This window comes from Gasterosteus aculeatus, chromosome 1 (genome assembly GCF_964276395.1).
Source record: "Gasterosteus aculeatus chromosome 1, fGasAcu3.hap1.1, whole genome shotgun sequence".
Classification (NCBI taxonomy): Eukaryota; Metazoa; Chordata; class Actinopteri; order Perciformes; family Gasterosteidae; genus Gasterosteus; species Gasterosteus aculeatus.
In genome coordinates, this window is record NC_135688.1 from 15717337 (window position 1) to 15837584 (window position 120248).

The window sequence follows — 120248 nt, forward strand, 5'->3', positions numbered from 1 at the left end:
TGAACAGTCGTTATATAGTTTAGTATGTCAAAAGAAATGCACATTATATCCTGTACTAATCCTACTAAGATTTACTTTCAAGTAAAAAAAAAATTGTATGGTTAAAATAAGTAATAATATAGAACTAAAATGTAATTGCATACCATCTGGAAGAAATGTAAAAAAGGGCATGGGACTGGAATGCAAAATAACTAATACGTTTTTTTTTTGTTTTTTTAATGTCATAATGTAATGGGTGTCATGAGTATGGCATGATTCTTGAAAAAACTTTTTTTCCCCTCAAGACAAACTCCAGTGAGTTTCCTGGCTGATATCCTTCTGGAATCACCAGATCATTCTGTTTACATGTACACTTCCTCACTAGCATACAGGTACAGTGCATCCAGAAAGTATTCACAGCGCTTCACTTTTTCCACATTGTTATGCTACAGCCTTATTCCAAAATGGATTAAATTCATTATTTTCCTCAACATTCTACACACAACAACCCATAATGACAAAGTGAAAACTGTTTTTTGCAAATATTTGCAAATCTCTTAAAAATAAAAAACGAAAACATAACATGTACATAAGTATTCACAGCCTTTGCCATGACACTCAAAATTTAGCTCAGGTGCATCCTGTTTCCACTGATCATCCTTGAGATGTTTCCACAACCTGATTGAGTCCACCTGTGCTAAATACGGTTGATTGGACATGATTGAGAAAGGCACACACCTGTCTATATAAGGTATCACAGTTGACAGTGCATATCAGAGCATAAACCAAGCTATGAAGTCCAAGGAAAATAATGAATTTAATCAATTTTGGAATCAGGCTGTAACATAACAAAATGTGGAAAAAGTGAAGCGCTGTGAATACTTTCCGGCTGCACTGTATTACTGGCCGACAACCCTTCTTAAACAACCTACATGCACCATATAAGGGTGTATTTGCACTAACTGGGAAGATGCAGGTTTATTTTGTGTAAAATACAAGAACTAGACATTTTACGTTCTGTCCATGAGCACAATACAAGCTTATAGGGTAGATACAGACATGTACAATTCATTTAGAAAAAAAGAGAAAAGAAACACAATAACACACAAAACTATTACCACAAAAGTATATACTTTATTTCAGGCCAATTTCAAAGTATCATATGAAGCAAGATATAATGTAACAGAATTTAATGTTCTAAAACACATGCACATATCTATCGAAAATAAAAGAACAGATCGTTACTGAATATAAATTCATTTCATGTGCATTTAGAAAACTCCAAATACAAAATCCTTTAACTTGTGTGATTAGTTCTACTGCTAAAATGACAGTCAACAGCTAATACGCTCAGTTACACACTAAGAAAGCATAAAATCAGGTTTGTGTGACAAAATGCGGCATTGCATCAAAATGAAAACCGTAGCCCTGCAATACAAGCACTGTAGTGTACCACTCATTTTACTTGCATTGTTCTCAACACTGTTTATCCATCTCAAATTCATCATCAACACATGATTTAATGATCAATAAAATCCAAACTAAAAAGAGGTTTCTCACACATAAAAATAAATTGTTCATGATCACTGATCTAAAAAAAAAAAAAAATTATTGTTCCATCAAGTTAATGCCACAAACTATTTGTTGGCGACAGAACCAATGATAACCTGCAAGGACTCAAACGAGGTCACACACAGCAGGCTGACTTTTCAAAGGTTACTGCCGTCATGCAAAGATGTAGTCATGGTGTAAACATCAAAGTAATGGGATTATGAGAGAATTGTCAGTGTGTCGTCTCCACTGCAGATGTAGCAGTTTCCTACGCAGAGATAATGTAAACATGCGAGCGCTTATAGAGGAATCACTTGCTGCTCTGTTCTGAAACCTCAACTTTAAAATCTTAGGGTTAGTCACTCAAAACTGTCTAAAAAGAAAAATCTCTGAGCTAGACCTATTCATAGACATGTCCATTAACACTTGAAACTTTCATCATTTTCTCATTAGCTTATACAGTGTGTTTTAGAGGCTGATTTACAAACCATACTGGTTTCTGGACTCTGTGAAAATGGAAGCGATATTAAATGTTAGTGTCATAAAACAAAAAAAAGACATCTTTGGAATCTGCCACCACAATTCCTGACTGGATAATAACTGATTGTTCATTCTTTTCTTTTGTGAAATAATTAAACTAAAAAAAAATAAAAATAAAATAAAAACACTAAAAACAATCCGCAAGTCACCACCATCAGTCAATCCCTGGCCTTCTACACTATTACACCCCCCCCCCCCCAACATGGCTCTCAAACCTGCTTAAACTTGTCCTGGCTGTGGTCTATAAACCCCTCATTTTAGTACAGAGCGGCTACGCTCCCGTGGAGCTGTTTGTTCACTGTACATTGTCACGAGGTTCGATTGAACTGTAGATTTACCTTTTTGGTTACGGTTTAGGAAAGGTAGCAAGAGCTCCATTTGATCATCAATGCTTCAATGCAAAAATAGCAAAAGCAGGATTTGATCATCACAATAACTCTAATACGCATAAAGTAAATCAGAGACAAGAAGTGAATCCGCAAAAGAATGAAAAATAAAAAATAAAAATAAAAATAAAAACACCTTTAAGCCCAAACTCCATTCTGTGTCTTTGCAGACTTCATCTTGGGAAAGTGGTGTGCTGCGAACAGTTGAAGTTGTTAACAAAATGTTAATCTATGAAAGAAATTTAAAAAACAAGAAACAAAATAATTTGCTCAAAGCTATCATACATATGTATTAATCTAAAAACAAAAAGGAGAGTGAAAAGATAAAACAAAGAATGACTCATGATTCAGGCCTGGATAAGACAGATACTTAGAAGCTAGGGTTTAGAGAAACATAAAACAGAAATCTCTACATACCCTTATGCGTTTAGAAAACAAAAATACAATTTTGATTATTGAACATTACATAGAGGAAAGTGTGGCTGATGTAAGCGAACGCAGCATATTGCTTTTAGTAATTGTTCATGTTGCTCGCGTCTCAAAAAAAAAAAAAAATACTACTGAAGGCACTTGATCTATTAAAAGGTTTAATTTAGACTTGCTGGCACAGCCAAGCAGCAATGTAGTCGGTCCCCGGGCTACAACCCCCCCCCCCCCCTCCCAAAAGCCAAAATGTCCAAACTTGGCCTCATTACCTTTACTCCAAATCAGTATTGTACTTTATGCTTCAAACACATCATTTTTGGTTTGTCAGGCTCGTTGACAACACACTAAAAAAAAAAAAATTTAAAAAAGGATAAAAACACACAAGGCCAAATATAAAGCTATAAAAGCTAGATGCAATAGTCCCAAACGCCGTTAAGTAGCGCTGCTTCATGCTGTATTGCAGGAAAAAAGCGGCACCAGAGGCTTCCGGAGATAACTGAGGATGGCAGAAGAGTTGCAGAAGAGTTCATGCACCCACCCAGCTCAGCTTTGAGGGGAGACCAGGGAAAGGAACAACCCCTGCTTCAGGTAAAGATGCCCTAGTTTCACTGAGAGATCTGTGAAAGATTCGGGGGAGCCCTTGCGTTATTGTCTGTTCATGGGCCAGCCTTGAAGACACAGACAAAATAAAGCGATAACACACCAGTGAAGAAGAAAAGAACAACGCTGCCTCGAAAGAGATTGGCCTTACATGCCGAGGTCCAGGGAGGCAACGCTGAAATGTCTCGCCAAAGCATCCGTGACTCCTTCACAGATGAGAGCAGGCAGCAGTTCAAAGTGTGGGGAGAGGAGTTCGGAGCCCTCCTCAAACCCTCTATAACCACGTGAGGAAGCTCTCCTTGTCGATCTTGGTAGCTGCCAGCACCGATTCCATGTCATTGAGGATGTCGGAGCTCAGGGCCTCCTGGAGACTGGGCATCAGCTCCTCGCCCTCCACCGCCATGCTCTCGCTCTCCAGGGTGCCCAGGTCGACATCTGTTCCCGGGATGGCGTCCAGGTAGTCGGGGAAACGGCTTGGCTGCGTTGCCATGGAGGGTGGAAGAGCGTCCCCTGGTGAAGAATAAAAGTATTATACATACGCCACGAACGGATTAGGATGCCTCGCTCTGGTTTCTGCGGCCTGTAGTATTGCTGATCCTCAAAACAACACAACACGGCATCATTTGGCTTTTATAGCAGCGGATGTCTGCCAGGGTTGTGACGCTGCCTGACAGATGAGAGTTGCAGGTGCAACATTCAAAACAACTGTATTTACTGGAGTTCCTCCCACTGCGACCTGTAAGCGCAGGTGTGTGCTTGTTTTCCAGCCTGGATCCTATGTTACAGATTCATGTCAAACTGACGACTAGAGCGCTGGAGAAGGCCGCTACGGTGCGACGTGGAACCGAGTCGGAACAATCGTCTACGTCTCGCTAACTTACGTTATTCATATTTTCTATTATGCGATCTGGCGAGGGAACGTGTGGCAAAAAAAAAAGAAGAAAAAAAAGAAAGAAAAGACACCAGTGGTTTTTTTTTGTGTGTACAGAAAAGTCTGAAGGCTTCGTGATGTCATGGCTGAATATGTGCAGGGCAGTATGGGTGGGGTCGGAACGAATGCAGTCAACAGTGGGACCCGAGGCCGGCCATCATACGTCAGATGGGGCTGATGGAGGTAGTCGGCGTCAGAGTATCTTCAGCCAGTTCTTGGCCACTACCATTAACAATTATTTACGGCACCGTGTTGTACGACATCTGACCCAAGCTGGAAAGAATTGTGAAATATAAGCGAGCACTTTCCAACACGGGGGGGGGGGGGGGGGGGGGGGCGTTATGTTCTTCGCCGAAACCGGCCGTCCTATACCAAGCCGAGCAGAGTAGGGAGGGCTCGTCCAGAAAGAGGAGAAGAGTTTTGCTTCCAGCTCACCTGTGTCCATCTCATCCACGCTGTTGAGGAAGTCGTCTGGAGTGCGAGGGACGCTGTAGCTGCTCATGCTCAAGCCGCTGTCGGTGCTCTCATCCCTGGAGTGGTAGGTCCCGCTGGAAACGTAAAAACAAAAATAAAAAAAAAAGACAAGACAGAAAGCTCTGTGAACTCTGCGCCAGCACTAATGAACATCCCCGATTTCCATCAAGCTGAAGGAAATGACAAAAGCGTTCTTGTCTGGGGCCGAGTTTTGTGGGCGACCTCGATGACCTTCATTTAGCCGCTTTGAAACTGAACTAGGTGAATCTAATTAACTGATCCAACAAAGCAAACAGCGCACCCGGTTATTAAAAGCACACAGGCTGAAAAGTAACAGTGTGGCCTCAATTCCCTCGGAGACCTTCTGCATACACATCCACATTTCCACCGTTATATTTGTTTGGACCGCTATGGGGAGTAAATTCACGGTGACACCGAGCTTCAATATCTGGCACTTTCCGACAGAACACAGGGAAAAGAGCAATGAAGGGGACGAGAGAGAGAGAGACAAAGAGGCCGAGAGAGGACATTTGACAAGCCTATACTAATTAGCAGAGGAAAAATATGTAGGCAGAGTATGGCAGAGGCAGGATGAATGAGGCCATTGTGAGAGTAGGGGAGTGGAGGCATGGGGGTGGGGGTGGGGGGAGGGGGGAGATTAGGTTGGCCTGTCTACTGACTGGACCACATGTTCTCATGGCCTGCTTGCTATTCAGCGCTTTCCTCACTTCCTCTGCTCACTGAAGGAACTCGAGCTTGAACTGCTCGGGGCGCGTACCCAGAATGCAGCGGTTTCAGATGGGTCGGGTGTTTGCGTCGTTACTAAACCAAAACCGCAAAAATCTCAACTTTGAATGAAAGTGTGGAGTTTCTTTTCATATTGGGGGTCCCGTCCGCCATGTAGCTTGCGATGGCCTCCAGTGCTGCCGTTTGTACACCAGGGGTCATCGTCGTGCAGTGGACGGCGTCCTTATGAGACATTACCATGTGAGGAGGGTTAAGCCCAGAGAGTGGCCTTCTGTTCGCCCTGCTTGTGTAACTCTAGGAGCTCAAACATCCATCCCGTCTGACGAGCTCAGCCAGAATGGAAGCCCTCGCCAACTGCTCCTCAACTGTGGTGGCGCTGGAGGAGTAGTGTGGGAATGATGCTGCTGCTGGGTTTTTGCATTAAACCGACCTGTTGAGGAATGGGTCAGTGCTGTTGGCGGTCATGGTCCGGGCATCCTGGGCCATAGGGGAGGACACAGGGTTCGTGCCGCCATCTTGATCCATACTTGTAGGCAGCTGATTCCTTATGGAGAGCTCCTGCGGAAAATGAAAGCCGAAAAGAAGAACATTTTAAACCCATGGAGGGTTTAAATCAACCCCCACACCCAACCTCAGCGGCTAATAATACACGGCACAACAGTTTTCTACCCCTGCTGCGCTGCTGTCGCTGCGTAAAAATGTTCAAGGAATTACAGACAGACCGCCAACATGGTGCTGTCCATTCCTCCCCATACAGGGTGTCACATTACACGGGAGGCCGACAACAGTTGGGCACAATTGTTTTCCACACATGCTCAGACCCCGCTCGGATCAGATAAGGCAACGGATATGAAGTCATGCTCTTTTCCACCTCCTTCCTCTGGAAGTCCTTGAACGGGAAGGTGAAGTGACTTGACCAACGTCGCCGTTTGACATCTCATTAAACCTTTACGGGGTCATAGACAACAACAGGGAGCCAATGGGAGGTTGCTTGTATAGATGGGGGGGGGGGGGGGGACGCAGCGGGACACCTTAAAGGGCTTAATTAAAAGCTTCTATTGGTCGTGGTTGAGGGGAGTTGGACAGAACATTGTCAGAGGCAAAAATCGAAATAAAAAATGCTGTTTCCCCAGCTGTGGTCGTAGTGGTGCAGCAAGGAGTTTCCTTCTACTACATCCTTACACATGTAAACAATCTGATGTGGATTCAGACGGGTTATGAGGGTTGTGTACTGTCAACAACCGGAATGGTCTTCTGGGCTTCCTTTTTGAGCATGGCCTAGCGGCGTCGGCACTGGACTGCCACCGGCAAGCTGCACACGTCGCCGCTCTTCATCGCACTGCTGCCATGTGGAACCCATTTGGGTGTGGCTGTTATTGCCCGGAGGTTGAACTCCCCACACAAGCATATAGCCTGCACACAATTTCCTACTATACTCATGCTCTCCTGTATTTGCAAAAGCAGTACGGCATCCTGAAACTTCCTAAAAGGTTACTCAATAGTTGGGGTTGAGAATCTACTCGGAAGCCCGATAGTGGAGCTTTTGGAATGTAAACTGTCTACAATCCCATCATCTGTAATTTTCCAGTGAGCCTTGTTTACTGGAAAGGGAGGATATCTGAGGTTTGATGACTGCTCTGCTCAGGAGTCAAAATGGATTTCTGAAGAGGTCGAAACTCCAGCAACACCCGAAGTATGTCGAACAACTGGTCAAATATTAAAGCTGTTGAATACATTTCAAGTGTCGCTGGAGTTTGGACCTTATTAGACCTTTAACCTTCTCCATGTTGGGCCTGACTCTACCTCATAAGGTCTTCCTTGCATGCACACAAACCAGGAGCAGATCTGGTGGGAAGGCAGGGAATAGTAAATGCATGCGCTGATATAACCTGGTCGCAGTGAAACGCCTTTAAATAATAGTAAATGATGAAAAATAAATCAAATTACATTTGAGAAAGTCAACAATAACCAGGTAACTTAATACTACGTTGCTCTTTTTGAAGGACAGTCCAAACCATCTTTTCACTTCCTACACGGTGGACTTTCAACAGCCCAGGGGAATGGCTCGGTAAACAAGTCACCAGCACCCCCCCATTCATATAAATAAAGCCCTCGCTCACTGGCGGTGTGACACGACCTTGAGTAAACGACGGGACTCGGCCGCGCCGCCCAGCGTGGGCGGTGCGGTGACACATCGCAGTTAGGAAGTGATAAAATGACCACATGTGACTCACAGCAGTTCATTGCAGGGTGCTGCAACAATAAAGAGCGATCAAAGGAGCCTAAACCGCCATAACTAGGAATGATGTCTCCCATTAAAAAGGGCTTATTGAGGAGAGCAGCATCACATTTAAAAAAGATAAACATTTTCCGGTGATCTCATCCGACCAGTAAGCGGTGTCCTGCTGCTACACAGGGGGACGTGCACATACTGAAAGGATTGACCTTGAGACCTTTTGATACAAGTTAGTTGTTCCTCCGTGAGGCCACGGCACCTCCCAAAAAAGGCTTTTGAACATTTCTTCTTTTCTTCCATTTTTTTCTACTCTTTTCCTCCCGATTCCTGACCTGTGGTCTCTGCCGAAGCAGCTCCTGTTGCTTTTGTCTCAGCCTCTCCTTCTCCATCTGCTGCAGCCTCATCTGGCTGTTGCCTACTGCGAATCCGGGCGGGAGCTGCCCCCCCTGCTTCACTGGAGCACTCTGGGAGATCCTTTGCTGGTTCAGGGCTGCAGAAAGAGACAGGAATGAGTTCAAATGTGTTACTGCTGGTGTTATTTCAAGCATTGCATAGGGTTAATACTGCATGAGTTTGTCAGCTTAAAGGTTGTATACTGAGACTCTAAATGGAAAAAGGTACTAAGAGAAACTGGTGAATCCAGTTTACCCTTAACCAGATTGCGTACAGTCTATATTCTGTGGAGAAAAGTGCAAACCAAACAGCAAAGTGTCTTTCTGGCAAACGGGGGAAGATCTTCTGGGTCTCAATTAAGCGGGATGAGATATCTTACGTTTTCTTTCTGTCCCCTTTCTGTTGTTGAGCCAGAACGATACGTTGCAGTTTTACCGATGACGTGTTTCAATATCGAACGTGGGTTCCCCGGTAGGCAAACAATACACTACCTTGTCCGGAACACACACCTATAGACAACTGGCTGCGTAACAAGACGAACAACTTGTGTTTTTTTTTTTTGTTTAAACGGTGAACTTGTAAAAGAGTGAAGCCAGTGCAGCAGGTTATGTAGGACAAGGGAAGTCTTTTACTACCTAGTGTGTGAAACAATCACTCTTCCTGTAAGACCTGATCCCCTCCCACTCTCTGACTAAGACAGGTTACTTTCGTACATTGCATCAGTTATGACTTATCCTTTCATTGTGCGTTTTGTTTCCTTCTTAACAGATTATCCTTTAAGACTGACTGTCTCTTGACCCTGGCCTGACTGGCCGGTCTGTGCGCTAATCAGACAAATGCATTTTACAATAGATTGGGTTCTGTAAACACTGCACCACTATCAACAATCTTTCGCCCGGGAAATGTAATTGCATTGTGCGCCGACGAGCTAACAGCAGGTTGAAATGATCACAACACGTGCGTGCGTATTGGAAAAAAAAAAGAAAGGAAAAAAAAAAAAAAAAAAAACACAGCCCTCCCTCGGTTTCATTTTTGTTTTTCTTAACTCTGGCGAGGTTGGATCCAACAAACATGTCACATGAAAGCAGCGCAGCGGTCTACGCATGCAAAGTAGGTCACACACACTTTGTCACCATAGTGGGGAAAGACTAAGCAAATGTGCTGGACAGTAATGGAACCAATGGTGAGAGCTGTTTGCTTATGCGCTTGAAGCACCAACCAAAACAAAGCCTTTCCCGGGAGGGGGGGGGGCGGCGCTTCATGCAGGGCTGCCTCTCTGCTGTCCTGGCCGCCCCGGCACCTTTCTCATCACTATTCAATCACTGTCTGTTTACACTATCTCAGGAGCTGAATGAACCGTGGCTCCAGGCTCTCCCTGGGAAGCTCTGCAGGCCCCACCCTGACTGAATCACCCCCCCCGTCACACACACACACACACACACACACACACACGCATACACCATGGGAGAGTGTTACACTTCTTATCTTTTGCAGATACCGAGGGCCTTTGAGGCTGGATCGCTGCACCGTCCAGGCACCATTAGCAGGTCTCAAGGTAGAGCGGCGGTGCACATGGGCCAAGTGAGGCCGGAGCTTTGAAATCTGGTGTGCACCCGATGCATGGTGTGGCTTTTCGGAAGTTTGACAGGGCAACAAACCACGCTCAGAACGCTGCGCTTATTTGGAATAGACGGCAACGCTGCGCTTTTACCTTCTCGTCATAACTTTCTGCGCGATCTGAGTGGAGAGTACAGCGTTATCTGAAGCTACTGTACGACGTTATCGTAGCCACAACTACGTAAATAACGGCCAGTTGAAATCAACTGGCATTGTTCTTGGCGGTGGGAGTCTTGAGGAAGAGTACACAGTGAAAAGTGCGTGGGGTGCCACACACAAAAACAGTATGTTGACAAACGCAGCCTCACAGGTGAGATTCTGCTGAAGTACCGAGTCAAGGACTCCCCCCACAGACCAAACAGCAACCAATGTTACGGGAGGAGCTAGGCCCAAACAATGAGCGTATCGCAGCAGGGAATTACATCTGAGGGCGAGATAGCAGCGAAGGACAGGTTCACTTCAGGGCCACAGCGATAGCATAAATAAAAATAAAAAATTTAAAAACACACACGCACAGAGGCCACACTTGGCGGAGGAGACGTGTGTGAGTGCGTGGTTTTGGTGGCGTGGTCGGAGTCAGCAGCGCATATGGGCGGCGATAGCTGGTGGGGCAGGCAGATAAGAGACAGGTTAATGCGGTCTGCCTTTTGTCTTCTTCACGCACGCCCCTGCACCGCACCGAGGCCAGCAGCACTGGCCCTTATCGGCGCAGCGCCACACAAGATCACCGCGTTGTAGTCGACGCTTGCAGTATTGTAATTTAAGTAAACTGAAGACTGGAATGCAAGTTTCACTACGACGCGAATCCACTGGAAGGAATCCCTGTTTAATGTTTAGTCCCCCACCTCCGCAAATAGTTGATAGGAACTTCTTTCCAAGTTGTGAACTAAATTCAGTTCCATTGTTTTGGTGCAAATATTAAAAGCAAAGCCTTTACACGTGTGGTTCCCAAATGGTTTGTCAGGGACCCTTTGAGAATATATAATAATGTTTAACATAATATATAATATATAAATAACACCCCACCCTCCCCCTCCCTCCACCCGAAACAAAAGAAAATTGGGTAATTCGTTCTTTGTAGTATTGCATTATAGTATATAAACTCTATTAAAGAAAATGTGGTTTGATTGCATTTTGTAAACATATAAGTAAATAAGTACATTTATTTCAAATATTAAAATTGAAGTTTGGAACAGTACAAAACTTCACACTAGTTTGGAAGAACCTCATGCTCAATCTCAAATAAGTATGCAAGCACATAAAAGTGCAAACATCATATTTTCCCACCTTGGGAAACTCGAGGGGCTTGTTCACATGATCGGGGTGGCGGGTTTCCAAGTGTCTTTTTATTTTCGTGGCCTTCATACTTACAGCTGCCAGAATCTTAAGACACACAACACACTGGGGTCCCTCTTCCTGGCCTTGTAAAGCAGATATGCCTCGTTGTGCTTTATAGCGTTTACCTTTTTTTCTTGCCGTTGTCGAGGAGCTCGCGTTGCCAATCTGTCCATCTTTGTATATTGCTCGTTTCCTACGTCTTATCTTTTTCGCTGTCGTTCTGATGCTGCGCGTCGTGTTGGTTTCGCTTTTGTTTTTATTTTTGTTGTTTACCGTCGCGGCTGTTGTTAGAGTTGGAAATGAAGCCGCGGACCCCCCCCCCCCCATTTGGGAACCATCCCTTTAAACCGACTGACTGCCCGCACCATCACGCTATGCCAACTTTCCTGGTGAAGCACTTTTGACAGAAGAAAAAAAAAAGAAAGAAACTCACATGACGGATAATGTGTTTAACAAACCGCTTTAGATTAAGGCTTCAAAGCAAACCGAAATCTGTCTCCCGGCGCTCTACGGTATCCTTTGTTTTTATCTACACTGCTCCTCTGGAGTAGTACAGCCCCCCCTCGCCGCAGCGCCCTCATGGCTTGTTTCGCCGCTCGCCACCTCCTCGGATGTTAAAGAGGATGCGTGCTTATCCCGTCGGCGTATTTCCCTCTGTTCCTCCGGGTTTTTTTGTTTCTTCCCCTTTTTCGCCGTGCCTCTCCCTGCATCCCCCCCCCCCCCCCCCCCATCACCTCCCCACCTCCCCTCTCACATTGGAGTTCTTTGACTGAAAAGGTCTGGAACAGATTAAGAGTTGGACCACAGAATAAAGAGGCCTGGCAGAGATTCAAGTCTGTCTGGAGCTGCAGCAGAATGGGGCTGTGCCTGCACGGGGCCTCACGCAGGGGGGAGAGCCGGCCGGCTACAGCCCTCAGCTAAAGGCGCTCCGCTGCTTTTCTTCTCAGGGCTCAAATTAGCCTCCATTATCAAAGCAGCTGGCTTACGATTGGAGACCCACATAGCAGGAGCATAGTAGGTTTCTGAAGCCGAGGAGCGCATCGCTGTGCTCCAGTGCAGAGAAAAAAAAAACCACAAGTCTAATTTTTTTCCTTCAACCACACTATGAAATATCAAGTAGCTTAAAGTGTCACACGCAATCTTTCATAAAATCTAGTTTAAAAAAAAAAACAGCATGTGAGCAACACAAGGTGTAAATGGGAGTCATTAAAGTATTTACGCACAGAGAGATTTGTTCTCATGTGGAGCACGACGACGTTCGGTTGCACATAACGAGTTAACATGATCTTTCTCCCGCTCACTCGCTTTCAGGGGCCCAGCAGCCCTGTGTGTTCAAGACTTATAAATCTTCAAAGAGCTCCGCCGATCGGAGCCGCCATCTCTCCCCAGCTGCCCCGCTCCCCTTACAACTCTGTTTTGAACTTTCCTGCCGGTCTTTAGAGAGAGAGAGAGAGAGAGAGAGAGAGAGAGAGAGAGAGAGAGAGAGAGAGAGAGAGAGAGAGAGAGAGAGAGAGAGAGAGAGAGACTCGCTGATGGGAAAAAAAAACCAAAACAACTGCCTTTTAGGTGCAATTGGGGAGAAAAAAAAAAAAGAAAAAAAAAGAAACGGCTAAAATTAAACAGGATAACAGGCTTCGTGGCGATTGACACACACGTTGCCTCCCTGGGAAACGCGGCTGTAATGAAGCGTAAATGAGTCACAGTGACAAGCAGGAACCGTCATCTCTCAGGAGGCTTCCTCACACACGAGGATGAGCTCATTCCCGCGGCCGGAGGGATCTCCACGCATGTAGCGGGTCCTTGTCGCTGATTCACCGAACCCCCTCGGCCACCACACACACCCACAAACACACACACTGAGAAGCTAAGTGTCAATCTAAAGCTTGGCCCGGGGGAGGGAGAGGGAGAGGGGGTGTTAATGGCTAACTCAGCTGTTGCTCCAATGCTTAAAATGGCCGACAAAAGGTTAGGTGAAGATTTTGAGGGCGGGCGGTTTCAGGAAATCTGGTTTTAACAACCGACGGTGTGGTTAGTCACTCCAGAACAATGTAGATCAGTGAAATAAACAATGAATCATTACAGAACTGCACGCACTTTTTCATCGTGCTGATGAACGTTTTAAGGATTAACTAGAACTTTCTACTGAAAGAAAGAAAACTGCCGTCACTAAAACATGTTGAAGAAAATGAGGTCTCGTTCGGTTCAATATACAATAAACATATTATACAATTTAAGCAGCTTCACTGATTCGTGGGTGCCGGATAATAAACCAGGTTCATTTAATAAGAACACTGTATTCTAATTAAATCAAGAATTAAACTAAGGAAATCCTCTCTATAGCAAACTCACCAAAGCGTGGGTCAAGTCGTGGGTCAAGCCAGGATGTGGTCTTGTTCTTGTGGTTGATGTAGTAAATTTCTCCGTCTGATGTAATAGCTTGTTCCCAGGCCTCAGGGAGAGGACCTGAGGGATGACAGGCAACAATAACGTTGGACAGATGCCGATGGTACAGTCACGCCTCAGATTCTATATATGTTGCACAACGGTGTCATTAACGGCTACCTCGGTATCAGCCGGAGTATCGTTCCATATTTGGGTATAAATACGGCGTGTTTGAGATGAAGCGGCATGTATGCAAGTATCTAAGACTACAACACTGAACACTATTTACTTTCTGGCAACATGCAAAAAAAGGTTGTCAGACAGAGAGGAACGTTACGTCATCTTAGGAGGGGAAATGAAATCTAAAAGTGCTTTAACCCCTCAGCGGTTTGGGCAGGTGTGAAAGCTGTCAATCAAACCCGGGCCAGCCCAAAGAAAACGGCTGAACATCGGGAGACTCTGTCCGCCACGTTTCTCTCTTATGTATGCATCTTATTAACAATAACTTAACAGTCAAGCTAAGTTGGAGGAGCAAGACATAATTCGGGTTTAACTCGGCCTGTTCCTTTTCAAATAATTCATCTGGAATTTTCTGTTTAGCCTTAAAGTTTATTCTATTGACGATTCTTCTTTGTGTTGTAAAATCTATCCATCCATCCGCTCATCCATCCATTTATCAATTAATCATTTCCACTACCTCGGAGAAAAATTTAAAAAACGGGCTATTTGGAAAAGTGACAAGACAAATACAACCTTATTTTATCCCCACAATCCAGGTTGTTGCATCTTCCTGGAGGTTATCGTACAGGTTGCCCGCAACAAATTACAGGCCGATACAGACTTCATCAGTAATCATAGAGTCACGGAGCTCCCAAACATGTCAGACAGGACGCGTCACGTTCTGCCTTACCTCACCTGGGGCAAATTCCAACCGCAACCGAGGTAAACGGAGTCTTAGTGACATGTAAAAACGAGACCAGACTGCGCCGGACTTGTACTGTATGTGGTGCGAAAGTAAAAAAAAAAAACGACGGCCAGAAATAACAGCGGGTTTAGTTTTAACGCTGGAAAATCCCACATTGTAGAACTTGTGGTGCCGTGTTACACGTGGTGCGCGGCACGTGTGCGAACGCTAAACCGAATAACGTCAACGTGTACGTACCACTGGCCGGGTTCATAATGTTCTGCTGCTGGACTGGCCCGGTACTGGGAGGGGGAGCCTGGTTCATCTGGAGCAGGGCTTTGCGAGGATCCTGCCAGGTTGTGGTCTGATCAATATGGCTGTAAGGAGACACGAAAGCCCAAAAAATAAATAAGTCCAATAAATGACAGTGTTTTCCAGAACTAATCAGCGTTAACCGGGGGCTGGTATTGCCACATATTTCATATATTAATGCGAAACGGGAGATCAGGGACCAATGACTCACTGAATGTAATGCATGCTTTCTGTAAACTGTGACTCTTACAGGAAACCAAACTCAGCTGCGTCTGTTTGGACCCCGTCTGAACCCACAACTCAATATAGGACGGGGAGATTTTTCTTCTTGTACGCCATGAATCAGAAAGGATCAAGTGGACGTTGTTCGGATTTGAAATGAAGTTATAAATGACATAAAGCAGCGGGCTCCAACAACTGGAAATGGATCAAGTCAAACATCTGGGACTGTTGGGAGGCCAAACACATCTTCTTGAAAATGTCTAAGAGGCTACGATTGGTTTCAAAACAACACAATGCTGCGCCGTCTATTTTACGGCACGTCTCTGGCAGGACAGGAGCGGGTGGGGGGGGGGGGGGGGCTTTGTGTTGCATTCTGTGAAGGCATTGATAATTAGTGCTTTGTTGGTACTTGTTGCTTGATTAAGATGGAAAGCTAATACAGGAAGCCCTCCTCTCCCGAGCGGGACCCTCTCCATTGAGGGAGGGTCAGTCCCAGGGCTCAACGCAGGGGGTCCTTTTTCCTGGAAGTGGCTCGGACACTGTGGAGTGTCAGGGGGGCTTTAACAATCTGGCGCCACATTTACAAAGCTTTCACCTGCTTGACAAAGGCACAGACTGAGCTACGACCTAAAACCCCACCATTCACTTGTTCTTTTGGTTTTGTTTTTCCAAAACATCCCATTCAAGACTCCAGCAGCCTGTTGTTGGAACGCCGCAAACCAATTTGGGTATTTTTGGAGGGACGACGTTATTTTATAGTGAGAAAAAGTAGAGTTTGCCCACGATGCAATTAAATATTCCCCTCGGCAATCCATACGTCGCAGCCTGCTCCTCGGTTAACTTGATCCCACAGCACCATTAGGCCACATTTTCAAACAGCTGGTTGAATTGAGCGATTCGGAGGGTCTTTTTGGCCTCTGCGGTAATCCCAGCCTGCCCGTCTGCGCTCTATCCCGGGCCAAAGAGCCTGACTCAGCACCCCCCCCACCCCCCCTCCCCTCCCCCTACACAATGCAACCCATTTTGAAGCCCCCTCTTGTTTATGCTTTGCTGATCAAAGGAGCTGCCAAATTCCCTACCAAACCCTCCCCCAGCCCTCACACACACACACACACACCACAAACCAAGCAAAATAGCTGGAAGTGCTCAGTTTGGGAGGGGGGGCTTTGAGAAAGCAGGGTCACAGGGAGCGGGGTGAGACAACTACAGAAAAGAACAGGGGTGGGGGGGTGAAACGGGGTGGCGGGAGGGGGGCATGTACGGAAGCAATCCCCCCCGCCCAAATTCCATTGGCTGCGCGAGTTGCTGTGGTCTTGTTACACTGCGAGAGCCCGCCCTGCCCTGCCCCCCCCTCTCCTCTTCACTGCCTCCTTCCCACTCTGGAAACTATGACATTTATTATACAGGGGAGGAGACTCGGGAGAGAAGCACCGGGATAAGGGAAGGGGGGGGGGGGAGATTATGGTTAGCGAGCGGCCTGCACATCCTGGTACAGAAATGCTACAAGTGGCAAACGTGGACATTTTTAAAGCTCACAGACTCCAAGAACAGTGATTATAAATCCTTATCAGCAGCCCCTTTAAATGGGCTTCTCTTAGCAAAGATGAAAGTACAAAGATTGGATTTTCTATCAACCCCCCCGCCCCCCCCCCTACCTCTCCAATGATTGTGCCTCAAATCAATCAAAACAAATGTAAACACAGCGTCTGCTGGAAACAGAGTGGATTTTTATCAAAACGCCGGTGATAAAAAGTTGCGCACTGCGCGGGTTCCCAAAGCGACACACTGTACTCCAAGGAGCCTGCGTGAGGGGAAACGGTTAATAAATGACAGACTGCCCGGTAATTCATCGCCGGATTCTTGAAACTAAAAGATAATCCAGTCACTCGACCCTATACGGCCGGGGCCAGACGCCGCTTCCCGCCGCCGCAACATAAAACAAAGCAATGTCATGGCAACTGTCGGGCCGGCTGGAGGCCACCAGTTGCTGTCAGGAATTGCTGATGATCTGCAACCTCTCCGCGGTCACAACTGCTGCGGTGTTGTCCTTACATGTCAGGACACCACGGCGAGCTTAGCAGGACGGCCACCACACCCTAACCCTCCCCCTCCCCTCCAACCCCCCCCCCCCCCCCACACACACACACACACACACACACTGGGCAGGGCAGTGGACATAGAGCCAGCGGGCTGCGGGTTAGGCCTCTTCCACACTACTTACAGTTGAAAACAACAATCTGATGTTTTTACTGTCTTGTTCAACCCTGCATGATGCTTAATTAAAATTGATCACCACACTGAGAGCACTTTCCAAACGTCTTCAAATATAGAACATGTTTTTTGATGTTGCAACACGCAAACCTTCTGCGGATTAATCTGCCGAAAACAAAAACAAAAACTGCGGCTCCGCATTGTCGGACATGGCGTCGGTCCGACCGTCGATATTGGCCGCTTGTCAATCCCTGAAGACAAAACATCCGCCCCCCCCCCGGTTAGCTTGACTGAGTGCAAGTTGGCCAGGTACTGCTGCAAAAAGAGCCGCCTGCAGCGCTCGCTCGTTTTTGCTCAAGCAATCATCATGGCCGACTGTGGCTTAGCGCGGAGTAGGACCCTTGATCCACCCCGGCACTTGACATCTCCTTGACTGATGGCCCAATTATCGAGGTGGCGTTTATTGTGTCAGCGTTATTTATAATGCGTCTTGCTGAGGAGGAGGGAGTGGGACCTTTCGCATAAAGGCTAAACTTGACGTTGCTTAAATCATTTGGCATTCAACTTTTTCGGTCCCTGTTGAATCAGAGTTTTTCTTGCTACACCAGGGACATTTGAGAACGGTTCACCATCAGTAGTTCAATGTGCGTTTAAAAGCCTGCGACTGAGGGATTTTTTTTTTTTGGATTGAGCTTCAAAGAGGAACTCGGCCGAGGTTCAACATCCCCGAAGAGATCCCAGTGAAGAGGTCTGACTGTCGCACTCATTGCACCGACCTCGTCCGATTACAGCGGTATGACAAACGCCCCAACACCGCGACTGCTTGTTTACATCCATGAAAACTGTATAGTTTACATCTGGGCTTTGAGAAGAGTGTTTTTGCCAAAAAATAAGTCTAGTCTGCGGTTGAAAAGTCTGTGAATAAGCTCCGCTACCTGCCAAAAAACAGCGGATCAAAGCTTGATTTGAGGCCAGGCAGATCCGCTGAAACGCTCCCTCCTCAAAGCCAGATGTCCAAATCTGCGTTTGACTGCTGTGAAACAAGGGAGTGAAGCAATGGGGAGTGCAGCGGCGACGAAATACACCCCACAGCTGAGTTGTCAAATGTTAAAAATGGGATCCTCGGGCCACAGTGGCTCCACCCAGGGAGTATGGGCTTGGAAGTCGGTTGAAGCCGATGACGAAAGGGTGCACTGAGGGAGGCAAGATGTAATCAGGCCTCTAAGATGGGAAAGACCACCTCCTCTCTGGTTGACTGGGGATGCCTGGCTGCCTCTCTATCAGCAGGACATCATCAAGAGAGATTATTGGGGCAACCTCTGTGACCCTATTGTGGCAACCCCTGTGACCCCATTGTGGCTTTAAGTTTCCCTTTGAAGGAGGGTTTGTCTCATCATACTTCCTAACGAAGCAGCTAATTCACAAAGCAACAGGACTGAGCTGCTTATTTCAAAGCACAATTCAAAAGACTAATGTATTTAAGCCCCCTTTTTAAGCAGAGCCATGTGAGGTTAAATAGAGGTGTTACATAATCTCAAATTAAACAAATTGGTAGACAACATGTCACATTTTAAGAGTAAAATAATTCAAATAAACATTACAAGTACGAATGTTTCCGAGTTTTGTGCCCCGGTTCGAGTGGTTTTCACCTGAGACGGCCCGTGAGCCAGGTTCTACGTCTCTGTGGAGATGCGCCCGGTGACAGTGAAGGCATTGATGTCTGGGACAGAGGTGTTACATCAAGACTTCGGTAAACACGAGCAGGATTTTCTCACAGTCCCATTTGTGTACCGAGCTGACAGGCCCCAGTGGAACAGGAAGGGCTTTGTCTGTGTGTGGTCAATATACCAAAAGTTTGTCAAACACAAAGTTGCTCCAAATGGGGGGGGGGGGGGCTCCGCGCAGGCTCCCGGTCCCAGCCTTCCCAGCGCTATTTGTGACTGACCGAGTGGTCCCGGCGGCTTAATTTGAAAATCCAATTTGCGTGCTTATCACCTCAAGCTTTAAGTAATCGCATAACAGTCAATACAGAAAATATTTAGGCGTGACGCGTGACGCTTACGTAAGAGGGCGGGTACGAGTGATTGGACAGTAAGTCAGCTGCGCTTAAGCAATAAGGTACGAGAGGCTGCACTTTATCGTCCAATACTGCAGCCATCAGACTAGTACATTATTGGACGATAAAGTACTGCCTCAAGTACCTCATTGCTTTTATAATACGGTTACCAGCTGAATTATAAATAGTAAGTAAATAGTGGCCTTTCAGCACAAAATAGTTAGTAGTAGTGGAGAGAACAATAGCCCTCGTACGTGCGTGTAAACAGCATTGGGTCTCCTTGTGAGATCTCGCACCATCTCATTCATTCACATCGCTCATGACTACCATTTAAAAAATTTTAAAAAAGTAAAAGTAAAGGCGACGGAAATAAGTGAATGCAATGTTGGTAGATATTAAACCAAGAACCAGCCATTTCTATTAATATTGTGATGCATTAAATGGGCGCTCTCTCAGACCTGTTTTTAGAGCAACAGATGTCCAGGAAACACACACTGAAGCCGGCCTTGCTCTCAGCCTGCCTAGTGTTCCTTGGGCCGAGCACAATTTACAGACAAATAATGAGTAGCTTTTTACAGTACGAAGAGATTTGAATTATTAAACCTGGTCACAGCGGATAAGTTGATCCTTTATAAATCTCTGGTGAATTTGGAAATAGGCGAGTCAGCCACTCCGGTTGTGGGAAACCGGGCTCATCAAAACAGTTTAAGATCCAATTGAGAAAAGACAAAAGTGTCCATCAACACTGAGCTCTACCTGCCCCTGGGGGCACACAATAGTTGCCCCCCCCCCCCAAAAGCTTCCCTCCGCTTAGGGCTGACTTCCCACGGACTAAAAGCTCATTCAAAGCTGCATTTAATTAGCGCCCGGAAACAGTGATTACCCCTCCTAGTTTACCGGTGTGTCTAAATTAGAAACCTTCATTACTTTATGACCGAGCCCTGGAGACCGGCCCTGCCCCCCCCCCCCCCTCTATCTCCCCGCCAAACAAGGTGACCCAACCTCCCTGCCCCTGCTGTCATAAATCAAAGGGCACAGAAAACTGCTGGAAGAAAGAGGAGGAAAGGTCAACAGACTTTGTTGACATTCTCCCAGAGTTCTCAGACTTCTCCTCAGCTTAAGGATTTAGTTATTTGTGTTATAGTCAAAACAAAAGTTGTTGTTTCTTTTCGCTTATTAATCTCTTATTTCCTAACACAACAAATTATCTAAAATGGGTAAACTTTTGATTTATTGGATCAACATTTCAAAAGCACCCCAGTGGACATCAATTAGAAATGATAGAGAAACAAAGAACAGGAAGAAAAAAGAAGAAAAAAAAGAGGCTAGAAACGAATATAGGTCAGCATTTGATTACTCTTAATAAAAGGAGGAAAAAAACACTCCAAGCAATGTTTCTCAACACTTCAGATGTGAGGAACGCGGTAAAAGTCTTGAGGAGCACGTTCTCCTCTCCCACCGCCATCTTTAAAACTTCATGTCAACCATTTGTCTATTTTGGGATGGCTCACATGAGCCTCGCCGGGCCTGCGGTCTGAATAAAGATCACTGTTTGACTGCTGGGACAAAGGGGGGGGCGGAGTTTCTCTTTGGCCCCTCTTCTAGTCATCTCCGCATGGCTGTTATTTAACTCCACTGACACAAAGGAGGCGCCATCACAGCGCCACGGCTCCATTCATGCCAAAGCGGAGCCGGGCCTGCGATGCGACTCACAGAGAGAGAGAGACCGCCGCCGCCCCCCACCCACCCACCCACCCACCCGACTGCATGATCCTGTGGTGTATCGAGTAAACAACTTGAAGAAAGTGATTTATTTTAAATGTATAAAATAAAAAAAAACTTTCACCCCGGGTTGATTTATCTCTAAGGACAACAGCGGTCACCGGAGTGTAATGTGAGCCCCCCGCTCTGTGCTCGCTGGTGACAGACTCCACAACCCACCCACCCACCCACACTCTCTCGCTCTCCCTCCTTCTGCAACTCGTCTCGCTCAGACAACCCCCGTTTATAAATAGGGGAGTGTCTTTTCCAGCCGCTCTGCTGAGGCCGCCTGTATTCCAGATCGAATATCTGCACTTTGATGTGCGGCGGCGGCGGATGGACGAGGTCTGCCAGAGTTTTTCCTGACTTTGAAGACAAACGCGGTGTGCTAGACGTACGCTTGCTGGCTCGCCGGTGGAAACGCGGCGGCTCTCCGCAGCGACACAAGCCGAAGGGTGCAAGATGCAACGCTTTTTGGAGTTGACTTGTAAACACAGAAGGAGCAGAGGCTAAAATGTCTAATCAGTCTAGTCGAGTATTCAACGACTGCATTGTCATACAAGGATTGGATTTGATAATCTGGATCCAGTAAATTGTTATTTTTAGAAGAGAGAAAGAAGCTCTGCAGCTACACGGTGAAAAAATAAATAATAATTGTGCCCTCGTCAATGATCAATCAATTGAGCAATCATTAGTCAGAGACAGTAATTGTTCACCTGGAGTCCAGTTTCGGTTTCAATATAAAATGCAGTAAAACAAAAAGACTCAACTCTTTGACAATTACACAATTTGTTATAAAGAAGAAATTACACGGTTTGATTTTCAAAACAGACATATCTCCAAAAAACAACACTTGAGTGCAAATAATGATATTATATTCTGTCATGTTACGTTATGCAGGTTTGTCTTTAGCAGACTGAACTTGGTCTGCTATGTTACTTATTGTCTGGAGGCGCATTCGATCCCTCAGTAAACACAAGCAGTGATCCTGGGAGAGTCCAGCGAATAGATTTTTTTTTTCTCCCTTCTTCCCTCCCTTAAACCACGAGTGCTTTTGTACATTTTTTGAAGAGCCTCCTAAAAAAAAAAAAAAAAAACGGCCCAGATGTTTGCCAGATGTGAAACCTTAAAACATCTCAGAGTACAGAGTAATATTGCCCAGAACAGACAGCGTTTTGCCTTTGAGGGGAGTTAGAGACAACTTTCAATGTCAAATTGCCTCAAAAACACGAGCCCCTGAGCTTTTCAATACACTTTGGAACGTTCCAGAACGACTTTTATCAACCCTTCAAACCGGCTTTTTTCGCTGAGCTACAAATAACCAATACATAATTTATAAAAGAAGAATAAGAACTCTTACATCCCCAAAGGTCACTGACGCGGACCGTCTTAAAAGAGGGCTCTGCTATAAGGACTGCCCATTTCTTTTCTCAGAGTATACTTTGGATCCCCAATAGGAGATATGCTGGTTAGCAGATGAGCTGTGCGGAGAAGTCTGTCCTTTGCCGTCTTGAGGCGGCTACAATGACCCATTGTTTCTACTGAAACCTGATCCCAAGAAAAGGAACACCACACACAGCAGCAGGCCCTCAAAAGACATCTCCCTTGTTGGCAGACGCCACCAAATTTAATAAGCCACAATTCAACTATTACAATTGTCTCTTTTTGAGCTCACTGGCCCTCATTGTGCACCGCAGCAGATTTGTAAATGATTGTCAGCATAATGTCCACTGTGCAGAGCTGGATCCCAAGACCCCGTCTCTGCTAGTTGGACTTTTATCAAACATTAGCCCAAGTTGACGTGTTCCATTCTTCTCTGAAATGCGGTTGCAAAAGGTTGAAGCCAAGGGAGATGCTCATTTTTTGGTATATTATCGGTTCACTGGAGGGACCCTTCTCTGTTTGAAGAGGTCATAAAAAAAAAGACAGCAGGTATTAAGCAGCTTTCCTGCACTTTGGTGAAAGTCAAGAACTTTCTAACGACAAACACGGTCTTGTTTGACAAATAATAAAGAAAGGACACGTATTTCCTATGATGTGTTGGTGATACACTTAGGTAGTTACCGCAGACGCCCCCCCCCCCCCCCCCCCCCCCCAAATCCTCACATTATCAGGTCAAAGTCATACATTAATTGTAATGAGGTTTTTAGTAAAAACAAATATTTGCATTACACAGCCTCCATCGGAATGCAAAGTGGTGCCAGAAGGACAGAGGGGTGTCCACGGGGCTGGCTGAGGACTCCACGTGCTATAAATCAATAAAAACACTTTGCCTCCGCTCAAATCCACCCGTCCATTCCCCACAAAACACACGAGATCAACCTGCTGAAAAAAACTCCCAGGTTTCCCAGAAGACGGAGCGTCCGGCAGCAACGGTGTGTCGACGCTCGTTGCCAGCGTGTACTCACTTGAGGAAGTATCTCTGCCCAGAGGCCGTCTTGGCCATCTCCCACCCCGGGGGCAGGGGCACGTCATCGGGAATCTCATACGAGGACTGACGGAGATGTTGGGGGGAAGGCGGCGGCATGCCAGACATGGAGCCACCGGTAACAGCGCCCAGCTGAAGAGAGGCCGGGGACGAGTGAGCTCGGACGTGGTGGGGCGTGAGGACGCCGCCGGTCCCAGCGTCGGTGCTGGCCTGGTTTTGGGGTTGGAGCAGAGGCAGTGTGAGATTTCATCGGATATTGTTATGATGGAAAACAAGTCTGTCCAAAAGTACAAGAGAGTATGAAACACACACATATATATGAATATATTATATAATTATTAGTTAAAAAAAAGGTCAAATCCTTAATGGGATCATATAAGAACGTTTAACAAAACAAAAACACATTAAATAAACAAACGATAATACTGTATTTGAGGCCGGCTCACAAATAACAGGAAGGATTCAAGAACTACATGAAGTGTGCACAAAATAATGAATGTAGTCACATCCCGCACAATATAAATCACTTTGCGTTCGCTAGTTAGTTAGTTAGTTAGTTCTATTCACACGCGTGTGTAGGCAAGTTTGAGAGTTGTTGGAAGGATGAGGCCGCGGCCCGTGCGGGACGGAGCGGAGAGCGCAGACTCGTTGCACTAACGCGCATGCGCACAGAGGAGGAAAAAAACTCCACACTGACCACAAGCAGCAGCAGCAGCGGTGGGGGACGTGTAGGGGGGGTGGGGGGGTCATAGCAGGAGTTCAACCATCGCAGGATTTCATGAAAGCAAATCCTCTTATATTACAATAACATTATTATTTGACTATGTCCACAAGTTGGTTACCCTTCTGTTCACGAAACTAACCAAAACATTGGCACATATGTGCAAGTTCGCTTTAAGGGAACCAGACAAATCAGTTAAAGTAATAATATTATTATTTGCCACAAGTGGAGCCAATCGCTTAAGACAAACTGATTTCCTTCCTTGTTGGTGAGTCACAATAATGTGCACAGATCTTTGCACAGATTACCAATCGAATTAAAACTGGTGGGAAAAGATCAAGCTCGAATTGAACTGTGACAGAAGCAGTGAGGGAATGTAGACACATCAGTGTGCAAATACGACCTAAGAAGTACGTGTCGAGGAGCGGTCTCTGAAGCCCGGCGGTGACATCCCGAACGCGAATGCGAACCGACTCCGGGACCGCGGGCCCCTGTCCTCGCGGGACGGGCCCGTTTCTACCGGTGGGGATTTCTGGGAAGGGGGCCCGAGGAGAGACGGGGCGGGCTTACTTGTCTGGAGTGGGACTTTGGTTCGGGGGGTTTGAAGAAGGAGTCTGGCAGCTTCCTCATCCTCATGGGTACGGAGGGGGGCACGATAGTGTTTTTCGGGTTCATCACGGCGTTGAAGAGGGCCTCCAGGTCGGTCTCGGAGTCGCCCCGTACGTGGACGATCTGGTGCCCGACGGGAGGGTTGTGCTGGCTCGGATCCATTTTCCCGACCGCAAAAAAAAAAAAAAAAAAGTCTTTGAACTTTCTGTGTCCAAAAATATCCCGTTCAGAAACTTCACGCAAAAAAAATAATTAAAACTAAGTTTGAGTCAATCTCAAACTTTTTTTCTGTTTTTTTTTTCACAGCAGGAAATATCGACGACACTCAGAAAAAGTGATTTCGAGTCATTCTAAAGTTGAACACTCGACCGGTTCGCTTCTTTCTCCCGGGTGTTAGCTGTCGAAATCCGCAGTGAAACACAGCGCTTTCCTGTCGTTTCTCGCTGGCATTCTTGAGAATGTAACAAAGCGCATATCTACTCCACACGGGAATCTGTGCTGCCGTCCGGCCCCAAACTTACAAAAAAAAAAAAAAGTTCACGCAGCCTCAAAAGGAGGAAAAACAAACGCCACAAAACGCACTTCTTGCTGCGTGTCGGCTGTTGTGGACTATTCTCACACGACGGAATCACAGTGCGAAGAACAAATCTCTGCACAGCACTTTCCAGAAAAAAAAAAAACTTTTGCTCCAGTCGGGACTAAAACTTTGGGCAGGACATCAAACTTTATGACTCATGGGACGTCTGCTCCGGAGGCGGGGCTTAGGACTCATCGGGACAAGAGTCTTTAAAGGTACAGACGGGGAGGCCTGGGGTCTAGCTGGGTTTATTGTGCCGAAAGCTTTTTATTTTTACATAAAAAGACGTGAAATCCCATCAGTTTCAGCATAAGAAAACTAATATTTTACGACATGTATTTGTACAATCTTTTCTTTTCCAATCTCCGCATCATCTTGATAGTCATAGTGACATGGTGAGTTTTGATAATGTGTATTCTATAATCGATCGGACGGCCGAACGGGAATTATCACACATTAATTAGATCATCTGGACAACAATTGACAAATTAAAGTGTTCCCTATTTTTTTGGCAACCCCGTTGAATACAATAAGGACCCCTGCTGCTGCCAACTCCAGCCCAATTGGGACAACATTAAATGATGACTCTTCCAAATGTAAAAATACACACGTAAATAAACATGCAAGTTTTACCATTTGTTCTGTTTTGTAACCTCCACAAACGCACATGCAAAATCTCACTAAATCACAGAGTTTTGCAAAAAGGTTTAGTCTTTATTATTTGTATTTTTGTCTTTTGTGTTTTAGGGGATACTAAAACATTCTCATGTGATTGAGGCCTGCTTCATTTTGATCTACTTTTTTCTTTCAATGAAGGTATTGGTGTTTGTGTAAAATATGTTCTATATTTTGCTATGCGTGATTATGCGTGATTATCACAACTCACTGATTTTAGGAATAACTGAAAGCCACACTTTCGCTCATCAGTATATATAATGGTACTATTTTTTTACAGTGCTCATGAAAAGTAGATCCATGCAGTTTCCCACAATTGTCATGCTAATGAGGCCCCTCTTCCATTGAGAAATCATTTTGTCAAGATCCACTCTCTGTGGATACAGAGGCTCTGTTTCACCTCTTTTTCCCATACATCTACTGAATGAATGATTATGAAGCCCTATTAAATACCAGCAGACACTGTAAAGCAGATTAAAGGGGCTTTGCACTGCCAGTCACATGCTCGTGTTTCTTAACATATGCACGTCTTGTGTTAAATTTGCCCGTGTACAATTATTGATGGAAAGTACTCATTTTAATTGGTTTACAAAAGTTTGGAAACTTAGAATCGAAGAAGAGTCAACAATAAATTGTTTAAAAAATAGGGGCATGCAACATGTTGCATACTACAGCCTCCTCGCGTTAGGTAATACATTTTGGCCTCTTCACCTTTTTCAGTCTATGTTAATATAAATACCCTGAAGGAATTCATATTTCTCCCATGTGTGCAGTTAAGGCGCTTCAAAGGATTGTATAACTAGCTCTTCACATCTTTCTTTTTTTTTCTCAATCTGTGCAACATTTCATGATTGTGCAACAAGCCCACACACATATTGTGATGCGTGAATGATACATTCCGTGCGCGGTCAAAAGATGCCCATTGTTTTGTCATTTTCACATCATTGTAACGCACTCATACACATTAAAGAGATGAACTGCAGCCCAAAGGGGACCACCCACACAGCAGAGTTTGGTCACTTTTGGTCCCTCCGACGCGCCTCAGTGGCACCGATGGTTTGGTTGGATCCCGCGGGATACCTGCAGAAAAGATGTTCCCTGAACGCGTCGATGGTGAGGTGGCTGTAGTAGTTGTCTTGATGTGAAACGCTTGGGTCTGGTGTTATGGGATAAAGTGACGCACGCACAGTGTTGCTGCAGACAGCCACAGATGTGAGCTTGAGGGCCCCCTAAAGTCTTTAATGGGTACATGCGGTCTGTGGGCATGTAGAGCACAGGCTCACTGTCTCTCTCTTTCTCACAAACACCTTCCTGTCTGCGTTTCCTAGAAATGCATTCATTAAGTACAACACATACTTCAGACCACTATAGAAATAAGTTACTTTGGTGTCACCTGAACTTTCTTTATCTTATTTGTCTTCTTCAAGCAGTTGTATGCGCAGAACCTACTTTTATTTCCTTCATTCAATGCCTTCATGGTAAAGTGTACATGGTTCTAGGACTGAATAGAAAACAAGGCAACCGATGCAAAGAAGAGTTGTAACCTACTATCAAGTCAGTTGCCAGACCAGACGCTCATCCATTGGGTGTTAAATAGACTGTAACAAATCATGGGATTAAGCTCGACGACGAGCCGGAGCACAAGTTTGAACATGCGTCCGTGGAAACGGCTTCCCTTATTTTCAGCACTCTTGCCCTTTCTTGTCGAGTTTGTGGGTGTTGGTTAAGGCTGGTTAAGGCTTAAACGTCATTAAGCTCACCATTGTATGGTGTAATGACTCTGAACGTGCTCGCAGGCCAAAGAAAACAGATTTCAGGCAAAACCTGCAGTGAAGTATTGTGAGTCAAAGTCTGCTCCTTGCTGAGGAGACAGTTTGCACGGATGCACTCTTACTTGAACATTGCTCCTTGTATAAATACAATACAAGGAGTATATGAAAAGGAAGGCGGAGCTTATTTGTCTGGACTGGTTGTTTCTACTGGACACATTCTGGATTCAGCGACACTTAAATAAGTTAAACAAGAGCATCCAGATGAACAGTGTCTGTGTTGTCCCCTCTCATCTTCAACCCATTTGGTGAGAAGACACACCAACGTCCCTCCTCAAATAACGTCAGTGGGCTTTCTCTTGTCCTTTTGAGAGAATCTTTTAAGCACACCTCTGCTTCTGCTGCAGGCGTCATCATGCACCAACGCTGAGCATATTTCTGTCTTTTTGTCTAGTATAACAAGGAGGCGATGCATGACTGTACAGGACCCGAGACGTCACGTTCACATCCATGTTCAGAGCACCTTGTTGAAAGGCTCAAGAATGCATGCCTGCATAGAACCAGAAACCTGCAGTTAAACCAAAAAAGGGTTTCTCTTCAGATGAGTTTGGGCTTCCTCCACCTCTTGGAGCAAGTCCTTGCAGGTCGACCAAGAGGCGAATCCAGACATGCTGGTGGAGGAGGGGCAACTGAACTCACATCAATAATCCCTGCATCTTTTTTTTTAAATTTCACACAAGAAAATAGTAGAGGACAACTAAGATGTTGCTGTATAGTTCAAGAACCAATCATGAAACGGGAACTAAAGCAAAAGTAAAGTTCAGGGTAGACGCACTTGCAACAGAAAGCAAGACGTCCTCTGGCAACGTTTCACCTTGTTGAGCCAGTAGGTTGAGTCAACTGCATAAGATATAATCGTCCTTTCTGCAGCCATCAAAGAAAGACACACCTTCAACGTTGCGACACGTTTCTCTATGAAAACATTTCCTGTCCCTATTTATCAGCCGCTCAGTGCATCACATGCTAACGCTTCTTAACACACTGCACCCACTTAGATAATCAGTACGTTAACAACGGCTTTATTTGGTTCACTGCCAAGTTTCATCCCAAAATAGCTTCCATCAATTTATACTTTTATTACATAAGATAAATACAGAATAAATACATTTGAAAAGAAATACACAGTGTAAGTTTTGTATAGAATTGTAAGAAGGCATTTATTTTTCATAGGTGAATTATTAAAAACAATGGAAGCCAGTATCATTTTTTAAAGGCACACATATCTATTTTATAACAATGTGATCTTGTCAAGGCAGATTGCAAAAACATACCAAACAACTTTTAACAGCAACTAAAAAATGATGTTTGGTCCAATTCTGCTGAGAGGTTGTATTGCCTCCACAGTTCAGTGCTGCCGATCTCTTAGATCTTATATCGTCCATTAGGACATTCGTAGCTCTAAAGGGGACTAGACTCATTTTACTGGGCGATGAAGTGGTTGTGATCCCAGTCCGACAGCTGCAATGCACGGACGGGACAGACGACCACTCTGGACCACGTGCCTAGTGTCAGGGTTTCTTCTGGTACCGAGAGCGGCTGTTTGATGCACGATGCTTCTTATGGTTTGTGACTCTCACTTCCCCTGTCTGAAAACAGTAGAAGAGCAGAGCAATAGAACCCTGTTTGTAGCAACGAATCACTTACAAAGTTCATACTCACACAGGGCGCATCGATAAGTGCGAGACCACACGAGCCGGCGTCAGACCCCACGTGCTCCCGCACACCTACAAGGAGCAACAAGCGGGAGTGGATGTTGGATGTAGAAATGACGGCACGTTTGGTGGCCTGACACGAACAGCCTGTGCAAAGCGCTCACGGTGCAGTCGCTGGTTGAGTCTGTCCAGAGAGAAGAGGATGTTCTGCTCTTCCAAGGAAATTCCAGCGAGTCCCTCCTTTCGGCTGCGCTGCTGCGCTGTGCCAGGCCTCTGTGTTTGGGCTGTTTCCACGGCAGCAACCATGTCCGATTCCTCCACCAGGCCTCCAGGATGACCTCCGGCCAGGTGTAACTGGGCCGCACTGTCCAAACCTACCGAAAGAAAAGGTTTTGTTTGTAGTGGCTTTTCACACACGTCCAATAAAGATGTGCTGTTATCTTTATAAATTTCACAATGTCCTGGAAAAAGATATTGAGAAGTGTATTGGCTCAGACTTTCCATTGAACTAATATTGATTCTTTTTTTGTTAAAAACTGTACCTTCATATGGACAGGCCATGTTGTAGGTACTGGAAAATGGTCCGACTGGTATAGTCTGTCCCTTTGGCTACACAGAATAAATTAAACATTACATAATAGCAATGTAGCCTAGAGTACACTGCAAAGAAGATATCGGTGATGGACATAAAGCACAAAAAACAGGTACAGCAAGTTTAACAAAAACATTACGCATCAACGCCATCCATCCGGAAAGTCCTGCTCGGGAGACATAAATCGTGACGTCTAGTTAGCTTTATAAACAATAGGTACGCCATGAAAAGGGGCCGCAATAAAACTCATTCAACAAGTTCAAACACACCCATTTACTGAACTTGCTTTCCTGCAGAGCGCCTGCGTGCGTGTACCTGAGAGGGCGACGGAACCCTCCTGTTCCCCGAGCCGGGAGGCGGACGGCTCTGCTCCACGCAGAGTTTCCTCACAACAAGGTCCAGGGCCTGTCTTTGAAGCATGTTTTTTGCTGAAAGAAGATGTATTTGCTGAATTTATTAGAATTACATTAACAAAAAACACACACTTACATAAACATAAAATACTTTGGGGTCATCTAGAGAGGAGACATAACAAGATAGTTTCCGTCTTAATCCGGCAAAACAAAGAGAATTGAAGATCAAAAAAGGAGATGATGATGATGAGCTTGTGAATAAGAACGACATGTGTGCATTATCTTACTACTTTATAATGTTGCACTGTAATTGCATTACATTCAAATCCTTAGCATTTATTTATCCATTTAAAAATCTCACATCTCAGCAGACTACTTTACCCTCCTTGGTGGCTAAGGCACTGCGGACACCGTGCCAGAGCTGTGAGATCTCCTCATCCGTGGGAGTGCAAGCTAAACAGTGGCCTTTGTCGTTGCACACCATCCCTCTCCTTCTGCGGCCGCAGCCCTGACTTTGCTGACGGCCTGAGCTGGGCGGGCCCTTCGTCTTGCCCTTTGAGGCGGAGTGGGTGCGCGAGGGTGGCAGCGGTGTGTACATAACAGTGCTATCTGTTCTCACGGCGTCACGTGTGTGAGGTGGTCCTTCGGCCTCCTGCTCGGCCTCAGCGTGTTTACGGTTGACACTGCAACGCTCTGCGCCATATGGTGCCTTAGCGAGGCTCGCCCTCCGTTCCCCTTCCATCTTCGGGGGTGGGCGGGGCACGATTAGCCCCCCCTGGGTTTTGGCAATCTGACTCACCTCGGTGGCAGACTGAGGTCGTATGACGGTGCCCTTTCTAGTCCGCGAGGAAACGGGACCCCCTCCAGCTCGGGCCGGGCGCTCTCTCTGGGGGACCTTGGGGCCAGCGGTCCTGGTGCCGCAGCGCGGCACCTTGACCTCCTCCGCTTGCTCTTGAGGCAAGCTGACTTGAACCCCAACATCTGCCCACGCTTGCTTTGTAAAGTGATAACCAGTGGAGGCCGCAGGGGTCACGCCGGGTATGGTCTTCGTAGCCCCTGAGACTGTAGTGAGACTTAGCTGGTGGTCCTTTGAGTAGTTATTTGAGTAGGAGTGATTGGAAGATGCTCCTTTCATCTGTTCCATTGTGTTCTGCTCTTTGCCCTCTTTCTCCACATGCTCCTCATCAAACCAACGCAGCTTCTTTTTCACAGCGGTGTGTCCCTCCACTCCCTTACTTTTTGTCCTCGCCAATTCAACGCTGTCCCTGATGGCTAAGGCTACTTGTTTTGCAAAAATCAAATGTCCTGGGGCAAACCCACTCGTGGTTTCCCCCGGCATGTACCAGGATGGCTTTTTGAGGATTCCTTTAATGAATCGCACGGAACGAGACGTCCTCCCAGCAACAGGCACGTTTTCAGCTTCCCCCTCAGGACACCCAAGGCCCGTAAGAGTATCTGACTGAACGTCTGACAAGCATGCGCGCTGCAGCGATGCTGCATCAACAGGCTCCTCACTTTTGGGCTGTGAGTTTGAAACCTTATTAAGGTTGTTCACGGAAGCACGCAGGTCTTTCTGCGGTAACAGATTGTGATTGTCTTTTTCTGTAAGAGTTGTCTCTCGGGATGCATTATCTGTCGCGCTAACGTTCAGGAAAATATTGGGCTTCGGGGGCGGCCCACACAAAATGTCTTTGCTGTTGTCATTTTGAGCAGGCAAAAGAATTTCTGTCGCTGACGGATGCTTTAATTGTCTGTCGTGGAGGACGTTGTTCTGCCCGAGTCCTAACAGAGCCTCCTGTCTAAGACATGAAGAATCGAGTGTTGTGTTGCCGGGGGCAACTCTGTTTGTTGCAATGACGTTGTCACTGGGACTGTTTTGTGAGTTCACCCCAAACTGCTCTGGGCCTGCAGTAGCAACCTCACAAAGAGTGAACAAGTTGCAGTTGTGCAGAGTCTGCGTTTTAGGCGTGAACCCCCACGACGCTTCGGACACATGCAGCTTATTGTCAGGCCCCTCGGAGTTGGTGCGTTTCTTTTGCTCAGGTTCATGCAATTTATCAGCAAGAAGTATCATGGATGAGAATGAAGTTAGGTCTGATGTTGGACACAAATCATTTTGCTTTCTCGGGTCTGGACGGGGCTTCTCTGAGTCGAGCACGACCGGCGAATTGGAATACTGTAGATGTTTTATGCTGTGGTTCTCATTCTCTAAACTGTCCTTACTTGAAAAGCTTTCAGAATTGCTGCAATCAGACACTTGGCTGTCCTGAGATGTGAAAACAAAGAGAGGAGGTGATGAGTAGAAAATAATATGATTCACATCTTCCATATACAGATGTGAAACAGATCTACAATAAAAGTGGTTATTGGTTGGGGAGGAGAAAAACATTTGATTGGTTATAACTGGGTGGTTATGAGATTCCATTCCAGTTTCTTGGGTCATGTTAAATCAGGTGTCTGTACTAGAAGGTGAACCGTATGCCAGGATCAACAAAGCTGAGAACTGTTGTTGCTAAATTGAAGACGGCATGTAACCATTTCTGCTTTTTGCAGAAAGAATAAATTGTAAACTGGACATGTACTCGAATAAGGTAGGATTGTCTCCTTTTCGGGGCAATACTGGATCGGTACATTCAAACTAATTATTATTATTTAATTCTTTAAGGAGACTCCTTCGAGCAGATCAACTAAGGTCCCACTCAAAAGAGTTTTCACGCAGCTATTCGTTTCACAGAGGATGGGTGCTGAAGCCTGTAACAGCCTAAACGTGTGTAAAGGGGTTGTGTCACACTGCTGCCCCCTAGAGGTCCACTTTAAAAACAGGCATTTGAACTGCCCAACATGGAAGCCATGTGAGTACTTGACATAATCATTGACAAAGATGTGTTGATGAATTGTAGACTGAGCAACCTTTAAGCAGCAGACAATGGTCACTTCATTGAAGCACATTTCTGGATTTAAACTTTATCAAAAAAAGGTTAAAGAAAACCAAACCTTTTTGTTATTGTGACCAAGAGCAAAGTTAAACGCTGGCGTCGTCTTCATTCCAGACATGCAAATATAAAAGGGTCGGGTATGTGTGTTAGCGACCGAGCAGGTGAGGAAATAAGTGCAATAAAGGAGAGCGGTGACGTGTTTCCTGCACATTTAAATGAAACAACACACCTGAGGACTGAGATTGTGTGTCTTTTCCCTTTGTGGACAGCTGTTGAAGCAAGTCCTGCTCTGCTCGTGGAGCAGTTTGGTGTAGGCCTCCACAGCGGAGAGCGCCTGGCGGGGACACGGAGTGCAGCTTCTTCAACAGAAAGCAGGACAACATGAACCATTAAACACGCCGGTTACGCAAATCAAATCAAAAATTACAAATGAAAAGTTAGGATGAGTAGGTGTGCACACTGAAAGCAGCGGCAGGGACACATGGATGAGCCTTTTTTTTTTTTTTTTTACCTGCTAATGTTAGAGTTGCCCGACAAGAAAGAGAACTGCGAGGAGCCTTGAATTTGATTGAGCGCGTCTTCGATATTCGGGACATTTCTTCTAAAAGCTAGAACAGCATGAAGAAAAGCATCCAGAGAGGGGAAAGGGTTACGACTGCTAGTGTGTTACGTCTCTGTCCGAAAGCCCATGAGTTGGATAGGTCACTGACATTGCCTGCGTCTCTGAGAGGGGGGCAAGTGGGCCCTTTGGAAGCGCTCAGTTGCATCCTGTACTCGCTGCCTGCGTTGCAGCAGGATGTTCTCGGTCAGCTGTTGCTCCTGCACGTCCCGCTGCTTCTGCCTTTGCTCCAGAGCCCTGGAGCCACGAGAGAGAGAGAAAGAGAGAGAGAGAGAGAGAGAGAGAGAGAGAGAGAGAGAGGCACATTGTGATTGATTCAATGCTGACAGGCCACGTTTTACATACAGAAACCGGAGACCTCTCATCGAGATATATTTCAACACATTCATCAATAAGTTAAAGCTTCCACTCAAGAGCGAGGCTCACGGAGGAAGCCGATAAGAATATCGGGCCAATCGAGTTCAGCATTAATGGGTTTTTAAATGGGAAAAATATGGTAATCACCGTCAACAAAAGTAGTTTACCTTTTCAAACAGCGAGAACCAGGATAAAAATGAACAATTTAGATGACAGATTGATTTTCATTGAAAATGTACGGATTCTTTATGCTCTTATGAATGTTTTTATCTTAGTTCGTTCAAGTTTCGGCTTCAACATTTTAAAGGAATTGAATTGGAGAGTGATGAGGTGAACATTGAAGAGCAGGAGTTGTACAAAAGCATTATTGTACATTATTTTGGTTACAAGCAAGAAATTGTTATATTGCAATTATTTATTTATTGATATTCTGTCCCACTCCAAACATCAGTATATCCTAACAGTTATCAGTTGGACATAAAACGCATATAATACCGCTTAGTTTTTTCGACAGACACGATCTTCTTTATTTAAGGAACAATGATCAGCTTTGCACAACTATTACACAATAAATATGTTTTCCATCTACGACTATCCGTATGTAACTATTCCCTATTTCTAGCTCTTAGTTTAAAAACAGTAAAACACACTTTTAGCTACTGCTAATCAACTTAGATGTAAAAGTCGTCATACCTGTACAGGACTTGAGCAGCTAGGAGAGGTGACGCTGCAGTCACTGCACCCTCACACAACATATCTATTTCCAGGTCTAGACTACAAAATCCTGTCAACACCATCCATCCCCCAAAGGTGCAAAGCCAGAACCATAAGCTGCTGCCAATGAGGGGAACGCCGTCCACCAGCAAAAGCACCATCTACTTCCAGGAAGAAATGGAAGGTGCTTTTTGACCCCATTGAGAACTGGCGCAGTTCTGGGCAGATTTGGGCTTCCGACTAAAATAAAGATAAAAACAACGATGCATAATTAATGTGCACACAAAACTGACCTCCGGCGCCGGTTGGTTTCCAGGGAGAACTTGCGAGCTCGGGATCGGCATAACTTTTGCTCTTCAACCAAAAGCTGTCTCTCATCTTCGAGGCCTCCATTGGTTCCCAGCCTGGGATTTCTGGGAGTGAGCAGCTAAGGAGAGCGGCTACGACTGGCCGAGGGACATTTGCACCCACACGCGGTATTAAGCTGTGACTTGGGAGCATGAAATCATCTCATAAGTCCCACAGGCTGGTCGACAGTGGCGGAGAGGGACAAAGTACGTCTACGATTTTGAGCTGCTTGTACATTAATTGAGTAGTTCCATCTAATGTTAAACTTTTAAAATGGAATTATTGTTGCTTAAAATCCACCTGTTAATCATTATAGATTTGATTCATTACGTTCTGTTCTTAATTCCACACACATAGCACGTTTACCTTTGGTACTTTGAGTGGACTATATATTAATTCTAGCTTCAATACTTTTGGAGACGTTTCAATCTTTAATATCATTGTGGAGATCAAAAAGTATTAGGGGAGATTTTAAACACCTCGGTACTGTTTCCTTTAGTTAGTTTCTCTTAATAACACACGTGTAAGAGTTAAGTTATACGTGTAGTAGGCTACACATTCCCATAATCGCTACAGGATAAAAGGATACGAGTGGTAGAAGAAGGCGCCCTGAACATCTTGCATCCTCCGAGGCTGCCGATCCGGGTTGACACCGGGCGGACACACAGGTCCAGCTCCCCGCGAGGATGCTAGCTGGATGCTAACTGGGCTCGGCTAACGTCAGCGGAACTCCGTCCGAACTCCCCCGACCCGGTTCAGGGCGAAGACGAGCATGGCAGCGGACGGACGAGGAAATGTTTGTATCCACATTGCGACCACTTCTTCCGAAGAGAGAAGTCGGCAGCGTCTTCCGTGACGTTTACAATAATATTCGGAAAAGGGACGGCCGAGGTGCGTCGTTTGTAGCCGCTTCGCCCGACGCCGTGTGTTGTGCAGTCGTACCTGCGCCATAGCAACAGGAGACGCGGTTCCTTGACAACGGGGAACGGAGGTGGTTTTCCGTCGGTGAAAAAACCGACCGTGTCCAGCAGAGGGCTCAACATGGGGCATTGTTGCCTTCAGGTACACCTAGAAGTGTCCGAAAATGTGCTTCTTCACAGGAGAATCTACACAAAAAAAGAAAACAAGCCAAAGGGACTGATACAAGCAGAATGCTAGAGAGCGTCGGACGATATAGTGTTGATTTTACAGCTGAGGTCCAAAAGCTTGTGTTTCTAAGAGAGGCTTCATTTGATTTGTGAATGCACGAACAACAACCTTTTCAGCCATAACCTCGTTCTATTTGCGTATTCAAATGTATGTGTATGGTGAACTATGGCCTATCGACGCTTTCCTTATCATTCCATGTGCATGTGGTAATTGTTTCTGCATAGTTTGTGTCCCTCATTAAACTCAAAGGTGCGTTATTGTGACCTGTTACACATGACGGCACCGTGACTTAAGAGGATTTGGGAAAACCTTTTTCGCAGATTGTTTATGCTGTTACATTGACGGGGTTACTCCACCGATTAATACATTAACAACGCGGCAGCTGCCGGTTAGAGTAAAAATGCTCCCGCACCTTCCTGCAGCGTGCACACTTTCCGCGCATTGTGCAGCCAAGCGCCTCCTAACCTCCTCCCTCAAATTATGACACAAAGGTCACAGCACAACAGTTCGGCAAAGTTATTAAATATGGACACATCTGTCGAAAATTCTTTCAAATGAAATTAAGATAAAAACCCAATTTAAAAGCAGGCAAAAGCCATATTGTAGGTTATAAAAGGCAAGCAAGAAGCTGCTGGGGAAAAGCGCCCACTGGGCGCGCAGAGGCAGCAGCGTCAGCATCAGGACCCAAGGTGGGACGAAGGGTAGCGCCGGGCGGACAGGTGCTCAAGCGGCGGCTGTGAATAGACTGAGAGGCACAGTTACGGATTTTCTACCACGTGAAAGTGAAGTTATTTGGCGCATCGGTCCTCTGCGAGGTGAGTGGGACATCCTGTCAAGACTTTGATTTGTTTACATTTGAGACATTGAAGATGATTCATGGAGACGAGGAAATCGAATGTCGGTGTTTTGGTGGAGCGTGCACGCGCAGACAAGCTTCAGGCCCATGATATTCCTGAAGAAACAACAAACAGTGTGACATTACTTGGTGATCTCATCATGCGGTGTCCTGTTTTTCGAGTCTCCTTGCGTGCCTCTCCTTATCATGTGCACACTGCTGCCTTCCTCTCTGCCCGAAGGAGCAGACTGACAGACAACACATCTTTTTGTTCAGCCACCCTACATGTTTAGTGCGAATGCACACAGCTCAACTAACGCCGTTATTTGTGGGACATTTTAATTATTGGAGTAGTATTGTTACCGCCAGTTTTGTACTCTATCTGCCACAGCGTTTTTACTTTTTTTTTGTTTTTTTTCACCTGCCCTGATGGAGAAGAGCAGCAGAACAAAAATCAACAAGGGATCGTTAGAAAGCTACCAACAACTGTGAGAACTTATGTTATTGATCCATTTTCTTTGTGGTTTTAAGACATGAATTTCATTTCATCTGATATAGATCACGCCAAAGATGGATCATTTGTCAGTATTATATCTTTCTCTATATAGTGCTGTGGGCGCTTATTAGTTATATAAAATCTTATTAACACTAATTAGAATTGAATGAAGGGATGTTGTCATCATCCATCATCATCATCTGTGCTGAATTAGCTCCCGAGATAACCGCGTTATTCAAATGTATTTAGGACGTACAGAAAGTAGATTTATTTGTTTGACGATGACACGAAATATATTATACATAGATGGTCACTGTTGTTTTAGTCGTATCAGTAAATACACGTCGTCAATTTATGATATTCTGATGTTATGCACCACATACAGGTTATAGTTGTAAAATGCATCTGGTCAACTATCACGTTGGCTGGACAGTTCAAGTCCATGAAATGAAGGAGAGCAGATGATGAGTCTGTGGGTGGTGTCACACATGTAGCGCAATTCAGCTGAGACCAGCTGTCCTTCGATAGGTCGTTGCTGTCTGCTTTTGGAACAATAGACTGAGCTGATGCTACTTTACCGTAAACAGTTAATAAAATAAGTCAGTTCTATGAAAAAGAGCCCTAAAATCCTGAAAACGTCACTTTTCAGTGCTCGCTAACATAGAACTGCATATCTCACAAGCCAGTCAGTTTTTTTTTCCATGGAGTATCTCCACCCAAAGCTTGAGTACTGCCTTCACAAAAGAGACGTCACTCGTCATATGATTGGGCTACAACCCTTACACAGTGAAATGCAATCAGCACCGTCCCAAAGGCTCATTCGCTGCCACACAACAGTGCCCACAAATGAATGTCTATGTTCTGTCATCTTTTATTTCAAGCAGTACCTTCTACAACCCTTCATTAGCACAGCTCCAGTAACACTGAACGTCACAGTCTGTAGGCCAGGACCTTGTCTCATCTATCAGGCCTTGTACCAATGTGCGCCACATCCTTTTCACAAGCCCATCGGAGCAGACTGGGCTTTTTGGGAGGGCTTAAAGGGACATGCACAGGGTGTTTCAGGCAGCGGGTGTAGATGGTTATGGTCAGACAGGCAGGGAAATAATGAGGAACATGCAAACATGTTATTTTAAGATATATGTTGGGTAGGTAGAAAAAAACCAATAGTACATCTAACACATGGATTGAGTATTTTGGTATACATGAATACATTTGCACAGATATGCATGGTCTGCATCCATATGTTTACCCATGTTTAGGTGGAGGAATGAGGGGGGAACCATGACCCTGCAGCAAGTTGGTGCCCGACCCCGGCGACAAGTATTTCGGGGAGCCGGTTACCTGTATCACGCCGAATCCTCCTCCTGCCTTTCCACCACGGAGGAACTCTTCTTAGAAGCCGCAGAATACGGCAACACTCCCGAAGTGAGGCGCATGCTGGAGGAGCTGCCGGAGCTCGACGTCAACTGTGTCAACTACATGGGCCAGAATGCACTGCAGCTGGCGGTTGCCAACGAGCACCTAGAGGTGATTAAGCTCCTGCTCAGGAAGAAGGACCTCTCTAGAATAGGAGATGCTTTGCTGTTGGCCATCAGCAAAGGCTACGTCCGTATCGTGGACGCCATATTGAGCCACCAGGCCTTTGCGGACGGGGAGAGGCTGACCAACAGACCGAGCCAGGCAGACACGCACGATGACTTCTTTGCTTACGACGAGGATGGCACGCGTTTCTCTCAAGACATCACTCCAATCATCCTGGCCTCTCAGTGCCACGAGTATGAAATCGTTCATATACTCCTCACGAAAGGGGCCCGGGTGGAGCGGCCCCATGATTACTTCTGCCAGTGCGTGGCCTGCAGCGAGCAGCGGAGGCATGACTCGTTCAGCCATTCACAATCCCGCATTAACGCTTATAAATGTCTGGCCAGTCCGGCGTATCTGTCCCTCTCCCATGAGGACCCAGTGATGGCGGCTCTGGAGCTGAGCAACGAGCTCGCAGTACTGGCCGACATTGAGAAGGAGTTCAAGGTACTAAGAAAACTGCACCTTATTGTCCTATAGTCCTCTCGCTGGTTGCAATTAGAACAGGGTTTGAGGTTTGTCATTGGGGTATTGGTTGATTCATAAAAGTATATGAATGAGGAGATGTTGCCTTTGTCTGTTACAGAATGATTACAAGAAATTATCCATGCAGTGCAAAGACTTTGTGGTGGGAGTCCTGGATTTGTGTCGGAACACGGAGGAGGTGAAGGCCATCTTAAATGGGGACATCGAATCAAGTCAAAGCTCTGAGACCTTGGGCAGACAAAACCTTATCAGGTTAAAACTTGCAATCAAATATGAAGTTAAAAAGGTAAGCATGTGAGAAACGCATTTTCTTCTGAGGGTTAGAATTGATGCACATGTACTCACGTTGAACATCTCTCTCACACACATATTGCCGATGCCGAAGTTTGTGGCACATCCAAACTGCCAGCAGCAACTCCTGTCCATCTGGTACGAAAACTTGTTGGGACTACGTCAGCAAACCACAGCAGTGAAGAACCTTCTCGTCCTCGGTGTAGCTGCTGGGTTGCCTGTGTTGTCTTTTATTTACTGGGTAGCACCATCAAGTAAGGTGAGTTTAAAAAAATCTGTGCATTGTTTTTAACGTAAAGGGAAAAAAAATTCTGTGCCTTTAATTCTGTTCAGTGCGTAATCAGTGTGATTTGATGTGACAGCGGCTCAGCTGGTGATAGGATCAGCTGCAGGCCACCATTTCTCTTCGCCACCAGTGGGCGGACAGAAACGGAACTACTTCGTTTAGCTGATTCCCAACTATGGCATTCTGCCTCTTTATGAGACCCCCTAGTGTGACTTTTGTAAGAGACTGGGAAACTCAGCATGCTAGATTGCAGGAAACACACGCTTAGGTTTTCTCGTGTGCACATTTTTAAGGGTCCTTGAGCGAGACACTGAATCCCAAGTTTCATCCTTAGCGCTTCCTCAACACAGCCAAATATTGAAGTTACTGTTGGACTCTGACAATACTCTACTGTTGCTCCATGTCTGCCAGTTGTTTCAATTGGCCAATTTTTCTAAAACATTAGCCCAACAAAAAGGTTATACGGCGACCATTTGTCTTTGTTTATCAGCTTGTGGAGCTGCATGATCAATGAAGCTTTAAAAACACCATTAACCGGCAACGTGGTGATGTGTCTTCTTCTGGTCTGGATGACTGGTTTATATATTGTTGGCCATGCTGCAGCTCTGTTTCGTGTTTTTATCTGACGCTTGGATTGATGAGCTGTCAGTGCCCGTCAGCACCCCGAACAATGAAAAAAATAATTTAGTGCAGCTCAAAATAGTGTTTGTTCTCCGTCAGGTGGGGAGACTCATGTGTGGACCTTTCCTGAAGTTCGTGGCCCATGCAGCCTCCTTCATGATGTTTCTCTGCCTGCTGGTCCTGAACGCAGCAGACCGTTTGGGGGGAACATCGCTGCTGCCCAACATGACAACCCACGATTACCCCTCTCAACTGTTTCGTATGAAGACCACCCCCTTCACCTGGATGGAGATTCTCATCATATCCTGGGTCATAGGTCATGAGTGTAAACCCTGCCCCACCCACCCACCGTATCCCTTTCACAACTAGCTTTGGCTACTTTTTTTTGGAGGTAGAAAAGTACATTACATTTATTTTGTAATGGTAATTTATTCCACTAGCATCTTCCTCCCACACAGTTAAAATGATAACACTCAGCTGTGCTCACAGGGTCAAGGATATGACATGTCATTGGTGCGTTCTAAATCTCCTAACATCTATCATGCAAGGAAATTGCACCTCATAGATTTTTATGTAATCTTACCACCTGTGCTACAGTAAATCATACCGGTAAAGACTTTTGTAAAGACGACAAAATGGCAAGGTGACATTTTCACTTATCTCAGCAGGCGAGGCCTTGGAGCGATTTATCAAACTTGATTTTCCACTATACAGCGTTGGTATATTATGTGATATGACTACAGATTCATGTGATCATGTGTATATATGTTCGCCATTATTTCATTTGAGAGAGAATACAACAAATGTAAAACAAATTTGTCTTTATGTGTATTCGTACAGGAAAGATCTGGGAAGAATGCAAAGATATTTGGGCGCAGGACATCCGGGAATACCTCTCCGAACCCTGGAACCTTCTTGACTTCAGTATTTTAGCCATTTTCATGACCTCTTTCATTGCCCGATTAATGGCTTTCTGGCATGCATATTCTGCCCAGTGTTATGTCGACATGCACTTTATTGACCTGTCCAACATGACCTTGCCCTCTGAGATACAGTACTTCCAGCTGGGTAAGTGTCGACCGACGAAAACATCTGTATTATAAGTTGTAGTATTTCAGTAGAGTGTTTTTCTTTCCATATAAAGCTAACCTTAAAGACTTTTAGACTTTGATTTTAGGTTGCGTCAGTTTTACACTGGAATTTTGTTTTACATTTGTTCTGCCAAGTTGTGTATGGTATCATCAGAGCCTTGATTTTCTGGCGCATTCATTATCAAAATAACCAGGCTAAATTCCCTGTATGAGCTTGTCTGGTAGTGTCTAAAATGGATTGAAGGTTTACAGCATTTAAAACAGTCACATTCAGCATCCGTCTATTTGCAGCCCGGATCAACTGGATGCCCTCAGACCCGCAGCTTATTTCTGAGGGCCTCTACGCGATAGCAGTTGTGCTCAGTTTCTCCCGCATTGCATACATCCTGCCTGCCAATGAGAGCTTCGGGCCGCTGCAGATCTCTCTGGGAAGAACAGTGAAAGACATCTTTAAGTTCATGGTGATTTTCACAACGGTTTTCGTGGCCTTCATGGTGGGGATGTTCAATCTGTACTCGTACTACCTCGGAGCCAAGTACAACGATGCCTTCACGACGTAAGTGTAAACTGCAGGCTGTTGCCTAAAAAAGCTTTGAAAATGTTCAACATATTCTCCAATTGTTCTTTTAGATACATACATTCATCTGTGTCCAATTGTTATGACATAATCGGTCGCACGACACATATTTAATTCCAATTTCTCTATTGCTCCAGGCTTGAAGAGAGTTTTAAGACGTTGTTTTGGGCCATCTTCGGCTTGTCAGAAGTGAAATCGGTGGTCATTAACATCGACCATAAATTCATTGAGAACATAGGCTATGTTCTGTATGGGGTCTACAACATCATCATGGTGATCGTCTTGCTCAATATGCTCATTGCCATGTTCAACAGCTCCTTCCAGGAAATAGAGGTACGCCCTACCAATCCGTACGGTATTCATGTTTGTGACGCGTATGACAGAAGGGAAGTTCTACGCTTCCTTTTGGTCCTGTGTACGTTCCATAATTGGGTTGCACGATAGCAGTGCAGATTTAATTATTAATTATATGGATGTTGCACAATGGAAATGCAATCTGCAAACTTCCTGTAGCTCAACAAATGTTTCCTTTGGCTCTCGCCGTTTCCTCTCTGCGGCTGCAGGATGACTCTGATGTTGAGTGGAAGTTTGCCAGAGCAAAGCTCTGGTTCTCGTACTTTGAGCAAGGTGGGACCCTGCCTGTCCCCTTTAACCTGGTTCCCAGTCCCACGTCTGTCATTTCCTTCTTGTTGGGAATAAGAGAATTCCTCTGGCATGTACCTGAAGACCAAAGTGGAGAAAATTCAATCGACGAGATGGAGCTCAGCAAGGTGAGGCATCAGCTGCTGACACAGACGATAATTCATGCAATGAAATGACTATGACCCACTTGGTGGATATAGATGTATGTACATTCTTTGAAAAAAGCCTACAGGGCCCTCTTGTGTCACGTTTAGAAGTTGCAGAGTGTTCCTTGGAAGCATGGTTTCAAAGGGCTTCTTTTCCTTCCTCTTGTTGTTTCTGACCTTAGCTGAGGCAACAGGAAGACCTGAGTGTGGAAGCATCTCTTTGTCCAACCCGTCACCAAGTAAAACAATTTCTTCCTAATTATGATTAACCTAAACTCAGCTGTTTAGTGAAAATAGATGCTGCAATGCTAGGACCTTATTTTAGCACCTGGACACATTGAGGTATTGAAAAAGATTTTCTGTGTCTAATAATCACACATCCTGATTAAACAAGTTGGCAGCTGTTTTTTTCTCTTGAACCAGCTCTACATTTTAGGAACAATTACCTCAACGGGTTAAGACTGAAATCCTCTGTTCCTAATCTCAGAATATAATGAATCGCCTCATCAAAAGATACATCTTAAAAGCACAGAGAGTTAAAGATAATGATGAAATTAATGAAGGTGAGTTCAACTAACTCTTTGGATGAAGCTGTACTTTTCCTCTTTGCATCACTGATTACCAAGCAGTTTCTTTGACGCTGTTCCACTTGCTGCCCCTAAGGTGAACTGAAGGAAATTAAACAGGACATCTCCAGTCTCCGCTACGAGCTGCTGGAAAGGACGGACCACGACACGGAGAGGCTGGCAAAACTCATCAGCCAACTGGGAGGAGTCATGCATGCTCGGGAGGGAGAGGAGAAGAAGAATGAGCCAACTATACTGTCTTAGAAACAATTAAAAAAAGATTGGATATGTATTTACTTGACACATTGCTGTCTCCTCGTTAATGGGGCGTTCAGTCAAAGTGGCACACATTAGCCACTGACAAATTAAAATTAATATTCTTTATTTCTAATAAAAAAAGTGGTCAACATGTCTCTACCTTTGAGAACAACTCATTAAATTTTCTTTTTACGCTGTCATCGTTGATGCACACTTAATCGTGGTGGCACTAATGGATTTTGAATTTTGTTGCACAAATATGCACTAATGACTGGTAACATATGATGGTGCTGCCAGTTACCAGCTGTTTGTGGTTTGATTTTGAGGCCATCTTTTTCCGTCTGCAGTAGAAAAACCTGTTCAAATAAATATGCATTAAAAAGAAGCAGATGTTTGGATGTGTCAGGTTCACAAGTCGGATTTAATATCCAAATAAATGAAGACTTGTTGATGATTAGTGCCCTTAGAGAATTCTTTGAAGCAAAAGCATATGAGAGGTATCTTCAAATCAATCAACAGGACTCTGGTTTACATTAACTTTAACGTATTTTATGTGCGTGTTATTAGGACGATGGTCACTTAAGCAAAATATAATTAAAATGTGTTGATTGTCTTCACATCATGGCGTACAAAGGTTTTATGGGTTTTTAAAAACCATTAGAGCAGACGCTGATGTGCTCTCCCTCTCTCTTCCGCCCTGTGTAGAAAGGTAAATGTGTGAGAACACTCTGACCTGTCAGGTAGACAAACAGCATCAAGGGTCGGGCCAAAAGCTAAAAATACATTTAAGTCTCGGAACAGAGGTGCTGTGAAGCATTTATACAGAATAAAACTAAGGCACGTGGCCGTTATTTTAACAGTGACATAATAGCAACACAACTATTTCCTTTGAGAAGAATATTGTGGGTTCACAACAAAGCATTTATATATCTGCAATATTAGAAATGTGATTAAAAAACATACAAGAAGGTGGGAGCTGCCTGAGGAATTCAAGACTGGTGCACCATGAACCATGAGCGTCACAGTAACAGATTAGAAACTGTGTCTGAAAAGTAGACATTACAACATTTAAAGAACACATCTTGTAGATTTGAATGTGAAGCAGTTGTCCAACAGTTATGTCAGGCCACAGCATGAGAACCCTCTCTGATATTGGCAAACGAATGACGTAGGTCGAAATCAGGGCCAAGGCCTCTGTGTGCATCATAGGTACATGAATCAGCAACATCCACACTCAGCTGATTAACTCCAACAGTAGAAGCACCCGTTGTTATCCGGCCGAGATAACAGATGGAAATTAGTCGGGTAATGAGGTGACTAGAGGGCCGAATGTGTTGGAGAAATGTATAGGATGGCAACGCAGATGATGCGTTGGCGAATAGTTTTCAGTTTCAATAAATCAAATTTATTTAAGTGCATTTGGTCAATTAAAGAGCAAGTTTCGGAGGTAAACATCAAATGTGAAAAATAAAAAATATCTCCAATGCGAACAATAAGTGCGATCTTTCTAAAATATTTTCTTTTATCTTTGATTTTATTACTCTGCATTAACTTAAATTGTGCCTAATTAAACAGCTGGTTGTCACTTCGATGGAAGTAGTACAAAGTAGTATAAAACTTCACAGCCAAAATGATTTAATCATCTGATTCTCCCGTCTGTCTCTTAGTTACATTAAAAAACCTGTTCTCAGGCTGAAAAAAACATTACTCATATCTGAGCCTCAGCAGGGCTGGTAAGCACTAAGGAGTTTGTTATTTTAAGCCAATTGTTAACTTATTTAAAGCATTTCTGCATACTTGGCCCAACATGTCATTTTTTTTTACTTCGGTCATGAACAGTGGGGCGGAGACTAAAGGCCCTTGGCGTTGAAGACATCCCCTCTCCTCATTGGCTGCCTATAGGTCCGCTGCGACCCCCATGCACCTGTAGAGGGGCTCGGCCTCAATTCTTCCCCTCGCATCGGCACCGGAGGGTCGGCTGTGTGGTATGAACGAGGAAAGCTGTTTGAAATCTATGAAAAGAGAAAAAAAAACATCCATTCCGGCGTTGGAACATGACACCCGCACTCAGGACAAATCGCAATTTACCCCAAAATGTCAAGTTTATTTTCTGACAAATGCGTCATTTTAAACCCTAAAGCCCAAAACACACAGGCTAAAAAAAACTTTTCTCAGTTCTCCTGAACATCCTCGCATGTGAAAAGGAGACGAAGCCACAGCCTTTTGTCGACGGGGAGGAGGATACAGGAAAGACTCCGCGCGCACCAGCTCATCACACGGCGCCCAACCTCCGGGCGCACCGCAGTCTCCGTTGCGCACTCCGCCGCTCAGAATATGGAGAATAAAATGAGCACCATCATCAGCACCTCCTCGATGGCCGACTCCGCCGAGACGAGAGTAAGCGGCTTGATCGAAGCGAGTTTCATTAATGCTAAATTATCCAACGAGTCGCAGCCTCTGACCTGCATGTCCTCAACCGCGCGTCATTTTGGAAACGTCGGCCCGCTGTTCCACGGTGTGAGTACGAGCGGCGGCGACGGGCCCGCTTTCAAAGACTTCGCGATGCAGGATGCCCCACCCGGGGTAAAACAGTTCTACGACCGCGGCGGAGGTGGTGAATACCTGAAGTGTGACGGAGTGCCGTGGGAGGATTTCGCGAGAGTTCGGAGGATGAACGCGGCCACCTCCGAAAGTTTGCCGAGCGCAAGTTTGAGCCTCTCCTCGTCGATAGCGGCTTTCAAGTTCATCAAAGACGAGAAGGAGCCCTCTGTGATTATGGAGTCCCCCTGTCCCAGCTTCGATCCGGCGTCGGAGATGCCCGCCCTGGACACCCGCTGCGACGGCGACGGGAAGATGGTGCTGAGCGACGGGGAGTCGTCGGGCTTCGCGCCGGGCGCGGTGGGTCCTCGGGCGGGGCTGGAGGGATCTCCGAACTTCCTGGTGGACCCGAACCAGTCGGAGCAGCTGCCGGCGCTCGGACAGGTGAGGACCAACTCCAGGTCCGGCTCGTCCGGGAAGGCCGTCATGAACTTTGAGGCCGACGCGAACATGGGCCAGCAGCTGACGGTGTACAAGGGCGAAGTCCCCCGTTGGCCGGCGCAGACGGCTCCGGCCGAGCCGCAGTACTGGTGTCAGTCCGCGGGGGTGACCGAGGACCTGTTCACGCACGGCGGCTACGACGGGATCCAGAACCAGGCCATGACGCACAGGAACCCGGCACCTTTCTCCGCATTCCCCGGGTAATAACCTCCTTCCGTGATGTTCCAACCAACGTCTGGTCAGCTGTGGAGTTCGTTTGGAACTGTGGGCTAAATGAGATTGAACCATAATAGAAAATACTGCAGTCTGCCTACTTCTAAAGTAAAAGAAAGTGGAACAAACCAAACTTCCGTCTGACTATGTGTCATCTTCATCTCCCAGAACTCTTTATCTGAACTGTCTCTATTGAAAACACAAAGGAGAGTTAATAGATCAGTTCTGTCACCTTGAGACAGCAAAAAGTCCCATAAACGTTTGGAGCATCTCTTGTTCTCTAAACTCTGAGTCACATCCATCACTTTAAAATCATTAATTTCACTGTAGCTTCATTAAAGCCTTACATCCAATGAGGATCGCACTCTGATGATCTACCCGTTATGACCTATTCAATGTACAGTAATCTATATTTCTTATTTCTCAGTATGCCACCTCAGCGGCTGTGTGTGATCTGTGGGGACGAGGCGTCCGGTTGCCACTACGGAGTCTTGACCTGCGGCAGCTGCAAAGTCTTTTTCAAGCGAGCAGTTGAAGGTGAGCGAAGAAAGCCACCTTCCCGATATGTCCTGTTCAATCTACTAAATCATTTTAAAATAGTTTTGTTGTACTTACTAAATTATTATAGTTCTCTTTGATTTTTTTATTTGTACTAGCGTTCCGCCAAAATTGTTCATGCCACGTTTTTGGATTGTTATGAGAGGGACTAAACTCATCAGCTGCAGCAGACAGTTTAACTGCTTTTTCCCTCCAGAACATAGTTTTATTTCAAGATACATTTTAACATCTGTCCAGTGAGAGCTGATCAAGCTGTCGTTTTGTTCTTCCATTTGCCTGTTCCAATTGAACAGTTCACTTATTTCTCGTGCCCGTGTCAATGCATGTGTTTCGTTCCCACTGTTACATAATATACTAGACGACTTAAATATAAAGGTGCCTGCAAATGAAAATGTGTCTTCTACCATGACTTTTCCTCTCGATTGATCAGTGGAAATTCTGCCCCAAAAAACAAAATGAAAGATAAGAAGGAATAAATAAAACACACTGTCATAAATCTCTTATGTCAGCCGTTGCCCTTTTACAGTGGATGTCGTATCACATGAAATGTGAGTGACCTTCTATGCTGGTTGTTAAAAGGTCATTAGTATCAACAGTATCACATTGGACAGCGCTCACTGTGTTCTTCATCTTGGACTTGTTTTTCTCGTTATCTCCGACTGCGAGATAGAGACGAGCCACCATGTCTCACCACGGCCGTGTCACTGTGTCCTCACACTTTTATCTAATTCTCTTCTTCAGATGCCTCCTCAGAACGCTGCCTGTGTGCATGGAGTGGCTTTATTAATAGTGAAGAGCCCTTCAACACTCCCCCCTACCCTTCCGTCATTTACATCCCCCGTACGATCATTATTTGAACATCAAGTCAGGTGTTTTGTCTGTTCCCTTTTTTCTCCCGCTCAACAGGTCATCACAGCTATCTCTGCGCTGGGCGAAATGACTGCATTGTGGACAAGATTCGACGGAAAAATTGCCCCGCGTGCCGCCTTCGAAAGTGCTACCAAGCTGGAATGATGCTCGGAGGTAACCATTTGGTCGGTTTGCTTTTTCCGCATGCAGCTAATGCGCCCTGAAGGTAGAAATGAAACTGGTTGTGTAGCACCAACTGTTCACGGGCAGCATCCGAGAAAGAAAGAACACAATGACTCAAACAGGATCCTCTCGGCGGTTGGGGTTTGACGCAGCATTGACGGAGAGAGCTCTGTGATTTGTTATCATCCCATCTAACCGAGCCGTGCTCTCATGTCACAGGCAGGAAGCTGAAGCGCTTCGGGGCCTTGAAAGCGTTGGGTTTCCCCCCTTCCATGATGTTCCAGTCCCACCTGGCCATGTCCAGCGACAACCAGGCCTTGACCTCCATGTCTTGCATTCCGGGCATCTGCGAGGTGCAACTCTCCCAGCAGATCCTCAACATCCTGGAGAACATCGAACCGGAGACCGTGTACTCGGGCTACGACAGCAGCCAGTCCGAGGGCCCGCACATTCTGCTCAACAGCCTCAACAGGCTGTGTGAGAAGCAGCTGCTGTGGATCGTCAAGTGGTCCAAGTCCCTGCCAGGTAACGGCTCTCGGCGTCCGGGTCAGCACGGCCGTCGCCATGGAGATCCCCCGGGCGGCACTCGCCCGAAAGTCTCAGCCTTAAACGCTGGCTGGGATGGAACGCCCAAATGATTGGTTATTCCATGCGGTATATAAAAAAAAGCATTGGTCCAAGTCCTTATAGGCCAAGCGCCAATGGTGAACAGATGTTATGAGAGGTTGCATCTATTATGAAAGAATATGAATGAAAAGAGATGAAAAAAGAGATGTTCTTCTCCTCAGGTTTTCGCAATCTTCACATCACCGATCAGATGACCCTCATCCAGTACTCGTGGATGAACCTGATGGTGTTCTCTCTCGGGTGGCGCTCCTTTCAAAACGTCACCAGCGAATATTTATACTTCGCCCCTGATCTGGTTCTCAGTCAGTAAGTGACCGTTATCATCATTATCTATCATCAAGTAATTCTGAGGTTTTTACAGTTAGTTGTTTTTTGACAAATCAGCGATGAAGGATGAAAAGGAGGCTCTGTAATCTTCAGAAACATTTGTGTATTTTTCTTCCGTCAGGGAGCAAATGAGGAGATCTCCGATTTACGACCTGTGCCTGGCAATACAGTTTATCCCCCAAGAGTTTGCCAATCTCCAAGTGACCCGCGAGGAATTTCTCTGCATGAAAGCCATAATATTACTCAACACTGGTAAAAGTCAGAAGGCTTCCTGCTGCAGATTACGGATGACTCAGTTTTCACTTTGTGCTTGTGCTTTGTACTTTCTTGTTCTTAATTAACCACACTCACACATACACACACGCACATACACACACAATATGTAGCAGCTGCTATCATTCCCTTGTGATAGAACGACTGGAAATCTTTGTTTTTAAATGCAGCCGGTTGCCTTTAAAACGGCCATTGTTGACATAGTGTTTCTGGAGTCTAATTTGTTAAAGTCCATAATAAATAAAAAGTTTTGATCTAGAAGCCTGTTCTCTGTTTTCAGTGCCTCTCGAGGGACTCAAAAGCCAGGCAGCATTCGAAGACATGAGACAGAACTACATCCGGGAGTTGACCAAAGCCATCCACATGAGGGAGAAGGGCTTGGTGGCGAGCTCACAGCGCTTCTACCACCTCACCAAACTGATGGACGCCATGCACGATGTACGCCCCCCCCCACACACTCCGGCATTGACCCTCTTTGTGATCTAATTGCTACTTTAATAAGTTCTCATTTTTTCCCCCTCTGACAGATAGTGAAAAAGGTCAACCTGTTCTGTCTGAGCACTTTCATCCAGGCGGACGCCATGAGGGTGGAGTTTCCAGAGATGATGTCAGAGGTCATTGCCTCCCAGCTCCCCAAAGTCCTGGCAGGGATGGTGAAGCCCCTGGTGTTCCACACCAAGTGAACACAAGCCAGCACAGATGATGGTGATTGGATTTTTCGCCCCCCACAATTACTATATTATTTATGGCCTTTAACTATTGTAGTCGGTCATCTATGCTTTCACCAATTGCCTTTGAGGGTCTGTAACTGTGAAACGGAATGAAAAAACACATTCCTCAAAAATATGTTTTCAGTACGGAGCTATATTATAGATTTAGAAGTGCCTAATAATGAAGCTCCGCGGTTTCATTCCGGTGTGTCCAACGGGTCCCCTCCTATAGTTTGGGTTTAAAATAGCTGATACAAGTAGGTTTTAAGAACAACTAAATCATATTTTTGTACTGAAGCAAAGAAATGATCGTGGACAAAAATGTCAAATAATCAACTGTCCTCCCCAACATTTTATTCAGGAGACACTGAAACCAGCCACTAATGAAGTTGGGGATATTAGGGAGACTCACTGTACCAACTTGAGGGGGGAAGACACTGGGGAAATATTTGTTAAAAAACTTTTAGAACAAGAGATTTGGGGAAAGTGCAGTAATTCATAAACGTTTTTTCCACTGTTCTGCCTTTTTTAAATGTTAAACTCAGTCTATGAAACCCACAAACTGTCAGAAAGAATTAGGAACACAGGTCCAATAAATCACACTGTTTATTTATAGACATGTTGATGCACTGTCAGGGTACAGTAGATGAAGGCAAGGAAACAAGCTTGCCATATATAAAAAAAGGAATGCCAAAAGTTACATATTTAGGATATTAATACCACTTCCCCTGCCAATTCAGAGTGTAAGGGAGTTTTATTCCATTATGAATGCTCAAGGTCGCCTCGCACTCTTAAAAATGTAAATGGGAAAAGAACATCCTGATCTTTGCACATGCAAGATTTCAAACAGTTTACCCGAAAACATTTTTGGTCTTTCTTTGAAATACATTTTCAGTTTGTAATAACTGAAGAGCAAAAGTGTTGATGATTATTTTCTTACTTCTTTATTTCTGAAATAGTATCACTGTTAAAAAGTTACCTTTATTCAATAATCATTGACCTTGTAGTTAGGAAATGTTGTGACTTTATATAAAATTGAACTATCACATGGTATCGTTAACATAATATAATCTGAAACATGTCTTGTTATCATTACTGGTACAACAGTGTACCGATGAGTACAGTACCACACGGGTCATTCAACTCCATGACAACAAAAAAACAACACATTTTTACACATATATTTGATGTGATAATTTATAGTAATAAACAGTTAAACAAAGTGAATATTTTGATTAGCATCTGCAGAAGGACTCATGAGGATGAATGTACAGTACAGTGCCGTGTTGCTGACCAGAAAGTGCACTGCAGCAGTGAGCAGCTTCAGTGGATGAACAATGATCACCTGCCACAAACATGAAGGTTAAGGTGCAAACCCATTCTGCTTTTTCTATTAGGTTCTAATAGACCAGATTAGTATCGATATGTCAAATCACAGTTTGTTTCAATTGCAGCAACTGGAGAATGTTTATGGATCTGCAGACTTCCATTGATTAAAGGAAAGTGTTCTGTCGATACAGTGGGAAAGTTAAAAGATAATATATTTCTGAGAATAAAACTTGTGAAATTGATTGTGACTGTTTCGTGGTTCTGGAGGATAATACTGGGATTAAAAACAGTGCATTCGACGGGTAATATATATTCATCTAAAAACAACTATTTCTTCTGCATCTGTGAATCTCTGCAGATCCCCCTAACATTTCATAATAAAGCCATTGCCGCAAGGGACGCGCATTTTTTGAATTTCTAGCTGTGTTAAAGCTAAAGCATCACTGCCCTGCTTGATAGACTATGCAGACACGTTAGTTACCTGCAATAATAGAGACATTACAACAATTAGCCACACTGTGCATTGTCCTTTTTCTTTTTTTTCCATGGATACCATGAAAAAGATGACATGTTTACCAGCTTGTTAGAGGAAGACAACATAATTCTCGGGGATTAGACCGGTTCTCCCCTCGTATGTTGCTTGGAGCCAGCCGGGTTCCACAGACGGATAGACTACAGGACACAAAGAGAGAAAACACTGAATTTAAAGAGAAGCTGCGAGCAGGCTCTTCGTCTGAATAGAACCGCTGATCCCGCATTTGGTCACACTACTTCCCAGACTTAATGAATCGAGGCAAAAGAGAAAGAAAAAGATGCTATTGGGCAGAATAAATGAACATGGCTCTGGGTCAGCCTGCTCTTTGAATTCAGTCCCTAAGGAGTATTTCAGCAAAGCACAAAAACAGGAATTGCCCCGGCTTAATCACACATTATAAGCCATAAAAACATCAAGGTTAATTGTTGCTCAGATACACCGCAGTGAGGAGGTACAGCTTGAAAAATGATCTGCTAAAACAACCTGCCAGATAAGCTGCACAAGGATGTGGAGGAAAAACTGTCCGGTTAATGCTGACAGCACTAAAAGCACTCCGGCTGCTGGTAAGCGGCGGGGAGCGCTTGTTGACGTCTTTGGCGTTTGGCTCTGCTGCCTGTGTTAACAGGGAACAGGCCCCTGCTCCTTCCATCCCTAGGTTACAGTGACCTGCCTGCGCTGGTTGTGGGCCAAGTAATCTCCTAGTGGAAACTGCAAGAAGCAATAAAAAAAATAAAAAATCCTGGGGCTGTTTGTACTTCAGCAGCGCATATGGGGGATTTCATTCCACGGCCAAACACAGCGAGTGAGCCAAGTCCTTGCTGCGTGCTGCCAGGACAACCCAGACGGACTGTCCAAGTGGCCCACCAGCCCCACAGAAGGAGGCTGGTGGGCCTTGGTGGGCCTCTCATCACCGAGCACATCTCGGCCCCCGCTTACCGTTTGTGAAGTGCGCCCCCTGCGGGAAGCTGAGCTCGTGGCTGTGCTCGGCCTCGCAGGAATACATCGCCTTGGCGTCCCTGTAACAGACCACAGGAAAAGAAAACAGAAAGAAGATGAGAGTTGAAGAGTTGAGAGCGGAATGGAGGTGGTGTAAAAGTGTCGGTGTCCGTACCGGCCGACGGGAACGGACTGCGGCGAGGAGGCCGTCTCAAAAAGCAGTGCTCTGGCAGCGACCCTGGAACAACATGGGAGAGTTCAGTCCACTCGATTGTATTCAGGGTAAATTATACAGCTGATTTGGTGAATGCAGATGAACCCTGTGATCAGATGATCAGAGTAGGTGAAATAGTGGCGGTGTCATCTATTTTGATATATCATCATCTATAAAATGCAATTCGGCCATAGGAAGAAAATCCAAATCTAAGAAAAACAAGTCTGTCAAATTATGTCGGGGCGCTGTCAACATTCCTCATTGTTTGTGAAATTGAGGTGAAACGTGTTCCGCCACAATACGGGAGATTTCCTTCCTTGCGGCCCGACCCAGCTCCGGCGCGCTGCGTTATTGAGTTTCAACCCTGTAACGAGGCAACAGTTGACCCCACCGCGCCACAACCTTGGAGTCGAGGGGACAGCGGAGCCCCGGGGGCGAGCGGCGGGGCGTACGTATGGAAACCACTTGAGAGACGAGGGACGACTCGCATCCGAGACACGACAAGTCAAACAATCTATTTGTCCCGGGAGAAGGAGTGCAGACTGCTGCTGGGTCACATCAACCCCCGCAGCAGGCGCAGCGTAATTAAAGCCAGCTCTCCCACCAGAGAGGAAAAGACATAAATCTCAGGACACACATTCATCTGATCCCAGAGACCTCTCAATGCTCAACGCTCATAAACAGACGGAGGAGGAGGTTGACGACTCAGAGGGGGGGAGAAAGGGAGAGAAAGGGAGAGGCAGGGTGACGCGATGAGACAGAGAGAAATACTGACGAACTATTGCACACCAGCTGTAAGAACTGATGGGAGGGATATGAAGCTACACACGGACAGAATGTGACAATATGAACTATCAGAGGCTGAAGTGGACTGAAACCAACAATTGCTTTCATGATCAGCTGATTGAAGAAAATAGTGAAACATGCTCACTGCATATTCCTGGAGCCTGTTTTCTCAGACAAACAGTACAGAATATACTAGAATTATGATAACCTAAAATAAATAAATAAATAAATAAAAGAAAATCAATCAGACTAGTTGTAGATATTCTGACAATTGCCTCATCAATTATTCATCTAATCGACTCAGCACTGTTTTGTAGGTGAGTAATACTGGATGAAACGTCCACAAAATAAGATTTTATGGATCGCACGGCAGTAAGGGTTCATCTAATGAGCTGAAGTGATAAGCGACTCAAAGCCATTACACGGAGCCGGGCCTTTGGTAGCCGTTGCTGACGGAGGCGTCCTCCCTGCAGCGGGTCCCCCGCTTCGGTGGAAGGTCCGGGTGCTGCGAGGGCTTCAAACCCTCGTCGGGCTCCAGTGTTGACAGACTTTGGACAGATCCGCTGCAGCTTCGGTGGCCTTGAGGGGGGAAAAAAACAAGTAATAAGTCTCCTGCTCAATGACACAAAGAGATAAAAGTTTGATACATGGGAAGAAAAAAAAAAAACAGCTCCCGTAATGAATGTCACTGAAATCAGTCATGCAAATGATATTTTCCCACTGCCGTCTGAAGTGAGCTGAAGGCAAGGGGAATGCTGTCAGTCGGGAGTCCTGCGGGAATAACTAATGACAATGTGGCTAGTCCACGAGAGTGACAGCCTGCCGGAGGCGTCTCTCCGCTTCACTGCCGCGCGGGGAACAAAAGCAACGCCCTGCAGGACGTGACCATCGTCCTACCTTCAGGTATGTGCAGCGATAACAGGGAGGGCCCGGCGGAGCGGATCAGAGACGCCGGCCTGAGGTCCATGTGGCGGTGCGGGGCTTTTTTGGGGGCGAGGGACATCCCGGGCGGCGTGCTCGGCGAGGACAGGCTGAGGGCGTCCTCCGACTCCCCGTCGGTGCGCCCGGCGTCCTCCCTGGAGCTGGACTCCGGGCTGCTGACCCACGCCACGCCGACGGGGGGGAGCCGCGGCGGCGTCGGCCGGAGGTCCGGCAGCGACTTGTCCTTGAGCGCGGCGGAGCAGGCCGTCTTGGAGGAGCTGTTCTGCTCGGAGGAGTGGGAGGACAGGGACTCCATGCTGCCCGCGGGGGTGCTGCTTGGACTGCTGCTGAAAGTGTCACCTATGCAGGGACCAGAGAGGGAGGCACACGGAGCCTTCATTAAAACCTGCTGCGTGATCGACGGGGGGGGGGGGCTCGGTGGCTCAAAGAGATACTGTTAATCCGGGGGGCAACCACACGGAGGTCAAGCTTTCAGACGGCGTGCTGAGACGCTGTGTGCGGCCGTCACCAAAATGTCATGTGGTCAACATTCATTCATGTTGCTCACTTTCTGCATCCGCCAGGCACAGCGCTGGAGTGTAGAGGCTGCGCGGCTTCCGGGGCCCCGTGGACAGACAGATGGCCCTGCTCCTGCGGGAGCCGGGCTGGCTCTGGGGCTGGGGCAGCGGCACGTTGGGGTCCGGGGGCTGATGGAAGATCTGGAGGTCCAGAAAGGAGCACTGATTACCGGGCAATCCGTGAATTCCCCACCAGTTCAGACTGGCACTCACATTTAATTGTCACCATAATGTGTTGAATTGCACACCAGAGGTCAACTCACCTTGCTGAAGTTCTCGATGAGTATTTCCATCACAATGTTCTGAAACTTGATGTTCATCATGGCGGCCACGGTTTCCTCCTGGGAGCGCATCAGGGTGGGCCCAAAGATGACGCCCAGGTTGGACACAGTCATCAGGTTGGACTGGCTTTGTGTGGAAACTCTGCAGGTAGAGGACAAGGCTCTAAGAGGCCTTTCTGTCGTGATAATGACACGTCCTCACTAAGTGGTGGCAGATTCCCTCTTTACCATCTATCAGACAGTATCAGAAACACCTACGAACACATTAGGCTGGACCCGAAACTGTGAGGACAATTCAATCCGTCTCAACAATTTTCATCTTCTTTCACAGAGCTGTTTTTTTCTTTTTCTTTTCAAAAGGCTGCAGAGTAACAGATTCATCAAAGGAAGACGTACGTGACGAGGTGCTTGATAAGCAGCTCCAGCATTTCCTTGTTCCTGTCGGGCAGCTTATGAACCAGAGCGTGGACGGCACACACCCTGTAGTTCTGGTCGTCTGACTCTGAGGAGAGGAAATACGCATACAGAATGAGCAGGTGGTGCAGCGATCGGAGACACAGGGAATTAGATTGTGTAAACGTTTTGTCAGAAGAATACGCGGCCACTAAGAATGCAGCTTTGTATCATCTTTAAACAGATTTAATAGATTTGATGACACTTTCAAAGTCAAAGTCAAATTTTGCTCTTCAAATTCAGATTCAACTCGACACACCGTATCCGGAGATGTAGAAATTTTAAACAATTTAAGAGAGCTTTTAGACGCTTTTGGCATGGAGCCATTTTTTAAAATTGGTTGAATCTGCTCGTTTCATCTTCGGCTGCCTGGACCCGGGTGTTGCACCTACAAAAGCCAACTCTTACTAAACAAATACATTTGACACACAGGTTCAATCTCCCTTAAAAAAAAGGTCAGATATACACTTTACAATGTCAATGACAATTCAATCTGAATCGAATAAATGTTAAAATACTGAATTTTCCAAATAGGCTATCAAATGGCACAAATACAATCAACCCATAATGGATCAAACATCCAACAGAACATGTCTTAAATCTGCATCTGGATTCTCTCTTCCATGCGTGATAATTAAACGGTAAATGGTGAAATGCATATCCACATTAGTTTGTATATGTACTTCACGGATTGTTTTGTATGTAACTAACTAAACCCAAACCCCACATACAACCCTCTTAGTAACTTTGCATAACTTACTGACAGCCAGGATAAAATCCTTGTGCAGCTTGAAGGTCATTAGAGGCTCAGAGAGACACCTGGTGAATAAAGAAGGGAAGAGTTGCCATTTATTTCCTGAGTGACGCGGGTCTTTTGAATGCAGCCCCCTCCCTTTGTGAGTCAGCGGCAGCGCAGAATGCGTGACCAACTCCGGGGAGCCTTCAGCGAGCTGTTATGGAGATAACGATTATTCCTGAAAGCTAAAGACGCGCAGGCTGGCGGGGCGAGCTAACCTGAGGTAAGTCTTCAGGCCGCTGGTGATAGTTTTGTTGTCCCACGTGTCTGGATCCAGGTCGATATCAACGGGCGCCCTGGATGCTGTTGGAAACACATTTTATTTTTACCCCTTTGCCCCTAAGCTGTAGATTTCATGGAGAAAAAAAAACATATAGAAAGACACAACCCTGACAATAAAAACACTGTCTGTCTTCTAGTGAGGGGAGACCAGGGAGGACGATCGGAAGTGAGTGCACGTTTCCTGTTCACATGCACATGCAAACAGGATCACCCTGGATCATCTAATGAGGTGATGACAGAGCATTGTGGGACCAGGGAGGCTGTTACACTATCACACCACTAGGAGGACCTCTTTGCTCACCCTGGGTTTCCTCAGGCTCCACATTCATATTGAAATGGACAAAAGAAAAACAAAGGCGTTCATACGCGGAGGCTTTGTTAGCTACACAGAGACATGATGGTCAAACGGGCATTTGGGAAAATGACAGAATTATCTTCTTTTATCGAATCATTTTCGCCATGTGACATGTAAGAATGTAACTTAATACTGCATACAAATGACTAATAATATTCAACTGTTTGGCTGGAGCCCCTTGGAGCACAGAGCACATTAGTCGTTTCTATTCTGCTGAGCTTGTGAACATTATTGTGAAAGTTATTTTCAGATTTTAGGACTACTTACAAAAGACCGTGGTCAGCAGCTTCTGTACTTTGGAGTTGACCCCTCCAATTCTGTACAGTCCCATTGTGTTTATTCCTGCGTGGCAATGACAGAGAAATTTCACGTTTTTCTGTTTAGTTAAGACTTATGCAAATGCAACGCGTCGTCATGTCTACTAATGAACCGAGCGCATTGATATTCATATTCATATTCAGGTGACAGATGAAAGCTGTGAGATTAAAATGCCTCACCTCTAATCTCCACCAGGTCGATGCATTTCCTCACAAAGTTAAAGCCCGCCTCATTAAGAAATGCTGTAATACAACACAGGAATATGGTTGGTGCTTCAATTAGCGTCTGGGTTAAGCAGGCATCGTGTGGGAATAACATAACGTCTCCCCGCAACGCTTGTGCTCTGACTAATAACGCGCAGCCCTCGTGCAGAAAGGCTCCGCCATGTCAGCTGTGTGGGTGTGTGTCAAGTGACTGTGTTAATGAATGGAGAAGGCTGTATGCAACAACGTATTTGATATGTGCGTGCTGTTGTTTGCTTTTTTTTTTTAAACATTCAAAGTCTTAGAAAGCTAAATCTAAGAATTTCAACGATGAAAAAGAATTGGAAATAAACACGTGCAAATAAAGAATACACACTCACTTTCTTCCTTTTTGTTCAATATGGCTGGCAGGTTGTAAATCTAGAGAAAGTGCACACAATCATTATGTTCAAATTAAAAAACAATCCCTGAAAGAACACAGGCGGACCGTCCCATTATTACAAATTACAAATCATCAGCAAGTGCACGGTGAGGTCATGGCTCCTCGGAAAAGGACGGAACCTGAGACGTCCAGACGAGGGTGCCAGCCCTCCTCACCATGAACCCTTCAAAGACAAACAGGCGGAGTTCCTCACCGGCTCCTTGCCGTCCATGGCCTCCAGCCACAGTCTTCTGTTGGGCTCCGAGAGGGCCTGCAGTGTCATGACGCCGTGCCTGGAAGGATTTCAGAGAGAAAAGCTGCTCTCAGTCTGATCTCCATGCCTCGGGGGCCCCTGTACAGACTTGTTTACATTGGCCCGAGACCACTATAAAAGGACTAGTGCGACTAAAATAGCTTGTGCGCAAATGCTTGACTTCCAACTGTGGCCTCGCTTGGCTCGGTGCATGGCATTCCACTCCCAGAAAACCGCTACATGTGCTTCGGATTAGAGTGATTTGTTTTGATTGTTTTTTGGCACCCAGCATGCAGACACCCTAACGTTTATTCCTCACCTCACTCATGTGACACACAGCTGGAAGCTGAGCCTTACCTGCAGTCCATACAAAGCACCGCTAGCATCATCTATTGTTGACAGTGGCAAACAAAAAACAAACCCCACCCGGTAGTGAGAGTTAGTACTAGCGGTGGAGCCATGTCACGCTGCATGTGTTCGGTGGGGGGGAGGGGGGGGCGACCTCCAGTGGCATCTCGCCATGCAGGTAGTTTGGCATTAACCAAGTATTGAGATATATTTCTTGGACAGTGACGCGTCCCAGCCTGGAATACGGTTCTGAGGCTCACAAGATTGACCCCCCCCCCCCCCCCACACCCACACCCGCCCCTCCACTGTGAGTTGTGTGTGGTGAACTGGGGATGATCTTTCTAGATGAATTAATTAAATGCTGGATACATTTAATTACATGTTTTTCATTGCCGTGAGACACCACAGACAAAATCTATTCATTGCGTAAATCTGCGAAAAATATAAAATGAAACCATTTGCATGGCTGACTAATTGATTCATTTGTGTGAAATAACCCTTTAAAGATCGGTTTCTGGCGGGGTTTGCCAGAATCTGCCTGTAAGCGCAAACAGCATGTTTATTGTAATGAGGAAGAATGGATGAGCTTGAAGCCGACTGGAGCTCGGCCCACTTTGTCCTTGTGGTTTGGAAACTAGCACCTCGGGGGCATCGCCCCGTTTATGACAAATGAGTCGTCCTGCAAATAAACTGCAGTTATGGCCCATGTTCAGCAACACCACATCCGGGAGGGGGGGGGGTGGGCGGGGCCGGCCCTCCTGGCGCTGTGCAACAATAACGCTCGGTGATGAGGTATAGCTCTATATTCTGGAGCACACATCCCGATGATGAGCTCATTCCGAGCTCTCACAACTCAATCAATCCGGGCCGCTGTTCATCTTTCTCCCGAAGGGCGTTCGATCATTGGCCGAACCCTTATCCCATCCCCCCAAGGAGCCCGTTAAAAACAAATCACTTGTGAGTGTTCTCACACAGCTAAAAGATTCCAAACTTCTTAAGAGGGGCGTAATGATCCATTTTCCCCAGATGACATAAATCAATGTGTTATTTGAGCAATTGCAGGCAAATAGAAATCAGTTAAGACCCGAGAAGGTCTGTGTCCTTAAAGTGATTTTGTGAAGCGCCGAGAAGACGGCGGTGTTTCATCCGAGGGTTTGGATTAAAGATTGAGCGGGTGACACCGAATGGCAGCACACATGCAGCGCATGCAACTGCTCTGAGAGGGCAGCACTGGTTCACATACCGGACTTTACAGAAAAACTGAAGCGGCCTGAAAAGAGTTCCACGATAGATGTCATTTCTACGTTGACACGAACACAGAGAAAAGACGGGACTGGGTAAATATCAAATCAAACAGGAGCCTGGGAAGGAGGGGACTTGAGGGGCGTGCAGGAGACAAACAGAGCTGAAAACATCTGGTAAACAGGGACTCTGAAGATGTTAATCAAACCTGAACGGCTTTTGCAACTCATGAGTGCTCTCATGGTAATCTAGGTTGATTGCCAGTATATGAATCGCGTTCAATAGGACACAAAATGCATTAGAACAACAAATCTCCACATGCACTGCCTAGATCTTCAAATAGGTTAGTTGTAAACAGACACACACAAACACACACATTCTGTTTCCAGGGGGGAGGAGGTCTGCTTTGATAAGACAGTTACATAAGAACGCATTGTTATTTCTCTACCATATTTTTACCAAATATTTGGAAAGTGGCATTGAGGGCGAGCGCTGTACCGCCGAGCTGACGCGTGTGCGCTTGGGAGGTGGGATGGTAATTGTCGTAAATGGCACTGCCATCTACAATACTGGGCTAATATCATAAATGGTTGTCTCTCTTAATCACTTGGACACAAAAAGTTCAAAATGTTGACTTACTAAAGCAATGCCACAGTAAATACCGTCCTGTATGCCACCAGCATGCTGATCCGTTTTCTACTCTACACGGAGGGATGTTGACGTGCTCGTCGTGGTGGGAATAACATGTTTTCTGCATGCTTTCGGTTCATGTAGGTGGCGGGACATTGTCGTGAAAACTTCTACGAATCCAAACTATCACAGACCTCTCCACCACTTCAATATCGAAGCAGAAACGCTTGTCGATGGAGTCCGTTTTCCTCCGAATGCAGGACTTGAGCTTGAACATCTCCGGCTGGTTGAGGACAAGACCGTTCTACAAAACAAACATACCATACATCAATAAATAAATATACACTTGAATGCGCTCATCCTTTACGCACTTATGCAAACAGAATAAGAGAGTCCAGACTCTTGGTGGCAGTGATCTATTACACGATGACATAATCACAATGACATAGTCTTTAAGTAGATTATTGTAAACAGAGCAAATGCGTTCATTTGATTGTGTACAAAGACAAGACACCCTCATTTTCTGTAATGAGGTCATGTTGATTCCCTAAGTCCCCTTTTATTATTTGACCATTTTTGTCCACCTTGCGTAAACAAATCTTTGGTTTTCGGGGGGAGAGACATCCGTATAAGGGCTCTTCTGCCCATGAAGATGACTATCAGACTGAACAGAAACAGTAAACTAAACTACCTGTTTTGCGGTGGCTTTTGTCTCAGCGCTGCTCATGGAGAAGGTCTTGCCTCCCTTCTCGTAGGTGCAGTAGTGGCGCGTCCAGGTGCACCCCAGGGGACCTGGGACGGAAACATGCACACGCGAGGGCGTGAGACAGAGTCTTTCTCTGTGAACCACAGGCTTCTGGAAAGACTTCTGAAAATCAATTTGCAATTAAAGTGTGATGAATCAAATGTTGTTTATCACTGCTGATAAAAACCCCTATCTCCCCTTCCTCCCTCCCTCCCCCGCTTCCCCCCTTGTGTGCGAGAGCACATCAGAGTGAATCGGGAAGCAGGGTGAATTATGAGCACTGTGTGAGAGGGTCTAGCGGCCTGGGAAAGCCCCAGACATGTTTATGGTGATGGATGTATAACCATGCACTCATAATTGAGTTTAGGGGCGGAGGGGGGAGAGAGGAAGGGGGGAAGGGGGGGAGGCTCACGTTTCTCCTGGACATACAGGAAGCCTTCCATCGTCCACTGGCCCGGGGGTTTGTAGTCCTGGTCTGCTGACCTTATCCTCTTCATCAGCTTCTCCACTTCCTGCTTAGTGCTCACAAAGTTGTTTCGGGTCTGCGGAGGATTGGATCGTAATTGCATTAGCAGGGGAAGTCTTGTGCGACTTCATTTATTTTCCCCTGCAGTTTCTCATCTCAAGTACCCTCACTTTGCCCCTGAGTGAAACCAACAAAGCAAAACAAGTCAACTGTTGATGAATGCATCGCACTTGTGCGGATTCAAATTTACTGTATTGATATCGGAGGAAAAACAACTCAACCGACTCAATCGTTGATTCAAAAAGGTGGGTCAGTGTGAGGCTCGGGTCTCATTTCCACTACCGGAGAGAGACGCTCACCTTGTCCAGCTCCCATTGGAGCCCTCTGAGCGCACGGAGGGGGGGGTCGAGGGAGGGGGTATTTGTTAGGGCAACAATGCTGACATTCTGGGTCAGAGAGAAAATTTGAGCCCTCAGGCTGCGAGTGGAGAGGTCATAGTGATGGAAAGGAGAGGGCACGGCAGCAGCTGTAGTTTTTTTTTTTCTGGATTAACTGGCCTGCAGTAACTGCCTGCAATACAACACTGAAAATATTGATCCCCAGTGAGGCGCAGCGCCTCATTTAATCGCGCGTCTCTCCATTTGTGAACACTCTTGCTTGTTATATCGGCGTACGATAAGCCGCGGAATGTGATTAGGCGGCTGGCTGCATTCGTGCTCGGGGGGTCGGGAGACTCACGTTCTGTAGGTTGAACTGGAGCTGCTGTTTATACGGCTCAAACTCGTGAGCCAGCTCGTATCCTTCGTGGTAGAACGTAAACAAACCCTGGAGAAAGGCCAGGAGCTGGGGAGGAACAATATGGAAAGGGGTTTTAGAGCATTAGAATAGAGCTTGATTACTGATTCAGACAGCAAAAAGGTACAATGTGAACACCCAAAATAATCATCACCACTACAATCACACACTTTTCATCCAGTCTCTGTAAAACACGGGTAAATCAGTCGCTGCTGATTTCATTGTATAAGCCTGATTTAATTATAATACTGTCGACTAAAACGTTGACAAGCTGCTTTAGTTCTGTGCCGTCAATCAGTTAATCAGAGTCAATGCCACTCTGTGCATGACAGGAGAAAAAATATAATTTGAATGTAGATGCTGCACATGCTGTCAGTTGAAATGTAATTCATTTTTACTAAACAAACCTATTGTACCTATTTTGGACAAAATAACGTATCAGGGAATGTTCAGAAAGTTCTTCATGGAGGGCGGATATTGATTTTATACACGTATAACGCACAAACATCCATTGTGCGTCTACTCTGCGTGTGTGTGTGCGTGTGTGTGGGGGGGAATGGAAGTATAGTTGAGGGAAAGAAAAAAAAACAGATCCCATCTGATTTCTGATTCCTCAGATGCCGCGTGTAGCAAATGTTGAAGGATGAACCATCTTATCAGGGGATTCATCACTGGCAAGGTTGAGTCTTGTCATGTTTGCGCCGCCACTGCGATGGGCTGGAGGTTTACATTTAAAAAAAAATAAAAAATCAGTCTGCTCCCCTCTCACATTCCCAGACATTTAACAGCGAGATCACTTCATATTTCCGCGTCACCTCTCGCCTGAAGTTGTTAGAATTGTCAGGCGGAGGCTTGGATCTTCTTTTCGATTGACAACAACCACCTGATCTAATTTGACCTTTCAATTGGATTCTACTTTTATTTCAGAGCATTTTAATGAAGATGGAAAATATGTGGAATGTGCAGGCGCAGATGGGCGTTTCATTCTGCTGGAACTATTAAAATGTCACTTTCATCAGCGGCAAGTACAACCTTTCAACCCATCTTTTAACTACATGTTTAGTTTTAGAGTTTTAGACTAAAAGACCAAGCAATAACTGGCGCCTCAGTACACATTCAGCACTAACTCACTGATACTTTTCTTACCGGCTCAACAAACTCAAATTTCTTCTTCTCCTGCACTTCTTGTATTTTGAAAACATACTCAAGGGAGGCATCATAGAAGAGTTGCCTCTCTTTATCAATCTGCGTGTCAGCCTGAGAATGAGCAAACAAAGTGGGGGTTATTGCCGCAACAAAGAAGGTTAATCCCCACCTGGAGACTCTGGGGGGGGGGGGGGGGGTTGTGCACACAAAATGGCTTTAGTGGCAGACAGTCATCCATAAAACCGCATTATTCAGAGACATGTTTGGAGATGGGGGAAGTTTGGGTTTTTACCTCCTGCAGATATGCCTCCTTCTTCTTGGATGATAAGCTGAGGTGCCTCTCAAGCGTGGAGTAGTATTTCTCCGTCTCCTTGTCGAATTTCTTCTTCCCCTCCTAAACACGGTCCACCAGACACACAAAAAGGCTTAAACGTTAGCGAAAAAAGAAAAAGAAAAAGAAAAAGAGTCCTGCACCCTTTCCCCACCCGATGTTGCTGTGCGAGTTTCGACCGCCACTAGGTGGGGGTGGAGCTACGTTCCCACACGCCACATGTCATTTAACATTCCTGACAACAGATTATCACAGGTCAGGAGAGGGGCATGCGACGGCGGCGGTGATGAGTAGACAATGTCAGCGTGGTCAATAAGGGATATTCATCTTGGCAAATAGACGCCATCACGGCCGCAACGCGGGGGGGGGGGGGGTCAGTTAGCGGGAAACAACACGTGAGCGTCCATCGTGGATGGAGCAAGGGAGCTGGCCACAGTGTCACAGTCAGGCCGGGCCGGGTGCGGCGTGCATGTTGTCACAGGGCCCAGGATTCAGACAGGGTGTCCCGCGAGGGCCGCAGGACGGACGTGGGCTTTTTATGCCTTATGAAAATCTATAAATGCACACGGGCCAAAGAGACGGTACATTTCTCCACTTACTCAAACCTGTCTGTGTGTCTGTCTGTCTGTCTGTGTGTCTGTGTGTCTGTGGGCACTCGAGTGTCTCATCCGCGTGTCTGACGTCTAAACCGAGCTGCGCCCGGTAAATGCCCATCTCGCCGTGCAAACATGTATAAAAGAAAGGTGCTAGCGTGGATGGGGGGGTAGCGAGAAAACCACCAATGTAAGCGGATCCTGCTTGTTTGTTTTCGTTCCCATGGCCCTGAAATTTAGCAAGTCTAATCTTCTAGCTACTCGTATGACCTAGAGGACGGTTCTGCCTCAGCAACCCCCACAGCGGCTAAACACACTGCTGGAATTCAACACAAGACACTGTAACCCTCCTACATAACCATTACAGGCACAGGACCCAAATCAATAGATCATTTCATGTAGAAGCATCTTATTTCCATCTTTCTCGTCATATCAGCCCAGAGAAAGATCCCTTTAGGTGTGGGTTGAAAAAAAAAAAAGCTCACTATTCAGGAAAAAAAAAAGGTTTGTATAAGACAAACATGCTTATATATGATATGACACTGACGGGAAATCAATTTCCCTTAAGGTTCCAGTGTTTTTTATTTATAGAAGAAAAGAAGGAGCCGATAGTGACTGCTGTTTGACGTGAAATTATGTTTGTGAGCACACATGAAACTGAAGCCCTGGGGAAAATACCAACAGTCACACTCGCACTCAGTGGGGATCACATCAAATTAAGAGCTTTAGGTTTTAGCTGAGCCCTGCAGTCACAGCAGCAATCTCCCAGCGCTGCTGACCGGTGTGAGCGTGCCAGAAAACTGCCCCCCCCCCAACCCCCCTCTTTGTGTCTGGACTAACTCTTTCACACTTCTAAAGGGGGGAGGGGAAGGGGGAGGGTGGGGAAGGGGGTGACTCAGAGCTGCAGTAAATTCTTGAGGTAGAGCCAGCCTGATTATGTCACCCACGGTGTCCTGCCTTTTGTTTTGATTCAGGCAGGAGGTGTGTAAACAGCCCCCCCCCCCCTCCACACACCTCCCCCACCGCAGAACGCCAGGTGTTTGTTGGTTTGCCCATGGGCTGATCACCCCCCAAAATCCCCCTTGGTAAGTTTGTATATAAGTAAGCATATATATATATATATATATATATATATATATATATATATGCTTATGCACATATACAGGTGTATCTATATATAGATCTATATATCAGGTGGTTGACAGTAGATGAAGCCAGGTACTTCCCTGCACTCTGTGCTATGCAAAACTCACATGGACCCAGCGCAGGAGATTCCTTCTTGAATCCCTCATGAATAAATCAGGTGCAGGACAGGAAGAAGAGTCCTCGGCGGTGGAGTTTAAAACCCGGCAGATCTTGTGTCATAGTTAAGAGCGCTTTGATGCCAGCTGTAGTGTGGGTGAGTCCGCTAACAGCAAAAGAATATTGTAATATAATATATAACGGTGTCGGGGAGGAGAGGTTTGAGAGAAACAGCACGCGGCTTTCCTTCACGCTCATCAGGTGATACGCAGCCCGCTGAAGAAAGGAGGCTGAGAGCCGCCATGAAGACGGGAGGAGGAATATTTGGGCACCGGCCGCGCATCGCCAGTTTTTGAAACTGGCCCTAACGAGCCTCAGGGCCATCATTTCTGAGCCTCCCGTCACCATGGCAACAGATGTAAGCAGCGAGGGAGGTCGAACCGTGTCAGCGTGTGTGTGTGTGTGTGCGCGCACGTAGAGGGGAAAGAAAGCCCCCGATACCACAATACACTTCCGTCAAACATCAATGGCTAGCGAGGCATCACGTGCAGCCTATTTCCCCGCATGGATCCGCCCAGCAGTGACATGAAAGGGGGGACTATCTGTGTTAAGTGGTTAGAGAAAGCTTATTGGAGCAGGGGTCCAGAATGGCCGTCAAATAACAATGGCCGGGTCATTTGGATGCTCCGCCCCACACAGGCTGGTCCGTCTTCCACGGGGGGGGAAGAAGCAAGAACACAAGGCTTCAGCACCCGTTCAGTCTCCCTCCTCACCTGGCATCCCACTTCCAGAGGACGCATCGAAGACAGCAGCAAGTTGGCCAATTAACAAGGACCGATCACAAACATCTGCCTCTGAGGAGTCAAAAAACAAATTGTCCAGACTTCTAATAATATCCCTATTTTGTGCATGCGTGTGATGCAAACTGCAAAGCTGAAAAAAAAAAAGAATATTCATCCAGGCTCCATCCGACACACGATGCACGAAATCTCTGAGTTGACATAAAAGCTCCGTATACTATTCACACTTTGCCAGCGAACAAAGATGTTTCTTTTGTATTTGATCTGGGAGCAACTCTGAAGGTCGGAGCAAAGCTGCAGAGAGTAAAAAAAAAAAAAAAAAGAAGAGGGGAAATCTCCATCCAAGGTCAGCGATGACTAAGGAGCTCCCTAACACCGCCCTAATTATGCTGAAGGGGACAGGACGTTAGTTAACGTCGGCATGGAGGCCATCTTCCAACACATCCAGATGTCTTTAGTTATGTTCAGTCATTTGTTCTGTCATGGGTTTCAGTTCAGTGTCCACACTAGCACTGTGTGCTTGGGAGAATAAAGACTACATTAACGAACCGTTTGTGTCATTCTAACTACAACCAACTGGCATAACGATTGGCCCGAAAAGAAAAAAAAAGCACTGCTGTGAAACATTAACATTGGAGCCCGTGTTCATTCTCTCACCAGAGACCTGTGAGAACGGCGGAATAAAATACAACAGTGTATTTAATGAGACCGTGTCAGCTCATCCTTCAAAATCACTACAGTCATCGTCTGGATAGAAGGTATTAAAAGTGTCCCTCAAAAACAAATGCATGTAAAAATACAAAAACAGGAGAACAACACAAGAGAGACGTGAGCCGTCATCCGTTTCTCGGGATTATGGGAAGTAAAACCATTTTTATTCGCTGCTGTACAGCGCAGCTCATTCGCCACGTGCTGCTTTGGGCAGAAGGCTGATGCATCCGCGCTTGATGCCCTCGGCCTTCAAACAGGTGAAGGCCGACCTTTCACAGTCTACAGCGACTGCCCCGTGGAATTCTAGCCGATCAGGAGAAAAAGTCATTCCATTGTGACACCATTAGATTAATGGTGTTATTTTGCGGTGTTGAGTAAGGCAGGCGGGGGGGGGGACGATGGGTCGGACATGAGGATAATAGAAAGAAATATGTCTATTCATGCGTTTTGTTGATTCCGCTGCATAGCTTTTGAGTCATCCTTAGTGCTGTCACCCTGATTTCAATTTTTTCCTCACTGCTATTAGGTGTTTTCAACGTTAATGCCGTTTTTTCCATCGTGCGTGTGCATGCCTTGTGTGGAATGTGTAATATACCTACTGACAACCTGACGGAATTCATTATACGCAGCTGGACTCAGCAGACCTTCACTGCATTAACAACCGATATCACCAAGATGAAATACTCCTCCAATATCTACTGACCTGTCCCAACATCGTTTCACAGTAATACCAAGGAATAAATCTGAACCATTGTAAAGTTTCTGCAACAGCTGGCGAGCATACTGCATCTCCGCGGCACTTCAAACCGCCCCCCTTCACCCAGCCCGGGTCTCGGCTCGCATGTTTGCGGATTTCACCGCCCGACTGCTGAAGTCGCCTCTGCCTCTTGAGACCGTAGCTCGCCAAGAATCATCTCATGCACCCTTTGCAGGACGAGGACAGCTCCGGTTAACGTGGCCGTCTGACTCCCATCTGAGTCTGTTTGCGCAAATCACACTCGGACAGTCAAGGGTCCCCTCTTGAAGACCCTTGAAGGGGAGCAGCGCCAGAGAAAAACGCAGGAATTTTCTTGAGAGAAACACACGAAAACAAAATGTGTGCACAACTTTGGGCGTCCAATGGTCCCTCAGTAGCACCGAGTGAGAGTTCAGGCCGAGGTGTCGGTCGGGTCGAAGGAGTCAGGATTGAGGGTTAGAGATTCAAAGAGCCAAACTCTTTTGACGCAGTGATGCACCTTGAAACCAGAGTCAGAATTTCACTTCTTGTTTCACTCCTGAAAGCACCGCTATCTCAACACCTTATCGGCCCACGACTGATGCATCTGAAACTGAAAATAACACTGTTCTGCTTTTGTTTCATGTCGGCGCAAAGTTTGGGTGTTTCATTCCACACGGCTCCTTGCTTCGGCCTTGTGGGAAGCAGACTGTTCCGAGCATGTGCGGCAGACTGTTCTGGCTGTGGAAGTGTTGTGCTTGTTCCTCAAAAGCCGATACCCTGGTACGTGACCTCAGTGGGATTACTCGCGCTGCACAGCCAAATAAGGCAAGAGCTCCCCCCGTTGGTCCGCCTGACGTTCTCAGACGCAAAGCGCAGTAACTGGAAGGGTCACACAGCCCGCGGATCTCTCTCTCCCTCTCTCCCTCTCTCTCTCTCTCCACATTCTCAGCGGAAAGTTGCTCTTTCACTCGTGATGTCTGCCTTTTATCTCACTCTGGTTTGGGCTAATGTTCAGCCGGGTGGGGGAGCGGGGGGGGGGCGCCGTAGGAGGAGAGAGAGCCATTAGGAGGAAGTGGTCGGAGAGGGAAATAGGAGGTAGTGGGAGTGGCGGGGGCTGCGGCTTTTAAGAAACCATTTTATAAACATAGGGAGTCGGCGCATTAACACTGTGATGGTGGAGCGGGTGGAGGAGACGGCAGCGGAATGTGCCGTCTCATCGCGGTGGATGCACGCGGCGGCCGGGACATGAAGCGACAATGGTCATTTGGTCTGGGGCAGTCCAAAATAAAAAATAAAAAACACAGATTGATTGATGTTCACACCTCGGCACCGAGAAGTGGAGTAGAAATGAGTACTTTGGCGGACCAGTGCCTGTCGAGTCCCGTCGAATAAGTCAAGATAGACGAAAGGGTGCGACTTTGAGGCTGGAATGTCCCCGGCGGGGGATTCGGGCCCTGTGTAAAGACGTGTGAATAAATTCACAGAGCCCCGGCGTGGAGTCAGCTGCGGACTCAGAAACTCAGTGGGAGATCGGTGCGAGGGCTCCAGTTCTACCTACGCCGCCATGTGTGATCTCATCAAGGGGGGAGAGACCACAAACAAGCTGCTCTGCTTTCATTCTATGCCTCTGTGTTGGCCGGCAATGAAAGCATGGCTTGTAGCGAAAAAAGCCCACACTGTTCTTTGCAGTCGAAAACAACACATTTTCACTGTGGAGCCGGGACGCCTCCAAGCAGCAGTAACGGTCCAGGACGGCCAGTGGCAGCGCAGTAATCCGATTACAAAACACACAGAGGTATATTAGATGCTGTGAATTCACAGTTCAGAAATGGAAAACTGCATGAAAAAACGGGCCGTACACTTTGACTTACACTGTCCTGTATATACATTATGTGTACATCAATTTCACATTCACAAACGTTGTCTTTGTTCATATAGCAGTCTGACTTGCTTGACTTTCAATTTGTGATCTAAATACCGTGGGGGGGTTGGGGGTTGGGGGGATTTTCTCAGAGTAACGTAAATGATCCTCCGCGATTCAGCAGCTAATTGCGCGTGCCGTGTTGCCGCCTCTTACCTTCGCAGCGCCGATCTGCTCCTTGCGGAATTTTTCCAGGGGAGTAATTAACACATCATCAGCATTCTGAATCTGAAACGAGAAATAAGGGAAAATAACAGATGGATGCCATACTGAGAGATGGCAACTTTCTGAACAATAACAAGCGACTTGTGGACCCGAAACACCATCCAAATCTTTCACTCTTTATCTACTAGTTTTATTACAATGGTCTTGCTTCACCAATGCGCCACAAAGCGTGTGACACACAAGAAGCTACAGCCCTGAGAGTGATTCTACCCGAGTCGAACAGCGATGCATTGAGTCCAAACACGAGGGCAGGATTGAGCAGTCACATTCATTAATACCTCCTGAGCCCGTGACAATGAGCAACGTGCCGCTGTGCGGCGCCCAGAATGAGCACAGCAGAGATGAGCGATAGACCGCTCGACAATGGTTCTGCGCGGCAGAAGAAAATGGAGCCGCTTTATGTGAGCGGTGAGGCACCGGCGCCCCTGAATTATGACGCGGCAGATGAGGGAGCTCTGCAATGCATTTAAATGTTTGAGGCATGTCCTCACACGTGGGTGTCCTCTCCCGCGTCTCGACCGAAGTAAAAAAAAGATAAATAAAAAAAAGGTATCCTCTTGAGCCTCCGCGTTCCCATTCCAGACGGAAAAACGATCACAGGAGAAATATGGCGCCGATGGCGGCCCCGCGCCCAATCCTCTGCCAGCGAGCTTTTTGCGGCAGAAGGTGCCATTAAGGTGCTTCTGAATTCCTGGCGAAGATGGGCTTTTAGCCGCCGAGATCAGATGACATTGGAGCGGCCGGGGCTGCTCTCCGGGCGGCCCCGTCGCTAAGGAAACGGCCGTTGGGTTGATTTAAGGCGTTATTCTGTGTGCTGAGTGTATGCGATGAACTAAAAGAAGAAAAGGGGCCACAAAATACATCTTCGAGAGCACGACTGACTTAGACGTGCCGGCTGAGACGGTCTGGTCCTCTCCCGGCTACAGTCCTCTGAACACACACACACGCCGTCTGGGGATGGAGCTTTTGTTTGGAAGAATTAATCACAGCACGTTTTCATTGTCCCCAAAATAACCCTCTCAGCTCCATCGGCCAACCAGAGCGAGCGGCTTCGGGAGGGTAAAGTCACGGCATGGTTGTGTTCATGTGCTTTACAATATTACCACAGTTGCCAAAACCAATTTTATTTGGTATCGTGTCGAAAACCTGGCCGGCAAAAGACCAACGAAGGCTTGTTTTCATTTGGCTTCTGAAACAACGTAGATTTGTCTCTTTATTATTAAGTAATAAGTAAATGATATATATAAACTGAGAATAAATTATTTGTTAGTTTTGCTTATGAAACTAGAATTAGAAATTAGAATAGATATTTTTGGTCTCAAAAATATAGCTTTGATCTTGAAACAAAAACTTTTGCGATTTGAGTTTGTACGTCGTGGGCGGGGCTTATGAACCAGCTGTTCCTATTGGTGGATCGACTGGGCGCTCGGTGTCTGCTTCCACCATCAAACACTGACGAGAGCACAGGACAGGAGCGACACGGAGGTAAGTTGACTTTGTATTTTGTCAGAAGAATTTTTCAGGCAGCAGCACTTTACGTTGTTTTCATGTTTCATGTGTGGCGGAGTGTTTTATTAAAGATTGACATGGAGGGCTGCTGTGTTGACATGAAGCCCCACTTTCCACGTGCATGTGGGCTCATGTTGTAAACTGTAATGTTTAAGTGTCTCCAAGGAGGACTCACTACTAACTACATAGATACGTTAGCTTAGTTAGTGGTATCGTGTAGGGAAGGTGAGGCAAAAGTTAATTTTCTTTTTCTTTGGGATTAAATGACTACACTCAAACATTACAGTGATTCTGTTACCTACACTATCTCAGGCAATAGCGTAATTTCTTTCAATACAGCCTGTGCAGTATACTGTAAAGTCCTTTTACCATGTTCATGCATCACAGTGAAGGCTGCATGACATCTCCTGTCCGTGATTTCAAGGGCCACACCTGAAGAACCTCAGGGACAAAGGCAGGGACAGAGTCAGGTGATGGAGAGATCCTCACTGCAAACTGAAACAGGCACACGTGCACTCACGTCAATGAGCCAGTTAAATGTGTCATTAGTCTGGTTTTTACCTTCATAGCAGCAGTACTTGTAGGTATGTCCAACCATTCATTTAAAATAATTGTTTGTGATTGAACATTTAGATTCCCACCCTAATTCTAAAGCATATAACTGTCTTAATGAGCATTATGTTTAACTGTTTGCATATAAAATGACTGGAGAGATTGACTTTGGTCTACACTTTCTCTTCGAGATGCACAACCTGATGGGGACGATGCAGGAGAGGCTTTGACTGTAGCCTCAGTAATCCAGCAGATCCCCGGTCGAGCTCACAGACATCTGCTTTTGGAAGATGGGCAAGCATTCACTTCCTGTGAAATGGTCTCATTGCTGTCTGAACATCACACTGTATGGTACCCATGTGTCAGTACTGCCATTAAGAAGGGTCCAGGATTTGATAAGAGTGTGATACATGTGTTAAATAGAGGTTGGCAGGAGCATGGTTCTGTGTTATAATGTGTTTAACTTGTGCTTATTATTTATCTTTCTATTCTTTAGTAAAAACAAACAAAAACAATCTTTTTTTTTTAATACTACAGCTTTTTATGCCACCTTGTTATAATGCGAGTGAGCAAAATAAACACACAACTATCTATTTACTGTGCTTTATTTGTGATTAGTTACACATGAGATTGGAAATGTCATCTGGTCACTGGTGGATGCAAGCTCTCAAAACAGGTTTTTTTTTGTTTGCATAATAAAGACAGAAATCTACTTTCACACACTTGAGGCCGGTTAAGACGAGTCAGCAGTTAACGACAAAAAACAATCAATGAAAAATTGTGAATCCCCAAAACCACAAGATATAAATGCTCATAAATGAACACAAAAAACATCAGGCTGATGTGTCCAGTAGTATGCATGATTAGCTGTGGACAGACACACACACACACACACACACACACACAGAGCCCATCTCATTACAATTGAAACGACTATAAATGATTAGTTACAGCTCTACAGTAGAGTTTTAATTATAACTATATAAGAAAGTGTGTCTTGGATGACTCTACTACACACTGTACAATTTGAACTTAAGGTAATAAGGTCACATGTAAGATGGAGGACAAAAGAGCATGTGTACTGCACATGCAAGGAAGGGAACTTCTAAAAGACGATGGAGAAAAACACATTAGGAATGATTTGGGGCCGAGTTAAAATAAAGTGTACCAATGAAACAACATTATCTTCAAACTTTATCGCTCTCTTGTTTTCATTTTGAATGCAAAATTGCACATAAAATAAAACATCACCGCTGAAAACCGTTACTGCTGGCCGTCGCTAGATGAAGTTTGGAAGCGTAAGAAAGCGAAAGGAAGACAATGACACTCCATTGGGAGCGTGGAGGGCATTTGACGGTCATCACAGCGAGCTTGCATAATCCCCCAGTCATATCCAAGTCATCACGTTATCTACTGTCAACAGCAAGAATTATACTACTCTGCCAGTGTGGTAATAGAATTTCCTCCGTTTTATCTCCCATGCTTTCGGTATAATTGAGCCGTGGAGCGTTACTGTGCTTTAAATGTAGATTTCCAATACCACGCCGCACTTCTTTTTCATTTTCTGTTCAATGGACAGACGTAGATAAAAAAGCCCCGAAAGCCTGTGAGGGGGATTATGAACTAATATTTAGAGTTGAATGAAAGCAAGTGAGTTGAATTATTTCAGAAAGTTAAAAAGGTAATCTGCCCAAAATCTGCACTCACAACATTAGGATGTTTTAGGTCCTCGATTAGGCTTAAATTCACACTTTATCTTCCAATTGAGCGTCTCGGATCCTTTCATTATAAATGGGATGAATTCGGGCATTAGAGCACATCATATCCAAACCAATGCACAGAGCAGACTAAATACACTGCAATCAGATCACAATCGCAGATCACTTCACTTCCAATAAGTCCAGTCAGATACATGTGGTGAAAGCGACCGACTCACTTAAGACTCAATGGATCATTTCAAACGGGCCCTGTGCCAGAGCCTCTCTAAACAGGATTTAATCCATACGAGTGAGCCCAGTGTGATGCTTGAAAGGAGGAAATAGTGCTAAGCAATTTCAATCAGAGATATGGGGAGGAATGTCAATGTGCTAGGTTTTTTCCCCCGGCTCCGGCTTCTACCCGTCTACGCGCATTGAGTGTCGCGCTGAGATTCATTTGCGGCCGATCAGGACCGAGGAGAGATCAAATTGAATCGTGAGTGAGTGTGCCAACTGAAATGTGCCTTTTTAAATCTTTTAAAGAATTAGTTTGAATATCTACTCTAAACAATTTGGGAACACAACCGGTCTTCCGTGAGAAATGAAATGATGTGTATCGGACCTTTAGTTTGTTCCCCAGCTTTTTCCATTCAGTCCATTCGGTGAACAGCGTCTCTACACATTCGCCTGGCAGAGGAGCCTGCAGGTGATCCGATCCTCGCTGCGGAACGCTCGCAGCTCCGAGAGGACACAATTATTTTTAGGCCAGAATCGTGTTGTGTGTCCTGGAAACGTTACACATTACACATGCATGTTGTGTTTCAGATCCACACTGCAGGTGGGATGCGTTTGTGCAATTCCGTCCTTATATGCCTGTAGCTTATAATCATCGCAGCATTCAACTGTGACCGGCTCCGCCTCACTGGTTGCAGTCTGTAAGTCTATAACTGGGTAGTAAATATCTTTTATAGGCTTTTTGCACGTTAGGTTTTGACAATGTCCTCACAATGAAAAGCCATCTTAATGCACCTAGAGCCCCGCTGCCTCACTGCAAATCAACGCAATCTCTCCAGATATGAAGACACACATATCAGCCCGGCTGCTCTCCCCGGGTCGAAGAGACGTCATAAAAGCTTACTCGAAAACACGCTGCTGCATTCAAATGAAAAGGGACTTTTCTTGCTTTTTGTTTGGTAATTCCACTTTTCGCACACAATATTCCAGAAAATATGAATTCCGGCAAAGTGGAGAGTTCTAGAACAAGACTGGCCTGTGCTTTCCATTTAATATCGGACAATTATGACAAGTTCAGAGTACTTGATAGAGTAGGCGGAGTATCAGCCTACTGTGATTGACATGGAGCAACGCTACTATGATGTAATATATGGCATTATTAATAATTATTATTATGAAACAACCATATCCTCAAGTCCTTATCGTTGGGGGAGGCTGAGACTTTTCCCGTCAAAGTTCACCTAAATCAAAACTCACTCATGTGCAGCTGCCAGTCTGCTTTGCGGCCTTTGACTCTCACATTCTGCGTCACGCATTGACACTTTAAAAAAGCCCAGTTGTGTGATGCTATGCAGCTAAAGTGGACCATTCCGTCAGCATCGGCACACATTTACTTTCCCCACAAGACGCGGAGCCTGCTGTTTATTGGATTCAGTGTAATTATTGTAATATTGTAAAAATAATAAGAGGAACGTTCGAATGTAATTCCGTCCAACTCTTTCTGATCAAGCTCAATACTGAGAGACGGCGAATAGAGATGATAGATACTTATTTAATGAAGAGTGGCCCCCACTAAGCCCTCGCCTCGGTTGAGCGTTGGCGTGTGACACGGCCCTCACGCTGCTGACACGCGGCTGATTTGAATGTACAATAATGTCAACGTATTAGGTGTTAACATGCAGCAGTGAGCCTCCGGTGTAGCCGAGGAATGCTAATGACGGGCGGGATAACGAGGCCGCGTCCGCCCGAGCGCCGGACATCTGCACTTCTTCGCGACTTCGCATTACAGCTAACGGCGGCCAGCGGCGTCACGTGGACGCATCGGGCATCGCTCGCGCCAGCAGTCTCAATGACAGCAGCAGGCGACCAAAAAGGAATTAGCCAAACTCATTAGAGGAGGTGTGAGCAAAGGCCCCCGAAAACCTAATTAATGCGTCATATGCACCAGAACCGTTATGGCCCTCATTATCTCCACGTCGCATTTTCATGCCGACGGTGTGACCTTTTGTCCAATAGAGGGAGGGCTGCGCTGTGTGTCTCGGTCACGTATGTGTGTGTGTGTGTGCGGGGGTAGTGGGGGCGGTAGTGGGGGAGGAGGGGAGGTTGACGGACAGTTGAAGATAGTGGCCCCATTTACTCGTTGACAACTGGGTGTCAAAACCTGTCAGGTGTGTGTGACTGGCCCTAGATTATGGTTGCAGAAAAGTACAGTTGCCCCCAGGCTGCGCTCCCAGTGCTCCAGAACTAAACATTTATAGCTACAACCCAACTGTTGTCATAAGAAATTTAATTGGATTCTGAAAAAAAATGAAAAAAAGAATTGAAGCTAGCAGGCAAGAAGTGTAAAGCAGGCAGGGGGGAGTTTACCGCTGACTGAGTGAGGGATTTGCGCTGTGAAGTTACACAGACATTTAAGCCCCCATGTTTCATGTGTTAATTCATGAGGATAAAAAGAGAGTCTCGCTGGGCTTTGTTGGATCCGGTCCCTCCGGAGCAGAGATGAGCGGCGGGCGATACATCACGCCAGCAAACAGCTCTCTTAGTCATTCGTTGCTGCTCCCTTTTTTTTCCCCCCCGAGAAACATCCGTCTCATGACTGACTTTCGTTTTACAGCGGAGGAGAAATCTGTGAGCTCGCTCGCTCGAAGTGACACGGAAGGAACGAGGAGACACGGAAAGCAGTGAGAGGAGAAGGAGGCGGGTGAGGCTCCTCGGCTCCCGCTGGGTTGGTCCTCCCGGTGTGGCGCCAGCGTGGTCTGATGGCCACGCCGGCTCCTTTTGTCGGCCATTATCTGTACCACTTTTTCTTCTTCTACAGAGTCTCTGTTGCCTAAGAATGAAGGTAAGAAGCATACGTGATTTAGGATCGAGATAAATGATGATGAGAGTACGTATCCATGCTGGGGGCGAGGCGGTGGCTCGTACTAAGCGAAGTACATTCACGCCGCGCAGTGGATCGCACTCGTTGTTTGATTAAACAAGCCGGTCGAGGACGCTGCTCAGAACAATGGCCGCCTTTCTTTCGCACTTGTTGTTCGAGGGTCAACAGGAACATTCCTCCCAGCTGACGGCGTACGAGCTGCCCACGGGGTCACTGCATCCGACACTTCACCCCAGGCGGTTTCAGCTCTGCGGCGGAGACGGATTGCGTTTAATTGAACGCCTTTAAAAGGCCGTCGAAGAAAATGTAGATTCTCTCAACATGGGGAATAAATAAGACGTAGCGCAGAAAACTAGCACTTAAGGGACTCTTTTTTATCTCATAGAGGGGGACGGAATGGGGAATAGAATTAAAAAGATGCATCTCGCACGTATTACAGAGATGGAAATGAAGGCGCAGCAGCTTGTTAAATATTGTTTTAAGATGCGAGCGGCGCCTCGACAAAACAGAGCGTCTGTCAGGCGTTTTATTGAACTTCACTATGAAAAAGTGAAATGAGCTGAGTGCATTGAACACAAGCTTATTATTTTTTTTCACTGTCTGCTACACTGGATTCGAGCGTCTCGTAAGAGGTCACTTTCAGAGAATCGTTTGGGATCTTGCAATGAGGACGAGCTGTGGCTGTCTTTGTGTGAACACTGTGCTCAACAAGGCCTGGAGGAAACTATGGTAACGCGCTCTCATTGAAATACAGATCGCATTACAGCGGGGGCCATAACACACACCAGCTCTCCTCATTCAAAGAGACCAAATCTGCCATTATACTTATACTTTATTTTTAAACGTTCTATTCATTTAAATGACATTGAACATCTATTGACATTTTAAAAAACATTAAAAGCACGTTATCACATCACAAGTTATTTATTAAAATGAAGACAATTTAATGTGACTGTTTTGCGCCTGTTTTTCCATTTCACCTTTTGATAAAATGAAACAACAACAGGAAACCTCTATCTGTTTTCCAGAGCAGCCATAAAAGGCTTCCTCCCGGGGGGATTTTAGCATCCAAAAGCCACAACATCAGGCCACTGCCCTTCCACTCGCAAATGCCATCCAAGCTCAGCCGTGCTGAACCTTCTCAAGCCATGCAGAACTTGAACCACTTTCACTCTTCTTTATGCCGCCGAAAGGCTTATCCGCAAAGGGAATTACAGCAGGAATCTTTTTTTTTGTGTTGAGAGATAGAATTTGGGATGTCTTTCTGTGGAAGAACACATCGGTGTAGCTGGTGAGCCAATCACAAAGTGTAAAAAAAAGACAGATTTCAAGGCCTGACCACCCGCCGGAGCAACGGACAAATAAGGCGCTCCATGCCCGGCGGGGCCGACAGATTGGGTCACTGCTAAGAGCCGGACCCCATGTAGCAGAGGCCCCACCCTTTCCTATATTCCACTGAGGACAGACCCCCAACAGGTCACCGCGACACCTGCTTTGAAGTGTTTGCGTATCAGCGACTCTTATCGGTGCAGGTGTGAAGCGGTGAAAGTGGAGCCAGCGAGGCGGCGCCGGGAATGAATCTGGGTCTCATTTCTGGACCGGCTGCTGAAAAGTTGAGACCCATTCAGCGTGACGAGCATCTTTTTTTTTTTTTACCAAAGTGTGGATACAACCGTCTTATCGGCCGTCATCTCTCAGATCATCTGGGAGCCGTTGCAGCAAACGGGAAGCAGAGTCCCATCGAGTATAATTCACGGCATTTCTTGTTGAGCGGATGGTGTTGTTCCCTCGTTGAGAGCATCTGGCAAACATGTGTGTCGGTTTGAGATGCGCTGAAGGCCCAGTGGCTTCGAATGACGCCCTCTGTGTGCTCACCTGTGAGCGACGCGATGACAGCCGGCTGGATTTGGGGCGATGGCACTTTCCCGGCCTGTAATCGCCCCCCCCTGCGGCTCTGCTTCTGTGTCTCCGCTCAGCTCGATACGCCGCGCTGAGACAGGCACAACAAAGCGCGGAGAACGTTTCACCGTAGAGCGATCCCCTGTCAAACTAAACGTCTCCACAAACGTCCCGTCCCGTATTCTCTGCTTTCGCAGCACTTTTATCAAATGTAATGAAGAAACTTAATCGTTCTTTTATTCCTCCCGGCGTCCAAAAAAATGGTTTGTTGACGCCGACATGTCTTTTGTAGTAACAAGATGAATTATGGAACACCTGTGGAACAATTTATCAGTCATATATTTGGTAGCGTAAACTGGACCATATACGTGGGCTTTAAAAGAGGTTTGTGGTTTGTGGAGCAGTGATTTAACGGCCGGGGAGCAGAATATAATATGCTTACAAATGGCTTCATGGCTACTTTGTGAGAACTATCGCATTCCCTTTGCATTCCTTCTACAAACGGGTATGATTAAAAGAGAAATCTGAAATGATTTACTTTTTATGTCAGCATTTAAAAACTCCCTCTTACTGCTGGTCACAGCCCCCCATTCATCTCGACCTATATCGCGCATACTTCTCACCTGCATTTTGAACAGAGATTCTGTTAAAGAACTAAAAGCCGTACCGATAACGGCCTTTTGTTTAGTAAAAGAGAAAAAAGAAATGTAGGGGGGTAGCTGACAGATGTCGAGGATATTGGGAAAGTAAAACTGTATAGATTGCAGTCAGGAAACTCAAACTCAGCTAAACTCAATAGGAACAATTAAAGAGGGATTACACCCATTTTTCATACAGGTTATTCCTAAACTTTAAGACAGTTCAATCATCAAGTACACATGAAAAACCTCAAATATAAAAGGTCATGATGTCTAAAGTGTAAAGATCTCACTTGGGGAAAACTAACATTCAGTTGCCCAGTCCAATGCCCAATGTTCAACATGAGAACTCCATCTGGAGGCCCATGAAGAGTTTCCAATATAGTACTGCATAATTTGATATTCACTGCATTTCTAAGAAGCTACGTATTTCAGTATTTCCAAACAGTCTACTCCCATTGATCTAATATCTCATACTAATCTCATACGTGGGTTGGGGGGCAAAAGAATAACAGCAGACCTCAGAATCAAACTTAATAAAAAGGGACTACATTACAATAAAAAAAGAATAGCCACATTGAAGCTTCTTCAGATAATTCAGCTCTGGACCGCATTCATTACCTGTGAAATGATAAAGGTTTGCCTAAAGCTGGTGTAACATTCATCTTGTTCACAAACAGCCTGTCAGAGCTGGTTATCCGGAGAGAGTTTTCTGGAGTCCAATGCGCATGATATTAATGCTGAAACTATATTTATTTTGACCTAGACTAAATAATTTACGATGGAGCACACTGTGGACACACTTTAACATTTGATTTAATGAGAAAGTGTGTCCAAACGTCGGACTGGTAGCCTACATATATATGCTTTATTTAGATCACAGTCCTGGCAACAGGCCTAATGACCACTGAACTGCACACGGCCCGTTGAAAGGGAAAGTGAGCTCAGTGCTTTAGTAGCACCCTAAAGGTCACGGGGTTGTTTGACTTACAAATGTGCCCCACCTTGGTATAATCTTCTTCAAAAAAAGATATCAAAGTGCTTTCACAGCTTGTGGATTTATGAAAATACAAAGGTCTACATATGACTTTAGATTCATGTCCAACACTTGTGTCCCAGGAGATTGAAAACATGTGCAAGCTCGACTTGGTGCAAAGTGCAAAGATAAGAGCGGCGTTTGTTGCGTATTCCTGTGATCCGATGAGCTATAAATAGATGTGTATCTCAAATCTATCTGAATGAAGTACTGTAGCCTGTGCGACTCGTCATTACTCGTCACTCCTTGGCTTGTGGTATCATTTCATTTCTGTGTCCGTCTTTTCCTTGTCATCTCGATTCGTTTTGGTTCCACGGCCCACAAAATAAAGCCGCAGACTAATCATCGCTCTTTTCTCTGTACTTCTGCGCGTACAAATGCCGTAAAAACACATTCACACCTTTAAAGCAGTTTCCCCTCCTTGTGCCTCCTACATTCCCGATTCCCCAAAATATGCACTGCAGCAGTGCATTAAAAAAAGAGCAGTCTTAGAAACCAAGTAACCAGGTTGTGCACAAATCTGCACTGATCTTCCCCGACAGCCGTCAAATGACCACCGATGCAGCGGTGAGACAGACTTACCACCATATGCCCGAGCCTGGCGAGAGCCAACCAGCCCTGTGTCACACACCGTTTGTTGGCGAGTGCTCTTTTATGTTTCTCCCTGCTTGAGAAAATATATTTGTATAATTACTAAATTGAGAAGCCTTGCTAGTTCAGACCAACAGGGGCGTCACGCTCTCCATCTACAGCAATCATTTATTCACGACGCGCTTTGAGATGACAAAAAAAAAAAAAAAAGGTCCCTTTATGCTTGTCGAACTGATTAGGATGACGGGATGATATTCCATAAAGCGACATTGCCTGCGCGGCGGTGACCCACATCTTCGCAGGGCAACTCTCTCCATCACAAACATGTAGCTGCACTGTGAGGGACATGCTCGCAGTTAGCCACGCGATTAGGAGCCTCGACATTAACATCCAGCGGACGAGGGCGTTTCTGAGCAGCACCGGCTGCACAAGGCGCAGGCGAGCAGAGGTGCTTCACATCTGCTCCTCTACGCAGAGCGAAGTGGTAATGACAATGTCTGGGCTTGGTATAAAACCTACCAGTGAAACCTGCCGCTGATCTCTTTCTGCATATCAGACTTGGTAAATCAGACGCACCGCTGAAGGTTGGGGACTACGGTAATTCCCGCCTGTACTTCTATGCAGCACCCTTTGAAACGTTGACCGTGGCAAAAGAAATGCAAAGTGCAGGCCCCGTCTTCTCCTTCTGCATCAGCAAGAGCAACACGGGAACGAAGGCAAGGACGTCGTAGCATAGTAGAATAAAGTATAGAACCTTTCACTGGACCAAGTACACAAAAGGGAAATAAACGCAACGCTGTGTTTGAGTAGACCAAAGAAGGAGAAGGTGTTCCATGTTTTGTGTCTGTGTTCAGTACCTGTTTTTCTCTCTCAGTTCCTGCTACTATGAATTGGAAACACTTTTCTGGGTAATTCCAACCTCATTGTCTCTCCCCCCGCGGAATAAGGTGACAGACTGGTGTGCAGATAAATGATCAGGATACAGGCGCCCTTTCTATATTGGTGCACGGCGGGAAATGGGAGATAGGAAACCTGCAGACACGCTTTTTTCTTTTCACCAGATGTCTGTATTTCACACCGGTCCAAATGAATACATACGTGGCAGCACACACCATTTTCGAGAGCATAAAAGCCAGAAAAAACATGTGCTCTTCCTCTGTTTGGTTCTTTGGGACTTACAAAAACACGTATAACACCAAAAGAATGTGCATTCTTACCAAGCGTCTTCTTTCCTCTTCAACGGTGGTCAGAAGCTGGGAGAACTCTTTGAATGACTGGGCTGAAATACAAAGACACATCACTGCTACAACACCACATCCAAACGTGAAATACCGCGTGTTCGGCCAATAAAATCTTCAGCGTGTACAACGCATCGCACACAGCGTAATGTTCACACGGTGCAAGATTAAACACAGTGGCCCAGTCGTTAAAACATCAGATGTTCCCGGCTGTAGCGTGGTGCTAAAAATGTTTATTTGCGCTGCGGCGTCGGTGCTTCTGTTGCAGCACATTTTCAGAACCTAATAAAACCAAGCAGCTGTCCAATTTTAAACCAGGACTCGCAGAAATAAAAAAAAAAGGAGCAATACTTCAATTAAATGGAGCCCACTGAATGCGGCTCTCTATTGTCATCCTCCCTGCCAGGCTTTACAACAAGACGTCACCACGCACCGATGAGGTGGCTGAGGTGGGTCCGTGTCTGCGGGGCTACACGGCGTCGCCTCATCCGCTCCGAGGATGTGTGCTTCACACCTTCATTGAATGGAGGGTCAGGCACAGCGTGGCCTCAGCTGGACAGATGGAGCGTCGTTATCGGGGAGCCATGCATCATCGGAGACATTTGGGTCCATTTGCACGCCAGCGCTTTTTTCAAAAAATAAGACCAGGGGGCAATGATTTGGTGGCAGTGATCTTGCAGGCGGGCCTATTAACGCCACTGGCTGCTCGATCAACAGCGCAAACCCCGACGCGGGCAAAGGGCACAGCTGGAGCCGTTGACGGGACAAGATTAGACTTAGAAGCAAGGAAATGGGAGTCAAAGTGAGGTTACGCCGTGCATATCATTCACTGGTAAGTGGGGAGAAGGAAATGATGACCCCTTGAATCACTGAAGGAAATAGAATTCTCTATCTCAAGCGAGCGGACGAATAGGAAAGGCTCATAAAATAACTAAAAGAGAGACATTTACTGTCCATGTACAGCATATTATAGGATTTTTTTCAATTCCATGGATTTAAAAGCCTTTCTCCTTGATATTTAACTTTTTAGATCTATAAGAGACTAAAGGACTGACCTTCCGAGAGGAAGCCACGTCACTTTTTCTACCAAAAAAAAAATCAAAATTTCAATAGCCGCATCAATCTTTTGGTTCCATTGATTCCCTAATAACTGGCTGGGAATGTGAATGTCACTGCAGGAAGTCGAAGAGCAAAATCAATAAAAGGTCAGGTGGACAGGTCTGGGGGGCCTCGGCGCCGGGCGGGGACGTTGGGAGCATCAAAGTGATTCGCACCGATACCGCATCGAGACCACGGCTGGCATTCACTCAAGGGTCCGGCTATGTCAGTCAGAAGGCTCACTGTCACTGATGACCACATTGATTCTTTCATTCCACCCCCCCCCTCCCCTCAAACAGTAATCATGGCCTTTTCTCACCGACATGGTGGCTGAACACGAGAGTGTAGCTTCTAGAGCAAATCATATCGCCATTTCTTTCCCCGGTGTTTTGCGCTTACAGCTCTTTCTTTCCGTGTTAGCACCAAGGTTGCACCATTTTAAATCCCGCGGAATGTCACACGGTTTCCTGCTGTTATCTCACACTCTAAACCCCCCTCAAGGGAATTTGCCAATTTACACAGGCAATAGAATCCCTGCACACAGACGCCTGTGGCTCCGTCGTTTGAGCCACGAGCTCAGGCCAATTCACCAGCTCCTAATTGTGTCCAGGCGTTTGCACTGTAAATACTGGGCCGGGCCATCTACATAGCAGGTGGGCAGCTAAAATATTCCCTGTTCAATTTGGGATGGACACCACTTGTGATCCGGGGGGGGGCATTGTCTGAATTTAAAGCGTACTTCAGGCTAATGAAGCGTGGAGTTGGGTGTGTAGTTTTCCAATCAGCACAATTGGTCTGCCGCAACCTCTGCTCATCACCGAGCCTCTTCAGCCTCGGTAGGAAAAAGAGGAAAGCCGGACTATTCATCACACATTGAGATGAACATTACAGCCTTATGTAGAGGAGGTCGATATCCAGTCTAACCCTCACAGATGGACGGTAATTCAGCATTCTCTAAAGCCTCAGAGCAAAGGAGTCGAGCTGTGGATAATGAGCAGTGGAGAAAAAAAGAAGAAGAAAAGAAGGAGAAGAGGGAGAAGAGGGCAGACTGGGATCCCTGCCCATTAGAGCCGGAGCGGCCTTCTCCACAGCTGCTTTTATACTGCTGTTGCAGGCTAGGAGGCTCGCACCTCCATTAATCTCTGACACTGATCACATTTAGGCCCTCTGATCTTTTACAGGCTTGAAAAGATCCAAAGGAAGCATCAAAGAAAATCAATAGCATAAATTATGCATGCATCACAGACTTTAAGATCTATACACAATAGCCAAATCCCACTTCAACGATGCAGCAGAAAGCTGCTGTCTGAAAACTGCTCCCAATGACTGATAAAGCCCCCCGCCCTCCCTTTTTTCTATTTAATAATTCCACTAATATGCAATTGTTAAAATATAACAATGTCATGTGGGCACTTGGTCCTTGGCCAGCGGACATTATCTCCCTGGCAACGTGTCAGCGCTACATCCAAAGGCGTCCAAGATCCTCACGAGAGAGTCCGAAGGGAAATGAAAGACACGGTTCTGATTGAGGGGACAATCAGACTAATGGGATAGAATATGGGGAGGGGGGACACGGAAGAACAAAAAAACAGAAGGGAGCCGCCGTGGCCAAAGTGATCTTACCGATGTTCACCTCGTCATCCGTCTCTGCGTCGCCGATGCACTCAAACTGGAACTCCTGCAGCGACAGGGAGAACTTCTGGACGGCGGCGGACAGATCTGGAGAGTCAAGAGGGGTTAGACGGTGAAACGCTGCACAAACGAGTCACTGGGGACGTGAAGTCGGCATGCTGGATATAACAGTAGCCACAGCATCAGCGTGGCCGTTATGGTGTGCTGGCGGCTCTGCTGGCCGCGCGTCTCGTGTTTACATTCAGCTATCTGCTGCTCTTTTAATGCACCTTTGAAAATGACTCATACATGTGTGAAAATGTAGACCTATAAAAGCAAAGAATTAGTTTCCAATGATCTGGATCTAATGTACAAGAAAAAACACGTGATGAGAAAACACAATTAAGCTGCAGGATGAAGCAGCAAGTAGCTGAATCACATGAATCACTGCTCATTTCATTTCATTCTGATGTTTTATGCAACTACTTTCGACTTGTTCCATACCTGGGTTACGTTGTGTGGGTCTGCTGTGGGAGCACTGAAACTATATCCTTGCTGAGGTGAAAGTAACTAATGTGTTCAAGTACTGTAAAGAGTGGGCTGGAGCTTCAGCCCTTAATGGAGGCTTTTAATATTTCCTAATTCAGCGGAATTCATAATTCAATGCAAAATGGAGGTTCTGAAAGACTGGGAGATTTTCCTTTTGAGCCCACGCGGTTTGAAATGTACACTTTTCCCACATCCAGTGCCTCATTAATTGCTGCGCTCTTTTTCTTCTCTGACAGTCGTGTCTTCACTTAAAAAAAAAGACCTGTGAACTTAAAAGGCTGCTGCCAGGAAAGAGACGTTGCACACTGCCTACACTGCTGTGTCCATACACAGTTGTGAATTATTTCACACTCCGCTTCATAACTTGGCATCGTAGGAGCCTTGACTCTATATATGATCGTATTTACTACAACATTAAACAAATAACGATGCGATTCCATCAAAATAAAAGCAGAAATCATATTGTGAGTATCCGAACATCACGTTGTTTACCAAATAAAAACTGATTCTATAACTGATAATCTTGATCATCCGTGATGATGATGATGATGATAGTGGCTGAAAGTTAAAAATGTCTAAGATGACTCTTACTGTCCGGGATGGATTTGGTGTTGAAACCCGTACGGCTCCTCCTGGGACAACAACAGTTTATCTAACAGGCATCCCCAAGTACAAACCCGACCTCCCAGAAATCAATGCTCTCGTCTCCACAGGAACAGAAATGGTTTGGAAAACCTGATAAAAAACGAATCATGCAAGAGTTGTCAGCGGGTATCTCTTTGTTTGGGAAAAGAACAAGCGTGGTTGCATTGCATTTTACTCAATGACACCTCCGATCAAAAGGCTCTTAAAGACACGAGCGCGTGTGACCACTTGTGCATGTTGCCGAGTCGGCACCCGGTGGGACTTTTTCCACCAGCCGGTGACGTGCTCCCATCGCGCCTGCTTTGACTCAAAGGCTGCTGATTTGAAATCAATAGCTTTCTGCGGTCGTCTGGATGCGCTCGCGGGTCCGTCAATAATGGATCATCTCTCAGCTGTGACGTTCAGGCGGCCCGCAGCCCGTAAAAAACAAAGCGATTGTTACAGTGCACTCAGTGCTTCGGTAGCATCAAAATGGGAAAAACTATGACAAAATTGACATTATCCCCTTTGCTTTCTTTGTGAGAATATTTAAGAGTCGCCAATATCAATGTTTGCGTTTGCGTAACACAACAATATCTCAAACTGCCGATTACCAGACATTCGTTTTTACTTATTCCTCAACCGGATGGTTCCTCATTTCACTTGAATGTGATTTGGTCATTTGGTGTACTTTTCCCCACTATTAAGGACTATAATCTTTTGAGGAAGTTTACCTTAAATTCCAGGGGCCTTTTACCCCCCTTGAAAAAAGCGACATCATATGACCAAATTGGAACATAATCAAAATATATATTATAGATTCATTTTATTTGTAGATAACGTATGTAGTGTACCGTTTCCATAGACCCCTGCTTAGAAATGGTGGCTTCATTCCTCTCTTTAATAACTTAAATAATAAAATCGGGCTTTGGTGTCAGCTTCCAATCACTTAAAAAATTAAACAGGGGGAAAATAAGAGTGAGGGCAAAAAGCAGGAGAGAGATGGCGCAGCAGTGATATAAATATGACGTATCTCTACTCTTAGCAAGCAGTTGAATGCCATCGAAAATAACATGCATTATCATCACCAACATCTCAAATACGAGTTCATTCTTCACAACAGCATCCTGTTTTTCAAAAGGAAGCGAGAAAAAAAACAGAGCTTTTTGGGCCTGTCGAATAAATACATGAGCAGTTTAATAACTGGATCAGTATCCAAAATCTTGTCTGTCTGTAAACAACCTCAACAGCCTAAATAAGTACTGCGTGTGGACATACGTTGTAACATAAATGTGTAACGTAACGCTCAAGAAAGACCCGGCAAAACTATTTTGTGTATGTTTTCTGTCCGTATGCATGATTTACAAAGCTTGGGAGTCCCCACCAAGGATTTTGGGCCCTCTGCTCAATAGTGGGCACTGCGGGAAATATCGCTGGAGCAGTTAAAAAGAGTACGACTCAGTTGAAGTGATCATGGCCGAGCAGCGGAGATCAATGCAAACGGAATCGGTATAAAAGGAAGATAAATGAACAGCTTATATATTTCTTTACCGTAGGCTAGCAGGGAAGGAAAGATCTGTGGAAAGCGCGTCCTGCTGCCAGCCTCTTTGACCGGCTAACGGCTGGTATTTTGAATCCAAATATTTAAGTCTACTGATGAATTGCGTTTATGTTCATAAGCTTTTCAACTGAGCAAATAAGTTCCCAGTAAACCCGGATGACAAGAAGAGTTGCGTTGCACACCCCAAGAGCCCGGTTTGTGCGTTCATGGTGCTCTTTGCAGACCTGTCACGCCATAAGTGGCCATATTGCTAGTAATAGTCAATAACTCCTCGCAGGTGATGGACAGCAGCGGGCTGGAAATGCTTCCGTTGGTGAGGAGAGGGGGGAAATAAAGGAATAACAGACAGACAATGGAGAAGATTGGCAGTGGAGCAGATATTTCATCTCGGTGCTCTACATCTCTTGTGACAGAGGCAGTGAATTTGGTGCACTCCACTTTGAGCACGTTGAGGGTGGAAAACAGCCGCTCTGAGCAGCGGAGTAATGAAAGGAGAGAAGAGGCTCTTTGATAACGTCTGAATCTGAGCACGGTATTTACCACATGAAGTGGAACACCAGATGAAAAGGAAGAGAGCAATTGAAGGCTGAGTACCAGAGGTAAAAAAAGAAAGAAAGAAAAATAGATCTCTTTTAGACACTTTGACTCATTAACACACTATTTATACCGCCGCCTTAAAATAGTGTCGTCTAATCTTGTGACGTTCCGCAAACGTTTCATCCCGCCCCGCGGGCGCATTTCAACAAAAACCCGCGTTTGACCCACAGTAATGGCAGTTCACACGGCAGAGGCACAGAACCACGGTGGAGATGCAGCGTCCCCCTGCAGAGGGTTTGAATCACGGAGCAGCGGGTTGGCTGCCCGGTGTGTGAGATGTGAGGGCTACGGCTGTCATTCAACCCCCCCCCCCCCCCTCTCCTCCTTCCCTGTGAATCCTTTATCTCGTCGCCCGGGCAACAGCATAGACTGCTACCAAATTCCATCTGCCGACGACACGCAGACAGCACTGCAGGGAGTCCGCGGGTATCCGGCAAACAGCTGTAGCGCGATTGGCTTCAATTAGGATTATCAGGTCGTGAATTAAGGAGGCGCATGAATTCTGTGAGCGCGCTGCAGACCTTCACAGTGTGACGTCCACAAACAATGCACGTGTTCTGTGGGAGGTGTATTTGTACGACTGTCACGCGGGTCGATATTAGACTGCACCCCACAGATTCTTTATTCAAGATTCAATGTCTTATTTTAGAAGATGCATATCTGGTAGAATGCACATAATGTAAATGTAAAAGCATGAGCTAAATCATTAAATGTCACTAGTGGATACATAACCATTTCTGGTATGTATATATATATATATATATATATATATATATTGAGTGGCGAGTGAATTGTCGGTGAACTTTTGAACATCCATCATCTGGTTGGGAGCCATTCATCTCAGCTGGAGAGCAGTTTAGTGAGAAGTCGGAGCTACATCTCTGATGGGGAGTTTCAATTGGACGAGTTTTAGTTGTTTATTCGTGCGAGTCCTTATTGGCCTTGTTTCATGTTTTCTGGAGAAGAACATATGAATGTATATGTTAGATGATAGTCCTGCGGCATTTAATTGTGTGATACGTCACAGGCGTATTTTAGCGCATCAACTCCTTTTCAAAAGTATTTTTTTGCAAGTTCAATGGAGTTTTTGCAGTTTCCGTAGAGCTCAGCCAATCCGACACATCGAAATGCACATGAAACGTGTGACAAAGTTATTTAGTAAAATCAGAGACAAACATTATTTTTAAAATGTCCCGTCGGCTGGGTGACAACGACGGCCGCTAACACAGACGTGCTTCTAAAAACACACGGGCAAATATAGCTTCCATCAAAAAGCAACTTCTCCTTCTGCCAAGTAGCGACACACATGTGCGCTTCTCCCGAACCGACGGGGAGCGCAGCACTCGAGCTACGCGCGTATTTGTATGCGCTGCTTGTGTACAGGCGTGGCAGCAACAAGCCCTGAGCTCCATCTAACCAGCTTACTGAGGCACCCGGAGGTCTCTGTGATGCAACAGGAGGACTTTGATTCCATTTGGAGGGATTGTTACAGGCCACCTGCTCCTGCTTACGTTTAACGTCCGCCTGTCAGTTGCCCAGCAGGTGGGACGGAAAGTGAAAGTGTGTTGTGAGGGGGGGGGGGCGGGGGGCACTCCAGCAGCATACTGAGTGGTTTCCCACCTGAAACAAAAGCTCGCTGAAGGGTTGAGAAAAAGCAGTCGGTCCACCAGAGGTGCAGAAAGCTCTCGGCTGAATTAAACGTCAAGGCCTCTGTGCTACATGATGTTCATCCGGCTCGGTGTAAAGACACGTTACGGAACTTAACTCCTTTTACGAGGCATGACACTGAGGCAAACTACGTCTCTGGTATTTCCATAAAATAGGAAGCAGTTCACCGTAATAACTGTTTGTGTGCTCGCTATCGGCCCCTCAGGTCAACTAATGCGAAGCTGTTCCAGCGATGCACAGGTCACCGACGATCACCCTGAGATTGGGTTCAAAGGTAGCGCCTATCTTCTGCATTGATATCTACACGGCGCCAAACTATTGAAGAAATGCAATGAGCTGACAGCGGGTCTTTGAGCTGATGCGGCGGCGTGGCCTGGTCTAAAGATAAGAAGATAAAGGAGTAATTAGCCCTGCGATGCAGCCAGGATGGTTGAAGGCAGACCGTGTTCTTGCAACGCCTCTGACACCAAGGGGCAACTCGCCTCTGAGTGAAGCCTTTAGCGCAATTAGCATCGAAACGCCAATTAGCATAGAAACGCCCTTCAAAGTAAAGCAATTCTAAATAAAGAGACGGAGCTAATTTAAACCTCACCTCCATTGTCTCAACTCTTCTTGGCAGAAAATGACAACCCACGCTGGAAACGTTTTAATGTGTCATTCCAATCCTGGGTTTAGCATGTGCGTAGGCTCAGTCAACACGCTAGTTTGATCCGCACAATCTCCGCCCGTGAAGCCCCTGTGTGCATGACTCACTTTCTATTATTCTTTTAAAAACAGGTGGCCTTCACAAAAAGAGTATTTTATCTTGATAGGCTGACAATGTATATTTGGGAAACACGGAACTGAGTTTTAACACTTTGTAATATCAAATAATAAAGTGGCAAAAAAATGCGTCACTATGGAGCCAAATCCAGGTCAGAAAATGTTGATCATTTGAAAAACGAATGTGAATATGGAGGTTTTGATCTTGAACATTGAAAAATACAACATAAGTAAAATAAAAATAAGTGACCAATTTTTTTTATTTATATATATATTTTCAGATTCGCTGCATTATATTTTTCGGTTGCAGATCCTGTATTTTCAAGTTTCAAATCTTTTTTTTCCACTTTCGGATTCTTTTTTTCACATCCTTTTGCGGTGAGGAGAAGCAACAAACGCATCGGCAGGCACTGCCGGGCGCGGGCGGCGTGACAATCACTTTGACTGACAAGTCACTGACACTGACAAGTACAGCACGGTGCTTCAGAACGGACATGGAATCTGGAGTCTTACTCATTTCCCCCTCGCGGGGGGAGGCGGGGGGGAGGGGCGGGCTTCAAGGGACACAACTTTTTGTCAAAACCTGTCCTAAACCTGTCCACGAAAACACACGGGAGGCCCTCGCAGTGCTGCCCTCACCGCCTCGTCTCCTGTACGTTTTGCTTACGCTTTGCTTCCCTTACGTTCGCACACACAGGCACATATAGAAAACACACACACACACACAGAGGCCCAATGAGGTCCGGCTAAATGCTATCAGCGGGATGGGGGGATGGTTACACGGGCATGTTTACAGGACATTTCCTGTGGCTGAGCCTTGGGAGCCTCATGTGTCCTCAGACAAACAAACAGCCGAGCCTTCCCAAAGCCGCAGAGCGACTGTGAGATCACTTTTAGGAAGAAGAAGATGATGAAGAAGAGAAGAAAAAAAGACAGGCACTTCATCAGCGAGATCAAGTTGCATGAATACCTCGGTGTTAGCCAGGCACGGTCGGGGCAGATGAAGAAGCCGTTTGCAGACTTGCTAAATGCTGCATTTTTTTCTTTCACTCTATATAATGACATCAATGCGTGTCAGCCGGTGATTACTGCATGTGTCCCGGGGAGGGAGCATCACGGTAGTTGGAGAACAGGCGTGGGCCCCGGCTGACGGCAGAGGCTCAGCCAGCTGACATAATAACGGGCTGTCTTCTAGTTTAGACTGCAGGGGCTAATCTGGCTGCATTCTTTAAGGCTTATAACATTTTTACCGCTTACTCCGGTTCAGGACTCTTTTAAAGAGCAGCATGGAAACGGTGGTTTTGGGGGGTAATAATAACTATGAAGAGAAAAAAAAAAACATACTTTGGACATTTTTCCAGTTAAATTTGCAAAATCTTTCAAAGTTACGGCAACCAGCGTTATTTTTGGAAACGTGTAGAAATGATGTGTGAAGGACTAAGAGGGTCTCGGAGGACTCCATCGCTGCACTGGGGCCAGAGGACGGTTTCCACACACATTAATCAGTTCCCCTAAGATGTGATCCACACTGTGCATGTTCTACAGATAATACACAACACAGTAATCCGGCACGGCCTCTTAGGGAAAAGCTTTTTCAATACTCTTTTACCAGCAACTCTGTTTTTACAGGGTCCTTCCAAAATATGGATGGAGCCACTGTGACATCACCCGGAGCCCTCCGAGAGGATGCTGTGAAGCTGCAGCCGCTCCCACGGGGACACCAGCTCCGACACAAGCCCACTACAGGCTCAGCGGGAAATTACCAAGACTGCGTACTCTGAAGTTTTATTAGCTTCTTTTTTTCTCTTGGGATGTGGTCCAGGAGCCGATAAAAATCCCAAATTCAGATTTACATAAAATGGCAATGGCATAAAAGGAGACAAATGGTGCCGTGTGTGTTTGATGTAAAGCGATAAACATGATGGTGAGTCTGACACCCAGGCATAAATGGAAAGAGGGGCATAATTCCTCTGCCAAGTATATGGAAAATCTTGAGTTCAAATTGTCCTTTTCAGGTCATTACTTGGTAATGTTTGCAACGTAATGGACATTTTTAAGCTGCTGCTTTACATTTATCGTATAGAAATGAGGCGAGATGCAAGTCAGCTGGTGTGTGACTGTGTGCTTGAGGGTTTTACGTAACACACGCAGCAGCACAGGCAGCTATATATCTCACACTCACACACACACACACACTCATTGTTTCAATGAGTGAAAAAGACGTCAAATAAATACAGCCATCCAAAATGCATCATGACTTTGTGTGGTTTCTCGTCCCCGACTAACGAAAGGATGATTAGAACTTTGGGTGTGTTTAATTAGTGAAGTCATGCAGGTGGATTAATGGGAGCCAGCGGTGGTTATTTACAGCAGGTGTGAACCGTGGCAGCCACAGATAGTGAGGCAAAGCGATTTACTGGGTCTGCAGACAGATACTGGTACCTGCAACACATTATCCATGCCGGCACATTTATGTGGAATGGGACGTGAGAATGTTTAGCCCGCTCACCTCATTGTGAGCTTCAACACATTATAATAGTTGTATACTTGCAACATCAATATGTTTAAGCACCAGGTTTACACGGACGGGCGGCAAAAGATGTAACAGACATTGTTGGGTAAATTTAGACCAAGAAAAGGCCACGGCGAGATCATTGCCGGTAATTGATTTGGTGTTATGATTAATCCAACAAGGATCAGGGGATCAGGTTAATTGGGGACTTTAAATTGCCCGTAGATGTGTGAATGGTTGTATGTCTCTGTGTAGCTCTGCGATTGGCTGGCGACCAATCCAGGATGTACCCTGTCTATCGCCCGAAGTTGGCTGGGATGGACTCCAGCCCCCCCCGCGACCCTGTGTGCAGGATAAGCGGTTTGACAATGGATGGATGGATGGATGGATGGATTAATCCAACAAAGAAGTGATGTGTATTACACACACACACACACACACACACACACACACACTGTAGCTATTAGAAGCTGCAACAATAAAAGCAGCCTCTGTAATGTGCGGGATGATTTTACAAGTAACATATTAACATGAAAGTCAACCTTGAGACAGATGAATAATGGCTTACTATTCAGTTTAATAACAATAAAAAAAGGGTCCATTAAAGGGCTTCTGGTAATGTCACCGGGGGGTCGTTAACCTGTGCGGCGTCCCAAGTTAAAGACCTTCAATCATTTACTTCCGTCTGCTCGACTGAAACTGGGCTCTTTTCCGCAAAAACAAATGAGGCCAAAACAAACATTCCATTCTAAAAACCACAGTTTTTGGGGGTCATCTACCGCTAAAGTTGACACATTCGATGGCATCTCCAATTTAAAGCACATTTTTCTATTTTAACTGTTAATTTCTCAAGAGACGTGACGCCTGCGACGTGGAGAGCAGGACCCAGGAAGGTCTGGACTATAATGGGGTGTTTTTTTTTATCCTGCATCAATAAACCAATCAGAAGCAATCAAAGCCTCGGTTCACTTGCTCCCGTCTCGTATGCAGAGCACAACCTGCAGCATTATGGTCTGATTTGTCATTGGTCCTCTGAGTATCGGTCATGAATAAACCATTCAGCCACCTGTGGTGCACTGCCCGCTGATAGAGCGGCTTTCTGAAGAAAGGAAAAAGAGGTGTGAAATAGGTTAAAGCTTGCAGCCGCGCTCGGGACTACTCGATTCTTCCAGCACGAAGGCGTGATGACCCAAATCCAAAGTGCTCTTCGCCGCTTCTGTTGACATCGAATGCACCCGTAGAGACGTGGAACAAATACTCAAAAACAAATCGCTATCGTGCGATTCTTCCTCGTTCGCTTCGGCTCGATTCACCAAATAAGAAAAGCCTTTTCTTTTTAAACACTATGATCAAACCTCTAAACAACGAGTTGTTCATCACGTGCAAAATCACCCACTCAATTATGACATGTGTCAAACATACATGTGCGATCTATACATTAAACACAAGAATGTGCACAGGCCCTTTCTGTTTACGGTTTTGTAGCAGCACACACTTTTCCCAGGGAACTTATGAAAAGTAACCGTTCTGATGTTACATTAACGGGTTTTGTAAATTGCGCTTGCATCTGAATGAAAGTTAGGACGGTTCTAAAGGTTGGTCAAGGCGATTGAGAGAAACTGTAAATGCTACCGTGGGAACGTAAAGAAACAAACTCCTGAGCCGTGGTCCTGTGCGTGTGTTGATTTTACTATCCATCAAGCTGTAGAGTAAAAACGGGATATCATCCACGTCTAAAAAATCAACGACGTCGTCGATTAGTGCAGGAGGAATGATTAAGGACAAGAGGATCATCTTTCATCAAATCTCCCTGAGCAAATACTGGTGTTCTTATGCATTTATGCTTCCTGAATAAATACAGGCACAAAAAAAGGTTTAAATGTGCACACAGAGAGCCGAATGATGCCGCAAATCAGATGCTAATCAAATGTGCTATATTTTACGCTTCCCAGAAAAGAGAAGTTAGATGGGGCAGCGAGAACCGCCGTCTACACGTCCACTGGAGGTGGTGCTTTGCGGTGGATGAAGCACACACACATGTCGATGTGTACGAGTGGCGATGCAGAGTGAGAGCACGAAGGGGAGGATGATTTATCTCAGTAAAAGGTCGACCGGGTCGTATCGTGTTGAACAGGGGAAGAAGGAATAGAATTATCATAGCACTGAGTGACGGGTCAGCGAGTGCACGGCAACACCACCCTCGGCCTCCCCGTCCTCCTCCTCCAGCGGAACAGATACTTTCCATATTTATTAGGCCGACATTTCCAATCTCGCTATATTTTACAGACACACTTTTTGACAAGGGGGGGGGGGGGGGGGGGGGGGGGACCACCACAGGAATTCCAGATGGAGGTTGGAACCTGAGAGGACAGGAGACCGGAGACTAGTGCACAGAGCCCCCTCATCAAGACAGTCACAGAGCAAATCATATTTACAAATATATATATATATATATATATATATATATATATATATATATATATATATATATATAGGTTAAAAAAACACACACACATGTACACACACACACACATTTACACATGAGAGTGTTTCTATGCGCGCGTGCAGAGCCAGACACAAAGCCAAACAAGGCACGGGGAATAATCTCGAGTAATGACCGAAGCGCGCGCGTGTGTGTGTGTGTGTGTGTGTGTGTGTGTGTGTGTGTGTGTGTGTGTGTGTGTGTGTGTGTGTGTGTGTGTTTGTACGCATTAAAACCTTTTCACCAGCAGTGTAAACGTTCCCCCCGACGGGGGGGGGGGGCTTTGAAAGGACTACTTACTCTTGAGCGCAGTGATCAGCAGGTTTCCATCCTTGATCAGGTCCTTGATGAATTTGTTGGTCCGCTCCAGCTCGATTTCGTGGCACTTGAGGCGCTCTCGGAAGTCCGGACTGTCCAGGAAAGAGTCGCTGAACTCCAAAGTGGGGAGTCCCATTGCTGCTGCCGCCTCAACCACCGACTTTCCCCTTTCAACTTTACTCTTTTAATTCTTTCTTTGTTTGACTTCGCATCGCGCGCAGTTCTCGCTCTCCTCGAAAGTTCCGCTGCTGCGCTTCATCTCCCACTTCCGCTCTGACTTTCTCTTTTCTCTTTTTTTGGGGGTTGGATACCTGTCGTAAAAAAAGTAGCGGTCTTCTGACTCCTGCTGGTTAGTTCAGGATACTTTGGAACATTCCAGTTCAAAAGTATAATGCTGTACAAAAACAATATTTCACATCCGTGGAAGCATGAATTAGTTACACATCATTATGTGGCGATAAAAAGAGTTCAAACTAAGCTGGCTCAGCAGTCTTTGGGGGTTCCTGTCTTTGCAGTCTTTGGAGAATGTGCCCCCCCCCCCCCCCCCCCTCCGCTTCCCTTAGTCGACTCCCTTAATTTGAACTGGAAAGCAGAGGTTTGAACAAGGATTTTAATGGCAGCTGAATTCCATGTGGTTGACTTTGACTTTGACTGCAGGGTTCCTGCACGCTCACTAGACGCTGGCCAGCATCAGCTCTTTATACAATACCTCCGCTGTGAGGGGATCATGGCGCCTTTTTGCATTTGGGGCCAGTTTCTGTGCAAGTGCAGAAATGAGTATAAAAGCGTGAGATATTATTTGTGCCCTGAGCACCGCTGCTCGGGCCTCGGGTCGCCTTTGAGTCAGCGCCACCTTCAGCAGCGACATGCTGCAACATGTCTTCAGTAAACAGATTTAATGAGGCTTAATAAACAATTTTCCACCTGCCAAACATGCTATTCTTGGTATATTTCTGTGACAAATTCCCTTCTGGTTCACATCCAAATACAGCAGCACAATACTGTAGGCCTTTTTCACAAATACATGTTTAATTTGTGCTTGTCGTTGCTCCAATTGAACATCATATTTGCTGCATTAGCCTGCGTTGTATTTCCCTTTCATCCTATTATTACTACTTCTGAGCTGTGACTCAGCCAGAATGTCTGGTTGAATGATGCCAGCGGGTTTTCCTAAAGCAATGAGGGGTTTTCTCTGTGGAAAATGAAATGTAACAATGCATTGTGCTGGGATCAGTGAGGGGTTTGACGAGGGGGATTTGAATTAATTCATTGGTAATTAGAAGTAATTCAACTGCAGCCTAATTGGAGTTCAACGAATTTGTCACATTTTCCTCACGCAACTTGTAAAAGGGTGGGTGATAAAGATGTCACATACCAGAGGTGTGGGAGCAGAGGCTATATCACCCCTGCGGGAAGTCTTTTGGATTACTTCTTGCGCTGGTGCTTTAGAGCAGCGGGGGGGCTGAGAAGCGCCTTCATCTCTGAGCAAAGTGTGAAAGAGATCTCCACGGAGAGGCAGCTGTTGCATACACAAACGAAAGCGCATTAATAATTGAATGCTTTGCTGTGGAGATTGTGAATGGGGCTTTTGCCTTGAGTCTTTTGTAAAAAAGTAGCCACGTGCCCGTCTTCTTCAATAGATAACTAGCAGCCTAACAACCTAATAAGACCTGCTTTCACTGTAGGTAGCGTGGGGATGAATCATTGCTGATGGAGAACCTTCCTGGGCCGCGTCGTGTGGATGCTTATTAGAGCGTCAGAGTGACATTTCAGCGGCGCCGAAAAGCATTCTCAAAACCCATTATAATAAATGTAAAAATAATAAATGGTTTATTGTTAATTCATAAATGCACTGTGCTGATGTGAATGTCATGTGTCATCTGACCAGGTACAAACAAAAGAAAGTAAGCAGCATACCAGGAATATTTTGTAATAGCTTTGACAAGCTTGCTTTGCGCGGCACCCAGGAGACCACGATGACATCATGAATCTGCCAAAACAAGGCGGCTCCCTATGTGTCCTGTGACTCAACAGGACACAACTGCAAAAAGTGATACGTTACTCAAATAGGAAGCTTCCTCTGATGCCAGACGTGGTCCCGGTGCCTAACATAGGAGATTGTCGTTGGAGCGCATGCATAATAAGATTGGATCTGAAGAACGCCGTGGATATACGTGTGCTCAACAGGGCGCATTGTTCACCAATTCAAGGCAACACTGGCTCTCAGCTCTGCTCGGATTATCTACATTGCCTGATGAAATGAGCAATCCGCCTCCCTTCTACCGCATCTTGTTGGCTGTGGGTTTAGCAGCAGCAGGTTGGACTCCAGTGGATTTTCTGGCTCAGCGGCACACGTGCATGAGTTGTGAGGACGTAGAACACAAAGCCTGGCCTCTGGCTGCACCTGAGCAACCGGAAACAACCGTTGCATCCTCCCCCCCACCCCCCCGGCACACGTACCCATTCGCGGTGATGAAATATCACGTCTGCTGATGAAACCGGCGCGCCCCCCTCCGAGTGATTTATTGGGGAGATCTAACACTCGTTGCGGTCACCAATAAAATCCCATTAAACTTGTGTTTAATGTGACAGGGCCTGGCCCGGGGGTATGTGATTACTGCGGCTGCGATGATGCCCTTTGCATACTACTATCCGTCCGGTGTGCCAGACCGCGGGAAAAAGCTACGGTTCACTAATCAGGTAATTCTAATAAAATAAAGCTAAACATGCATTGCATCCCGGGAGTTTTGCTTGCTTTTGGAAGAACTGTCTGTAGAAGCAGGCGTTAACAGCCCGCCGTTTGAGAGCGGCGGGCGAGCGATTAGTTGTTTAAAGCCTGGCTAATTGCAAAGTGAAACAGCTGCCTGTGGGGTCTTTGAGGGAGATTTGGTTTAATGAAGATGACACCCAAAAGAAAACTGTGTTCCTGTACTGGACTCATGAGAAGAAAAAGTTGTCATTTCGTGTTTTTCAAGTACAGGTACTAGGATTTAAAAAGACTCCTGTAGAAGTTGAAGTACCAACTCAAGCTTTTTACTTAAGTAAAAGTATAAAAGTACTGGTTTCAAAACTACTTAAAGTATAAAAGTAAAAGTAATGTAAGAAATTCCATTAAGGACAAACTCTTAATGCGTAACCTCGCTCACACAACATGTCAGTCTGTTACAATGTGATCAGAAGGTGCCTGCAGATCACGTGACCTGTCGTTGGGATGGTGGAAACAACAACAACAACAAATGCATCTGACTTAAACAGATAAAACCACAACCCATTTTCCAGTGACACGAGTCACACACACGTTGTTCGCATCGATTCGGTAGACTGCAGTGTCTCCCCCAGGTTTACTACGTCATGGGGGGGGGCACCCCTGTTTATAATGATGGGAAACACTAAACTGGCAGCCGTCGGTTATCAAAACATCGGCCAAATAACCAGTATGTTCAGGCTTCAGCGCATTAAGACACACATCACTTTATTTAATACGCTACTTGCAAGTCGCTGTGTTGTGACTCTCAATAAAACATTTAGGACAAACCCACGGTCATGAAGATACTCATCTAACGTTACATGGAATCTGCGTGAGGAAGAGGAGGAGGAAGAGGAGGAGGCTCCATGTCGCTAAATACCAACTTTCCAAAGACCACTTTTCCCACCCGGTGTCGCTCCGATCTGCAGGCGCATCGCGGAGAAAACCAATCGGGTGTCTGGATGCTAAATGTTTATATTCTCATCCAAACAAAATCACATGCACTCTGTCAGGATAACGCGATTTATCTAGATTTATAGTTTTTTTTTGTCTTTGTGTTTTTGAACTGCGACAAGCCTGAAGTAACTGTAAAGACAGTTACTAAAATGTAAGGAGTAGAAAGTACAGATATTTGCGTGAAAATGTAAGGAGTAGAAGTAAAAAGTCGTCTGAAAAATAAATAATCCAGTAAAGTATAGATACCCAAAATTTCTACTTAAGTACAGTAACAAAGTATTTGTACTTCGTTACTTGACACCTCTGCAAACTACCGAGAAGCTGCAGGCCTCTTCCTCCGTGACCTACGGAGACAATCCCGGAACTAAGAGGAGACCCGCACAGACAACGCACACATCCCTCCAACCCCACAGGCCTATTTCACCCACACTGAGCGAGGGAGACATCTTGCACATATCGAACACGTGCGAGGGGGAATTAGATATGAGACGCACGTCTTCCCCCTGTCATCAGTCCCTGTTCTCACTGAACTAAAGGCAATGGCTGTGGCCTTGCCCGGTGAAGAAAACCGTCTTGAACTCCACAACAGATATCAATAATCCATGCAGAATGAGCATCGATTAGCTCTTCAATGAGTTATGCGCGAGTCAGGCGGCCTCTGATTAGATTTCCTCCGGGTATCGCTGCATCGGGGGCTGTCAGTGCATGCAAAGAGGGGTGTCTGGTCTCCTGGTGGTGGGTGGAGGAGCGGGTGGGGTTGTTGGTCCTTAACATGCCCTCGTCAATTCCAGCTCCCGTGACATCGCGCTGCAGCCCTCGGGGGGGAAGGGAGTGGAGGGGTGGGGGGACGCAGTTTGTTATTTTGACACGGGGGGAACGCGATTCATTGGTGGGAAACCTGTTGCCACCATTTAACTGCCTTGTGCACGCCGCAGTCCTGCAGCAGGACACTGGAGGAAATAATGACGCCTGCGAGGTGGCCTCTGGAAAGTACCCTTGATTTTCTATCTGAAAGTGGAGAGGTGATGTGAGTTTAAGGTGTCCCACTCGACACGTACGGAATCAGTATCAGCTGCGCAGTGGAAATAGAAACAGCATCGGATATGAGGAAATATCCGTCGATGGTGTATTAATGATGTACTCGAGACAACGGATGCATCAATAATAATTTAGAAAGTCAGGGGTTAGATAACTAGACTTTTCCTGACGGCAATTACATCTAAGTGACACGAGCGGGTTCCCCTATTAACAATTGACACTCTTCATTCAAATCAGGTAGTAAATCAGGTATTAGGGTAATTGCACAATATCCGGGTGGCGCTCAGCTCTGTTCCAGAGGAGAGCTTTTGAAAACAAGGCCTGTCACTGCTTTTCCCAGCTCTTGATTAATGACCCTAATTTAGCAGTTTTTTATCCAATCATGCTTTGACATTTCCTATCAGATGAGTCCTTCGTCATCCTCTCCGTTGTTTACCTCCTGACAGTGCAATCTGCCGTAGTGGCCTCTCGTTTGCGACTCCCACGGCCAGATGACGTTTGAGCAGTCTTGCGTAACAACCTCCTCTTTACACGGAGCGGCGTCTCTAAAGCACGCCCGCGTTCACAGGGATTTTATGCTTTTTCCTTCCGCCGTGCAGTGAAAATTGGGACGGGGAGCTTTTTTTGGGGTGGAAATGCCATGCGAGTGGAGTCCGGTGTCAGGTAAAGGACACATTTCCCTCTGAGACGGCTCGGCAGCAAATACAATCCGGCACACATGAAAGTCTCGCCCGCGTCTCTTTTTTGACTACACAACTTGTCTGTGCGCATTGGAGGGGTCGTCCTTCTGGAGCAAAGCGGTTTTTATTTCCCTTTTTTTGCCTCATTGACCTTCACGGGGTGAAACCTGTCCAGGCGGAGACCAGGCACAAATATTGAGACTGGATGCTGAATTGTAAGAGACTCTCCACTCGGCTCTGTAAGGAAACGGTCGTTGGCTTTAAGCAGCAGGATTTTAAAGAGAGGCCTCTCGACCCAAATAAGCCCCGGTTTGGCACCTCCATCCTTTGGCCCCACAGTGTGAGGGGGGGGGGGGGGGGGGGGGGGAGGGGAGGGGGGCTTTGGTACGTCACTAATCATCGCGCTGAATGTTAGTATCGGTGACTGAGATTTGCGTTTGAGAGAATTGAGAGTCACTACACCAGAGAGAAGCCTTTGTTCCAGATGTAGGATTCGGGTTAAGTGTTGCCAGCTACTTCTGATTTCCTTTGAAAAATCACAAAAGCACTTTGATTCCATGTCAGCTCCAAGAGGGATATTTCACATCTAACGCACGGTTGCCAAATGAATGACCCACTTCTCTCGAACCCTTTTGTCCCCCGTGCCCTGTGACACTGAAGCCTACACTTATCTTTGGAAGAAAGATCTGTGAAGACAATAGCGTATGAAAAAAGTTTTCACTCAAGTTTATTTTCAGCTCTTAGAAACACAAAAATCTGTTAAAGTCCAAGCCAACAAACCCACCGTTTCATTGGTTTTAAAAATGACAATTCCAAAGAACCACACGGAAACCAGTGGCGTGCAATAACTGGTGTGATTTATTGGACGATGCATTTGAACCATCTGAGTGTTAATAGCAAAGGATCCAGTCGATACTCTGGTCCCAACAGAAAACAACAGACTGCATGTAAGAGTGGATTGTTTACTCTGGCAGCTTATTCCACCTGGAAGCCGTGCGTTTGAACAGACTTTCATTTTGAGTGCCATTTCGGTTGGAAATGTTGCCACGACTTTTCTTTTCTATTCCTCTCATCCCATACTCGGTTCAAAAGCTTTAAAAAAAAGAAATTGATACGCAGAGAAATATATAAAGTTGAAACTTTCTTTGCTGTGTAAAATAAATCTCAACCATCCATTTTATTTCACATAAACTGTGCTGTTCTTCGTTTGAGTCCATGTCAATAGTGTCTAGAAGTCTAAAAAGCATTTTCATTAATACCATGATCATAAAATCTGTTTTTAGCAGAGACAGATAATACACAGTCGCAGTTATACATTCTGATGTTGCTTGTACAGGTTCATTAGTATTCCTCGAGCAGACCTCAGAAAGCTGTTGAGAGGCTCTTGATCAGATAAATCAGTATTAAGGTTTTCATCAGATAGAATTACACAGGTTCTCTAATGCTTCAGACACTTCCTCTGGGATGCTGAATTGTAATTTTACACTGTTCAAAAACTTGTCCGATCCTCTCCCCTTCTCGTGGTTAAGTTTAAAGCGCATTAGTTTTATGTCACCCTCAATTGAATATTCTCCCCCAGATATATATATATATATATAGATATATATATAGATATATATAGATCTATATATATATCTATATCTATATATATGTCTTATTTCTGACAGACAGAATGTTGGCAAAGACATTGACTTCCACAGAGCCTTTTAAAGATGAAAATAAGCAAACAACTCCCATAAATTCAAAGCCGTTCCACTGTGATACTGTGATTTAAAGAAGGGGATTGTGCAGTTTTTTTACTTTAATTGTTTCTCTTTTGGTCATCACTTTTTTGTCTATGGTTGCTTTGCTCCTTTTTGTGGTCTTTGCACAGCTTTTGTGTATCTTTGAAGTCGTTTTATGTCATTTTTAATCTCTTTGTAGTCTATGTATAGTGTAGTTTTATACAAGAATAAACATTTTCAGTTATTTGGTTTAAATCAGATAAATCTAACTCCACGTTATTTTGTAACTGACACAGATGCAATCTCAGGTCATTGGTAATGAAAACAAAAGATACTTTGGTGCTCCGGGTTCCAGTCAATGGGTTTATTTTGAGTCTGCGAGAAATATTAGTGATGAGAAAAGCTCCCTCAGAGGAGATCAGGGTTTTTTTGCTGCAGAGAATGTCCCTCGCAGGAAAGGCTTAATAACGACATATAGCCTCCAATTTTAAAGGCACACTACAAATGCCTCCACTGCTAGTGATTGACTGGTTAAAGCTTTGTTTGTTCTGTCTGGGATCGCTATAGCTTTGCCAGGTAATTGAAATTGGGAAAAAGAAAAGTCTTTGTGTGGGTCAAACCTAAAAAAGGAGCCGACACAACTGGAAGCAGTTTGTGACTGAAGGGGAAACCAGTCCGCACTGGTCTTTTGTTGAACACACAATGTCAGTGTTCACTTTCATGCCTAATAATGCATCCAAATGAACTTGAAATGAACAGGTTTTTACAGTCCATCTTCGCGCTGCATGCGGAACAGCATCTGACAGGTGAAATGCTTCTACGGAACAAAAAGAAAAGCTAAATCCTGAGCGTTGGCACAGAAGAGAGACAACAAATCCATAATACTAACAGCCCCATCAGCAGTTACATAATCCTGCATGGGCTCAATAGACTCGCCTCACAGACCATGAACCACCCTGCATCACAGCAGTCCAGTTACTTTCAAGTCAGCTAGTTTTGTGACCCTAAACAAGGACTTTGATGGCAAGTGGTTACTTTTTCAAAGTGGTTTATTTGATTAGATTCAACTTTATTGTCATTACACATGTACAAGTAACAAAATGCAGTTTGAAATCCAACCAGAAGTGCATCACAGGAAATAACAGTATATACAGATTATAAATAAACAAAGCGCTATACAGAGGGTGTCTTATGGCCTGAACTGGTGCCATTTGGTAATAAATTAGGCGAAACAGTAGACAAATGAAATGAACATTAAATATTGCGGCGATATGAACAGAAACTATCTTGGGTTGCTAAACTGGTGTAAATACTCAGTGCATATTGACTTGAGTGCAAACAAATGGAAGTAAAATAGAAACGTCCATATCTATGACCGCTAATGATAACAATATAATGCCAAAACGCAGGCAGGTCTAAAACAGTAAAACATTTTGTGTATGTATTTCAATGATAGATAAAATCAACAAGGATTTGCACATTTGAAACTTTTAACATATACAAAAAAAAAGCCTTACTATTGTGTGTGCAAAGTGTGCCACTTTATAATCACTGTATAAGAGAAATCCATCAATGCTTCGCTAACCTACAGCCACTCAAGATCAACGTTTTTCACTGACGGATACGCTTAACAATCATCCCTAAAATGATCAATAGAACATTTTAACTTCATTCGTAAGGATTCCATTAAATCACTTTTAAATTTGCTCTTAGTTTGTAGTAGAGAGAAACTTTTTTAAATAGTGAAAATAAAAAAAAAAAGTCAGGTTCAGATGGAATAAACGTTAACCATCTAAACCTCCTCTAACACTACCCAGGTGTGCTGAATAAATGAATACACTTGATCATAAATTGGACTCATGTGGCGGGCAAATATATAAAGGGTTGGTGTTTCTTACTGTGCAGATACTCTGGCACACGCCCCAGAATTGGAAAGATGCCATCAAAGGTAGAAGAGAATAATGAGGACATCAGCAGTAGTAAAGTATTTGTAAACATGAAATCTGCTTTTGCAGCAAATCTAAGAAACTGAATGTACAACATTTATGGGCAGGATGTTAATTATCTTCTCGCGGATCAATAATATATCTTTAGACTTACAATTTAATAATCCATTCATTGTAATCGCTCTCAAACGTATGGGCATCCGATTATTTTGATTAAATTATATTAATTTAGTTATGTTCCCAAAATGTGTGCACAAGAGTGCATATGAGCACACATGCTTGACATTACTGCTAAAGCAATTAATTAATAAAATGTATTAACACACGTACACATACAGTTTGGCATCACTTGCTCACTAAGGTATAAAGCCTTGGAAACCAAAACTCTGGATTTGGTATAGTAGTTAAATCTGCATCCTTTAATGTTCAGTGGTGTCCAAACCATTTCACCAAAAAGGGAGAAACAAGGCCACAGAGCTCGCTGTGCAGCAGATGCTTCTCACAAATGTCAGAATATTTTTTTCCCCAAAACCCGCAAACATTATGCTAAACGTGGAAGACCAAGACTCCCAACACACTGTCCCCGCGAGTTCAAAACTGTCGTCCCCGTCTTCCCCAGAATGTGACTAAACACGCACAAAGCCGGTATAAGCAAAGGGGAGCGAAGGCCGCAGTTGACAGAAGCTCAATAATCCAAGGTCAGGGCATTTAACAGAAAGACAAAAGGCTTATCTTGCCACTTTTCGTTTGCATCACATCACCAATAATGCCAGTCAAACCAAATGAGTGACAGCTTCCACTTCAAAGGTTTATGCTAATCGAAAAACGGAACAGAAGTCGACTGTTTCTGATTTGGATTCGGGGATATTTAGCTGGATGTAGTTTGTTGTGTGGGAAAAAGGCTTGATAGAACCTTTCTTAAGAAAGAACCAAACAATCAACACATCTATGTTTTCATTCATCCTTTCCTTAAAAGCACATTATACACTTCTCGCATAATTTGCACAATGGATCAATGTGCAGCATTGCCAGACATCTTGTCAGGTGTGACAAATCACTCTTTACATTTTATTGCAAAACCCTTGCGAATTATAAACATGGCCCCCAGAGAGGGATGTGACACAGCTGAAGGATGCAAAAACCTGTGATTGAGCTCACATCTCATCTCCAAACGCTCATGGGTTGGGTCGCAGGGGCAACGGTTCCAGCAGGTGACCCCAAACGTCCCTTTCCCAGGCCACATCTACCAGCTCTGACCGGGGATCTCAGGGCAGTCCAGCATGGAGATATAATGTCTCCACCTAGTCACGGGTCTTCCCCGAGGCCTCTTCCCAGGTGGTTACAGTGGTGCAGTAAAGCAAATGCATTACTGCCCCCACGGCTCCGATTCTCCCCCCCCCCCCATCTACCTCTCAGTCGCACACCCCTATGTTTGGGGTAAGGACACATTACCTGCCCGGAGTAGTCAATCCATCGGTTTCCTGCTGAGAACTGTGTCTCCAGATTTAGAGGTGCCGATCCTCATGCTGACCGCTGCACACTCTGCTGCGAACCAATCCAGTTGGGTTGGAGGTCACAGACCGAAGATGCCATCATGGTGTTGATGAATACCACAAACAGGATTGGTGACAAGGCGCAGAAACGACTTACTGCCGACCCAAACACAGCTCTCGCTTTGGGCAGGGATAGGATGGCCCCCCAAGAAGAGACCCCCCTCACCACATACATATATTACACACACACACACATTAGTGTTTAGAAGAACGCATTGATCTGCCTCTGCATCCAGTAGAAACACAGAAAAGTGGAAAAGTTCCCTGGACACATTTAACACTGAAGGTAAATGCTACATTTTAACTTGTGAGTCCATGTGATTCGTATGTTATCGTGCAGTTTTATTAAGTATTATAATTTTATTCTTCTCTTGTGGGACCACTGCAGGGTGTGGTTATTGTCCCGTAGGACTAGTTATTAAATCAACCACGGACCCACCGATGACCAACGCAAACAGACAAAGGCAAAGTATTCCCCCAGAGTACAACATTTATTTGAACATCTGTCTTAAAATATCAATAATACGAAAGAATTTAATAAAGCAATTCCCGTCAGCTCTGGGAAGGTAGTAAAACAACAGATTGGGTTCTATTAGTGGCTCGGCTGCAGCGGGTCAGGAAGGGACGGGGGAAACAGGCTCTGGGACCGGACCCTCACTGGCTCCAGTGCTCCACACTCATGCCAAACAATTTGAATCAAAGCCAAAAGCATGCAACTAACAAAACAAGAGAAAATACCATCAAACTGAAAATGTGAGGAGCAAGTGAGAGGCCCAGTCAGCAGCCCCCCCACCATCCGGGTAGCACTCCTAAACAGATACAAAGACCCAGATGTGGCAAATACAATTGTGAGAAATAACCTTCAATTTTAGTTAAGATACAGGAAACTACCACCAACAAAATGTACTCTAACTGAACACAACAAAATCAAGAAACACAAAACAGGAACAAAATATATCAAAACTAAACAGCAGTGCTTCTAATACCAGAATTGACTTGGCGTTTCTCTCCACCTGGGCCTCCCCGAGGAACTGGATCAGCTCAACGGGTTGTCAAACCGCCCTCCAACACAGAACAGCACAGCATGCTGCCTGCGGCGTCATTATGTGCAGCCTTTATACCCGGGCTAATGGGTGAACCAGGAAGTGGGAGGGGCCTGAACCTACAGCATCTCAGGAGGGACATTTCCTCACTGGCTACACTTGGATTGCAGAATGTTTTCCCACCCTGCATGTTGTTGCTTCAGTCTTCTTCGAACCTCTCAGCTGGTGTAGGTGAGCTCAGTAAAAAGCTATAAATAGCCGGCAAGCGCAATACATTCCGGCTAGCGTGGGGTTCATTGGCATGCACGCGGCACAAATGATAAGTATGGATGTTCAACAGGGACAAGTGGAAATGTTTGTGTTGTCATAACATTATGCTGGAGCTGCAAACTTGTTCCCAGCGCTGCCAGGAGTTGTTGAGTTTGTGTTCAAAGACGCTGTTTTTAGTGTGGGAAGTGAAAATGGGGGGGGGGGTGGGGTGGGGGTCTGCAGGTAGGACTCTGGATCACAGGACAAAGATTTGACCATAAGATGTCAAAATATCCCTTTTGTGTGAGTTTAATAATCACCACGGGGATCCCTGTGCTTCGGGTCACTGTCACTGAGTCCATAAACAAAGCATCACTGTTTGCCCTCGTGGAAATCCTGAAAATAGTTCTGCATTTGCCGATGAAATGATTAAATGTTCTGGATCCCAAAGGAGGAGCGGATGACCCGCATGCTCCACAACTTTTACTCGCAGAAGTACGATCACGTGAATCCCAGTTCCGGTTAAGATGAAGAGAAGGACAACTTCGCTCGCCTCCTGTTCAGGTCAACGGTTGTTGGTCGTAGGAGGGAGAAGACATAAGAATGATCTATTGCTGCACAGCTCACTGGTTACAGTTGTATTGTTGCTGCAATAAATGTGTTCAATGTTGTGGTAAAAGCGCTAAACGTTGTAAGGCTACAATATGTAGTGTTGTGTTTACATCAGCAACCAAAAGTAAAGTTAGTAACACACACACATGTATGATGTTTGTTTTCCCACTTTGTAAGTTGTAAGCTTGTATTTCATTTGTTACTTTAAAGCACAGTTTTCTATGATTACTTTTGAGTGTGTTTGTTGTGATTATATCTGGATGCAGTTGCCTCAAATTCAACCTCCACTCTTCACTGTGAATGAATAGTCGTACTTTGACTGTTGACATTTGGAGTGAAAACCAATTTTGTGACTTAAATTATAGTTTGGTTTATTGGGTACTGATAAGCAAACACACTCCTGCCAGGTCCCAACAATGCACAGTGCTAAAAACATGAAAATATGTAGAGATATAGCTATATTCACTAGTCTCCGCTTACAATGCCATGCAAACAGAAAGCATCTCGGCGTCCGGGACGGTCCAATGAGAGACCTCTTGAGCCGCGGCTTACGCGCACAAACTACCGCTTCACAAGATCCCGAACTCTGGGCTACAGGGCTTTGGTTTCACCAGCGGCCTGATCTGAGGCGTCGAGCGGTCTGCCATTGTTTCACCAACCACAAAGACAGCTTTTGTGTGGAAATGCTAAACTGAGATTAGCTCCGGCAGTCTAGCAGGCTTTACACGGAGCCTCGGAAGAGCTCGCGGTGATCACACAGAGGCTCCGGCGGCGCGGAAAGCCCTGCTAACCGAACCAGTTGAACCAAACTGTACAGCGGCTCCAAGAGGAACCCAAAGGGAATCTCCTAAGATTATCCGCCAATTGCACGAGTTCAAGACATCCAACAGGATATTTAGCAAACCGTATTTATATTGATTTTGTGCCAGTGTACAATGCAGTAAACAGTCAGTGGCTCTATCGACTGCTGCAGTTCTGTACTTGCAGGATAAATGGTCGTCTTGATATTAAGTACGTACGCGCTAAATCTCTATTTTATTTATAACCTCCCAGTCTTCAACATGGGTTGAAAAATGGCATTTTACAGCTGCACCTTATTACAGTCATCTATCAGTACGTGAGGTTGACGTTGCTTTTTGCTATAAATTCAATTGCGCTGCGGTATCAGATCATTTAGATTTTACCAATATGAAGCAGATGTCCATAAATCAATTTTCCATCTGCAGTTGGTTTTTTTTCTAACTCTGGTATGAATTCCTGGTTGTTAAAACAGATAAATGGTCTCAAAAATATGCTTGTCTCCTCCCGTGCAGCATCACAACATGTGTGCGTGGCCATCGTCAAAACGAGGCACGTCTCATTTATTGTGAGGGCTCTGCATGGCTGTGATGTGTGGAGACACCATCACCGACAGCACCAACTATTATTTCATGATATATTGGACTTTGCAGAGTACAGGCGTCTGCGTTTGTTTTCGGATCTTCTCTTCACAGCTCCCTGCGTCTCTCTCCTGACGGCGACTTTTTTTGTCTCTACAAACCATCAAGAAGTCGTCCAACGGGCCAGTTTGTCTCAGTGAGCACGTTAATCAAAAAGCTCCTCTCAACGGTGAAACACCTTGATATCCGGTCAGTCCCGCCATTTGTGGCCCAACCCAGCTGCTGGTAGTGGATTTTCAAAACAAATTTGGCTTGTTTCCTTCTGCACAGGAAAATATGTCAGACTAATTCGCCATCTGGGGAAACAGGATCTGCTCACGTGACACGCGAGTCTGAATGAAGGCTAAAGTGCTTCGCTCTTGAGATCAATTTCCTCATTTGAGCAAAACGTCAATAAGGTCGAACTTTGGTCATTAATCACTGGAGACAAAAAAAAAAGGAAAAATAGCGTGGAAATCACAAGGTCTCAGTACAAAATAGAAGTGGCTCTCGGCTCTCACTCACGCTGCAAGTCTTAACTTATTCAGCTTATTAAATCTCAAGTGAATATATATTTTCTCAGTGGCCTGCATTTCAGATCCGTATTCACCTCGGGTGATAAACCTCTTCTGGCTACCAATTAAGGGAAAAACATTTACATGCACAGCCCAATTTAAATGCACAACCATCAGAGTATCACCTCCAATCCTGTCTCATCCATCATGCTGCGATCCCCTCCTGTATCGACGCTGCCGCACGCGTGTGCCTCCCGGGTATCACTCAACTGACTGGGAGGACATCGGAGCCCCGGGGGCTGCTGGTTGGCCTTAATGGCGTGCAGTAGGCATGCAGGGCCGAATGATTTGCGCCTCGAGCACGTCAGCAGTCTGTACGCCTCCATTGGTTCTATAAGTATCATTGCTGTATCCACCCTTTAGATGTCGGGCGCATGCAGGGAATTTGAGGTGTACACCAACATGACCCGCTGTAGCCAGTTAGCGTGGGCTGTGAAGTATTCATGGTCGCCAAAGAGAACGAAGTTTGCATTTAGAATTGCAAAAGTTTAAAAGAGTTGGTTCTTCAATCATTGGTGTTTTCTGTCCCACTTTTTCCAGTTGTAGCTTTTTGAGAATTCAGTCCATCAATGTTAATATTTCACTATAATTATTGGGGGTGTATCCAGGACTACAGAAAACAAGACCAAGCAGGACCAAGACCCGCAAGTGTCAAGACAAGACCACTGGGATTCCAGCGCATGACACACTGACAATAAAATGTAAAGCATGCAAACCCGAGGCGATCCCAAAGAGCAGCATTGCCATAAAAACATCACCACAAAACGTATGAGGACACCTCTTCATTCACCTCTGTTATTTCCATACACTGTTCAAACAGGTTTACCACGAGCGATGTCTTGGTGTGACGGGTTTTCTACAAGCAATCACAGTGATGTTTACAAGCAAATCGGATGATGCACAGGATACTTAAAGATATCCTAGCAGTTATGCAGAATAACTCAGACTCGAAGTCCCTGAGATAGATTTTAATTCCGCATTAAAACACTTTTCTTAGGATGAAGCCAAGTGGAGCCTATACAAAATATTCAAACAATGAACTCGACCTTCTTTTTTCCACTTTGCTACATACTTGAATGACATTTTAAGGTCTCCGCTGAAGAACAGTATGTACATACATAAGTACGTTTCAGCGTCCTCGTCCTTATGGCTGTGGTTTTCAGTTTGTTGGCGTCTTGCGGACCTGAATAGCAAATCATAATAAGCTCATTCATCTTTTTATAATAAATACTGGCCTCAAGGGATCTTACCAACCGATTCAAAATACTGAATGAAGCAAATAGCGGCTGCTGTTGCTCCTTCCGTCTCTTAACGGAGATCAGACTTGAGTGGTTTGTGCTGAATACATTCCATATGGCTTCTCAGATAATACAGTTTGATAATGCTCTAAATGATTTGAAAGGCTCCTTCCCTTCAATGTCAGCCTCATAGTAACACACGGGCAGAATGTTGCTTTTCTACTAAGTAAGTATTAAAACGTCCCAGCTGCTGTTGCTTTTCATAATGTAAGTTCCATTGAAATCTGGCGCATTTCAGTAAAGCTAAAATAAGAGCAAAAAGCCTAAATTGCAGGTGAGTAGACATGGAAATCCTCAGATCGCTTCCACTGCAGAGTCTGAAATTGGAAAATATGGGGTTTTCCGATAATCCTGCCAATTTAAAATTGGAGAAGAAGAGCGAAAAAAGAGCAGGTAGATGAGGAAAGTGTGGCCTTCTTACTGTTTTATTACTTAGTTTCACTTTGAAGGAACCCTCAGATTGCCTCAACTGATCCGGGGTCTTACTGTGGCCCGCCACCCAGGGAATCTTTAAATCAGCTAATATGTCAGCCCACGAAAGGTTCGCTGCGCCTGGCTTTACTGTAAAGTAGGCAATGAAGCTGTAAAAGGCCAAGCAATGAACTGGGTGCTCCCGTGCACAGCCGGGCTCCAACACCACAGATAAACCCAGCATTTACCTCTCGCTCTCTCTCTCTCTCCTCCCGCCGTGGAAAGTGGAGGTTGAGAGCGGTGTGGGTGGGGGCTGCGCCAAGGCCTTAGTGACAGGTCAGGACGGTTCAATCCGGGAAGAAGCCAGCGCATTAAAGGAACTGATGAGACTTTGATTAGTTGGAATCTAACAGCAATGAATAAAACATTGGGTATGACCATCAAATCCACTAGTTAGTAAGAACAAGAAAAAGCAGTTGGAAGGTTGACTTATTCAGTCGTTTGTAGACACCGGGAAACGTGTGATCAATTATTGTAGTTTTGTCCACTTCCACCACGTATCAAACCATATTAAACTATAGAAGAATGACGGAGCGAGAGCATTTGTGAGTCGGGTTCTGAGTTGGCTAAACCTACACACAGAGACGAGAACATCTGCACCCGGATTTCCCTGATTGGCGACAAATGTCAAACACTCAAGAATGTGACATTCTGGTGATTTGTCTCTTAACCTTTTGTTTTTTAACACCATGTGAAAAGGTTATCTTTGTTTCAAAAAATAACTTTGAACTAAAACCAGCAATAACAGTATTGTTGCCTCCTCTTTTTGGGAAGGTTACATGTCACTCAGTCTCAGCAGAGCAATGCTGTTCACTCCGTCACTTTGGTCCAGATGGATATGAAACACTATAAAATAATAACCAATATTTACGCACCCTAGTCGATGAATGGTTATTATATTACATTTAATGTGTCAAGCAGGCAAAATCTCCAAATCTGACTTCCAGCGCTCTAAGTTGCCCTGTGGAGATATTGTTGAGACCATTTGTGTGTATTGTTGAGGTCAATTAAGACCATGAACTCAATTTTACATTGTTGACTTAATAATTCAAGTAAGAGGTGCAATTTTCTTCTTTTTTACAACCAGTGTAGTCGTAGCATGATGACTGGGAAGACAACTAAAGAAATGGTTGTCTTCCCATCAGCCCCATCAGTAGTTTCTGACAAATGTTTACATTATATTGTCAGATTTGAACGCCCGCCTGCCAGTCATTGTCTGTCCAGATGCAATGGAGACAAACAAACCCATGAACCAACACAAAGTTATTCCAAACACATGCAGAGACATTTGACGTGTCTGGCGAAGTATACAGCTGGACGTGATGTTACACTCCGTTGGACGACTACACGAGCGCCCTGGCAGGTTAGTCAAGCTACGCCGACGGTTAATCTCACACATTAGCTGAACACGGTGGACCTGCTCCCAGGTGAGCGATTCAGCTGAACGCGACCATAACTGTGGGGATGGAACGTGTTGTTGGCATGAATCAGCACCGCCGTCGGGTTCAGATTGTGATCGAGTCACCGCTTCCTTTTTTGCACGTTAGGTTTCCATCAGGGTTTTGGTGTCCCGTAGACCTTTCCGTTAGAGCCAACATGGAAGGAAATGTTGGTCACATTCACATACCTGTTCGGTTATCTCCATGGTCCAATAGCGACGGTTGCGGTTAATTGGGGAGATTATAAGGTCTCGGCAGAGGCCTGCGCGGAGCGGACGGCTTTCTCGCCTGACCTTTAAATCTCCTTAAGCAGCCCTCCTCCTCCTGTTTAAATCGCACTAAGATTATCCCAGATTTACAACTGGGTCCCATTGTGTTTCCTCCCACAAAGGGTCCGGAGAACAGAAGCTTGGAAGTCTCAATTGAATCCCACCTTCACCAATCTGCTGCATAAACAAAGAGCCACATGTGAGCGTGTAGTACTCGTCGGGTGACGCACCACATCCGTCTGTGCATTTTCGCGGTTTGACTTCACGTGGTTCTCCCGAAATGTTGGAATGGAATACCAGCCGGTTTGCGGTTGGCTTCGCATCGAGCTTTCAGAGGCTTCGAGTGAAAGAAATGTTTATCTCAATAAAGCGATAGAATACATTTGACAAATGTGAGTAGAAAAACCGACGGCATCGACTACAAGGGGTGTGAAGTTAAATGAACAGGATTTGTCTTAGTCTTAAATGTGCCTCTCTAACGAGGTGTCTCAGCACTTCTGATTTCTTAGGAGGGAGGGTTCACGATATGCCAAATTAGCTGGTGTTTCTTAAGAAGTTCCCCTTTAATCGTTCACCATCTGCTACCACGCAGGAAAAAGCATTTGTTTTGGAAGAAAATACAATTAGTTCTTCACTAAAGTTGGTTTAGCTGTTGATGTTGTATGTCTGATAGAGTTTTAAATCTCCGGCTATATTTAAAAAATCCTCGTTTGCCAATATATTGTTGCTCCTTCTCAGGTCTAAATAATATAGTTCTTTCAAATAGCATGATATATCCCATAATACAAACATGTTGATTTAATAATGTGCTGATAAAATGTGTGTGTCCTGGTGCTATATGAGGAAAGGCCATTACAATCCCCATGGTTCATCCCCATGGGAGAATGAATGTGCAATTCTCTCTATAATTTTGCCAGTTAGATTAAACAGTTCTATGTTGAGTGTTTTGTTTAATGGGGGACTAAAAGGAAAAGAAAGCATCCAGCTTATCCTATAGGGAATGTTAGGATTTGGGTAAATCTGCACTTTTGCCAAGATATCGTTAACTTGACATCTTGTTTGGGAACAAGCTGACACCCTGATGAAAGTACAATGAGTGCATTTTAAATCTCAGAACAAAAAGAAACAACAAACGATTCGGTCCCGCAAAAGCTCAACAACACATTGTGGTGCACTGTGGCTTCCTCGCGGTGCAGCTGGTTTTAGAGGTCAAAAGACAACTTCAATTATAACTTCAATAATGACTCGGCGGGTGCGAGAGAATGCTGAATGTTGACTCTCTGTGCAAAGCTGCTCCCTTGATCCCTCTGTTCACAGTCTTCAACAGAACGTGGCTCACTTCCCGAAATCTCATTCCCTGCCATCGCTCTCACGCCTGGAGGGGGGGGGGCAAAATCCAAACATCACACAAACCTCCTTCCGCAAACACAAATTAGCCAGCTGTATCAGATGTCTCAAAAGTTAGTTTTTTTCTAATTTAAATATCAAAAAACACACAGAAGTAATGAAATAAGACATCTCACTTTATCACTTGGAATATATCATCTGCAGAATGTTTCATTAACAGGTTACACATCGCACAAAAGCTTTAATTACACTGTACGGCTACTAACCAGACATACATTGATGGAAAGCGATGAATTGAGAACAGTTAATTAAAGCTTTTTGAGAAATATTGCAGCTAAAATTGAATTAGGCTGGAACCACAATTATGGTCTTAAAGTCAGCGGAATGTGTGTGTGTGCGTTGAACACTTGAATTCATTCGCACAGACCCACCAACACACTGCATTACTTCAGCAGTCTGTCTCAATCCCCCATAATTGATTCCTTATACGGAAGATCTCTAATGTGTCATTTACTGTGTCAGCTATTGAACAAAACTCAATGATTGTGTTTGCCCCAAAACACTGTAGGATATCACAGTTTACAACTCATCTCTTGTGCAAACAGGACGCGGAACGTGAAATGCAAGTCACAGAGATTACAGAGTGCACAGAAAGGCGTTTGATATCTCCGCTACCCTGCAGCGCAGCAGCAGTCGGTAGGACGGCCAGTATTTAAACTGTGACCCGCTGGAAAAGGAAAGTCGCAGCTCAGCTTGCGATCGACTGAGCGAATTGTTCAACAACAATGCCGCAGAGACAATTGGATGCTGTCCGAAGGCTGAAGGACGTTCGTTCAGATTGATGGAGGCAGAAACGGCATCAACTGCTACTCGCTGGGACGTGACGTTTGCAGGTTTCTTTTGGAGCGTGCAGGTTTCAGAGGGTAAAAAGGGACAAAGGAAGAGGAAATACAACGGGGACTTTACATACCATGGTGTCCCCTGAATGGAGCATCGCTGTGGAAATGTGGAAACTCAAAACAGATGCATTGCAGCAGCAGGCGATTAGAATTGATGCAGATGCAGATTTGTAGATTTATAGGGGTTACGTTTCCATACAACTAAACTACACCTGCAACAACATTTCCAAGTAAACATATTGTCAGGTCGGCAATATATACTGTAGGGTTAAATTGTACATTTGTTTTGCAAATGCCATGTCAAATTCCTTGTACGTGTAACATACTTTGGTAATCAATGTTCCCGATTCCTGAAGAGCACTTTAACCCAGCGTGCAAACAAAATAACTATTAATAAAGGAGTTACAAGGGAACATCTAAATCAGTCGTCCTGCAGCCAGACCAGATACACCAAGGTCTACGTCAAGGTCTCTGGGTAAATCAAGAATGACAAACAAGCGGACAACTAGACAAGGGACACGCGTGGTTCCAACACACTGGGGAGGTGCAGGTGTTTGGACACAGGTGGGAACGACTAGGGGAGAGAGAGAGACACACCAGGGGAGGAAGGGAAATGAACCCATGGACACAAGGGAAAAAGAAGGCGAAGACCAACCGACACCGTGACACATGTTTTCTGCCTGATGAACAATTAAAAGACAAACATGCGACATATGTTCAGGACAAAACAAAAACAAAGCAAAAAAACCCGTAAGATTTAGGTAAGAATGGTGGTTGGACCCTTGGACATGAGCAGCGGTGTCCATGGTGAAAGACCTTCTCCCTGAAACCGACTTTCATGGACTCATATAAAAATCTCTATGTATACGGATTATATGTAATACATAAACCCAAATTAAGTTTGTCTTGAAACATACTGAAGCGCTGAAAGTTTTGTTGCATGGGAACATTTTGTTTTGGAGACTTCACTAATGGTGGTTTCTGCCATCACAACAGCAGGCATTCGCCATGCTGGAGTTTCCTCGGAGCGGAGCCTCGTCTTCAGTGTTGCTGTTCATGATCACGTGTGGTGGAGTGATGTTTACTACGTCCTGGTGGAGTCTGCACCTCATGTCCGAAGCTGGAATGGACTCCAGAAAAGACGTTATATATATATGGTCCTATCCTGTGCCCGGACAGGATAGGACCATGGTTAAGGCAGCCCAAAAAAAACTGCTAATGGTTAATAGGACCTGATGAAAATAGATCTTCTTGTAGACGTTTCCTGCAGTTTTAAGCGCAATCTAAGCCACAAAACTGAATCTTTGTTGATCTCCAGCAGAATACATTACCATAAAATGATCTAACATAACACATTGCAATACTAACCCCCCCCTCACACACACACACTGACATTAAACAAGGGGGAGTTCATGTTTTAATTGCTGACACTATAGCTTCTGCCTCTCGGTACCAAATGGGTCCCCATGCAGGAAACATAATCCATTATCATAAATCAGATGCGCCAGCACAGACAGGTGCTGTATGAATAATTAAAGGTCGGTACATTAGCCCTTGTGTGGAGGTATGTGTTTGCGGCGGATGTCATTGAGCCGGATGAAAGCCCCCCCCCCCTTACTCATCCCCATTAACGTAACAAAAAAAGGGGCCTGAAAGAGGAGGAGCATCCTGGCCACGGGGGGCTGGTCCTCTGTTTTGGCCGTGTGGTCCTGTCGCTCGTGGCTGAGCTGGTTCCCCTCGTCTGACCCCGAGCAGGTGAGCCAGGTTACTGGCACTCCGTAATGGAGAGTCCAGAGAGCCGGAGGCACAGCGAGCAAAAGGTCCGGCGTTGCACCCTACACATCTCTGACATTAATTACACTCGGGGCAAATTCATTTGGATTTCTGCCCAGTGAGAGATAAGCTGTATCTGCAGACGAGGCAGAAGAGGAGCCCGAGAGGAGGGAGGGATACTCTTGATGCTTCCCCCATTTGGATGTGCGGTGCTTCTTTTATCGCTGGAAGTTTTGTGGCCTCTGATACCACGTGTGTGGAATTCAATCAACTTAAACTTTAGACACACTTTTGAAG

The 120248-nt window shown here is 45.5% G+C and overlaps 5 protein-coding genes and 2 long non-coding RNA genes across 14 annotated transcripts; 3 read left to right on the forward strand and 4 right to left on the reverse strand.

Annotated features, from left to right (window-relative positions):
• Positions 1-1091: 1091 nt before the first annotated feature.
• On the reverse strand, positions 1092-25587 carry yap1 (Yes1 associated transcriptional regulator). Its single transcript, XM_040187328.2, has 8 exons — positions 24786-25587; positions 23475-23704; positions 14763-14881; positions 13568-13681; positions 8203-8360; positions 6065-6192; positions 4849-4961; positions 1092-3992 (listed from the first exon to the last, which is right to left on the reverse strand). Exons 1-8 carry the CDS (start codon positions 24984-24986, stop codon positions 3757-3759), a joined length of 1299 nt encoding a protein of 432 aa, XP_040043262.2. The 5' UTR covers positions 24987-25587; the 3' UTR covers positions 1092-3756.
• A 3449-nt stretch (positions 25588-29036) lies between these two features.
• On the reverse strand, positions 29037-36633 carry cep126 (centrosomal protein 126). Of its 3 annotated transcripts, none has more exons than XR_005712172.2 (11): positions 36066-36632; positions 35422-35541; positions 34149-34294; positions 33950-34046; positions 33668-33797; positions 30864-32768; positions 30465-30577; positions 30100-30166; positions 29722-29931; positions 29565-29629; positions 29037-29491 (listed from the first exon to the last, which is right to left on the reverse strand). XR_005712172.2 is itself a non-coding variant. In XM_040175639.2 (11 exons), exons 1-11 carry the CDS (start codon positions 36098-36100, stop codon positions 29414-29416), a joined length of 2946 nt encoding a protein of 981 aa, XP_040031573.2. In that variant the 5' UTR covers positions 36101-36633; the 3' UTR covers positions 29037-29413. The 3 variants fall into 3 exon arrangements, 2 of the variants coding, with proteins under 2 accessions (XP_040031573.2, XP_040031576.2); XM_040175639.2 differs by having other exon boundaries at positions 30884-32768; positions 36066-36633; XM_040175642.2 differs by having other exon boundaries at positions 30884-32768; positions 33668-33794.
• trpc6b (transient receptor potential cation channel, subfamily C, member 6b) lies at positions 36499-44886 on the forward strand. 2 transcript variants are annotated; one of them, XM_040175669.2, is made up of 12 exons: positions 36499-37948; positions 39219-39987; positions 40127-40312; positions 40412-40576; positions 41324-41540; positions 42065-42292; positions 42607-42871; positions 43030-43225; positions 43456-43662; positions 43863-43919; positions 44168-44243; positions 44344-44886. In XM_040175669.2, the coding sequence occupies exons 1-12, from the start codon at positions 37890-37892 to the stop codon at positions 44508-44510; spliced, it is 2592 nt and encodes an 863-aa protein (XP_040031603.2). In that variant the 5' UTR covers positions 36499-37889; the 3' UTR covers positions 44511-44886. The 2 variants fall into 2 exon arrangements, with proteins under 2 accessions (XP_040031603.2, XP_040031604.2); XM_040175670.2 differs by having other exon boundaries at positions 37094-37440.
• A 1546-nt stretch (positions 44887-46432) lies between these two features.
• pgr (progesterone receptor) lies at positions 46433-52854 on the forward strand. The gene is made up of 8 exons (XM_040175673.2): positions 46433-47743; positions 48184-48293; positions 49221-49337; positions 49566-49871; positions 50135-50279; positions 50422-50552; positions 50854-51011; positions 51101-52854. The coding sequence occupies exons 1-8, from the start codon at positions 46839-46841 to the stop codon at positions 51254-51256; spliced, it is 2028 nt and encodes a 675-aa protein (XP_040031607.1). The 5' UTR covers positions 46433-46838; the 3' UTR covers positions 51257-52854.
• On the reverse strand, positions 51872-98404 carry arhgap42b (Rho GTPase activating protein 42b). 5 transcript variants are annotated; one of them, XM_078104606.1, is made up of 25 exons: positions 97897-98188; positions 86854-86949; positions 84112-84173; positions 71789-71860; positions 65609-65710; positions 65317-65427; positions 64114-64218; positions 63322-63451; positions 62856-62956; positions 62359-62468; positions 61536-61592; positions 59906-59984; positions 59651-59690; positions 59247-59309; positions 59017-59091; positions 58331-58415; positions 58077-58135; positions 57260-57365; positions 56846-57005; positions 56573-56723; positions 55981-56364; positions 55506-55662; positions 54259-54321; positions 54084-54163; positions 51872-53284 (listed from the first exon to the last, which is right to left on the reverse strand). In XM_078104606.1, exons 1-25 carry the CDS (start codon positions 98048-98050, stop codon positions 53196-53198), a joined length of 2691 nt encoding a protein of 896 aa, XP_077960732.1. In that variant the 5' UTR covers positions 98051-98188; the 3' UTR covers positions 51872-53195. The 5 variants fall into 5 exon arrangements, with proteins under 5 accessions (XP_077960732.1, XP_077960685.1, XP_040031602.2 ...); XM_078104559.1 differs by having other exon boundaries at positions 55981-56374; positions 56571-56723; XM_040175668.2 differs by lacking the exon at positions 61536-61592 and having other exon boundaries at positions 97897-98404.
• Positions 78502-82642, forward strand: LOC120818604 (uncharacterized). The gene is made up of 2 exons (XR_005712184.2): positions 78502-78691; positions 79759-82642. It is a non-coding gene; the product is annotated as an uncharacterized LOC120818604 (long non-coding RNA).
• Positions 98405-109025: 10621 nt separating the features above from the next.
• LOC144388189 (uncharacterized) lies at positions 109026-109805 on the reverse strand. The gene is made up of 2 exons (XR_013452479.1): positions 109545-109805; positions 109026-109367 (listed from the first exon to the last, which is right to left on the reverse strand). It is a non-coding gene; the product is annotated as an uncharacterized LOC144388189 (long non-coding RNA).
• Between the last annotated feature and the right edge of the window lie 10443 nt (positions 109806-120248).

Bases quoted from the DNA above. Each gene is read 5' to 3' on its own strand.
- yap1 (XM_040187328.2), bottom strand. From the start codon at position 24,986: ATGGATCCGAGCCAGCACAACCCTCCCGTCGGGCACCAGATCGTCCAC. The intron at 23,705-24,785 runs GTAAGCCCGCCC...CCCCAAAACCAG, and splicing joins CAAAGTCCCACTCCAGACAA to GCCAGCACCGACGCTGGGAC. The intron at 4,962-6,064 runs GTCGGTTTAATG...TTACGTTTCCAG, and splicing joins ACTGACCCATTCCTCAACAG to CGGGACCTACCACTCCAGGG.
- cep126 (XM_040175639.2), bottom strand. From the start codon at position 36,100: ATGCAAGATGTTCAGGGCGCCTTCTTCTACCACTC. The intron at 29,932-30,099 runs GTACAGTTTTTA...TTCTTTCGGTAG, and splicing joins CATGGCCTGTCCATATGAAG to GTTTGGACAGTGCGGCCCAG. The intron at 29,630-29,721 runs GTGAGCGCTTTG...TGCTCCTTGTAG, and splicing joins ACTCAACCAGCGACTGCACC to GTGTGCGGGAGCACGTGGGG.
- trpc6b (XM_040175669.2), top strand. From the start codon at position 37,890: ATGGAGAAGAGCAGCAGAACAAAAATCAACAAGGGATCGTTAGAAAGC. The intron at 40,313-40,411 runs GTAAGCATGTGA...CCGATGCCGAAG, and splicing joins TCAAATATGAAGTTAAAAAG to TTTGTGGCACATCCAAACTG. The intron at 43,663-43,862 runs GTGAGGCATCAG...TTCTGACCTTAG, and splicing joins ACGAGATGGAGCTCAGCAAG to CTGAGGCAACAGGAAGACCT.
- pgr (XM_040175673.2), top strand. From the start codon at position 46,839: ATGGAGAATAAAATGAGCACCATCATCAGCACCTCCTCGATGGCCGAC. The intron at 49,872-50,134 runs GTAACGGCTCTC...TCTTCTCCTCAG, and splicing joins GTGGTCCAAGTCCCTGCCAG to GTTTTCGCAATCTTCACATC. The intron at 50,280-50,421 runs GTAAGTGACCGT...TTCTTCCGTCAG, and splicing joins CCTGATCTGGTTCTCAGTCA to GGAGCAAATGAGGAGATCTC.
- arhgap42b (XM_078104559.1), bottom strand. From the start codon at position 98,050: ATGGGACTCCCCACTTTGGAGTTCAGCGACTCTTTCCTGGACAGTCCG. The intron at 62,957-63,321 runs GTGAGCCTCCCC...TTTCCGTCCCAG, and splicing joins CCTGTATGTCCAGGAGAAAC to GTCCCCTGGGGTGCACCTGG. The intron at 54,164-54,258 runs GTACGGACACCG...GGTCTGTTACAG, and splicing joins CAGTCCGTTCCCGTCGGCCG to GGACGCCAAGGCGATGTATT.